The following is a 144,179-nucleotide window of genomic DNA, read 5'->3' as shown; positions in this document are numbered from 1 at the left end:
GGCAATACTACAAACGGTAAAAAATCTTCTTGTAGACTGTTGCGCTACAACACACGTTATCACCAAAGAATCTTTGTTCTGTTTGAGATGAAATGGTGTTAATTATAAATAACCCATTTGATATAAAACACTATTCTATTTAATGACATACAATACATTTGAATATATTCAGAGGGTTGGGTTAGTTACAAGCCTTTAACATAGTTAACAAGAAAGATATACTATAACATAGTTTACAAGAAAGATATTGTTCAAATGTTTTTTATTCATAATGAAGGTAAATATTTGATTGCTGTCTATCACAGCAATGCGTGACACAAGGTCGGAAAGTGGGAAATAAACAAGCTCGTCTAAAGGATGAGTGCTCTTGCATCGATAAAAATTGCCTGAGCCTCCCTGTAGGCATTCCCTGGTTGGGGCGCTTCAGGTGAAAAGCAACATTTGCTTCACCCAAAAGACAGATGGCAAGGCCTAGGAAGCTGAACCTCCTGGGTGATACCGACAGCCAAAGTCGTATTTTATTAGCAAATAACTCTATGATTCATCGAAGGTAGAAGCACATTGATATCAAATATCATTTCATAAGAAATTAAGTCATTAATAAATCTATTACTCTTAATTATGTAGAATCTGAAAATAATATAGCGGACTTTTTTTTACTAAATCGGTAACAATGATAAAATTAAAACATTTTATCGCTGAACTTTCTGGAATTTAATCTTGAATAAATCTATTTTCAGAAACCCAAAATGAGAAGTTGAAACCACAAAAAAAAAAAAAAAAAAAAAAAAAGGATCGTAAATTGTCCCGGTATGACGTAAACTACGGCCATTTTTTTTTCTTGTCCTCCTAACCAAATTAACAAACTAAAAATCTCTAACAGAATGTTTCAAGCTTTTGTTTAATAAAAAAAGGTGATTTTTCTCTTCTTTCTTAAAAAACAACAACACTTTCTTTAAAAAACAAACAAGCAAACAAACAAACAAACAAAACACAGCGTATGTATAAAGATATGTAAGTATATGTATTTAAACAATTAAACTAAAAGTTTCATGGCTTCCTCTTACAACGTACACATTCTGTGTATGTCTATGCATTTATACAATTGAACTAAAAGTTTCATGGCTTCCTCTGTGAACGTAGACGTTCTGCATATGTCTGTATAAAGTATTGTGCGTGTATAACCTAACAATAGAAAATAAACAAATAAATAAATTAAATAAACATTATTATGCATAAACTATCACACATATATGTATATATACATATATATATGTACGTGTGTATATATGCATATACACACATATATATATATCTTTATGTGTGTATATATATATATATATACATATATATATATATATATATATATATATATATATATATATATATATATATATATATATATATATATATATATAAACGAACATAAAAAAACTAACCTAAATTTAAAACTAGATATCCAGGCAAAATAGAGCATACACAAAGGAATAGGTCAACCAGAAGTCAAATAGGCCTTTGTCCGGTAAGTGCATGCCCATTGGCTGATATGAAGGGCGCGGTGGATACTAGAAAGCTGATTGGCTAAAATCTCAATAAAAAGTGCGTGTATAAAAAGGACAGACAACCACAAAATTCGCGCATAAGCCTGACGAATCCTAGAGTGGATGAAACGCGGAATATTCAGTGTAGCTTAATCGCCATATATATTTTATAACTAACTAACTAACTATATATATATATATATATATATATATATATATATATATATAAATATATACAAATATATATATATATATATAAATATATACAAATATATATATATATATATATATATATATATATGTATATATTTAAAAAAAAAGAGAATTTTAAACAATTGGATTAAAAAATGCTTTCTTTTTCTTTTTGCACACACATTATAACAATATATTTATATATACTTTTTTTTGTCTGACCAATGAAAATAAAGATGAATTACAAAAATAAATAAAACAAAAAAGGGAAAAATAAATATTATTTTATTATTTTATTTTATTTTTGCACTATTAAATCAAATTGAGTCAGAATAGACTTGTTCATTATATCAGAAAGGGGGGTGTTAAACCGTTTTTGATTCATAATGGGAGATAATCACAAGAATTTGAACGAGCTTATTTATAACAACGCGTTAGGACAAACAACTAATGAGAATTCTCCGACCTTATAAAAATATTGCATTTTGGATTCGAGTCAGTTCGCTATCAGTTTCCGTCTTGACAAGACTGAATCACTGCTCATCCGGACTACATTGATTCTTCGCAGATCTAATGCAACCATCTTTATCGTAGAGGATTACTCAACACTGGAGATCTTGACTGCATTGATTCTTCGCCGATTTGGTTTACTTTGTTCAACATAATGGCTCAACACTTAACAGATATACTATAACATAGTTAACAAGAAAGATATAGTATAACATAGTTAACTGGTCGATTGGGGGGAATAAAATTAATGTTCTTTCTCCACACTTGAGTTGGCATCTATCTCCATTTTCTTACATTTCTTGTACACAAATTGGTTATCCTCTCTCAACCTGCCAGTAATTCCGTTGCATTTCTTGTGTACCCAATGCTTACAGGCATCACAAAAAATTGAACACTTATATCAAATCTGTTGCTTAAGTTGCTGGGGAAATGATTGAATCATTCTACTGATCCAAAAAGTAACTGACTTCTGATGCAGTCAACTGCCTATATGAATTTCAGATACAGCCCAAGATAGAGTACTTGTGTCACATCTGGACAAGTGCCGCTGAAAGTACTCCTCCTTGTTTTGTCTTGATACCTTACAAAATCAACTTCGTAAATCTAGCAGGGGTGGGTGGATGATCTTATCACTTCCCCACGGCTCCTGTCTTTACAGAAAAGACGTTGCTAGACTTTCTTTACTTTATCGTTATTTCCATGGCAGACTTTCGGGGTAACGAAACGTCCAAAAGCACGAAGCAAAGGAACCTTTTTACAATGTAATTTTCACTCGAAAAATGTAGATGACTGAATATATAAATATCGTACAGTCACGAATACTTGCCCAAGTAAAATTATCTATAGACACTGTTGTAGTTCCTTCTCTTTAAATGCTGTCGCTCTCGATTAAAATGTCTGTATTTATCTTCCTATATTTTAACATGCGAAAATTAAACTTTCTTTTTGGGGGCAAAAATGAAAAACAAACTGTAACATTTTAAAAACGTGTTTGTTGGTGATGATCTCGTTAAATTTCTTGTTAGATTAATTTTCGACGTATTAACAGGTGCGCATTGCAATCGTATTAATAATATTATGTCAAGTAGAATCAATAAATTTGTACATCGTAATTAACATAGTGTGGAAGTTTATTTAGACTATTTGGTAGATATAAATAAACAAAATACGCGCGTATGTTAGTGTTTTTGTTTTCTCGCTGATAAATGGATAAAAACTCGGTAAAGACACCAACGCCCTATCTTCTTCTTCTTCTTCTTCTTCTTCTTCTTCTTCTTCTTCTTCTTCTTCTTCTTCTTCTATATGGTTGTCTTGATATTATTATTCTACATGGTCGTCTCCTCCTCCTCCTCCTCCTTCTTCTTCTTCTTCTTCTTCTTCTTCTTCTTCTACGTGCTCGTCTTATTTTTCTCCTTTTTCTTTTTCTATGCGGTCTTCTTCTTTTTCTTCCTCTTCGTTCTCTTTCTTCTTTTACGTGATCATCTTTTTCTTCTCTTTTTCCTTCTTCTTCTGCGTGGTCATCTTATTCCCCTTTTCTTCTATGTTGTCGTCGTCTTTTTTTCTTCTTCTACGTAGTCGCCTCCTTCTTTGTCTTTTTCTACGTGGTCGAATTCTTCTTCTTCTTCTTCTTCTTCTTCTTCTTCTTCTTCTTCTTCTTCTTCTAAACTTAACCTTCATGATGAAAACTAAACCCAAGAAATCGGAGTCATTCTTGGACCGCTGACAACACACCTATGTTGCTTCCGAATGTATTCGCTCTTCGGCTTAACTTAATGTCTCAGTTCGCTCTACGAAAAAAAAGCAGCATAATGAGGAATATGGCCTTGAGAGACTATCGAGAAAGAAGAACGAATAAAAATGCCGGGATTGGAAACTTGGAATTTGAACAAACATTTTGCACAAGTTCTTTTTTCTAATTGCTGTTAAATACGTATTGTTTTTACTTTCTCCGTCGTTGGCTTTCATCTTTTTTTCTCAATGTCCTTTTCTTTCCTCTTCTCTTCTGTTAATCTATCTATCTATCTATCTATCTATCTATCTATCTATATATCTGTCTGTCTATCTATCTAATAAATGATCTCGATTTTTTCCTCTGCATCTACAGTTTCAATAGGAAAATAACTAAACACTTCCTACACAAATCTTTCAAACTCACGATTTACAACAATTACTAAAGCGTGTTTCAATAAACTTTGCGTATGTATCATCTCCATTTGAAAATCATTACACTCATCCCGAAGAAACTACTTCTCTCAAATACGTAGTCCACCAAAGAAAGTAGCGGAGGGTTTTACTCTCTAACCATTACGGCCTTTCACTCTTATCACATGACCATGTAACTTTCATCAAAGGTATAATCATTTTTAGGCCACCTTTATTATTTAATTTCTTTGAATCATACTAATTCCAACATACTTCACTACATTTTAAGAAGAAATAATAAACGCTGTCATATTTTCACTTTTATTCAAAATAACGTCCTGAATGTATTTTAAGAATAAATGAATATCGGAATGCTTAATTTTAAGGACTGCTTCCTATCTATTAATAATGATCATCCCTCGGTATCCTTCATGATATTCAAGATGGCGTCGTTGCGTTATTATTACGATCAGCGTAATAAATTCTTAAGCATTTCATATCTATATATATATATATATATATATATATATATATATATATATATGTGTGTGTGTGTGTGTGTGTGTGTGTGTGTGCGTGTAGCCATCCACATACAGTACTGTATCGTTGTATCACAACTCATCAGCACCTCTCCCAAGCCGAGGATTGAACCTACAACCATCGCATTGATAGTCGGCAGTTCTATCCATCGACCCACAGGAGCAGCGCCCGTAAATAACCTCAAATATCAATTTCATCCACCACTTTTATAGTACTCAAACCGCTTGTTTACAAACAAACAGCGAGTCTCGCATTTTTCAGCTAATTAAGAAGCTAATGAGATTATTTACGACTGTGCTCTACCCAAAGAGGAGGGGGGGGCTTGAAATAGATTTCCTTGTATCACATCAGTGCGGCGGTTGTTTAGTTGTTTTTGTCTGCGATACATTTTGAATGAATTCAATTATTTATACGAAAGTGCATTTTTACCTAAATGCGAGTTGGAAATAATTGTCCTTTTGACCAATTTGGTATCTCCAAATGGGGAGCGGCATATGTATTGTTTTTTAAATATAATTATTCACTAAAACGTGTTTCATTGTCTATGACTCAACAGAGTGGCTGAATCTGATGAGATTCGAAATCGGGACCCCATAATAAGAAGCCTAAACCTCTACCAATGTGCTATCTCGCACGACTGCTGAATGTATCGTGTTTTATGCAGATGGTGTTTATTTGTTTTTGTTTGCGATACTTTTGGAACGAATTTGGGGATACCAAATTTGTCAAAGGGAAAATATTCCCAACTCGCATTTAGATAAAAATGCACTTTCATGTAAATAATTGAATTAATTAAAAAATTATTGCAAACAAAAACAAACAATATTTACATAAAACGTGATACATTCAGCAGTCGTGCGAAATTGTCCAGTGGTAGAGGTTTAGGTTTCTTATCATGGGTTTCGATTTCGAATCTCCCTAGATACGGCCACTCTGATGAGTCGTAGATGACGAAACACGTGTCAGTGGATAATTATATTTGAAAAACTATATATATATATATATATATATATATATATATATATATATATATATATATATATATATATATTACAGTCCGTGTCATTAAAAACTTAGCCACCATGTATGTTCCATATATAGATAGATAGATAGATAGATAGAGATAGATAGATAGATAGATAGAGAGAGAGAGAGAGAGAGAGAGAGAGAGAGAGAGCTCTTTAAATAATTCTAACTTATGGGAGAGCTGTTTTGCCTATAAAGTGAGGATTTTCACATTTTGCATTACAGACAAGGCCGCCAGAATATTAAATTGGTGTTTGGAGTGGACCCTGTGTATGATGCAAAAGCAGTTATCCGAATACGCGTCACCGCACAATTTATAGTCTAGCAAATGTTGCCTAATTGCTGACTCATGAACCGGTGAGTGCCCAGATGTGCTCTGTAAACACACAAATGTATTCCTTAAGCTCCTGGATTTGCTCGTCAATATATATTTGTTAAATCTCTGTGACTTACAAAAAGGTGATAGGATATGTTGTGTCATTCTAACTCCCAAGCGCTGAAGAGTTCTACCCAAATAGTCAGTCTCTTTTATCTAGTGTGGGAATAACATTTTTCTGAAAGGCTGGAAAGCAGACTTAGTGCTAAATACCACGTGAGGTGGTACTACATAATAGCAATAGGACACAGTGGACCTGAGTCTATCAAAAAATCCTTTACTGATAGAGCGAATAAAGGGAAACTTCAAGTAGACCGGACACTTGGGTGACCAAAGTTTTTTATGAATATACTTGGAAATAATGCCCTCATAAAACTATTCGTAATAAGAATATCAGTTATCTTCTTTAGTTCAGCTGCTTATTTGTTGGCCGTGCAAATCCTGGGGGTACAGTGAATTGAATTGATTTTTCGATTCATAGTGGCAAAGGAATACCAACTAATATATACAAGTAGGTTTCCTGTATATTGTTGTAGTAAAATTATTTCCTGACCTTTCTACCAAGACATCCAAAATGGTAAAGAGTCATTATGCTCTTGCTCCATGGAAAACTGTAGTGCTGAGTGAGATTGTTTAATTTCAGGAAAAATTCACTCCCTTTGTGGCCGAACTTACAAATGACGAAAGTATTGTCCACATAGTGCCAATAATAAAAAGGTCTAGCAACCTGAAAACATAAGAAAATGCTCACTAGGATTACACCTAAAGAACTGTCCATCGTCACCTGACTGAACAGTTTCAGCTTCAATAATGAAAGATATTAATAATGAAATAATGAAATATATAATATTGGAGTACTATTTTTCTTTATTAAGTAAAAAATAAATTAATAACAGCCGATAGTGGTATTGATTATTTCTATAATTCTTGGGATAAACTAGAAAAGAGGATAAAAGGCTAGTAAAAAAGATTGAAAAATAATAATAGCAAGAATAGAAAATAATAATAATAATAATAATAATAATAATAATAATAATAATTTAAAAAAACTTTATTAGGTATTTTAATTTCAAAATTGCAATATTTGTATTTAGTCTTATGCTTGCATTGGAAAATCAGCTCACTCTTTGTATTGATTACATTCTTGGATTGAGGAGGTGTTATTATCCTAACTGCCTCAGATAAGCAGAGGTTACAATATTTAGAGCCAGGCGTGTAAGATTGAGATTTACATATAATACTCCAATTAATTGAGAAGCGAATATTCTTAGACTTAAGTTTTTTTATAAGAGAAGCCAAAGAAGTTCCCTGGTTACTATTTGGGTTTTTATTGCTAAAAGATGATGTGTGGTTAGAGATTCTCTGCTTTATTAAAGTAGAAGTGGATCGGATGTATGTGTATGATTTGGGTGCAGTGTGGATGCTGTTCTGGTATTTAGTATTAGATTGTTATTATGGTTAGGGTAGGAAGTGGGTGAATTATTGAGGATATTGTTGCTGTTCTGGTTACCAATATTATTATCATGGGAATTGTCCTGCGAAGGACTATCGCTGTTTATAAACGAAAAAGTCAGTTTGGTATATCTTTTTGTCATTTTTTTACATAAGTCCAGCTTTCACATTGGAAATGTCGACATTTATAGGGTGTCGGGTACGTTTACAACGAATAAACACTCCAATCTAGTAGATGTATCAGAATTTTTGTAGGAATTTTTGACACCCCTAACACGAAACTGCGAATGAAATATAAAAAAACTCGTAATTTCTCTTTTAAAAGTGGGTTGTTTATTTTCTTTATGGGTTATACTTCCAAAATAAACTATTAAAGTTGTTTTAAAAGTAATAGAAATATTTTTTTAAACAGTAATGACTTTTACGAACTCAATATTTTTCAATTTTTAAACTTTAAAAATCTATCAAAATTTTTCTATTGATTCTATTTTTACGATATTTTCAGGATCCGTGTGAAATTTTATGCTCTTTCCAATAAGCCGAATATAATATTTTAGACAAACGTTTTTTTTAATTCACTCCCCCCCCATTTTCAAGTGTCTATTAAAAAGTAAATAATTAATTTACACACCAAAGTTTTATATATCACAAATTGAAGAGAAAATGTCAATAAATAATATATTCAAATTTAAAACAACAAAAAAGTAGTGTTTTTAGAAATTTACCTGTAAAGTCCGAAGTTTAAAACCTTTAAAAAAAAACAAAAAAACAAAAACACGTTGTTTGGTTTTTCTTTTGTTTTTTTTTTAATGAAACCTTGCTCCTTGCTCCTTTAATTGAAAAAAAAATAGAGCTTGAGTTACATTTTTCGAGGAGTTATAAGCTTGGAAAACGGGGTGGAATTATTCACTATTTTTCACGAAATTTCTGACACACCTACCAATCTACCCATGTTAGAACGGCTTTCGGAATAGACACCCCTAACCTTGCCAGCATACCCGAAAAGCTATAAAATTTGACGTGTCGAATGTGAACGATGAGTTGGACGTAATGTAAAAATATACCGAATTTAAAAGGGAACGAAATTCAAATTTCCGTTCCATTTTTACAACAACCGTAAAGCAGAACATTCTATGCAAATTTTACATAACTTACTGTATTAATGCTATTTTTTAAGCAAAAAAAAAAAAATTAGGTTTGGCTATAAATTCCTAAACTCATTTCACCCTAAATAATTTAGGTGACTGAAATAGGAATCTAATTGAATCTTTAATTTCCTGATAGTATGTGAGAAATTTATTTTTCTTCGAGTTATATCGAATTCATTAATACGGACTTTAGGGGCTTTTTTCGGAATGCGCCTGTAAAAGTTATTTTTATTGTTACAAATTACGATGCTTTATTTATATATAAAAAAACAAAAATAAATTCTTGCGTTTTTTATTTACTACTGAAAACCATTACCTTAGTAAAGGTATTTTTTGTTTAAACAAAATAAAACATTTTCACTAAGAGTTAAGTAAAAATAATTAGTTCATTATATTCCGCGATCATTATTTGATAAATGCTGAAATTTTCATTAAAATTGGTTAATTTCCTGATTTTGGGTGAATTTTTAAGTAAAGGGGAGGGTCAAAATGTTTATACACTTTGGGCGTCGGCATTTATTGTCTGTCCCTACCATTTTTCGATGAATATTTGATAGCAAAGCAACCACGTGTGGTTAATTTAAATCAAATTTCAATCACATGGTTACATTATCAATAATCATGTGATTAAACCCCTTGAAAATTTACCGATATTGTAAACACATTATGTTTACATTAAGCCTGTGAGACCAAAATATCCTTTTCTGAGATTTAAAAAAACCCGCGAGATCAGGAGAAAGAAATGTCCAGAAAATCGCTAGATTTTTAACTTTTATCATCTGAAATTTTAAAAAATCGCTAATTCACCCCCCCCCCAAAAAAAACTCCACATTTTTACTTCCTACAATAAAAAAAATTATAAATATAGTATATTCAATATATAAAATGTTCCGTGTTTTCTCACTATATGTTTCTGGAATTATATTGAAGCGGTTAGCTCCCCAGAAGGCTCACATATTTTATGAAGCTAGTTTTACCTGTTTTTTTTCAGAGAGGGTATTTTTTTTTTGCAAGAAACAAATCATAAACTCAAACTTTTTATAATAAAAGTTAAATTGAAATATACTGCAAATTAAACATCACAATAATGGTGCAACATATTTTGAAATTAGAAAAATAAAAACAAAAAAACTTTGTTTTAGCATGTTAAAAGTATTTAGGTTGGTAGATAATTAAATTCTACTGTATTGGTATAAGTTTTTTTTTCTTTTGCTGTTGTTTCTTGCTTTTTACAATTTTCGACTAAATGCTTCTAAATTAAGCGGGATTGCTTAGATCGTATTTTAAACTAAACTTCGGATGTTGGAATGCCCTCCCCACCTAAAATGTAATTGGAAAAATCGATTTTATAGCGATATTTAAGAATGGTTAGCCGAAAAAAGATGAAAAACAAAACAAATAATCAATAAATAATTGTTACCAAAGGCAATAAATAAATGCTACTTTCTTTTACTTACATGAATGAGTTTATTTTATGTTTTAAAGTATTTTCAAGCGCTTTTCTTTATTTTTTAATCTAAAATTGCGGTTGGGTGGGTGCGAAATATCTCCAGATTTTCTAGAATTCCCCGCTAGATTGCAAACGAAATCTCCAGATCTAGCAGGAAAACCGCTAAATTGGACATACTGACCACGTGACAGGAAGCGGTAATAAATAACTGTCCCTAAATAAAAAAAAATGGCCTATCGGTACAAAGAAAACCACCTATTTATCATAGAAAAATTAAGTATAATGTTATAATTAAAAAGAAATATATAAAAACACACATGGATATAGTAAACATATTATACCAAAACATGGAAGCCATCCGTCGAGTGGTTTTTTAGACTATTAATTGCGAACGAACCAAGAGTTACATTTTTATTTATATAGATATACAGTAGAACCCCAAGATACGGTGTCCTTAGGATACTATTTTTTCAGGTTACGATGTGGAATACAGTGTTTTTCCAGTCCCTGATACGGTATCTGCCCCACCTTACGTTGTTATCTATAACATTATTTGATTATATACTGTATTTATTTTGTTACTAATTTTTAATGCCGTATCTCAGGGTCCTATTGTATACATTATCTTTCATTTTCTTTCTCCACTAAAACATAACTTTATAAAAAGTTCATATTAAATGTCCATGTGGTTATTGCCTACATGCAAAGGCGCTCCAAGATGGTCTCTACCAAGGCCAAGGACCACGCCGCCGGTCTGAAAGGCATAATATTATAATTATAAGTTCTCACCTGGCGAAGATGGGCGTGTCAGCTAGTTAAAGCAGGCGGAGGGAATGGGAGATGGGGAGTAAGCATAAAAGCATAAAACCTATTCAAGAGATGGAAAAAAGGATGGTAGATAAACAAATTTCATTAATTACTTCTTTCTGCTGAACAAGAAACAAACACTACTAATAATAATAGATACTACTACTACTACTACTACTACTACTACTACTACTAATAATAATAATAATAATAATAATAATAATAATAAATTTAATAAAAAAGATGGAATAAATGAGAAATCGCGTGGGAGAAACGAATTCTTTATTTCCAAAATCCTGGCATCGAATCAAAATTTCCCAAAACCTGATATTGAATAAAGTCGGTGAAATTCAAAATCGAGGAAAAGAATTATATATATATATATATATATATATATATATATATATATATATATATATATATATATATATATATATATATATATAAAGACATTAAAACCGTAAACTAAAATTTACAATTAAATTTATTATTCGACAAAATACTCCTGCAAACAATGTTCAAAATCCCTATTTTGCAGAGTTTCAAATTATCATTAAACTGGAGATCAACCGTGTTATCTTTGGATTATACTGATTGAAGGAACATTTTTTATCAATTTGAGTTGATTTTATTAATGTTTTTTCCTACCGGATCATATAACCCGCTGGATTTTAAATTTTGACTGTATGATTCCTTTTAAAAAACTCCTTTTCACCTTTCGGATTAGCATTGAAAGAGTCTTCAAATAAGCAGGAATGTTATTACCAGTTTGTTTCTGTTCTTTTCCACATTTCCCACAATTTTTCACTTTTCTTAACGGGCATGAATATTTTGCAATTTATGACCATCATAAATTGTAGTTTCATCTAATGCGCTAACCAGCAAGTTCTAGCCTAGCTACAATTATAATTTGCTGATTTCTTTCTGTCCTCTAATGAGAAGAATAGCAAGAACAGCATTATTTGAAACTCCCATGAATAAGGACTTTGAATATTGTTTGCAGGACTAGTCTGTTGAATAATAAATTTAATTGTAAATTTTAATTTACAGTTTAATTTCTTTTCTCTAATAAGCTCTACTCTCTATTATGTTTGTATTGAGCTTTTTTATTTGGTTGGGATTAATACATATACTGGTATTTATATTAGATTGAAGTTTACCCTTGCTTGTATCAGGTAAACACCTCATTCCTTTGCCTTCTTTTTTCTTATATATATATATATATATATATATATATATATATATATATATATATATATATATATATAAGAAAAACAACAATAACAACAACAAGGGGGAGGAGGAGGAAGAGGAGGACAAATTATGTGAAGTATCATATTGATAAAACGGTTAAAAAGTTTCCTATGCCGACTGTGTTAACAAAAAAGGTGATAATGTCCAACACCTCGTCGGTAATTGTGAGAAATGTTCAAGTACTTCAAAAGACTGCCTTGTTGGGAACCGCCAGAATCTTTCGGAAAGTTCTGGAAGGCTGAGGAAAGAAGGTACTGATAGCCTTGTTCATTTGTTTTGATCTGCGATCAGTATAAAATCGGCAATAACAACAGCAGACACAAACTGTGAAGAATAATAATAACATAAAAAATGGTTAAGTGTAAGAAAAACCATGCTTTTTACTGAAAAAAAAAAAGATTGGATGTTTTATATTATATTATACTAGTAGAATACCCGTCACAAGAACGATATAAACAATAAATGTAACATTAGTTTAATTATTTTCTTTCTTTGGAGAATATATAAATAGTAAATTTTACAAAACAAGTAAATAATGTACTCATGTTGCTCACCCTGTGGTCTAGAATACATATTCCATAATTCATAATGCGGAGTTCAATAGTTTGAGATTTTATCAAGCACTTACATATTATTGACGTAATATAATTCAAAATTTGATGTTGTTAGAGGGAATGATATCGAATTCTAAGACAAAGGAGGAGCTTATTATATAAAGTGTAATGTAAAAAGGTGTTTAGCGTTTCTATCATAGTCTTAAATAATTTAATTTTGCTTTGTCTGTCTCCAGAAACTGTGTTTTTAATTCACAAATTGAAATTAATTTGGAGTGGATTTTGAAAGTCATATATTAAAAAATATTAAATAAATATATATATATAAAAATCTTTATTAAAAAACATCTTCATCGCACTTATATAATAAAATATTTACCGGATTCATCATCTAAACAAAAGAGAAACCAAAGAATTATGCCTACTTTGGATTGTTACCTTGTGCTGTGGAAGAATCAGGATATGCATTGGATTCTTTTACCTCACTACGACCAAAGACTCTCACTTCGGAATTTACCATACAATTTGGATATGAAATTCAATATCCTTTTCATTTTGAACCAATATATAATTTCCCTTACTCTTTGATTTAAAAGTTTTTAATTATGATTTTCTATGTTTATTACATTTAGCAAATTAGGTGTAAACCATTTATAATATTGTTAATATTTTTTTCCTCTGAGGAGACGGGTAAACATCGAAAACCTATAGGTTAAGGAGATATACTTATTGAAATGTATTCTTTGTCTTGTATATAATAAAAATTCTAGATTTGAAATTTAACAATATTACATCAAAAAATTTAAATTACTAAATTATGATTCATTTGCTCTATCTGGTATATTGAGCAATTTTTACTTAGCTGAGTTTGTCTTTATAAAATATTACAGCCAATTATATTTTGTAAGACCGATAATCACTGGGTGTCCATACCAGTAGATTTATTGCATTACATTATTCTGAAGTATATATATATATATATATATATATATATATATATATATATATATATATATATATATATATATATATATATATATCAGGTTTGAGGTGTTCAAAAGTCAGTACTAATGAAGACAATGAGGTTGTTAAATAGTGCTCAATGAAAAGAGCAAAATATTCATTATTTGGGGGTAAACAGTTATATATATATAGCCATTTGTTTCAGTCAAAGAGACTTCATCAGGCGACCTGGAACCTCTCGACGCCAAAAAGAAAAAACCTGTGTGTGTGCGTATATATATATATATATATATATATATATATATATATATATATACACACACACACATATATATATACACATATATATACACACATATATACACACACACATATATATACACACACATATATACACACAAACACACACATATACATACACACACATACATACACACACACACACACACACATATATATATATATATATATATATATATATATATATATATATATATATATATTACTTACAAGTATCATACTTCATTTATTATACACACCTGTTCCATCCAGAGTATTGACCACTTTTGTGTTAAGCATGTATCATTTACCAAGTGTAATACTGTATTAGTACACACACTTGCTCTAGCTAGAGTATTGGAGTACTTTCGTACAATATAAAGTTGTGGGATGTTATTTATCTGATTTGCTAAAAAGAAAAATAATAGCCGTTTCTTGTTCTTTATTTGAAACTACAGAGGAGAGATAAACTGTGAGGATGCGGTCAGTTAAGTCACTTCAGACCAAACAAGATTCTTTGTTTTGCATGGAGGGAAAAGATGGTGAAGGGGGAGAGGGTAAATCATGCCATTGGAATTTTTTCTATTTTGTAATCTGCATTAAGTGCTCTGCGTTGGTCTGGACGCATGCCAAATTAGGAGGGAGAGTGCCGGGTTAGGGTTAGCTATGCAAACTGTAGCTTTGAAGTTCGATGTGGACTGATGCCCACGTTGGTGAAGAGATGGAGTATTAAGGCTTAAATTATGGTCATCAAAAGAAACAGAGAGTACTGGTAAATTGGTGAGACTTGGAAAACACCATCTGTTTTTGTTTTGCCATCGCTGTTAATTAATGACTAAGAACCCCTAGTAAATAAGAAATAATAATAATAATAATAATGATAATACGCGGGCGCCAAAATGGTAAGTATGAATCTCAAATCAGAAAAACAACCGGGGACAAGCGGACCGACAAAACCTGGATGGGAAATAAGACTAGAAACCCAAATACACAAACATAAAAAAAAGAAGCCAAAATGATCAACAGGAAGAAAGCAATGTGGAGAAAACGGAATATTGGAAATGTAACTGACAGGGAGAGGCTAAACAACTGGACCAAAAAATAAAAGCAAAAGAAGCGAGATTGAGACGATATAGATATAAATCTGAACAATGCAAACAAGACAGAACATTTGAAACTAATGAAAGCCAATTCTACCAAAATGTGAACGGAGGAAACATAAAAACAGAACAACCAAATCAGACAGAAACAAAACTCTACTGGAGTAAAATATGGGAAGAGCGACGAGATCACAATAGAAATGCCGAATGGCTGAAAGACATAAAAGAAGAGTTACAACAAATAGAAGAAGGAACAGTGAATTAAATCAACAAGGAAACCTAAAGAAAACCATAGGAAAAATGGCAAACTGGACAGCACCAGAGCATGACGGGATACATGCATACTGGTTCAAAAAATTCACAACCTTACACGAAAGACAAGCCCAAAACCTGAGAAGATGTATACAGGAAGCAAGCGTACCAGACTGGATGAAAAAAGGCAGAACCACACTGCTACAGAAGGACACAGAGAAAGGAACCATCCCTAGCAACTATAGGTCAATAACGTGCTTACCAACTATGTGGAGGATACTGACAGCGCAACTGAGGGAACAAATCTACCACTCCCTGAATAACCGTGGACTCATCCCCGAAGAACAGAAAGGATGCCAAAAAGGAAAAAAAGGAACACATGACCTATTATATATAGATCAAAAGATCCTAAAGGAGGTAAAAAGGAGGAGAAAGAATTTAGCCATGGCATGGATCGACTACAAAAAAGCGTACAACAGGATCCCACAAGCATGGATAATAGAATGCCTAAAAATGTATAAAATACCAAGCGGGATCACCAACGTAATAGAAAATGCACTAAAAACATGGAGACTGGAATTGACAGCCGATGGACAACACATAACAGAAATTAACATACAAAGAGGAATCTTTCAAGGAGACTAACTATCACCACTACTGTTCATCATAGCCATGCCCTTGAACAGTATTCTGAGAAAGTGCCAAGCCGGATACAAGTTCTCCAATACACAGGAAAAATGAACCACCTGATGTACATGGGCGATCTGAAACTTTTTGCAAGATCTGAAAAGGAGCTAGAGACACTAAGTAACACAACCTGAATCTTCAGCCAAGATATCCAAATGGAATTTGGAATGAAAAAATGCGCACAACTAGTTATAAGAAAGGGAAAACTGGAAACGATAGAAGGCATGGAACTACCCAACCAAACAGAAATGAGGGCACTAGGGGAACAAGACAACTATAAATACTTGGGAATTCTAGAAGTGGACACCATCAGAGCAACAGAAATGAAAGAGAAAATTAGAGAGGAATACCTCAGGAGAACAAGAAAACTCCTGGAAACGAAATTATATAGCAGAAACCTAATAAAAGGTATAAATACATGGGCAGTATCGCTAGTAAGATACTCTGAACCATTTATAGGATGGCAAAAGAAGAACTGAGACAACTTGACCAGAAAACAAGGAAACTCATGACCATGCATAATGCACTACACCCAAAGGACGATACTGACAGACTCTACGTGAAAAGGAAAGACGGCGGGAGAGGACTGATCTCTATAGAAGATGTGAAGGATACGAAAAAAGAACTAGAAAAATACATAATGCAAAACACTGAAAGGATAATTATGGCAGTGAGAGACACCAAATAAAACAACAAAGTAGAAAACAGAGAGACAAATGACAAAACGAGAAAAGAGAAATGGGAAGAGAAACAACTCCACGGAAGATTCATAAGAATGACAAAAGATGAGAATAATGAAAACACCTGGACATGGATGCGTAAAGGACATATAAACCGTGAAACTGAATCTGCAGCACAAGATGTAAGAAAAAAATGTAAGGAAAAATTCAAGATGGCGCCCGACTCTCTCTTTAACACGGTAAGATATCCTCAACACGGCACAAGAAGCAACAGCCACACGATTCCCCAGCCAACTCAATCGTCACTCGCCCACGTCTTTCCCCTCACCCGCTTTTATCGTCGTTTTAGGCCGGCTAAATTTGCATATTCCGAGAATTCGTGTGACTTTGCGAGACATCATACTTTACAAAAGACGGCGGTCGCCATCTTGGTCCTTCTTTTCTATTTTTGGTCGGTAACGCTGAGCTGGTCTCGAGGTAAGTCTTTTTCCCCTCATCCGTCTCTCCCACGTACCCACACAACACGCAAACACGCGGGCGCTTATCTCCTGGATGCACGTTACACTCCCCCCTGATCTGATGATCACATAGAGAGCACTGGGGGGGTGGCCTTTTAGTGCGTGTGCTTCTGCGAAGAGGTACATTCACTGTTTCAGATTCGGGCTCTGGATCTGGTTCCGCCTCATCAGATGAAGTATCGCTGTCAGTCTCTGGAAGGGGCTAACTGAATCCGTGCATCGGCAGCTCATCGCTAGACGCTTCACTGCTTTCTTCTGTAGTTGTATGACACACCTCGGTAGCTGGGCGAAGATCTCGCACATGTCGTGGGGTTCCATCGACCAAAACAGACTGCTGGCTAATCACTCCAGATATGTGTCCTCGCTTAAACTTGTCGGTGCACCGATTTCCTGGAGGCTGCACCCACACTGGATCTCCCACTTCATATCTGTTATATGTTCCCTTGTCGGTTGGCTGCGTAGTGTTGATTCCCTTCACTCCGACTCGGTACGTGTAAATAGCATTCGCAGGTGCGGTTGAAGGGGACGTCCCGTCCTTTGGCGTAATGTTGTACCAATATGTTGCTTCCGCAATAGTACATCGCTTCCTGGCAGCAATTCTCTTGATGCTGCGATGGCTTCTTTCAGCAATGCCATTTCCTGATGGCACATGCGCACATCGCAACCGTAGACGGACGCCCCACTCATCTAACAACTGCCGGACTTGCTGGCTACAAAACGCTGCATCATTGTCAGTCAGGAGCTCTTCCGGCGCACCTCGCTCAAAAAAAATGGATGATAGGTGGCGAACAACATTTGCTGAATCCTGTCTGGTCATCTGCCGCCACACCGCAAATCTCGTAGGCCCGCAATCAATGAGAGTTAGAAAGGGCTTGCCACTGTAATGGGTAATATCCATGGCCAGCCGCTGCCACACACTCTCAACTTCCAAGCGACCCTTCTGCCATCGCTCTGGTGCAGGATCAATAGACTGGCAAGCCTCACAATTTCTGACGATCTGTCTGACATCCATCTTGGTCACTGCTGGGTATGCACGCCTCACAAAATAAAGGGTCCTCTTGATACCCGGATGTCCGCTCTGTGCATGAATTTTTTGTATTTGACATGGGTCGATTGCAACTGCACAAGATCGAGCAGTAATCTCCATTCCCATCTTCGCGGCTTCATACCATTTGTGAGGTACACGGGTCAGTTGGTCAGCACGATTACAATGTGATGGCACCAGAGTGACGCTCAGTGATAGCCCATACTCAGATACCAGGTTTTTTAGCGTGTCTAGCCTTCTCCGTATTAACATTTCGCTTGCTGCCTTGGTACGGATTCGTGTCCGTCCTGAAAGTGTGTCAGACACCCAGTGGTAGACACAGAGAGAATCTGTGTACAAGGTCAACTTCTTAGACTGCCACTGCAGGGCCAGATTTACCCCCTTTACAACAGCGTCCAGCTCTGCCAGGTTGATATGCTGAGAATCTGTTACGGGCCGCAGCCAACACGCATCCTCGAACACGTTTCCTCCTTGCTCCAACGATACTCCCAACGCCAAAGAACTGGCATCAACCCACACACCTACGTTGTCTCCGTTAACACACCACCGCCCACAGGCAGGGTCCTTCTTGTTCACTCTCTCCAGTATCTCTTTAATCATCAGAGTTAGTAGGACATCATCGGATATGTCATCCCAACCCGTGGTTGTTAAATTTGCTCTGCGTTTAATCACACCAACAGTTGCGCGGAGCCAGCCACAGACCGGTAAGTGACCAACAAGTTTTCCACACCAAGAAAAAACGGTCCGCCTTGTAACGAGGTTGGGGATGCTTGGAATTTCACTGCCACGCCTCCATTGTAGGGTGCCATCTTCTTCATAAACATCCAATCCCAATACACGTGCTCCTTCCCTTAAACGTTCGGGATTCTTGCATTCCAGACCAATCTGAGCCAACTTTTCTTTGACACACGACGCAGACTGTACATCTTCATTGACGTATACGTCATCAATGTAAGCTGACGTTGAGTCCCTCATGGGCTTTTCTTGGGACAATACTGTGTTGACAATAGTCTTCATGATCTGTGGTGCCACATTTAGGCCAAAGCCAAGGCGTGTAAGGCAGTACCTCTGCCCCTGGAACCAAACTGTCTGGAACGGCCACAACGTCTCATCAACTCGCACCTGTAAATAGGCTTTTCGTAAATCCAATATTGAGACATTAGTGCCTTTCTGACGCCATTCCCTCAACTTACTGGCGCATACGTCAGCATCGGCAGTGTAGGCTTCAATATGCTTGTTAAGCTCCCTATAGTCCAGCACGGGCCATACTTTCGACTTGTTATGCTGGACTACTGCCATCAAGGGTATTAGACCCTTCGGAGGCCCAAGCTTGTCCTCAGGGTAGGGGATTAACCAGCCATCTTGGATCCACGCCTTTAGTTCCCTTTCGTATTCTGCTCGGGCCTCACTGGGTATAGGGTACTCTGCAACCCCATTCTTGAGTTTAGTCGGTGCCATTCCCTCGGTCCACTTCCAAGATGCAATCCAGGCCCTCTTGCGCGAGTCGTAGTCCACTGTAAAATCCGGCCGATCGATATGGAGCGCTGCACACACTGGGGCCTCTAAGAATCGCACCTTTCCATCCCGATGAATTGCGACTCCCCCCAGCGCCTTGATGGCATCGTATCCGAGCAACAGGTCAAACCCCAGGAGATTTCCTTGGGTCACGAGCACATTGATCTTAGTGGCTGCACCGGTGTCCGTGTAGATCTTGACAGTTCCAGCTCCACAGCATGTCTGGGTCTCGCCTCCTATCGTGGTGACTTTGATCTTCCTCTTAGTCCAACTTGGACACAGCCTGGTGCTCACTATAGTATGCGAACAGCCTGAGTCGAGAAGTGCTGAGCAGGGTATCCTGTTTACGTAGACGGTTATTACTGGTTGCGCCTTGTTCAAATTTTGCTCGGGGAGCAGGGCGGCGCTGACGTCCTCTCCCCTGATACGTTTCCCGCATAGTTTTGGGCTAGATGCCCCAAACCGCCACACTTAAAACAGCGCACACGCCCCCTGTTGGTGCAATTCCTTGCAAAATGTCCGCGTCGGCCGCAGCGAAAACATTTCCCATTGCTTGCAGGGTTCTGATTTGGAATCTCCCGAGCGCCAATCTGGCCTGTCTGTGTCGCCATCACAACTGGTTTCCCCCAGGTCCTCCTCATCTTTGATGATGGCTCGAGCACGTTCCATCAAGTGTTCCATGGTCGTTGTTGAAACGTTGGTTGAGGCTCTCAGTAGCTGCTTCACCCGAGTGGGAAGGCCCGCCACAAACGCGTACGCGAGCGTCCGCTCCGACACCCCTCCACCGAACAGAACTGCGAGTTTCTTTAACTCAGCGAAGAAAACGTCCACGCTTTCCTCCGGTAGAAGTTTTCGGGAAGCAAATTTTTCATAGGCCGTACAAGGATCCATGGCAAATGCCTTGTACAGCGCAGCTTTAATTGCGGTGACATCTCCCTTTTCGGCAGCACTGAGTTGCTGATATACACTCAAGGCACCCCCAGCCAATCTCAGGGGAATTACAGTGTGTACCCTTTTCACCTCACAAAGGTCGCACGTCAGCTCGACCCTTTCAACCCAGTCGACGATGGACGTGGACCCGTCAAACTCGGGTATGAGCTTTAAGTCAAATTTCGACTCGGTCATAGTCCTAGAGGCCAAATGGCCGGAATAGCTTGTAAGAAAAAAATGTAAGGAAAAATTCAAGATGGCGCCCGACTCTCTCTTTAACACGGTAAGATATCCTCAACACGGCACAAGAAGCAACAGCCACACGATTCCCCAGCCAACTCAATCGTCACTCGCCCACGTCTTTCCCCTCACCCGCTTTATCGTCGTTTTAGGCCGGCTAAATTTGCATATTCCGAGAATTCGTGTGACTTTGCGAGACATCATACTTTACAAAAGACGGTGGTCGCCATCTTGGTCCTTCTTTTCTATTTTTGGTCGGTAACGCTGAGCTGGTCTCGAGGTAAGTCTTTTTCCCCTCATCCATCTCTCCCACGTACCCACACAACACGCAAACACGCGGGCGCTTATCTCCTGGATGCACGTTACACAAGATAACTCGATAAGAACCAACCATATCAAAGCAAGGATCGATAAGACAGAAGAAAACAGCAAATGCAGAGAGACGAAACGATAAACCATATAGTAAGTGAATGCAGGAAACTGGCCCAAAAGGAATACAAATACAGGCATGACAAAGTGGCGAGGGCAGTGCACTGGGAATTATGCAAACGACTGCATTTTGAGCGTACAGACAAATGGTACAAGCATAAACCGGCAACAGCACTCGAAAACGAGAACCACAAAATCCTATGGAACATGGATATACAGACGGACAAACCCATCCAGGCAAGAAGACCAGATGTCGTAATAATTAACAAGAAAGAAAAATCCTGTCAAATCGTGGACTTTGCTGTCCCAGCTGACCACAGGGTGAGTATGAAAGAAAAGGAGAAACGAAGCAAATACACAGAGCTAGCCAGAGAGTTAAAAGGGATTTGGATGATGAAAAAAATCAAAATAGTACCGATAATAGTAGGAGTACTAAGAACAATTCTGAAAACCTTCGAAAAAAGAATGTCAGAATTTGGAATCAGAGGAATAACTGCAAAAATACAACGCCTAGCCATAAAGAAAACGGCTGAAATATTACGGATAACCCTAGAATGTGGGGAATAACACAAGACAATATAACAAAGAAGCGTTACAGGGAATGAAGAACGCCGAAGCTACATATCAACAAGTTCTACACCACCATCATGCATCCCCCATTGTCTCATCACCGTTCCCCCCCCCCAATAGAAAAGTGATACCAAAGAGCCGAGAAGGGTCAAGGAGGATGGAAAGACAGAGGAGAGAGAGCTGGAGAAGCGCGAAGAGAACTAGGATCGTGGGGAGGCTTAGTGCCACTCAAATTCCAGTATAAACCAATAGCCACTACCAGCGAGAAATCAATGGTATTAGGCTGTTGCGATGACGGAGATTAATCTGCAAGTGCTATCGAAGGAGATGGAGAGAGCTGGACGTCAGGGGAGACGTTGTCACTCAGCTTCCAGAGAACGCCACAGGTCTCCAATCAGATCGTTTGTTGACTTGTGTGAAAGCTCCATGTGAACCAATAATAATAATAATAATAATAATAATAATAATAATCCTGATTTTGTTTGATAATGTCTCCCTGAAAAGATTCATTCTCAGTGGACTCTTCCTTAATCTCGTCTCCAACAAGGAGTTTCAAAATGAAAGTAATTTCCTAAGGATATTGATGGTACCTACAAATGGTCACTAAAAAAAACTAAAAAAAAAATGCAGATCATTACGGATAAAAAAAGAGTTGAAAAGAAAAATGTTTTTCACGACTTTCAAAGATAGCGCTGTACTTTTGCAAAAAGAAAAAGGTTTGTCGCGACTTAGAAAGGTACATTTTTATACTTTTGGAAAAAGGATTTGTCACTTGTGGTTTTCGCTGCTAAAATCAGGCGTTATTTTTTTTTTTCTCTGGAGAAAAATATACACTTGCTTTTTTTTTCTTTAGACAATGAACTTTTTTATGTTTTTTTTTTCTGTTCGTTTTATTGTCTGGAGGAAGAAATAAGAAAAAATAAAACGGTTTTGTAAAATTCAGCGAACGTTTTGAAATTGCTAATGATGACAAAGCAAAATGGACGAATTGAAAGTAGCGTTGGAACATTTAACCAAGTTGCATATTGATGCCGCAAAGCGTCAGTCACAATTTTAGGAACAGCAAAAGGAATTGCAAAAACAGCTAATGGAATGTCAAATACAAACCAAGAAACAGTTTGCCAAATATCAATTACGAACAGAGGTGTTACTTACAGAAATTGTTAAGAATAATGCGAACGTGGAAAGCAATTCAGCATTTTCCCAGAATACAATATGGACCGCGATAGACAATTTTAAATACGAAAAAGAGGAAAAATCATTCGCAGCGTATTTTCGGCGTTATGAAGATTGTTTTGATATTGACTGGAGCAACTGGTCTGATCAAAAGAAAACCAGACTTCTACTATGGAAATTGGAAACGGCTGAGCATGATAAATTCGTGGATTACATCTTGCCTCGGAAAACAGCAGATTTATCATTTAATGAGACGGTAAATTTGTTAACAGAACTTTTCTCACCGAAAACATCTCTTTTTCATAAGCGTTGGAGATGTTTGAATGTGGTAAAAGATGATAATGACGATTTTGCCACCTACGCAGCCGTAGTGAACAAACACTGTGATGACTTTAAGTTGTCTGAACTAACAGTAGACAATTTTAAATGTCTTGTGTTTGCACAATGATTAACCCCGGGAAAAGATGTGGAAATCAGGCGCAGAGTCCTTACAAAATTAGAAAATGAACCGAACTTAACGCTTCAAAAATTGACTGAGGATTGTCAAAAAGTAGAAATTACACACATATATAAATATATATATTAGTACTGATTTCAATATGTAAAAAAAAAAAGAAAAAAAGGATTTGGGTAACATCATCTAGAATCAAAACTAAAAGATCACCCCTTCCCAAGTACATGATATTATAAAAAACCTAGACACCTCAAAAGCATGTGGACCTGACCTCATCCCGGCTGTGCTATTAAAAAAATGCTCTGCTGAGGTCACTCCTGTTCACTCTAAACTCTTTAACAAATGCCTTAACGAATCTTGCTTTCCTGGCTGCTGGAAAACTGCTTCTGTGACAAAAACTCTGGCAAAAGAACTGACCCATTAAATTATCACTCAATTAGCCTCCTCCCTCTTTTTGCCAAAATATTTGAGTCCTTAATTAATCAAGCTCTAGTCCAACACCTTACAGCTGCTAAACTTCTGTCAGACCACCAATATAGATTTAGGCAAGCCCGTTCTACTGCATATATTTTAACTGTAATCTCTGAACGCTTATATCAAGCACTGGATAAGGCAGTGGAGGGGAGGGCATAGCCCTTGATATATCTAAGGCTTTTGACAGAGTATGGCACAATAGTCTTCTCATGAAAATAAAATCCTACGGTATTACTGAACGAATACTTAGCATAATTAGATCCTTCTTAAATGAGAGAAGAATCCAGGTTGTCCTTGATGGGCGTACGTTCAAAAAATTTAATATAAATGCGGATGTGCCTCAAGGATCGATTCTTGGACCTTTGTTATTTCTGATATTCATAAATGACTTACCTGATAAAATTGTTTCTGAGATGGGTATATTTGCCGACAACATCACGCTCTATAGCAGGCACATGGGGAAAGCTAATGAGCACATATCATAAGTAATGGCCGAAACCCTAGGGGAAGACCTTCAGTCTGTAGTGAAATGGGGATAAAAAATGGTAACGTTCAACACTGTGAAGACAAAGCTCATTTCTTTTAATAATTACATAAAACCTAACGAACCACCAAAAAACTATGGCTAGACATACTTTACTTTAGAGCACTTCGTTCAAGCTCCTTGGCTTAACGTTCACAGGAAACATGAGTTGGAATAGATACATCGAGATTATTGCTAAGGTTGCTGCAAAGAAAGTGGGCTCTGTCTATCGTGCTAGAAATTTACTTATGCCTGAAAGTATCTTATACCTCTATAAGGCCACTATTCGCCCATGTATGGAGTACTGCTGTCACATTTGGGCTGGTGCATCTGCTACTAGTCTCTCGCTCCTGAACAAGGTCCAAAAGAGAGTCGCCAACCTAATAGATCCCGAACTGTCATCTAAACTTCAGCTCCTGTCCCACCGATGAAATGTTGCATCCCTCTGCCTGTTTTACAAGTATTTTAATGGTGGATGCTCTGACGAACTACAAGCCCTTGTACCCACCCTCGACGAAAATACCCCCGACAAACCTGACAAGCAGCGAAGTCCCACCCCTATATAGTTGAAATCCCTAGATGTAAGAAAGCTTTTTACTCTAACAGCTTCTTCCCCAGAACTACAGGACTTTGGAATTCTCTTCCGGTTTTCTGCTTCTCCAACTGTACTGACATGCAGAAGTTCAAGTGTAATGTGAACAGACATCTTGCTGCTAAACTCCCTACATAGTACCCCTGCAACTTAGGTTCCTGATAGTAGCCCCCTACATCAAAGTGGCAACGTGCCTTGTTTAGGGTGAAAATGTAATTTAAAAAAAAAAAATAAAAGCTGTTTGAGTAAACCTGAAAGATTTTAAGCTGTGAATGAATAAAAAACATGTCGGCAAGTTAAAATGAACATTTTGCATTTCAATTTGCCAACATATTTCTCTACACATTATTCATCCAAACAAAGATTTTTCTCATTATAAACCGTCCTTGGTGTATGATTACTATTTCCTGTTAGTTTCAGTGTTATGTGACCAGTAGTTTAAGAGTTTATCGGTTAAATATTTACATAGACACACACAAATACAGACATCTATTTTATTATATAGATCAACTCAGAAGAAAATGAAATCTGGATAATATAAGATGTGTTCAGAAAAGTAGACTTTGTTGGTATGGTCACATTGAAACAATGCGAGTTCTTTGGTCAGTAGATGTAGAAAAATTTAAGTAGCAGGTTCAGTTCACAGGGGAAGGTCAAGCAAAACCTGGCAGAAAGTGATAAAAATGGACTTGAGAGAATATTTAACTAGATTTATAGACCGTATGACTTCAAATATCAAAGGAGGTCAGTTAAAGTTGTCCCCTTAGGTAACTCAGTGTTTGGTTTTGATAGTCAGTTGGATTTGTGTGCCTCTTGGAGAGAGATGGGTCCTTAAGCTCTAAACTTGAATAGATGATCATGAATCTATCACTATTAATGATCCATTCTGCAACCATCCTCACATCCATGATTTCCAAAAGATTTTCATCATTGTTAAAATTGTTTCTAGGAAACCTTGAATTTGCTTCAAGCTTTCAAATAAGTCTTTGTTGTTTTGAATTTAAATCTTGCTTTTTATGAGCCATATAGCTCTAGGTTGAGAACAGCATTTTTGTGCATTAGTTTGAAGGTATTTGTGCTAAACTTCAATTCTGAAGATATTTGTGCTATTTCCGGTTAATTCTTTGCATCTATTACTAATGGAGATTTACTAGTAGTGTGTCCAGAGCCGAAACTACAGGGTGAACAGAAAGTCCTTGGACCAATTCAAAAGTGGTTTATTAATAGAAAATTACAAAAATATAAATTAAACATGAATGAAAATTATAAGTTAGGAAACCAAGAATAAATTCAAATTATTTATTTTCAATGTGATGTCCCTTCCTTTCGATTAGACGTTCAATTTTCTGTCTGAAGTTACCAACCGAGGCACGCAGCGTTTCCTGAGGTATTTTAGCCCATTCACTCAGAAGAGATGTCTTCAAAGCATCAACACTTGGGTGAGCAACAGAGCAGACCTTTGTCTCCAACAAAGACCACACCGAAAAATCCATGGGATTCAAATCAGGCGATGCAGGAGGCCACATCTCCTTACTCCAGAATCTTGGAAAATGACGTTGGCACCAGTCCTGAGTTTTTCTGGAGGTGTGGGATGGTGCTCCATCTTATTGGAAGGTGAAAGGCTGATCTTTGAAGTGTTTCTTCATCTCTTCAAATGCTGGAACCAAAATATCGTTAATGTAGCGATCTGTGTTGATCTTAACCCCCCGCTCCACGAAAATCAGAGGCGACTTCTAAGATTTGGAGACTGCAACCCACACCATGAGGGAAGACAGCTTTTGTCGGCGGACAACTATTCTCACGGAGTCATCAATGTCTGCCGAAGATTTTGCGTAAACTCTGTCGTTCTGATTGTTAACAGTCGCTTCAATTGTGAAGAGTTTTTCATCAGAAAAAACGATCTCTCGCTCTGCCGTGCCAGCCTTCAGTTCTTCAAGAAGAAGTTTTGCTCTTTCAAGTCTCTTGTGCTTTTGGGCAGGTGTGAGGTACTGTCTCTTTCTCATCTTGTAGGGGGACAACTGGAGATCGTTTTTTACGATGGTTCTCATCGAGGTCACGCTCACATTCATGTCTTTAGCCATTTGTCTTGCAGATCTCTTCGGGTTCTTCTTTACCCTCTCTCGGACAGCTTTAATCACCTTCTTTGTTCGAGCAGTGCGAGGTCTTCCACTCCTAGGACGGTCTTCAGATATACCAAGTTCCTTAGATCTGTTCACAACATGGTACACGATGGATTTAGCCACTTTCAAGAGCTTAATAATCTCTGAGTTTGTCCTTCCCGCGCAATGAAGCTGAATTATGGCCTCTCGTTTGCTCAATTTTCTGAAAGTTTAAACAAAATTATTTTAATATTTTTGTTGAAACTAATTAGATCAATAGTTAGACTAAATACTTACTTTATTTGAAAAGAGAAAAAGTGATTTTAACAATATTTAATTTTAAAACTAAAAATGGTCCAAGGACTTTCTGTTCACCCTGTATACTATTACTTCCGTTAATGTACCATTTTTCAATACTCAAACGAAATGTAAGTGTAGTATCTGTTCAGTACTCATGGAGGGAGAACAAGTTGTCCAGTATATGATCATTTGTTATATCATCCTCCCAGAACTATCTCCTGTGTTTTTTTTTTGTTTTCTTTTTTTTGGTAGGGGGAGTAGTATACTATCTATCTGTTTTGTTGTCATGAGACCACCTTCCCAGGCATTACCTCCTCATTTGATGTAACAATTTATTACATTAGATGTTCGTTAGCAAACTAAACAACTACATTTAAAGAAAAAAAAAAGAAAAAGAAAAAAGACAACACTCTTTAAATATAATTTTATTCAATAAAGTTTAGAAGAAAAATATCTGACATTTACTGAAATGATAAAATGTTAAACATTTTAAATTTCTTTGGAAATTATTTTTGTGGTAATTCTTTAATTTTCAGTAAATTAAAGCATGGTGGTCCAGAATTTCCCCTATATTAAAAAACAGAAATACAGAAAAACCTTCATGATGTACATACTTGAGACGGAAATAAAAGAGTAAAATTCCACAAAACGACATAAAATAAATCAAGTTGTTTTATTTTTGTAAAGAAAATCATTTTTAAACAATTCTAAATGATTAATGGGAGATCATAGGCATTACAAGGTAGATCTTGAAAGTTTGAACTGCTGAGTTACCTTCCTTTGTTTTTTAAGACGATGACGAGATTCAGTCTGTCCTTGCTAATACATGGAGTTTGATTTTCTTAGTTAAAAATAAAACAACTTGATCAATTTAAACGATTCTTGGAATATGATATTTTTGTTCCATCAGGGGTACATACACCATACAGACTTTTAAAATTTGTTTTTAATATGGGAGGGAATCTTGGACAATAACCAAATGAAGATTTGCCTTTTTAAGTCTTTCTTTAATCAGTTGGTAAATTAATGAAAATTGCAAAATTCTTCAATTTGGGTCATAACTTTCTTAAAACATTTTAACATGTAATTCTCTTTGAATAATCAGACATGATTATTTGGTAAATCATTAAATGCTTGAAAAGGAAAAATTAAAAAAAAAAAAATCTTTCTTCATCTGTCTAATTCTAAAAACTGTTCAAATAATTGATCCAAACTTTTGCCAAAAATAAAAAAGAACAGAAAAAATAATATAGATGGTGAAGACTAATGTGACGTTTTACTTTTCAGGTACAATATCTGAGATCCATTTCAAATAAGGAGGGTTGCCTTTATCTATTGGAGATGATATTACTTCTGCTACATCATAAGGATGATTGCTGCGGACAAAGTCTATAACATCGGATACTCTTGCCGTTCGGGTCTTGATCATAAGAATAAGCTCAGGGTCTTCATTCACCTCATTCTCCCATTCGTACACGGATGTTACACCTGGAATGATATTCACACAAGCTGCCAATTTTTCGCGCACCAATCCACCAGCGATATATTTTGCCACATTCATGTCAGGAACCGTGACAAACGCCATTGAGAACATACCAGAGGTAGTTACTTGAGCACCATTTGATCCAGACATTTTTTGGCTTGGATTTTGAAGGGCAACACTTGATGTCGAGAAGAACAGAGGAAAAAGAAGTGTTCCAATTTTACCTGCAATTAAATTAGAAGAGTAAAAAAAAAAAAACTATTTGTTTAAATATAAATTTATTAACATGTCAATATTCATTATTTAAATAAACTCATAAAATTATAGTAAAAGAGTACAGATACTTTCATTTTTATTTTAAACAAATTCACTCAGATTGGGTAAGAGAAAAATGGAAGATTTTTTAAAATTTTATTTTACAAAGGAGTCACCACTTATCACGACTCAGAGGCCCCTCAAGGATCTTTAAATGTAACAATCAAAGGGGAGAAGAAAGTAGACTTTCGGTTTACTTTCGTCAGTTTCGTAACTCTTGCTTCCCTTCTTTTGTCCAATTTTTACATTCCATGAGAAATGTTTCTGACAAATGGGGAAGAATTGCTGTTTTCTAGGTTGGAATCAATCCATCAAACATTTATCTTTGGTTAGTGTTTGACCATGACATATTTATTTTAGCTCCTTACATCAAGTGGCTTCATGCCTTGTCTGGAAAAATTTCCATTAAAAAAAAAAAAAAAAAAAAAAAAAAAGAGAGAAAAATACTTATGTGCTTGTAAATCGTTTATTCAACATATCTTGCACTTTACAGTCAGAATTCCGATCAAATTGTGAACATTTTATTTCATAAACACTTGGTAATTTTATAGAATCACTCTGGTCTTGGGTGATTTTTTGGTGGTTTTATGGTCTTTTTGAGTGTCCTAGGAAGGATTTTGGCAAACCATTCCAAATAAGTAGTTTGGTTGTTACGTGATGTCAGGAAGGAAACCTCCCAGAAACGCACTAATAACCAAAGAACATGTATTACCAGTTAATAACAAACTTTCCTGTTGAGATGTCCTGGTTGGTTTGATCACAATTTTTGTTGTAACTCAGATGATTTCATCGACAAATCCATGGAACCAGCTCCTCCTCAAGATTGGAAAAAAAACGATGCTGAAACCATCTGAAATGGTAAAACAGGATTCTGAACCCTTGCTTCTGTGTTTTGCCTCTGGAACTGTGATTAGCTAACACTCTTCTCTGCTACTAAAGTGGATTGTCGTTTGATCAGCATTCATTTTGGATATGGTAAATTCTCTGGATAGAACGACCCCAACTGTTTCAAGGTGAATGACGAGACATTTATGGCACTTCACTTTGACTATGTCTTATTATTAAAATCTTATATCTACTTTTTAAGAAACTGACCATAATTATTGTCCAAGAATTTCACACTATCCTTTGGCAAAATGCCATAGTTTCAAAGAAATGGAAATTTTGTTGTTTTCATAAAAGGTCACAATCATTTTGAAGAAGTCTGAATCACAAAAATCACATGTCGTCAGGATAAAAAGCATTTGTTTTTTTTTTTAAATTGGTCGTCTATTCAATGCATATGCACAACTAATGAAATGATATGAAGTTGGAATCAGTGCATGTATACAAAACATGATCATGACGAGGACTATAGTCAGAAAAGGATTAAAAAGTCATAATTTACAATGTAAATATCTTGCAAACTAATAATTTATGATGGTTTTAATTAATATTCGTTTTTAGCAGCTCAAAAGCTATATGAAAAAAATATTTAAGATAGGAGTGATTCTAATAAAAATTTTGCTTCAATTATATGCCATAGAAGAGAATAATATGTGACCTTTCTGAGACAAACATCGCTATCTACTTTTTTGTTTATTTGAGGTTTGTTTTGTATCATGAACTTTTTGTTTTTATCACAGAAGCTGGAAATGAACGATTTTTGAAAAGCATTTTTGACTTAAAATTTAATAAAACTTGTTTTTTCAAACACACATTTTCCCCATTAATCTAAACATTAAATTTTTCACATTCTAGTTAAGAATCTATTTATTCTTGCCAGATATATGGGACAGTAAAACACAAATTAAAATAATGTGATCTTTGCAAATGGTAAAACACTAATATGAAGAATAAATTGGATGAAAATGCTTCAACAGATATTTATCATATAATTACAACTAAAAATAATTACTTTATAATGATGACAAAATTAATTGTAGTGGCTGTGAGACAGGTTCACTGAATGTTGTCATCAAAATGTTGGCTAGTCGAATATAAGGGACATAACTCTAATTTCCAAAATGCACATTATCTGAAGTAAGATAACAAAAGGCAAAGAATTACTTTCCTTTCAAATACAAAGCGTTTCACCATTACTTTTTGGTGGAAAACTGCTTCCATCTAACACACATTAAAAGTAATACTTACTATGTTGCTGATATACAAGTACCACAGAGAATATGAGTAACAGTGCAATACGTGGATTAAGTGCTGAAATTAAAAGTAAAAAGGGGCTAAACAAGTCGTAAATTGTTTCTTAATATGCTGCATAAAATAAAGATTTAAACATCTTATATATAGTAAACCAGAGTTGCAGAGTCGGAGAGTCAGACTCATAATATTGTTAGGAGTCAAAATAAGAGCTGAAGTCAGAAATCAGAATTTTTTGGAGGTCTAAGAGTCAGAGTTAATGTTCTGACTCTGCAACCCTAATAGTAATCTATTATATAAATGTCAGTTTTTTTGTTTTTTTTTTTAATTTTGATTTTTTTTTTCTTCCTTTGAAGATTCTAATGCTGGGTATGGGGCAGCCAAACCAGCTGCCAACATTGCCCCGCTTTTTTATTGAAACCAACCGAGAGCTCTTTTTAGTATCCTCGCTGTTCCCTTAAGTGCAATTGTCTGAATCTCTTTTGCACTTGGTTCACCAGGAATATTAGTTAGATAGGACTTCAGATTTTCTGTATGTGTATGTGTATGCCCAATTAGAAGTAAAAAAAAAAACTAGAAAACAAACATTCACAAGGTTAGAATATTCTTGACTTGCGTGATCCTGGATGAATAATATCTAAAATTTAAAAATAATTATTCATTCTTTGGGAGTCAATTGGGTCAGGTTTCATCAAGGGGGAGGTGTTTTTCAACCATTTTCAATGTTTTATATATATATATATATGAAGGAGAGGTGAAGAACCCGTTATATTATTATTATTTTAGATACAAAAGAGAGAGGAATGGGTTGAGTGGATGTGAAAAAGTGGTAGGAGTGAAAAATATGGAAAAATGGAAGGGGAAAGAGAGAAAGACAAATTAAGAGATAGATGTTTTAATACAAAAGCTGTTACAGACATTTTCTAACCAGTTATATTTTGTTTTTTTTTATTGCACTGAGCAACGCCAGGTAGCCCTAAAAGTCTAATATAAAGAGAATTTGTGTTTGTGTATGTGCTTTTTGTATGCCCAGCTAAAATCAAAAACTACAAAATAAAACATTAAAACAGTTGATATATTCTTGATTGGTATTGGAAAATTAATATCTAAAATTTAGAAAAAAATTTTTTTTTTCTGAGAGTCAACCAAGTCAGGCTTCATCAGGAAAGGAGCATCATTTTTTCAGTGTTATTATGTACTAATTTAGAAAGCAAATGCTGATCCATTTTTTTGCAGAATTGACAATGTGCATGTCCAACTAACGAGGAATAGGATAGGCATAAAAGATGGGTTTGTTTGAAAATGGATAGAGAGAGGTAGAGATAGAAGTTTTAATAGGTTATACTTTTGCCACAGGCAAAGTCTGCTAGTCTTCTATAATGTAAAGAACACTTTTTCTTTGTTTTATTTTACTTTAGTTGAAGTTCTCAGAAATCAAAAAGGGCCCACTACCTGGGGCTAACACTTGAACTCTATATGAGATACATAGATATTCGAATGTTCCATTAAAGTTCTTTATCTCTCAAGCACTGAGTTAGGAAAAAAACTGGGAACATAAATGTCCTCCTCCCAATTAACCATTTTCATATGTTGTATACCTTTCGTTTTGGTTTCTTGGTCTTACTGGATTCCAGGACAAGAATTCATCTAGTCTGGTGGAGTATCCAGCTTCATGCTGCTACTTGAGCTAACATCTCTTGGAGAAGGTGCACCATTCCTCGGAAAATCTAATGTGGCTAATGGCAAATTTTAGCCATTGTGAGGAGATCTTATGTCGGCAGCGAATACGAAATGTGATTTTGAAGATTTACTCAGGGTTTACTTCTAGGGAAAAATATCCTCATGCCAGATTGTCTTGACAAACCCATGTACAGAGACCATAGACACTCGAGGATAGTGTCTAGTAGGCATTCAAGTTCTTTCCTTGTCTGTGTGTATGTTTGCATGTCTGGCTAAAACTAAAAGAAAAATGACAAAACAAACAACCCAAAAAGTTGGTATTTTCCTGATTAGTGTTGCCTTGGATGAATATTATCTAATATTTAGAAAAAAAAATTCATTTTTTGATGCTAAACAAGCCGATTTCGTCTGTGGTGGTGGTGGTGGGGTCGGTTTTCCATCAGATTATGCACTAAGGGGAAATAACCGATTTATAATCAAGGAATTAATTTCCTGATGCTGATTCAATTCTTGAGGTATCTATAAGTGTGTGTGTGTGTGTGTGTGTGTGTGTGAGCAATGGGAGGACAGAAAAGAAAAAGGGAGGGGAAACAGGGGGAGGGGGAAAGAGAAGTTTTAATAGAAATGTTACATTTTGTCCCTGGCAATGCTGAGTAACCCTGCTTGTTGTCATACAAATCCTGTAAACAATATAGAGATTTTTAACAAGTTTTAATTGTAAAGACTTTATATACAAAGGCGGCAAAAAGAAAGTCCACACTTGTAATTTTTTTCAAAAACTGCAAATTTAAGCTAAATTTAATGTAACTGCTTAAACAACCTATACCTCATTTGATTGGCCTTTAATTCTTCTATAATTTTACCTGTTTATATTTGACTTCTAATTGAAATATTCTAGTGTTCACGTCAATTTAAAAAAATAACTTCAAATTGAGGAAGCAAAAAGAAAGTCCGCACAATGGAAAATTGTTATTTAAATATATAACTTTAGGACATTAATGCAACACAAATACAACAGGAACACAATGAACTAGTTAATATATAGTAGCATAGGCCTTCTGTAATTTGACAGCCTGCAATCTTTTGGGAATTCCTTGAATTAGACTACAGCAATACTCCAGGGAAAGGGCATCTCACTTTTCTTTAATTTTTGTCCAAAATTCTTCCAAATTTGAAATTTTATCATTGTGTAGCTGTTGCTTGATGTAATGCCATACGTTTTCGATAGGATTGAGGTCTGGAGATTATGCAGGCCAATCCAAACACGGAATATCATGCTCTTCCAGGAACGTCTTGACATTGTCATCTGTGTGAATGGGAGCATTATCCTGCATGAAGATGGGATTATCATCCAAATTCCGACCAAAGTAGGGTAGAAAATGCTCAGTCGACATATTAATGTAATTGGTCGAATTAATTTGACCTTGCAAGCAAACTATAGGCCCTGGACCATTGGTACTAATAATGCCCCACACCAAAACTGAACCTCCACCACCTTGCAGCATTGAAACTGAGCACCTAGAATTAAATTCTTTGTCTTTCCTCCAATGGACGTACTGCCTACCATCACTGCCTAGCTTTCGTCACTAAAAAGCACTTTTGATCAGTATCAAGAGTCATGATCTTCATTGCATCTGAAGAAGTCCAGACGGTGCTTTCTATTCTTTACAGAAATTATTGGCTTGCGTCTTGCAATATCCTCACAAATTAAATTCCTTTAATCTGTTCTTGACAGTAGAAAGAGAGCACTTTTTAACACGATTACACTGTTGTTGGATTTTGGGAGCTGTTTCAAATCTGTTTCTAAGGCTGCGGATCTTGATAGCATTGTCTTCCCTGTTAGAAGTAACTCTAGTCCAACCAGATTTAGGGGCATCTTTTTTTTTTGTGTTTTGGTCCTGACGATCACTAAGAGAAAGTCGTGGCATATGGACTAAATGTTACGTTGTATAACCTGGAACAACAACAATTACGATTAGAGATGCTTTCTTGCCTGTTGATGAATATTTTAAACTGATTTAGGGGTGATAATTTAAGCTGGTTTTAAGCAAATTTGTTTCTGCGGACTTTCTTTTTGCCTCCTCAATTTGAAGTTATTCTTTTAAATTGACGTGAACAATAGAATATTTCAATTAAAAGTCAAATATGAACAGGTAAAATTATAGAGGAATAAAAGGCGAATCAAATGAGGTATAAGTTATTTAAAGTTACATTAAATTTAGCTAAAATTTGCAGTTTTTGAAAAAAAATCACAAATGCAGCCTTTTTTTTTTTTTTTTTTTTTTTGCTGGCACTGTATATGAATGATGCTTCCCCTTGCTTTCTGCCACAACTGGAAAATCAGAGAAAACAACAAAATGTATTGATTTAATTTAACGAGATTTAAAAAAAAAACTTTATTTCACCCCAAACTCTAGTCCCTACTATTCTATTGTATGGCTATGAAACCTGGACGATGAAAGCAAGCAACCTACAAAAGCTTGAGGTGTTCAATTATTATTTTTTATGGCAGATCCTTTGTGTTCATTGGCAGCAATTCATCTTAAATGCCATTGTTTGTTCTTGTGACAACAATACTCCGTACATGGGCGAATGGTGGCCTTGTAGACATACAGGATACTTTCAGGTGTAAGTATTTTTTAAGTATAACCAGCACTTATGATTGAACTTTCAATTTCTAGAGTAAAAATCACAACAGATTTTTACAAAGTACTTATCCACTTACACCACAAATCCTTTTTGTAAATACGTTAAAATCCTCCAAATAAATTATTTGTTAGTATTGCCATTTCTATCAAACTAGCCTGGGTGCCTGGCATTGCCTGGATGTTTGGAGGTGCATGTTGAGCAAATGAGCAAAAAATAATGATAGTAGGCAGGCAGGCTCAAACCCGTTCCGCAAAGGAGGAAAAGAACATGAAAAAAAAAGTGACATCTTTGCTGTTACACCCATTGGCAAACAGGAAGTGGTGAAGGTTTAAATTAAGGCTAGTCAATCGAAAAGAGGGGGATGACTTTCGAAAATATCGGCGAAAAAGCGACCCCTCCCTGTAAAAAAGTAGCCAATTTTTCAATATTTGTCATCCAAAGGGTTGACCTTGAAAACTATACTGATCTTGTGAAAATCGGTCACCTCTATTGAAAGTTTTAGGCAGACATGCAAACATACATGCATATATTTTAAACAGACAAGTGAGATTTATATTATAGATAAAACAGCTTCAATAAATTGTCACTCATACCTGTTTATTAGTGGTTCAAAGTTAAATGATTGCTTCAGCAGGATATATATATATACAGGGTGTTTCAAAAGTCTTGGGAACATTACAAATGCGTATATCTCATGAACTGTTCCAGGTAGAAAAATGAAACTGGTGCCATTTTAAAGCTTGCTCAATCAAGTTTTTGGTCATACTAATGATTTTCGTCTTATGTTTCCAGGTGCAGTAATGTCGTTCTCTAAACAAGACAAGGCATTTTGCGTCCTCCAATTTGCAAAGACTGAATCGTGGACATGTGTTCAGCGTGCATTTCGCAGGAAATTTAAAAAAGAAGCCCCTGAAAGGAAATCCATTGTCAGATGGCATGCTAAATTTGTGAAAGATGGGTGTTTGTGCCCAAGTAAGCGAGCAGGTCGCCCTTTAACTTCAGAAGATGCAGTTGAGCAAGTTCAGACAGCCTTTCAGCGGAGCCCCCGTAAATCAGTGAGAAGAGCCAGCAGAGAACTTCAGCTTGCTCCAGCAACTATCTGGCATGTCTTAAGGAAACGACTGCAAATGGTACCTTACAAGCTCAAGTTGATCCAAAAGTTGAAGGACACTGATAAGCCACTTTGCCGTGACTTTTGCATTGCAATGCAAGAGAAGTTGGAAGATAACGGCTTTGATGACCGGCTTGTTTTTAGCGATGAGGTGACCTTCCATCTGAATGGCAAAGTTAACAAGCATAGCACTCGCATATGGGGTACTGAGAATCCTCATGAACTTCTTGAGCACGAGCGAGATTCACAAAAAGTGAACGTGTTTTGTGGAATTTCCAAGAAAGGTGTCTATGGACCGTTCTTCTTTGAAGAGGCAACTATCACTGGTAAATCCTATCTCAACATGCTGGAAGACTGGTTAATGGCTCAGTTGGAAGAAGCAGAATCTGATGACTTCATTTTTTAACAAGGTGGTGCACCTTCACACTGGAGTCTTAGAGTAAGACAGTTTCTTAACACAAGGCTGCCTGGTAGATGGATTGGGAGATCTGGGCGAGGTGATGACGTTCTCATGCCCTGGCCTCCTAGGTCTCCAGATCTTACCTCGTGTGACTTTTTCCTTTGGGGTTTTGTCAATCAACAAGTCTATGTGCCGCCCCTTCCAAGAGATATTGACGAACTAAAGGCTCGAGTAACGGCAGTTATGGGAACCATTGACGTCAAGATGCTGGAACGTGTTTGGCAGGAAATGGACTATCGACTAGATGTCTGCCGTGTGACGAATGGTGCTCATATTGAGCAACTTTGAAGATTCCCCACAAAACTTGAAACTTTAACCTTTCCAACGGTACCAATTTCATTTTTCAACTCCTAATAGTTTTTGAGTTATTAAAAATCGTTATGTTCCCAAGACTTTTGAAACACCCTGTATATTAAATGTAAAACTGTTGCTTGTTTAGAATCTCACCCACCTCCCCAGTAAGAAACAAAAATAAAGAAAAGTCTGCACGATGCAGGTACCGACGATGAAAAGACAATATTGTAAACCAAAACATCATGTAAATGGATTAAGTAGTTTTATTTTTAAATATGAAAATCAAAATATATGGCAAAACAACATCAAAATATATGGCAAAACAACAAGGGACAATTTTGTGGCATCTTGAAAACAGTGTGTAGAAATAAAGGAGATAACTCCAAATAATTCCAACTTTTGCAAGATTTTAGAAAGATTTTCTTAATATGTGAAGGGTGGGGAATTGGAAAAACTCAAATTTGCTTAAAAATTATTTTCTTTATAAAAATAAAACAACTTGATCAATTTATGTGATTTTTGGCATACAATATTTTCTTTTCAAAAATCATCCAAAAATTACATTCTGACATTTTGTGTTTAAAAATGGTGAACTGTACTTAAAACCAAGGGAGATAAGTTGGTTTGTCATACAGAATTGGTCGCATAACTCTGAAAGCATACAATAAAACTTGATAAATTAATTTTTGTGCAATTTTTTAAAATCAATACTAATTTCAACAGGACACATAAATATATAATGTTTTCCTCTGAAATGTGTTGGTTTAAAACATCACTAAGCTACGCAAGTACCCAATAAACTTATTTTTATGTTTCGATAACTTTTTCCATCAAGTATGTTGCAAAAACGATGGGAGAGAAACAAGGGAGGTAACAAAGTAACCTGTTAAAAAAAACAAAAAAAAAACAAAACAAAAAAAACAAAATGGTAAAATAAATATTTTGAAATTATTTTTTCTTACCCAGAATTTCCCTTATATTAAAAAAAAAATAAATAACAGAAAAATATAAATCATGTACATACCGAAAATACCATATTCCAAAAATCACATAAATTGATCAAGTAGTTTTATTTTTAAGAAAATCAAAAATGATTTTCTTATTTAAAAATAAAACTATTGGATCAATTTAGGTGATTTTTAGAATATGATATTTTCATTTCATCACAAGTACGTACATCAAATTTTTCTGTAGTTTTGTTTTTATATAGGGAAAATTCTGTACAAGAACCCAAATCTTTTCTATGAAATGAAAAATGGACTCATTTTTTTCAAAATAAAAAAGGATAATATTGCAGATTAACATTCTCAGTTGGTTATCGGCAATTCAGAATCTTATCTCATTGTTCCAAGGGAGGTAAATCTATTTTACTAAGAATTGTAAAAAATAAAAGATTTTTCAATTACTTTATTTAATATAAAATGTTTGGTGCTTATTAAGATAGAGTCAACAGATCGATTTTTCAAAATATGTGGTTTCAAGCAAAAATGTCAATACTTATTTGTCATGTTGAAAATAGTAATATATCAAAAAATTATAAAAATTCATTGAATAGAACAACTGTTATTGTGTTTTTATATACAAAAAAAAAATTTATCGCTATGATATGAAACCATCAGCCATTGATTCACAATTTTCAAGGTGTTCACATCTTAGGAAAAGGCAATTTCCCTTAATTTTCCGCCAGAATTATTTTTTAACTATGATGAATTTTCGTAATTTTGGAACATATTATTTTTGACATGAAAATTAAGTACTGTTCTTGCTTAAAACCACATTTTTTTTTAAATCGATCTGCTAGTCGAAAGGCACCCAAAGTTGCATAACATTCATAAAAAAAATGTAAGATGCAACGATATTGTCATTTTTCTTAAAACATTCAAGTAATTGTAAAAAAAAAAAAAAATTATTTTTTTCTTCAAACTACTTTAGTAAAATAGATTTATCTCCCTTAGAACAATCAGTTAAGATTTTAAATTAAATTGCCATTTGATGGCATACCGTACTGAAATAAGCATCCTCATCAAAGTTAAAATAAAAAAAAAGATCGATGGAAAGGAATTAGAAGTTTAAGTACAGCCAATTTTTTACCACTAACCATAAATCCGAGAAGCAAGGTCATAAGACTACACCTAATTGTAAATAAATTCCCCCTACCCAAAATAAAATAACATACAGAATTTATGCTTCTTCAAACACTATCCGATGAGTAACAACTTCTGACCAAAAAAAAAAACATGTTAAATTTATATGCGAAACTGATCCCCCACTGTAAACTCGAAAATAACGTTTTTTACCGTCATTTTTTCAGCTATTATGAATAACACCGTTGAAAACCTTAAAAGAAAAAAAAAATCAATTTCTTAGAATTTAGAATGAGGGATCAGTTTCGTAAGATTACTCTCTCCCATCTCCGAACAATGTTAACTTTTTAGGGAGGTTAAAAAATTACTGTTTTTTTTACAACTATAATCCAAAGACCAACCAGTATAGTCGTAAAGCTACAAGGAATCGCTTAACAAAGCTGATGTAGTTACCAGCTAAATCAAATCGCTTGTCATGTAACCAGAGGAATTTATTAATTTCAGGAACAATTTAATTTTGTCATCGTTTGCTCGTGCAGTTCTGTTGGCATGCAGAATCATGGTTTTTTTCATACAAATCCACGTGACTATATTTTTGTCTATTCGCGTATGTAGACAATGAATCAGACAGAACAATAGAAAGTCAATATAAGAGGGCCGACGCGCCAAAAACAAACCAGTCTCAACAACGTTTTTGCAAGTCACCATTGTCGCTATGCGTGATTATCACACGTGTTGGACTCCGTCTGAAAAGACATAAAAACTGCACCTCTAAGAATATCAAGTTCAGACTGCAAACGGACAAATTACTCAATCCTTCACTAATGAAGCTCACGCAAACAACAATGAATATTTTTTGCTAATAAAACTTTTACCCTCCTGGTATACTTCATTTGCAGGGTTTTCTTCATAAGATATGTCGACCATTATAATTTTCTTCATAAAATATGTCGACGACCATTATAATTTTCTTCATAAAATATGTCGACGACCATTATAATTTTCTTTATAAAATATGTCGACGACCATTATAATTTTCTTCATAAAATATGTCGACCATCATAATTTTCTTCATAAAATATGTCGACCATCATAATTTTCTTCATAATATATGTCGACCATCATAATTTTCTTCATAATATATGTCGACGACCATTATAATTTTCTTCATAAAATATGTCGACGACCATTATAATTTTCTTCATAAAATATGTCGTCGACCATTATAATTTTCTTTATAAAATATGTCGACGACCATTATAATTTTCTTCATAAAATATGTCGACGACCATTATAATTTTCTTCATAAAATATGTCGATGACCATTATAATTTTCTTCATAAAATATGTCGACGACCATTATAATTTTCTTCATAAAATATGTCGACCATTATAATTTTCTTCATAAAATATGTCGACCATCATAATTTTCTTCATAAAATATGTCGACCATCATAATTTTCTTCATAAAATATGTCGACGACCATCATAATTTTCTTCATAAAATATGTCGACCATCATAATTTTCTCAGTCATGAAAGATTTTCATACCATTACAATTCCACAAATATTCTTTTTTTCATTTGGATGAAAATTCTGAACTTTCGTCTTATAAAAATGCAGGTAAATTTTTACATTAGGGTCACCTCCACAATTTTCTTTTAAAATGATGACTTTAACCCTAAAAGTTGTCATTTGAAAAGAAACTTGTGGAGGAGAACCTCATGTAAAAAAATACCAAAATGCACATTTCTCCCTGTTATTAATGGACTTTATTATTTTGGGCTCAAATCATGTTATTATTTTGGGCTCAAATCATGTTATTAAGTTAGATCCATGTCCAAGGAACCTATATCTAAAATTTCAAGTGTTTAGACCCAAAATTGGCAAAGGAGTTTGGTAGAGTTCTCAAAGGTCAAATCATTGAACTTTGACCCCTTAACAGCCAAACTTTTGGGCGAAAACGGATTACAAAGATTTTCCCAAATCTCAGTACCCTGTATATCAATTTTCGAGTCTGTAGACTGAAAATTGAGAGAGTTATTGCGTAGGAAAATGTACACAGACACACACACACACATGTTCACTTTTATAGATATGTGTGTGTGTGTGTGTGTGTGTGGTTATCAACATGTTTCACTGTATCTTGCTTCTTAGATGTGACTGAATATGGCGAAACCCAACCATTTGTACAGTAATGAAACATCTTAACTGCTCACCATGAAGTAAAGAAAATTGTGTTTTCATATTTGTTTACAGCACTAAAACCAAGTTTAAACTATTACTTACTAGCAAGGGGTACCCAGTGTTGCCCGGGTGTTTGGAGGTGTGTGTGGTTTTGGGTAAATCAAAACAAAAGAATAATAAAAAATCGTTGCCCAGGTGTTTGTGTCGGAGGGAGGGGGGGGGGGGGTAAATAATAATAAAAAAAAAAAGTTTTGGTAGGTAAGTATGAAGGATTGAACCCGAAGCCTTGAGGCGAAGTTGGAAATTAAAGTGTGAAAAAAACGTGCGACGTTAACCACTGGGCCATCAAGAAATAGTAACGAAACATGTTTGAATTTATTTAAGTATTATGAATTGGCAGGTGCCCATACTTAATGACTTAATGAGGTCAACTTTCACTGCAATTTATTTACTGTGGGGCAGCTTTTTTAAATTTTTTCTTGTTTCCCCAAGATGTGTGTGGGGGGGCACCAGCTCCCCATAAAAAGGGGATTGTCCAAATTGAATAGCAATTGTCTGATATAACTCCGCATTGATCAAAGCTGATTGCTTTGGATGTTCCCGGCGATCGCACCAAGAATGATGTCTTAAGCTCCGTTTCGCTTTTATTATATGAAAAATTTGGAATATTTAGCTTTCAAACTCCGGCAAATTAAATAGACAGGCAACCCCCATTGTTAACTCGTAGATATTATGATTTAGACGTGATATAAAAAGTTTTAAGAAGGAGTGAGCCGATAGATCGTTTCTCGGAAAAAAGCCTTTCTTAAACATACACAAAAAGCGAACATACATACACACACACATTTTCGCATTTATATATATATAAATATATATATAGAACTAGCGAGGGGGGGGTACCCGGCGTTGCCCGAGTGTTTGGAGGTGTGTGTGCTCGGGCGGGGGTGGGGGTGTTAATCAAAACATAAGAATAAGCGAAGTAAAAAAAACAAAAAACAAAAAAGGAAACAGAGAAACTAACGTTAAAACTTATCTGAAAAATAAAGCGGGGAGTACCCGGGTGGTGGGGGGTTGGAATTAAAACATAAGAATAAGCGAAGTAAACATTTTTAAAAGTTAAAACTTTAAAAAATCAAAAAAAAAAAAACACAAAAAACTAACGTAAGGCAATTGAACAATGTTAAATGTAAAAATCGGAAAAAAAAAAAAAAAAAAGAAAACAGAAAAAAAAAAAACAAACCGCATGAGAAATGGCTTAAATAAGCCTGTTTCAATATTAAAATTTAAAAAATCGGTGGGTACTCGGCATTGGCCGGGTGTTTTTGTGTGTGCGTGGTCGGTCGGTGGTGGGGGGTGTTAATGAAAACCTAAGAATAAGTGAAGTAAAAAAAAACAAAAAAAAAAAAAACAGAAAAACGAACGTTACGTGAAAAATGGCTTAAATAACCTTGCTTCAAAATCGAAAAAAAAAAAAAAAGACATCTCACACCATAATTCGAACCCAAAACATTTAGATAATGACCCAACGCTCTAACCAACTGAGCTAACACGACGTACATGAAATTGTGTCAGTTCTTCAAATATTTAAGCTAAATCAGGTTATGACGTCGTCTGACACATGCATAGAACCGATCTCGTCATGAGTGTACGGTTTTTGCTGACCCCCCCCCCCCCTCCTGTAGAAAAGTGCTGATTCCAAGGTGAAAAAATTAATGTTTTTGGCCAATTTTTCAATATTTGTTGAGTGAAGGATGGGGCTTTCATATGAGACCAAATTTGTGAATTGTTGTTCTGTCTGGAGAAAGTTTTTAGCAGACATACAAACACACATACATACATTTTCGCTTTTATATATATAGACTAGTGGGGTACCCAGCGTTGCCTGGGTGTTTGTAGGTGTGTGTGGTGTTAAATAAAAAAAAAAACGGGTGGGGGGGAGAGGATCGAATCCGAAGCCCTGAGGCAAAGTTTGAAAATAAAATCGGCCAGCTAGAATGAGTTACTGAAAGATGTTTGAATTTATTTAAGTAAGAACCAAATTGATAGGTGCGCGCCCGGAAGTCGTTGAGCATAAAAAAAAAGAAAACAATGTTAAAACTTAAGCAGGAAAAAAAACACAAAAAAAAACTAACGTAAGGTAAACGAACGATGAAAACAAAAAAAACAAACACATGAAAAATGGCTTAAATAAGCCCGTTTCGATATTAAAATTTAAAAAAAAAATCGGTGGATATCCAGGTGTTTTTGGATGTGTGGTCGAAGGTGGATAAGCGAAGTAAAAAAAACAAAAAAAAAACAGAAAAACGATCGTTACGTGAAAAATGGCTTAAATAACACTGGTTCAATATTTAAATTTTAAAAAAATCGAAAAAAAAGAAAAAAAAGAAAGACATCTCACACCACGATTCAAACCCAAAACTTTTAGATAATGAACCAACGCGCTAATCAACTGACCTAACGCGACGTATATGAAATTTGTTCAGTTTTTCAACTATTTAAAGTAAATCAGGTCATGACGTCATCTGATGTATGCGTAGAACCTCACGAGAAGACCGTTTTTGTTGACCCCCCCCCCTGTCGAAAACTGTTGATTTCGGGGTGAAAAAATTAACGTTTTCTGCCAATTTTTTGATATTTTTCGAGCGAAGGATGGAGCTTCGATATGATACCGAGTTTGTAAATTTTTGTTGTGTCTGTCGAAAGTTTTTAGCAGACACACAAACATACATACATACATACATACATTTTCGCTTTTATATATATACTAGCAGGGCTACCCGGCGTTGCTCGGGACCGTATAAACAATGAAAAAACAAAAGCAGATATTGAACATATGTTTTATTCTTAGGGGAGAGGAATCTTTCATCTCAAGTTTTAGCGTTACAAACATTTGTCTTTTATATATATAGATAATGACAGGTTTTTTGGGGGCCCCCCTCGAAGATAACTGATCAGTTGACCAACTTCTAGTGGTCCGTTTGACGTGAAATTTCGATATTTGTCATCCGGGTGATGGGGCTTCGATATGATACCAAATTTGTCAAGTTTGGTTCCGTCTTTCAAAAGTTTTAGCGTTACAAACAAACATACATACATACACACAGACGTTTGGCTTTTATATATATAGACTAGCAGGGCTACCCGGCGTTGCTCGGGACCGTATAAACAATGAAAAAACAAAAGCAGATATTGAACATATGTTTTATTCTTAGGGGAGAGGAATCTTTCATCTCAAGTTTTAGCGTTACAAACAAACATTTGTCTTTTATATATATAGATAATTACAGTTTTTTTTGGGGCCCCCCTCGAAGATAACTGATCAGTTGACCAACTTAGTGGTCCGTTTGACGTGAAATTTCGATATTTGTCATCCGGGTGATGGGGCTTCCATATGATACCAGATTTGTCAAGTTTGGTTCCGTCTTTCAAAAGTTTTAGCGTTACAAACAAACATACATACACACAGACGTTTGGCTTTTATATATATAGAAGATAGATTATTTATTATGAGATCTTGAACATTCAACTTGCACATCTCCCAGTGTTATAATTTTCTTATAATTTTTTTATTCAAATGACTTTCTTTTTGAAAAAGAAACTCTTAAATTATTTGAGAATAATATTGAACCAAGTTATTCTCCATGGCACGCTTAAGTTGTAACTTCTTCATCCAATAAAAAGAAATGATTGGTGTTTGATTTCTCCCAGACTATTAACCGTTTCACTTCGCTTGATGCATACCCCTTGCCATGAATTGAAGAACTTATAAACCAAATAACCCAGGATCATATCTTCAGTATAATTGACTTGACTAAAGCATTCTATCAGATTGAAATTTGCCCCTGAGATTGCCCCTATACGGCTTTTCAAGCTGGAAATCGTCTATATCAATTTAAATGAATACCCACGGGTGTCACAAATGGGGGTTTCTGCATTTCAACATTTCATGAATTCTTTTATTTCTGATAACAGATTGTCTGGAGCCTTTTCTTATTTGGACGACACAACAATTTGCGGTAGAACCCAGGAGGAGCACAACATAAATTTGGAGCATTTCTTAAAGGCTGCCTCTACATACAACTGGGAAAAGTCAAAGTTTTCACTGTTCGATTAATGTACTTTGATATAAAATTTGAAATGGAACTCTTCAACCCGATGGTGAGTGTTTGAGACATCTTTTTCAAATACCTCTCTCTTCCGACTCAAAATCGTTAGAAAGGGGTTTTGGTATGTTTGCCTACTATCCAAAATGGATACCTAATTACTCATCCAAAATTCACCCACTAGTTAAAAATAAACAATTCCCGATACCTTTCATGGTTGTAAATTCCTTTGACGAGTTCAAAAAAAGACATTGGCGTATCTTTTGATGATTAATTGCCATTTGTTATTGAAACCGATGCCTCAGAAAAAGCTATCAGAGGCATTCTCTTACAAGCTGGGAGACCTGTAGCGTTCTTTTTCCAGTTGTTAAATACTTCTGAAACGCGACTTCATATCGTCGAAAACGAAATGTATGCCATAGTAGAATGTGATCATAAATGGAGAAACCTCATTACTGGGAAGCATTACACTATTAATATGGATCACTGAGCCGTTTTTTTTATGTTTAAACCTGTTAATCGCAGAAAAATTAAAAACGATAAAATTATATGGTGGAAAATGGAACTTCTTCCTTTTTCATATGATAAAACACACATTATCCTAGGAATGAAAATGGTGTCGCTGATACATTATCGCGAACATGTGGTACTGCTATTTCTTCTTGGGAGAAACTAAAATCAATTCACAATTCTTTAATACATTTTAGATTACAACGCTTTTGACATTTTATAAGGTCACAAAATCTGCCATATTCAATCGATAAAGTCCGACTTCTAAATGTCCTACTTTTGCCAAAATAAAACCCCAATTCCTTAATTCCCCTAATCATATTTTTATCAGTTCTTCTGCCACGTTTCAATGTCTTTCTGTTGATTACAAAGGATCTCTTCCAGTATCCTTGTCAGGTTGCCACTACATACTGTTATTGACAAATCGATTTCCTTTTGCTTTCCCCTTGTCGTGATTGCTCTTCTCAAATCGCGATACAGTGCCTGATGACTATTTTCACTATCTTCGGACTTCCCTCATTCATCCATTCTGATCGGGGAACTTTGTTTATGTCAGGAGAATTCAAGCAATTTCTGCTACGACTTGGGATTGGATCCTGTAACACTACTGCTTATAACTCAAGAAGTAACAGCCAATGTGAACGCTAGAATGGAATTATATGGAACACTATCTTATTAGCTTTGGAATCTCAACAGTTACCCATTAACGATTGGCAGGACATTCTATTCGCTCCCTACTACATACAACCACTAATGCCACCCCTAATGAACGCATGTTCAATTTTAAAAGATGCTCTTCTACTGGCATTGCATTGCCTGTTTGGCTCTGTGAACCGGAAAAAGTGTTATTAAAATGATTCGGTAGCAAGAGCAATTATGACTATTATTGAGGTAGTAAACTTTACACATGCAAGAATTTGACATCAAGAACTTTTGGCCCGTTTTCCATGAGCCTGGTGAAAATCCATGCCCAGATCGATCTCAGGATTCAGCTGAGAATGTGGACCTGGATCAACTTCAGGATTCTGCTGAGAACGTGGACCCCAAAAATCTGCCATCTTTGACTGGTGCAAGTTCCAAGATTCATATTTCCTCAAAATTTGAGACTTCTGACTCTTCGGTGGTGAGCTGCCTCTCCGCCAATCTAGCAGGACTCATAAACCAGTCCAGTGGCTGGATTTAGAAACTTTCTAATAATAATCTGAAGTGGGAAAGAGTGTCATACTTTTCTTATGATAACTTTCTCTTTATTTGCATATCTCCTACCATGTGATCTTGCCGTTTGCTTTTTCTTTATTTTCTTCTTTGAATACTTTTTTTTTTTTTTTTTTAACATGCATTCCTGGCTACTTGCCGCATTTGTCGTAAAATTCAGTTGGGAAAAGGTCTTTCCGCTTGCGTCTTTATTATATTACAGCTGGATTACAAAAATAAATTATTTCTGGTTAAATAAAATTTATTATTTCAAGTTTTAGAATTTGTTCCAGAGTTGTTGCTATTTTCTGACACTTTTTTGTTTTTCTTGTTAGAGAAATGAGTTTCGCCCTATGCTCCCGTCAACATCATGAACACAGAGACTGGTTGACGTCCCTTCACGCTACATTGTACCCCCCCCCTCCCACACACAATATGTATAGAAATTATCCCCTAGGCTTTCACAAAAAAAATATTTGGTTAATGCCTTATAAGGGTAGAGTGGCCCAAAAATGAGGAATCATTCTATGTTAAATGTATACGCGAAACTGGTCCGCACTCTAAATTCAAAAATAATTTTGCTTTGTGCTATTCAGATTGGCACTTATGATAGAAATTAAAAGTAAAGAAAATACAGAAAAGTTTGTTCCAGTCACAGAACAAAGATGAAATAGTCCCAAAATTACATAATTCGATCAAGCATTTTCTTTTTGTCAATGTGCTCTGTTGCACCAACTGAAGACACTTCATTGCTCTTGACATATCTAAAGCCTTTGATAGGGTATGGCATAAAGGTTTACTTTATAAGATCGCTAGCTATGGTATAGCTGGAAAGGTCTTCTCAATTATTAAATCATTTCTTTCTGATAGGTTCATAAGAGTAGTAGTTGAGGGGAAAAAATCAGAAGCTCACAGTATTAATGCCGGTGTCCCTCAGGGATCCATCCTGGGCCCAACTCTTTTCCTGATCTACATTAATGATCTTCCAAATCATATCCTTACATCATTTGTAGACATTTATGCTGACGACACTACCATTTATGGTACCACATCTAAGACAGTAAACGACCAAGTTCTCTCCAATTCTCTCTCCTCTGATCTTGAGCACGTAGTACAATGGGGAAAGGAGTGGCTGGTTACTTTTAATGCATCTAAAACCAAGCTTCTCTCTTTACATCATCAACATTCTAATCCACATTTGTCATCAATTGAAATGAATGGCTCTTGTCTTCAGGAGGCCTCAAGTTTTGACAAGCTTCTGGGCTTGACCATTACTCCTGATCTTAAATGGAACACGTATATCAAATCTGTTGCCAAGGCCGCTGGAAAAATGGTGGGATCTTTCTATCGATCCAGTAGATATCTCACTGCTGATGCTATTCTCTATCTATATAAGAGCCAGGTACGTCCAAGGATGGAATACTGTTGCCACATCTGGGCAGGAGCTGCTAGAAAGGACTTGTCCTGCCTTGATAGAGTTCAAAATAGACTTCGTAGCCTCGTAGGAGATGTCCTTTTCTCCTCCTTGCAACTTCTATCTCACAGAAGAGATGTTGCGAGTTTGTCTCTGATGTATCGTTATTTTCATGGAAAGTGTTCAACTGAGCTTCAATCTATGGTCCCCCCTCGCCAAACTTTCACAAGAAACACTCGTCTAGCTGTAAACACTATCAATAATTTCCCCCACTCTTTATCTGTGCCTAAACCTAAACGTAGATTCCATGAACAAAGCTTCTTTCTTAGAACTGCACGCCTGTGGAATTGTCTTCCGTTTTCCTGCTTTCCGGCTGACTACAATATGGTTGGGTTCAAGTCTAAAGTAAATAAGTTCTTGATGAGCCGTTCCATATAAGTTATTAAATTTACCAAATTTTCATTACTAATGATTACTATATTGACCAATTTCTACTGTACACTCTTTAACCCTTATCCTTGAGTGGCCTCTGGGCCTTGATAATGTGGTGATGCCTTTGTAAAAAAAAAAAAAAAAACATTTTCTAAAAAATGACGATTTTTACAGGTTTTCGGGTATGCTGAAAACGAATATCGCAGGGAAAATTAGTGCAGACAAATAGTTTTCGCGATATAAATACCTATATTATGCAATGTAATTTCTAGTAGTTTGAATTGGTACAGTGAGCATGCGCAGACAAACTTTAAAGTTAATTCTACGAAATACAAACGATTATTCAACGTCATTTCTAGCTAATTCCACACACACACACAAAAAAAAATACTTTCAAAAATTCAAATTCAAGAAAGTTCGGTCAATGTGCACTTGTTCACGGCGATGTGTAAAACGTTAGCATTTTACACAATAATAATGACGTCATCATTTCGTGTGTTCGTGTCAACTTTTATGGATGTGCATTCACGTTATAATTGTTAATGGAAAAAACTTTTTTTTGCTATGAATAAAATATAAGACTTTTTGTAAAACAAATAGATTTTTATTAACGAACTACACAGACGAGAGATAATAAAAATTAATTTTAACGTCTTCTTGACACTTATGTATCTAAGATAATGTCGCTTACAGACTTCCGTATATTTTTGAAAAAAAAAAAGCGCAAAACAATTTGAATAATAAAATCAAAACGAATTCTTTTAGGCCGATTTTGGATTTACCATTTTTATTATGTCAATAGTCTTATATTCTTTTATATGAATATATTTTTTTATAATTGAAAACCTGTTATTAAAAAAAAAACGGGTTTGTATTACTGTACACATAGATTCGAAAAAGTTGTCAAAAAACAAATATATGACAAATAAATGTTATCAAAGGCAAGATAAGTTACTTTTCTACCTAACTGGATATATTTTTTGTGTTTTTATTCAGTGTAACATGTTTATTCAGCTCGAAAAACATGCAGTGTTTACCGATGTATTGGAAAATTCAAAATGGCGCCCGACTCTCTCTCGGAGAGGGTAAGTTTGGGAAAAGCTATTATAAATAATAAACTAGACAAAATACTGTTAGAAATTCTCTCAATATATGTTACCGTGAAATAAGCTGACATATATTCGGTTGTTTTTTAATAGTATTTTGTCTAGTTTATTATTTATAACATCTTTTCCCAAACTTACCGTGTTAAAGAGACAGTCGGGCGCCATTTTGAATTTTCCAATACATCGGTAAACACTGCATGTTTTTCGAGCTGAATAAACATGTTACATTGAATAAAAACACAAAAAATATATCCAGTTAGGTAGAAAAGTAACTTATCTTGCCTTTGATAACATTTATTTGTTATATATTTGTTTTTTGACAACTTTTTCGAATCTATGTGTACAGTAATACGAACCCAATAAGTTTTTTTTTTTAATTATTTGATCTTTTTAGCTTTAAAAAATGTTGAAATTTTTATCGACCAACATTTATTTTGTTTAGTTTTCGAACCATGAAATATAGGGGGGAAGGTAGAACACCTAAAAAAAAATATTTCCTCTAATATATTTAACGAAACCTACTTTTATTATGTAAGTTTATTTAATAATGAATAAATATCGAAAATTTCAGGAAGATATAACTATTATTTGATTTTTGCTAGATTTTTAAAACATGGGTGTGTGAACGAACGGCTTAAAAAACGTCACTACATAGGAACGTTGTTTTAAGCGTCGATAATGTAAACACGATTTTTGTCTCGCATTTTCATTATTTTTGTATGCTGTAAATTTTTTTAAAAAATATTGGCAGTTTATTTGAAGCTTTTTCTTTTAAATGCTAACAAAGTTAGGATGATAATATTAAATTAAATTACAATTACATCGTGTTACATATGGGGGGGGGGTTAAAACTGTGGCGTGCGTTCGTTGGAGGTACCTATTGTCCAACCTGTTTATTCAGGAAGCCATTTTTAACATGGAGAGGTTGAAAATAAGAAAATGCCTTTCGGAATTACGCCCGACCCCTCCCCATGTTAAGAACGACTTTCGGAATAAACATCACCCAACCTCCTCATGTTAAGAACGGCTTTCGGAATTGCGCTGAAAAAATACTGAGGATCTGCCGCCCATTCAAACACGGCCACCAGTGATTTACATTTCAAAATACAGGTATTTATATCTCGAAAACTATTTGTCTGCGCTAATTGATATTCCTTTTCAGGATACACGAAAATCTGTAAAAATCGTCGATTTATCGAAAAATGTTGAGACGTCTTCTGTTGGCGTAACGGAACACATTGACATTTTTTTTTTATTATTCAAGAAAATCAAAGAGATAAGATAGCCGTAGTGTTTTCGTTGGCCATGATTAAATCCCATGAAATAAGAACAGGGTGGGGGGCAACTGAAATTGCTTTATGTTCAATGCAGTTCAGTAGTAAAACCGCTATAAATCGTAAAGTTTTATTTTCTTAGTTTAAAAAAAAATTTACTTGTTTTACGTAATTTTTGGAATATGACGTTACGTACATCATACAGACTTGTCTGTATTTCCTTTACTTTTAATTGCCGCCATAAGTGCCAATCCGAATAAACACCTTTTTTTCTTTAATTTTGTGTTATTTTTTTAACGACCTGCCTAGCGTAGTATAAACACCCCCAACCACTCCATGTTAAGAACGGCTTTCGAGGTCGGGAGTGTTCATTCCGAAAGCCGTTCTAAACATGGGGAGGTTGGGGTGTTTAGAATACACGTCATAATTTTTGTTTTCTTTCCACCAAAATTTTCAGAGTTTCTGTTCACATGTACTCGCATGAAAAGCAAGATGTGTTTTGTTGTTTTAGAGAAAGAGGGGGGGGGTATGAATATGATGGTTTACAACATCATTTTCTTTCTTTTTTTGTATTGTTTTGTCAATTAATACTTTGCAAGGTAAAATATTTAAACAAATCCACAACTAACTAGAAATGCGACTACTTGAAGAGGCAATATAATTTAAAGTGCTTAAAATCTTCATAAAATGGGTAAAAAGGAGGATTTTTGAATAACAACAAACTCACCCCGGGAAAACAACGTGGTCAAAAACGCCATTAATTCTAAGTTTCTAGAATGTTATTCGCTTATTCTTTTATTCTGATTTAAAAACATTTATAATTGATGTCAGTAATTCTTCATTGACTTAAAAATACATTTTTCGAATATCATTATTCATTATTAGTATTTTCTAACAATTACATTTATTTTGATTAAGTTTTATTCACATATTTTAAAATAATTTAAACATTTTATTTTTTTTCAAACGTAATCTATGTTATTCCAGAATAAAACAGTGAACGGTTTACGGCTGTCGTCAATAACACTTATTTTATTTATAACATATTTATTTTCTTGAGATTTTTAAATTCACTAAATATAAAATAAATGTAAAGTGTAAAAGTAATTGATGTTATTTATTTTACTTGTGCTAAAATAGTAAAAATGTAACACTATTTATTTACGACGTCATCGCTTAATTCCACTTTACAACTGACCTTCTTTAACAATATGGCGAGAGCTGCCTTCCAACATTGAATTGAGTTCTATTTTATATTAGCGGAAGAGACCTCTAAAATGAGAAAAATCGTGGATAAACGTGGGGGAATATATTCATTCAGATCCGAGGAGCATTTTTTTGCAGAGATCCAGGATAATTTGAGCGGCTGTAATGCACAAGAAGTCCGTTGCTCCGACATTTTATTCGGGGCCTGCCAGGAGACCGGCTTCGTCGCCGTCGTCCGACGATGTCTTCCTAACACTTCAAAAATGGACAGCGGATCGGAGTTTACACTTGATGGAGCTGCCTGATGACGTACTCTACTTGTTGTTCCGATATCTGGATCTGACATCCTTAGGCCGACTCTGTCAGGTCTGTAGAAAGTTGCGACGTCTCATCCAGACCGATAGTGTCTGGCTTCCTTTCAGTAAACATCAGTTGGTCATTCGACAACAAGGACGTCCTTTACAATGCAGGTGAGGAAGTAAACATCCAGGTGATCTTTTAAACAAACACATTTCAGGTAAAAACATTATTACATACTTATGTGTCATGTTGAAATTAGTATCAATTCCAAAAATTACAAAAAATGATCAAGTAGAAAAATAATTACGAGTAAAAAAAAAAAAATTGAATTTATCGAGTTTTATCGTATGTTTGAACGTGGAAGAGTTGTGCAACCAATTCTGTATGACACACAAGGGAGATAACCCTTGACTTAAATTAAGGGCCCGCCATCTTTATACATGTTGCCTGGGAACATATGTGGCTGTTTTTGTTTTCTTTAATTTAAAATGTTTCTAGCACATCATCTACTGGACCGTTTTTCGTAATTTTTGGAATTCTAATTTCACCATGACATGTAAATACGTAATTATTTTTTTCACCTGACTTCCTTTCAGTAAACATCAGTTGGTCATTCGACAACAAGTAATGTAAACAAGACGAGCAGCACCGACACCCACGACACTTCGTTCAGATTTAAAAGAATCAAACTGAAGCTTTACACATTGTATCCCCCCCTCTCCAAACAAATGATATTTTACTTTTAGGCGATTACGTTTAAACACGTTGAAAAAGTTAGCTGTAAAAGAAAAGTGTATTTTAGAATTTAGAGTTGGGATCACATTTACATGAATTTAACTTACCGTACATTAACGATTATTTACTTTTAGCGTTCTTAAGGGCATAAAACCATCTTTTTCTTTGTTTTAAACAGAGATAAATTGGTGTTTGTTCACCCCCCCCCACACACACACACCATGAAAAAACAAAAGCAAAAATAAAGATTTTTCGATGCTTGTTAAGACAGAATCGACAGATTGATTTTTTTTTTTAAAATATGTCGTTTTAAGTAAAAACAATATTACGTATTTAATTGTCATATCAAAAATAGTAATATATCCAAATATTACGAAAATTCATCGAGTTATTTATAGTTAAAAGTAATTTTGGTCAACCTGCACTCATTGCCAGTGCACATTCCAACCTGCAAAGAGTGTTTATTCCGAAAGCCGTTCTTAACATGAGGTTGGGTGGTGTTTACCGAAAGTCATTCTTAACATGGGGAGGCTAAGGCCAGGGGTGTTTATTCTGAAACGCATTTTCTTATTTTCAACCTCTCTATGTTAAGAACGGTTTTCGGAATAAACACCCTTTGCAGATTGGACAACCAGACCAGAGCACATTGGCTGTCATTTTTATGGAAAATTGGGTAAAAGTGTAATAAAGTAAACAGTGAAAAGTTCATACACAAGGGACATAACTCTTAACGCAAAATTGGATGCCATTTTAGTGGCGATCAACATTTTAGCCTTAGTAATAGTCTAAACTTTTATTTTTTTTTTTTTTACTAAAAACTATGAATTTTCGTAATGTTTGGATATGTTATTATTTTCGACATGAAAATTAAGTACGTAATATTGATTTTACTTAAACAATCTGTCGACTCTATCTTAACAAACAAGCGATACGGCGCTACAACAGAATACCGACCACGCTAATTTGGTTTTTTAGAGGTAATCGACAACGAATCTAATAATCAAACCCGTCGCAAATTTACCGTTTGTATGGCATTAACCCCTGAACCCAGGGACTATTTTCCGCCATTTTACAGCTTCCGTTTACGATACGCGCGCCGGTAACATAAAGGGCGGCTGTTGAATGTGCCTTCACGTATCAAACTGCCTTTTCACATGGCGTACGAATCTTTTGTGGAACATTTAAAATTATATGAAAAAGAAGAAAAACACAAGTAGGGGGGGGGGTAATGTCGGAAAGACACTTTTTTTTTCTTTTTTTTAACATAGAATTTTTTTTTTTGTTTTGAACATAGAACTTAAAATTTTTTTTTTTTTTAATATAGAACTTTTAATTTTTTTTTTTTTTTTTTTTTTTTTCATGGGCGGACAACTTAAAATTCGAAGAAAAAGTTCGGGTTTGTATTAACTGTACACATAGATTCGAAAAAGTTGTCTAAAAACAAAATTAAAAAAAAAAATACATTATAGTAATTTGGGGGATTTTTTTTTTTTTTTGTCTTACGTAGTTTTTAATGCTATATTTACCGAAAAATCTTACGTATCCCTGACAGAAAGAAAATATCGTACACCAAAAATCACATCAATTGTTCAAAGAGTTTTATCTTTAACTAAGTCAAATTTTATTACTAAATTACGAGCTATGATCTCACGATTCCATCTTGAAAACCGTCTGAAACAAGGGAGATAACTATAAATTGAAATTTTAGAAAACCATTCTTAACATGAAGAGAGAGTCATTAGAAAAAACCCAGATTAGTTAAATTTAAAAAATGTTTTTTTCGTGCTTATTCAGCTTGGCACTTATGGCCGCAATTAAAAGTAAAGAAAATACACAAAAGTGTATGAGATACGTACTTATTACAGAATGAAAGTGTCATATTCCAAAAATTACGTAAATTGATCATTTTTTTTTTAAACTAAGGAAAACAAAATTTTATATATTGAACACAAGGCTGAATTTTGACCTCAACACTTTGATTTGAGTTGTCTCTCCCTTATTTCATTGGGTTTCATCATGGCCGACGACTTGTTTAGCCGTAAAATTTTATTTTCTTTGAATTAAAAAATATACATAATTTTTGGAATATGACATCTTTGTTCTGTAATGAGTACGTACATCATAAAGATTTTTCCGTGTTTTCTTTTTCTTTAATTTTAATTGTTGTCATCAATTTGTCACCTGATTTCTTTGTAAAATTATTATTTTTGTTTTTTAGCAAAATCACGTATTTACCCATCCAAATGAGTTCTGGTCTTGAAAGTTCTATGAAATAAACGGTGTTAATTATTTTGGTTATTTAGAAGTATCACTGATTGTTCTAAGGGAAGTAACTCTATTTTTGCTAAGAGATGCGTTTAACTATTATGTATTTTAACAACTTTAAAAAAATCTTACAGATTGAGTCCATACATTAAAACTAGGCAGATTCAATAAAGAATTTCATTATCTATTCTGAATAACGCCACCGAAAATGTAAGTCAAAACATAAGAATATCTGTGAACTGATTTTTAAAAATGTTTATTTATATACTTTTTTAAATATGTATATTTTCACGAATAATTTCTATTGAACAAAAAACATTTTTAAATCTAATAAAGTAAATTCAATAAATCAATATGAAATTAAATTATTTTTCCTTTATAAAGTCACTAGCCTGGCTGCCCGGTGTTGCCCGGGTGTTTGGAGGTGTATGTTGAGCAAAAAAAAAAAGTTGTAGTAGGTAGGGAGGCAGGCTTGAATCCGTACACCAGAGGAAAAAGAGGTGAAAAACAAACTGTCTTACGGATGTGCCCACCGTGGCTGTGATGCCACGGGCGGTCGAAATAACGCCTTTTATGCGGCGTCGTGGAATGACTTGCAAAAATTGTCAGTGAAAAAAACAACCCTCCCTGTAGAAAAATGTCCAGTTGAGGGTAAAGGAATTAATGTTTTTAGCCATTTTTTCAATATTTGTCGTCCGAAGGGTTGAACTTCAAAATGATACCAATCTTGTCAAAATCCGTCGCCTCTGTCGAAAATTTTAGGTAGACATAAAAACATACATACATACATACATTTAAACAGATTTTTGCCCTCTATATTATAGACTAGCGGGGGTGGGGGTACCCGGCGTTGCCCGGGTGTTTGTAGGTGTGTGTAGGGGGGGGGGTAAATAATAACCCTGAAACTATGTTAAAAAATCGGAAAAACCAAAAAAAAAAAAAAACAGCGAGAAAAAAAAAACGCTGTGTGTATAGGGGTGGTAAACTAAAGAATAAGTGAAGTAAAAAAAAAAAAAAAAACGTTACCCGGGTGTTTAAAGATGTAAAAGAAAAAAAAAATAGATTGGTCGGGAGACGGGATTGAACTCTGAAGCCTTAACGCGGTGGTGAAACAAATGCCAATCACTCAAGCGTCTAGGCCAGGAGTAAGAGGAATTGATTAGAATGTTAAAATAAGGCTTATAAAACGGGTGAAAGAGGTTTGATTTACAGATAGCCGCTAAATGAGGTCATCGCAGGAGCGTTACGAGATGACGTAGCAGTATTTTATTTAATGCGGGACAGCTTTTTGGGGTTTGTTTACTTTGTTTCAATGCGGGTCAGTTTTCGCTTCCCCAAGATGATGGTTCCCCAAGATGATGGTGGGGGGGAAATGGCTCCCCAAATGAAAGGGGATTAGCAATTGTTTGGTATAAGGAGTTTAGCCCCAAATTGATCAAAGCTGATTGCTTGTGGACGTTCCTGGCACGATGCCGAGAACACCATGTTAGCTTTGAATTAGTTTCGCTTTTTATACAAAAAAGCCGAATCAACATGTGAGAAGCCAAAATAGCAATAATTTTGTAAATTTTGTAATCACTCAAGCGAGAAATTGATTAGAATGTTAAAATAAGGCTTATAAAGCGAATGAAAGAGGTTTGATTTACAGATAGCCGCTAAATGAGGTCATCGCGGGAGTGTTACGAGATGACGTAGCAGTATTTTATTTAATGCTGGAAAGCTTAAACCGGCTCCCCATTTAAAGGGGATTGTCCAGAAGATCAAAGCTGATTGCTTGTGGACGTTTCCGGCGCGGTGCCAAGAACACCATGTTAGCTTTGAATTAGTTTCGCTTTTTATACGAAAAAGCCCAATCAACACGTGAGAAGCCAAAATAACAATAATTTTGTAAAAGTTGCTGTAAGTAAATCTAGATGCTACGCTCTCCCTCCCAAATCGTAGATATTATTATATAGGAGATATATAAACAGTTGTAAGCGATGGTAACCCCCCCCCCCCCCCGAGCGTGTGCGAAAGAAGCCTTTGCGAGACATAAATGGTCACACACATTTTGCCTTTTATATATATAGATGGTCATAAAAAAGTTAATAATAGACAGAGGCTGCTTAGCTAATTAGGGAATGCATAAAATTTAGCCAATACAGAACACAGAAAATGTGGCAGATGCATGTTCATTCACACAATTCTGAGGCAGCACGTTCAGAACTGTAGAACACAATGCAAAGGGAGATCGCCGGTACATCTCTAAACAAACACCAGTCTAATTATGCAGAGAGTCTAATGTGAACGTATATCATCACAGGTTTGGTCTGTTCAGCCGCCACACAAGGTGGTATTCAAGCATTGCGGTGGAGCAAGAATCATGAAATAATCTGTAGGTAACAAAAGCAACTGTTACATTCTGGTGAGTAGAAAGCAGATTATATACTTCAGAAGGAACAGAGTTGCAGCAGAGAATATGTAGTCTATATCTGATGTCATGACGTTGTAGACACTCAAGAGAATCAAAGAACACTCTGCCAACTCTAGTTATCAAATATCATTCATAAAAAATTTGGCAGCCCAGGATATGCAACACATAAAGCTCCCTATTAACCTTGTTGGATATATAAGACAAGTGGTTGTCAGACCCGAGATTGCTAGATATTAATACGCTCAGATAGTTATTGTATTTTAAGAATGACACAAATCCCACAGATAGGGACAGAAAAGAGAAATCTAGAAGACAATAGTGCAACTATTTTTGCTGGGTTGAATGGCATACTCCAGTCCTCTGCCCACTCAGATGCAAAACCAAGCAGTGATTGCAGGTATACCAACACTATGTAAGGGTCTAGATATGACACAGAAATTTGTGTGTCATTAGCATAAGAGCTTGGGAATACAGTCTAGTTGTTGTAGTTAAAATGAGATGTTACACTGTCCGTTAATGTCAGCAGATCGTTAAAAGTAAAAATAATGTTGGCAGAATAACACTTCCCTGCGGCAATCCGGTTGAGACAGGAAGTTCATCTGATAAAAGTCAGTGACCAAAGTTATTGGCAGCCGATCAGACAGATAGTTGCAGATCCAAGAAAAGAGCTCTGACGGCAAATGAGAGTAGTTTCTGTTGAATGGTTCCAAATGTGTTGGTAAGATCCAAAAATGCCAAAATTGTGCACTTCTTAGCTGATAAAGACAGGCGGCTTGTTCTGCAGCAGAATGCGATTTTAGAAAACCGAACTGAGACGAATGAATGATTTTATTTTCTATGAGATGTGAAGTAAGGCAGCTGTTCACAATGTGTTCCATGACCTTGCCATGACAAGAGGTCAGAAAAATTAAACGATAGCTACATAACTTCGATCTGTCACCTTTGTACTTGTAGATCGAAACCGCAGTGGAGGTCTTCTATAGAATAGACATGCGACCAGATACAAACGACAGATTAAACAAATGAGCCAGGTGCTTCGATAATGAGCGAGCACACCGATTGAGCAGAATATTGCGAATGATATCCAGTTCCATATTCTTTCCAGTGTTAAGTTTGTTCCGTTTCACAAAAACTATACCTGACGTGAACCGAATATTACTAAGTACAGGTGCAGCTGTTGACGTTGGTGAAACATAGTGCACTGCGCTTGAGTTGTATCTGCATAATGCCGATTAAGAAGCATCAAATGATGTGCTGGTGGTAACAGTTCCATCAGGCAGGTCAGGGATGGCATCAGGCGCCGAAGAAAACTTTTTTGTCAAATCACCAATCAATCTTTTTGGCCTTATAATGATAATTGTTTGCCTTGATACGCTTTATTTCAGAATACAGTTGGTTTTGTGCGTTTCGAAACTATTGTAAATCATAATCAGAATCCTGCAATCGATATTGAGTCCACGCAGATTTCTTGATTAGAGACAAGTGTTGGAATTTTGGTGTTACAAATAGCAATAAGTGATGTGATCTTACAGCATGTTTAGACACATGAGCAGATATTGCTGAGCTGAGAGATTAGAAAATTGCAAGCAATATCAGGATCATCATATTCGTAAAAATATATCCCATGACAGCATTGATTGCTGAATCAATCGGAGACCAATCTGTAATAGAGACAAACTCAAACCATTCAGATATGTCAGTAATTTCAATTGAATTCATAGTGTCATTTAAGCCAAAAGAAACCATTGCATGGTTCGACATACCCATATGAACGTCCGATGATGACACAATCAATGTCAGGCACAGATGTTTAAAATATCTAATAAAGACAGACATCTAGTAGGACCGTCAGGGAATCTTGTAGCAGTCTTTACAATTTGAATCAAACCACAGCCAGTACAAAAGTCAGATAAGAAACATCATGATCATCAGGGTCGGTTACTAACCAATTTGAGTTTCAACAGTTGAAATTGCCGACTATCATATGTGTTTTGCAATACACAATATGAGTCAATAGATAATTCAGTGTGCAGCAAAATAGACATTCGCAATCAGTGATCAATATGCAAGACCAGTCAGCAAATTGGCTGAATGGATAGAAATAGATAATCTCATCATCTTTGCACTTGAGGGAATCAAGTCGTTTAAAAATGGAATTGTTTTTGACATAGATCAGAAGGCCGCCGTGTAAAGCATTAACATGTCGATCTCTGCATAAAATGACGTATCGAGGTATATCTACTACACAGTTTGGCAAATTAGAATTTAAGAACATTTCAGAAACAAGACATACAATATTTTGTTGATCCCATGTGTGATGACGGTTTAAATAAATAGAAAAGAAAATGAATAAATGTTTAACAAATATAAATTTTTCAAATAATAATAAATTTGAAATAAAATATGGAAAAGAAATAAATGTTCGTTTTATTAGGATTTTTATCTTAAGTGTCATTTTCACGTTTTGGTCGATTTAACCTCCGACCTTCTTGAGATGTATCCTATTGAACTTGGGAATTTGAATGGAATTTCGAACGGTATCACCAAGATAACAAAACTTCTAAACAGCCACAATAACTTCCCCATGCAGATTTCTCTTATTATCTATCTGTGCCTAAAACTAAACGTAAATTCCATGAGCAAAGTTTGTTTTCTACCATTGTCTGTCTGTGGAACACGATACGATGAGTTTGCTTCTGAAGCTGACATAGCCTTTTTCAAGTCTAATGTGAACAAATTCCTGTTGAACCGTTCTCTTAAATAAAGTCCACCTTTGTTCTTAATTATGATGTCTCACCTGACACTCATTAACCCTTATCCTCGAGTGGCCTTTTGACCTTGATAAGTGGTGACCCCTTCCTTCCCAGTCAAAAATGTCAATAGATTGTGTATAGGTGCGTAATAAACTCTGCTCTTGGTTAAGTTATTTATGATTTTGTTGAAGAAAACTATACTCCAAAAAAATAATGGTGCTTCTATAAAGAAATTTGAAGATCAAAATATTAAATTTCAAGTAAAACAACTGGTACCTATGTAATTGTCGTGTTGCAAATAGTAACATATCCAAAAATTACAAAAAACTATAAGGTAGAAAAATAATTATCTTCGATAAAATTTAAATGGGGAATAAAATTTGTCCGACATTTTGAATTGTGTCCGTCACGTGATGTAAGCAACAGACCGTAATTATCTCCCCTGTAAACTTTTTTTTTAGTAGGCATAATATAGTGATTTTTGCTTCATTTCACAAATTTCTTTTTTTATTAATAATTATTTTTTTACCTTATCGTTTTTCATACGTTTTGGATATGTTACTCTTTGTGCCATGACAGTTACATAGGTACCATTTGTTTTACTTGATATTCAATATTTCAGTTCATTTGTTAAGTATTGAAGCATGAAACTGTTCTTGAATGCAGAAGTTCTAGACTGACCTCATTGTTGTCAAAAAACGTTGACTCATAACATTATAATGGCAAAAAATCTTAGTTTTATTAAACCAAAATCTCAAATGGCTTTATACTAATATTGACCTTATACATATGACAAAGAAATTACCTTTTGAAAACTGGTATGTGATGGCCTCAAGTCTACACTGGTTTCTTTTGATGACCTGGGTGCACTATAAACAAACAAATGATAACCTAACTCATTTCATTTTTTATCACAAGATTAACTTTTAATATAGGGAGAGATTTATTCTGAGAGAAAAGAGAGAGATATGTGGTTTAATTTTTAGTATATTAGTATACGGCATAATCACGCTGACATATCAGTTCCTGTTAGATCACCAAAGTTAAGCAACGTTGAACCTGGTCGATTCTAAAATGGGAAATTTCAGGTGCTCTATGTGCTCTCTGCTCATCTCGGCATTGTTTCCAGTCATTCTGGACTACTCTTTTCCACTGAACTAAAGCAGTGCCGATTCAGGAGAGGTGAGGTTGGAGATTGTGCAACCCTCGCCTCACAATTACATGCGCAGCTACCCTTACAGGAGGTATCCATTGTCTCTTAAGAGTGGATGGAGGCATAAGTAAAAATTTGTTAGTGCTTTCTATTTTTTGGTCCCTCAACAAAAGAGGGATTGGATGTAGAAATTCACTCCTGTTTGATTGTTTGCACTTTTCTCAATAACCACGTCTTGGATTTAAAAAGTATTTTTGCACAAACAGTAGTTATGGTGAAAGTAAATTTTTAACTCGTGGAGGCAGACTATGCATGCTCGGTTTGTTTAAAAAAACGTTTTAATAATCAAAGGAATCATTATCCTTATTTGAAAACAAGAATTGAGCACACTTAAAATTCGAAAAACAGAATCTTCGTTTTTGACAAATAGGGATAGTAATATGTTTGTTCATTAAAACATAAAAACTTGCACCCAAAAAATAAATATTTAGTATTCTTCCATTTTTTTTCTCCAAATTTTTCTCTATATTAAACATTGACTTTGTGAGGAAGAAACAAGATAATTGAGGTTTATTATCTGTTTGTTTATAGTGTGTACAGGTCAACTGGAAGGAATTGGTGCCGACCTCAAGTCATCTCTTTCATTTTATTTATTTTAAAACCTAATTAATCTGACTGACCTTATGGAAAAAACAAAAAACATGGCTCGTGATGGCTAACACAGAAAGGTGAGAGCCACCTCATTATCCGAGAACCTAGAAATAAATAGATATATCGATGCATGAGATTGGTGGTTGGATGAGTAGCAATTATGGTTGAACATAACTGCTGGAGATGTAGCAGATGTGTCTGTAAAAAAAACACAAAGTAATTTTTGTTTTTAATGTATATTTCCAACAGAAGAAAGTTATCCCCCTTTCAAACATACTCACACCTAAAATTGATTTCCAAGGTATTAAGAAAAAGGCCAAAATTAAAATAAAAAAGAAAAGATTATTACATATAATGCTGTCTGATTCGGAAGCAGATCATTATATATTAAATTTATATATGAAAGTGATCTCGCATTCGATAGTTTAAAATACTTTTTGTTATTTTTTGTTTTTCCCTTTTACCATCAATATTTGCAGGCTGTTTATATGTAATCGCTTAGAAAAAACTAATCTCTCTTTTATGGGCGAGAAATACCCCTCCTTCTCCAAAAAAAAAAAAAAAATAAATAAATAAACAATAGTAACTTAACTTATCTTTTATTAATTGGGGAAAGGAACCTATATAAGATCATAAAATTTAAATAATTTTATTGAACAAGAACCAAAATTTAATTACATCAGTTGTCGGCTACTGATAGGTTTTGGAACATTTGGAGCAGCTAGAATAAAATGATATTAAAATATTAATATAAAACTATCCTTTATATTATTACTAGCAGGCCGCCTGGCGTTGCCCGGTCGTAAGATACGCATAAATATTATATTTTAATTCACACAGAAACTGAGACATGTGCACGTGAGTATTATGTTTTTTCTAAACAGTTCACTTCTTGTAAGTAAAAAGAAAATACTCAAGCTGAGATAAAACTTAAAGACAGTGAGTTAAGTATGATAACCATTAGGTCCCCCTAATTAAACACTTCATAAAATCTCCTCACTAACGTGATGTACTTGCAATAACCCTTATCCCTGAGTGGCTTCCGGGCCTTGATAAGTGGTGATCACTGTGCAAAAAAAAAAAAAAAAAAAAGGTCAGCTTGACATGATCTTTAAAAAGTGTTTTCAAACCTACTTAACATAAGGACCCGTCTGGCTGAAACTACTGTCAATAATTTTCCCCACTCTCTATCTGTGCCTAAATCCAAACGTAGATTCCATGAGCAAAGCTTCTTTCTTAGAACTGCACGCCAGTGGAACTCTCTGCTGCTTGCTTGTTTCCCACCTGACTACAACTTGGACGTCTTCAAGTCCAACATAAACAAACTCCTGACAAACCACCCCCTTAAGTAAGACACTATCAAAACCCTCAACACTAATGATTACTACAATACTATCTTATTGATTACTGTACACGCAATGACCCTTATCCCTGAGTGGCCTTTGGGCCTTGATAAGTGGTGACTCCCCCCATGTAAAAAAAAACAAAAAAACTCTCATGTACATTCGTGAAACAATTGATAAACATAAAAATCTGATTACCCACCCCCCACCCCAACAATTTTTCAATTTTGGCCCCTTAGCAGCTCTTTTTTCAGGATGAAAACGGATTAAAACGTTTTCCACATATTTGAATGCTCTATATACCAAATTTCAACTCTGTAGATCAAAAATTCATTGAGTATATATGTTGAGAAGTGTCACATTCTCACTTATATATATATATATATATATATAATATATATATATATATATATACCTATTTACTATGCCTCCCCAAGGGACAGAGTTAGACACCAGGGTCGTTTTTTAGCGTGGAGACAAGGTACAAAAATAAAAATTGTCTCAGTCGTGAAGGACTGATCCTCCATCGAAAGAGAACAAGAAATGGAAGTGCAGCATCTGAAGGATAGATACTACACTTTGATCTTGACCAAAAAGGCCAAACCCTATATATATAGATAGAACATCGATTTGCTCATTATTTAATCAACTCCAAAAAATTAATTTGCATAAATCACATATTTTGTGTCTCAATTAAATTTTTGATGAGTTTAGTTTCATTTTTGATCTTACTTCTAGTTTTCTTTAAATGAGCCTAACATTATCATTGATTCCATTGAAGAGATAAAAAGGACTCTTCATGTTTATTCAACCGAGTTTAATTAGTGACCTTGTTCGATTGTTAGTGAGCTTGTTCTATTGAAATTGTTACCAGATCAGACAATGCAACTCCATTTGTTTGTTACACACAATTCACAAGTCTTTACTTGCTAAAATATTATACAAGCTATTCTCTCTCTCCCTTTAACAATCTGTTTTTCTTGTCTTGAGGTCAGACGTTTTTTTGATATTTCACAAGCTCACTCTCTAATCTACATGATTCAGCAGATCAACCGTCTCCAAATTCCACTCTGTACAATATTGTCTAATCACTTCCAAGTTTCCATGGGTCGATCTGTAATGTGGCGAGGAGGCAGGGTCTGTTTATATTGCGTGTCAATGTCCACTTTTACGGCACATCAGCCCTTTTGCAAGGGTTTATAAAATAATATAATTATATACCTTCTATATCCTCTTTTGTACCTCTTGACCGTGTCCTTGAGTGGTTTGTGTCCTGACATTCAGCGCACATTGAACAAAAGCTTTTTCATGCATAGCAACAGACGCAAATCTCGTTTATCTTGACAGTTGAATCTTTATTCAGTTTCCAAGGTCGAAGTCATGTCCCTGTTTCTCTGCGTCATCTTTAAAAAGAGAGTGGGAATTTTACTATTGGTTAAGCTGCCATTAACCCCCATCTCATTACTCCCACGAGAAGTCTTTTGTCTTCTTGGAATCAGAGACAGATTGACTCCTGAAACAGATTCTTTGTGAATCTCCTGTTCTGACTACGATTTCCCGACTAACTGACTAGCAACGCATGTGCATCGTCTATTTATTTTAAGGTGTGTAGGGGGGAAGTGAAATCCCATTGACTAGTTCGTACTCAAATTGCACTGACTTACCTCGTGACCCCTGCTAGCATGCAGGTGCAACATGTCAATGGAATTCGATGAGTTTAAAGCCTGTTACTGTTAACCATTCGACCTCTCTGCACTTAAACACAAGCAAGTTGGTTCAAGCTAATACTGCATTGACTGCATTATTGACACACAACAAACCAATCCTTCTGCAAGTCAAGATGTCCATGCTTCTATAACAATCTATACAAGAAGGTGAATGCTCCACATGGTCATACAACTGTAATTGATTCTTTGAAAAATCTCTATGCTAGGGAAATGTCATGCTTTCAGCAAACCTTCCAATCGAATATGTTGGGTTTGATCGCATTTTATGCTGCATATCCGTCTTATCGTGGATCTATCATTGTGTTACAGTCAGCTAAGAGGACACTATATGATGAGCTGTAAGGGGCACTCTAAGTAGGAAATTGAACAGAAAGATGTCTGTTCACATTACATTTAAATTTCTGCATGTTAGTAAAGTCGGGGAAATGGAATGAATTGTAAAGTCTAGCAATTCAAGGGGGAAAAAACTATTAGAATAAAAGACTTTCTGGCATTTGAGGATCTCTATGGTAAAAGGGTGGGACTTTGCTGCTTGTCAGGTTAGTCGGGAGTATATACATCGAGTGGGCACAAATGCTATGAGTTCTGTTGTAGCACATGCTATAAAAGTACTTTTTTTACAAGGAAATCACCACTTACTAAGGCCTGAAGGCCACTCAATAATAAGGGCTAATGTCAAGTGGTTGGTGAGACAGCATCTTAATGATCAGTAATGTAGCAATACACATGAAAAAATTTAAATGCTTAAAATATTTCAATATTGGTATATATATATATATATATATATATATATATATATATATATATATATATATATATATATATATAAAGAGCTTGATAAGCTAAGAAAGAATCTTTTTAAAATCCAGTTAAAATCAAGGAAGTTATGACTATTTTTATGGCCTGCGTGTTTGGATATTTTCCCCTCTTTAAGACCATATGCATTTTGTCACATTTTTTGCACTACTTTTTCAGTAAAAATGCTATATCTTTGTTAAAACACAAGACTAAGCAATGAAATTTGCCATATAAGTGTATTTTTGTGCAAGGAATCTGAATATGCTATTGAAAATCTCCAGAAATGAATGGTTTCCAAATAATCTGCAGTAAATGCATATAAATATGCTGCGATTGCTTGAAAATGCCATGTATTCATTAAAAGAAAAGAAGTTAGAGAACTCAAAGTTTAGTTGTAATGCATTTTATGTGCCAAAAACTGAAATCGAAATCTAGGATTGGTTAAAAATGAATATATTGCAATATTTCTTTGGTATTATTGTAGATTAATACCTTCTGCTACCCCTCCCCCATCTGACCACCTCTCCAAAACATGTGATTCTACCTTTATAGACAATTGTATGTGAACAACTTGAAAAACTTTAATAAAAGATAAACAAAAATTATTTTAGAATTTAATGTAAAATGATTTTTCATTTTGAATCATTCGAGCGTTTTAGAGCAGTTACCCCCCCCTCTTTTCCTATGATAGATAAATCCTGGGTGTTTTTTTGTTTGTTTGTTTTCTAAAAGGCGATTATGCATGGTTTTAAGAGGGTCTTTGTGCAATTATGAGAAGGTGGGGAGGTTACCACTCTGACTTTGGGTTAATGATAGGGCTAAGGAAAATTATGTGTGAACATCCTGAAGACTTGATAGAAACAAAACAAAAACAATTTTAGAATTTAGAGTGGGGGTTGATTTCACATAAATGTAAAATAATTCACCATTTCAAGACGATCCTAGCGTTTTAGGAAAGTTGACCAATTTATTTTTTTATGGGAGATTAATCATGTGCACTTTCTTTAAACGTTTTTATGCTTTTTTTACGCTAATATGAACTCACAGAGGAAGTTTGTTTAGTGGGGAGCTCTGCCACTTGTACTTAGCGTTATTGTTAAGGCTAAAGGTTTTAGGAGGAGGCTTGTCACTCATACCTAGGATTAGACATAGAATTAAGCAAGTTTTTTTTTTATTTTTTTTAAGAGGTTGTTTGATACCCATTGTGAAACTTTACAAGAATTATGACAAACAAACAAAAATAAATGTTATTTAAAAAAGTGACGTCCCTCTAACAGAAAACATGATGCTTGGAAAAATATCAAGTATTTAAATTCTATTTAAATATAAGAAAAAGAAACAAGTTTTTGCTAAAGCTGAGAAATTGTAAAAAATTTTGAATAAATGTTATTTTGATTTTTAATTACATTTCATGTCTTTTCCTACCGTTGTTATTTTTTAACTGAGCACCTCCTACAAATATTTCAATATTGATTATTTTTATTTCATTTTTAATAATCGGGTAGATTAGTTTCCATTCGATAATAATTCACTGAAAACATTTTAAAAATATTTGTATGGTTGATAACAAAATAGCTCTAACTAAACATGTAAGAATTTTTATTTATAACCAGATTTTCAATTAAAAAAAAAATCGATTTGGAATAAAAATAAACAAAAACAAAACGTCTGTTTACGCCATGTTATCGCTGCTGCTGCTGTTACTATCACTAATACTACAGAAGTCTTGATTCAAATTCATAACGATTTTTTCGGATATTATGTTTTTAAATTGCTACGTACCACTAGAGAAAACACTGTTCAATCATCTTTTTAACGAATAAACATAGTAAAAAGATTGTTTTATTTAATAGTGAGTGAGTGTTCCAAGAAAGTTTTTTTCAAAATTTTCAATACTCATCATTTTGAAATCTTTTTTTTAACACAACAAAAAAACGAGTGGTCAAATGAATTTCGGACACTCGAAATTATTAAAAATGACATCTCTTTTGGCTAATTTCCAAATTTCATTAAAAAATTCTTCACAGAAACACAGTACGAATGTTTAGAAATCCGGGGGGGGGGGGGTCGTTACAAAATCTTATTGAAAATGCTGTTTTATGATGTTCACATTTTTATCACTTTATTTGCTTAAAACTCTAAAAATATATAATGTATGTTATTATTTACTAATTCATTTGAAAGTATATTCATTTCTGAACAAAACGGTGGCATTTTGAAGACTTAAAGTGCTTTGGTTTTTAAAATATGACTATTTTAGCAGAAACCCCTTGAAATCTCTGATTATCCAAAGCATTTTAACGGACATGTGTATTGCTACAGTAATGGTGGAAATTGGGGAGAATTTGATTATTTAAGAGGGTGGCTCAACAAGAACTTGATTACATTGGACTTGAAAAATGACCATGTTGTAGTCAGCTGGAAAGCAAACCTGCAGTACAGTTTCACAGGGAAGCAGTTCTAGAAAAGAAGCTTTTATCATAGAATTTGTCTTTAGATTTAGGCACAGATAGAGAGTGAGAGAAATTGTTGATAGGGCTTGTAGCTAGACGAATGCTTGTTATGAAAGTGGACCTATTACATTTTCACTTAGATATCTGCACAGACGTGGGTAGGAGAGTCTACCAGTGAAAATGTGCCGCCTAGCTCTATCCCTTCAAATGAAAACTATGGGGGGAAATTTCTACGGGATACCAAGCTGTGTATAGGTTAATGACCCTTATATTCCTTGAGTAGTGACTGGAAGTGTTAATGGCAGGTTAATAAGAAGCATGCTGATTAATGGCAGCGGAAAATGAAAGGAGAACATGAATTATATTTTATATATTCTGTTTTTGTTTTATTTTGTTTTATAAAAATCAACCAATTAATGGAGAAGAGAAAAAAGAAAGAATAGAATTTAAGAAATCATGATAATGATGAGGTAAAATGAGTCACTCAAGGTTTTTAGTTATAGGAGGCAGTGTCGAGGTGCAAAGATTTTGTAGCTGCTAAAAGAAATAGGAGTCACCACGTGGGCTGATGCAAGCGACTTATAAACTTGTTCAAAGCTCAAATTACAATTTCAGAAAAAAGAACAGTCCAATAACTGATAAAAATAGTCTGGTTAAACCAAAAAGATAACTTCTTCACAAACGTTTTCCCGATTTATATCTAGATAAAGTTCTCAGATGTTCGATTCTTAAATTCATGACCACTTGGTGCCCTCTTTGAATACATTGAATTCATAGCATTCAAATAAAATGGCCTTGTGCCTTCCTTGAATCTATCGAATTCACAGTGTTCAAATAATATGGCCTTGTGCCTTCCTTGAATCTATCGAATTCACAGTGTTCAAATAATATGGCCTTGTGCCTTCCTTGAATCTATCGAATTCACAGTGTTCAAATAATATGGCCTTGTGCCTTCCTTGAATCTATCGAATTCACAGTGTTCAAATAATATGGCCTTGTGCCTTCCTTGAATCTATCGAATTCACAGTGTTCAAATAATATGGCCTTGTGCCTTCCTTGAATCTATCGAATTCATGATGCTCGAATAATATGGCCTCCTGCCTTCCTTGAGTAAATCAAATTCATGACACTCAAATATGGCCTGTTCGATACTCAAATAATATGGCCTTATGCCTTTCTAAGATGACTTTTCCCCCTTCACTAGCAAGAGCATTTTAATCTCATTGTTATTTCACTATGCCTTTATTGACAATCAGCTGGAATCCATGCAATCCTTTCCTGTCAAGGGTTGGCTGAAGACTTTTTAATTTCTTCAATCGTTCGCACATGACATCCATCTCTGTGTGCACGCCTACATATCCAAAACGAAAGGGTTAATTTGGTTGGCCAGTGTTTCGTTGCTATGCTGAAATTCTAAAAGTACCTCAGACCCGCGAGTTTAGACGTTGATGACATCAAGCCATTTGGTTGCGCCCGGGCCAGGAATGTCACAGACCATAGATTGAAACTCTGTCGAGCACTTGCCGTAGAAGAAGCAGAGGGATGCCACATTGCAGTAATGAGACAGGAGTTGGAGCTTGGCTTACAGTGCAGGACCTATTAGATTGCAGACTCATTTTTGGCTCCTGTCTAATAGAGAGTGATTAGTGGTTGATGCAATCAACCCAGATGTAGCAACAAACACTATTAGCAGCCACATTCTTTTAAAGTTCTATATAAAAGGAGCTGCTTCTTAATAATTTTTATAACAACAGACACTTCAATAAAATCATAAAGAAAGGACACTACTAATTATAAATACGATTATAGCTTTACATTTTTTTGTTTGTAAAAAAAACTTTTGATCTCTGAAGGAAAATTTATCTCAAAAAGTTAAGATAAAAATCAAGTTAAGTATTTTTTAATAACAGAATATTTACATTGTATGCATAGTTTCAAAAACATTTTGCCTAATTTCTGTTTGTCTATATTAATCGTTATTTATATTTTTAGGTACTTATGCAGAGCATGGGTCACGTTATCAGAATATACTGGGCAGATAACGTAAACTGGCAAACAGTGCCAAACAAAAACTTTGCATTTTCCTTTTGTTTTTTTAACCAAAAATGATGGCCAATGTTTAATACGATTGCAAACAGTTAAAGATTAAGGAAATAACATATAATCAAAATGAATGGTAATTTTGTTGAAATAATGGTACTTATGCAGTTTTCAGACTATGCTGAAATACTAATGTTATTATTTAGAAATCCATTTTTAATATAGGGAGAGAGGAGGCTTTTTAACTATTCTATACTTTCACCTAACAAATCAATAAACAAAAAAATATTGTAAAAAAAAAAATAATTAATAAACAAAAGATACTCTTTGTCAATTGTTGACTGCTGCGATTTTATTGGTTAATGTTTTTGCACCTTTCAGTGATTTACGTAACCCTGCTCAGAATATGCTGACAATAATGCGATCCTTATTCTGTATAAGTACCAAGTTTTTATTTTGGTTTCTTTAATATGAAGATTAATTTTACGGTGGCTAAGTGGTTAACTACAAACCTGGATGTGCCAAGTTTAAATCCAGTTCGTTCGACATCTGATCTTTTGTCTAACCTCCCGGAGAGGTTGTAAGTAAAATAATATTTTAAAGATGTGTTACTTTTTTTTTTAATTTTCTTTTCAGAACCTGTCTGCCTTCTCTGAAGGAACAATGTCGAATGGCCAGTAATTGGACCAAAGGAATAAATCGAGAAATCACTATTGTCAGACATCACAGCAGGTAAATATTAATAGAAGAAACTTGGATAGACCCACTAAACTGGCGGATTAGTGATACCTAGTCTAAAGCATCAGAAGATTAGTGCAGATTTTAGCGAATATTGAATTCACAAGTGATTCTCGTAAGCTGAATGTATATCTTGATCATGGGGGTCGTGGATATTTTGGCAATGTAAGTTTTTGCAGAGAGGTGTTGATGTTCTCGTATGTATAGTGCCTGGTATTCTTAAATGTTAACTCGTCTAATATTGACCTGAATCAACATGATTATCTGCCCTTTTTAATTACGACAGTCCAACAAAGTAATTTGTATGAGCAGTAGCTAACAGCTCTACAACCAGATTCAGTGCCACGGTCATCAGGAAGAACCGCTTCACAGTTTCAGCCCCTACTACTCTACTGCATTTTTGAAGTAGTGAGGTCTCTTCTTCAGAAAGTAATATTGTTACTGGTGTACACTATCTTGGTGCTTCTACATTATTGGGACAAGATTTTGTAGTCGATAAATGGAGTTTTCAGATAAAAAAAACAATGGTTTCAAATGATTTTTTTTTTTGTCAATTCTAATAAGTTACGATGGTAGCTTCCAAATGATGCAGTCGAAATTACCTGAGTATTATTGCATTATTAAAAAAAACAACTTTAATCGTATTAACAGTTGAAAATTTTCCACCAGCTTTGTTTAATTTGAACGGAAAATTACCTCCCTATTAAACTCTCCTGTGTTTTGCGATCATTTTCATGAAATTCTATTTTTTAATAAAAAATTTTCTTCCTTATCGATTTTTGTAACTTGTGGATATATTCATCTAAAAAATACGAGGAATACCAATTGTTTACATGTGAAATTCAGTTTTACAATTTCGAAAAATCTCGTCCCAATTCTCATCTCATGAGATTCAATATGATGCCTTTGTGCTTGTGTTTTAAACCAACACATTTCAAGTGAAAACATTATTGCATACTTACATGTCATGTTGAAATTAGTATAAATTCAAAAAATTACCAAAAAAATATCCAGTAGATGTACTAGATGTATTTAAAAAAAAATATCAGCCACAATTACATTCCGACATTTGTGTTACAGGGCTCTATGGACAAATTTATCTTTAGTTGACCTTTGACAACTAAATATTTTCGTTTACTAGCCAAACAGAAAAGTTACTAGCCAAACCCACGTGAATTTTGGAATATGACATCTTCGTTCTGTAACGATTATGTGCATAATAACTTTTTTTTGTATTACAATAAATTTTATGTTGATACTTGAAGGTATAAACATTCTAATTTCTTCAGATGTTTTTTTTTTTTAAACAGCCTTCATTAAAAAAAAAAGAAAGTACATTGTTCTATTAAACTTTTATTGTTTAAATAATTTAACTTTGTTCGTTTTATTAAAACAAAGTTGAAAAGATATTTTTTACTCCAGTAGTGAGCTTTGGAAGATTGTCAGTGAAAGAAATACAATCGCCAAAAGATAAGCGTTTCATTATTTTTAGTCGCCAGTTTGAAAATTCACGCGCAATGTAGAGCCCTGTGTTAAAAAATAGCGGATTGTAATTATTTAGTCAAATTGATCGATTACAGTTATCTCCCTACTTTTGTGAGTACCATCTAGACTTGTGTCAAGTTAAAGCAAAGTAGAGTTCCCCAGATACTGGAAGGCTTCTACTCTAATAATTGATAGCACCCTACCCAAGAGTCCAACGTTAAAACCATCAGCTTAACATTCATAGATCACATGGATTGGAATAAATAAATCAGTTACTGCAGCGAAAAGTGGGCTCCCTTCTACCAGGTTGACAAGAAAGTTCTTTCAGGTTTTAACTTTTAAATTCAAATGAACATATCTTGGCTCAAACCAAAATTTATTGATTGAAATAAGCACCATCAGAATTAACACAAGTTTGCCAATGCAAAACAAGTGTATTTATGCCAGTAATGTCAAAATCTTGTGTTCTGGTGGCGATAAAGTCACTGAAGGCATTTTTGATATCACTTAGGTTTTGAAGCATTTCTCATACAGAAAGTTGTTGAGATGCTTGAAAAAGTAGTAGTTGGGAGGTGAGAGGTCTGGAAAGTATGACAGATGAGGCAGAGTTTTGTAAGCCAATTCATTCAACTTCTGCAGGTGTAGTGACGTGTGGTCAGGCATTGTTGTGGAGGAGAATTGGGCCTTTTCTGTTGACTAATGCTGGGTGTTGTTGTCGAAGTTTCTGATGCATTTCATCCATTTATTGACAGTACTTAACCGCCCCCTTAAGTAAGACACTATCAAAACCCCCAATACTAATGATTACTGCAATACTATCTCATTGATTACTGTACATGCAATAACCCTTATCCCTGATTGGCCTTCGGGCCTTGATAAGTGGTGACCCCCATGTAAAAAAAAAAAAAAAAAAACTTCTCTGCCATAATGACTTTGCCTGCATTCAAAAAACTGTAATGAATGAAACCAGTTGCAGACCACCAAACAGCCAGCGTGACATTTTTTTGGTAACTCTAGCTTCAGGAAGTTTTGTGGAGTTTCATCGGTGTCTAACCACTGAGCTGAGCGTCGCCGGTTGTTGTAAAGAGAACGCACTATTCATCACAAGTCACAATGCGGTCAAGAAACGGATTCTTGTTGCATAAAAGAAGGGAAGATAACACTTCATAACAACGTTTTTTTTTGTTTTTTTTGGTTGTCGTTCGATCTGTGAGGCACCCATTTATCAATTTTTTTGTCTTTCCAATTTCTCTCAAGTGGTTGGAAATCGTTTTATATGTTACGTTTAACAGCAAGTTCTTGAACGGTTGTGTATGGATTGATTTCGACTAAGGCTCTTAATAGATCGTTGTCAGCATCGATGGCTGACCACTCTGCTCATCATCTTTAAGACTATTGTCACATCATAAAATTTCTTAAACTACCATTGTGCTGTGGTTCCTGGGCCAAACGCTTTGTTGGTATCGCAAGCTGTTTCAGGAGCTTTTTGGCCTAGCTTGAATTGAAATAAAATTGTGCGAATTTGCTTTTTTTTCCATCTTGTATTCAACGTTCTAAAAAGAAGACAATTGTTTTAAAACGATTGTAATTTAAATGATTAGAAAAACGCTCTTTAAAATGATGTATGAAGTAAAGGTTTTATAATGAAAACTTATTTGAAAATACATCGTTTGAAATCAAAATTAAATTTCCCCAAAGAACTTTCTTCTCCACCAAATAGAAAACTTCTTAACCTAATGCCAGTATACTATATCTCTACAAAACCACCATTCACTGAATGTTGTCACATCTGGGCTGGTACACCAACCGCTAGTCTCTCCGTCTTCAACAGTATCCAAAAAAAAAACCTCTACTCTAATAGGTTCCACATTGTTTACCAAGTTCTAACCCCTGTCTCATCACCGCATTGTTGCATTTCTGTGCTTGTTTTACATTTACTTCAATGGAATGTGCTCTGATGAACTGGCTGATTTGGTACCCCCCACCCCCACCCAACATAAATACCCTCAACCAATCCGACAATCAGCTAAATCCTATCTCTTCACTTTTCAATTCGTCAAGATGTCGGATAGCTAGCATTTGAAATTCCTTCCCTACTCCCTGTTCCCCTGACTACAAATATGTAGAAATTTAAATGTAATGTACACAAGCATCTTGCTTTACAGCTGCCCACTTAGGATGCTTGGAGATGTCACACAAACTTTTTCAATCAAAACACCTGTACTTGTTTTAATTTTCTTGATGCAGGCAACTTCCGTGGATGCAATATGACGAGATTGACTCTAAAATGATGTGGGTTTCAACGGGCGAGTCTATCAACTGTTACCAAGTGCTTTCCAACGGATTGTTTCAGGAGGATAAGAGAAGGAAACTCGGTCCTTTACATGGAGATGTCACAAGATTTGTGGTGAAGGATTCTCTCGTCGTCAGTGGCTGCAGGTATGTAACTCATGCCCATTTTTCCTTGTAGGGAGTTGCATGAATACACTGGAATGTGCGATTTGTTACGCACAAGTCAAATAAAAAACACTTTTTTAATATTGCATACTTTTGCTCTAGAACTTGGTTCTTGTTCAGAATTCCCCCTTACGTTTAAAAAAAAAATAAACAAAAAATCTGTAAGATCTATGTACGTATGTATGACCAAATAGAAAATATCATATTCCAAAAATCACGTAAATTGATCAAGTAGTTTTATTTTCATTAAAAAAAATTTTAAGTGATTAATGAGAATTCGTAAGCATTACAACAAAATTCTTGCAAGTTTGAATTATTGTTGAGTCATCTCTTGTTTCTTAAAATTGTTTTCAAAATGATGGGTAATATAGTTGCTCTTCGGTTGCTCATTAAATTTGATTTTCTTATATAAAAATAAAACTACTTGATCAATTTCTATGACTTTTGGAATATGATATTTTTGTCTTGTCACTGATATGTACATCATATAGATATTTCATTATTTTTGATTTTTAATATAAGGGGAATTTTAGACAAGGACCAAAAAAATAAATATAAGCCAAATATTGTTACCGAATTTTTAAGATAAGAATTCATAATTTGGAGTATGTGGGTTACACCTTTTTTAACGTAACGTTGGCTATAAACATTGAAAGACGAACAAAATAATCAAATGAACAGTTCATTTAGTATTGCTTTTCTATTAAATATTTCTTAATGAAGTGTGCAACTGTCCTCAGTCCAAAACAACATAAAAAATTATATAAATCTCACCTGTTTAAATGTATGTATGTATGCCTAAAACTTTTGACAGAGGTGACGGATTTTCACGAAATCGGTATCATTTTGAAGCTCGACCCTTCAGACCACAAATATCGAAAAATTAGCTAAATACATTATTTCCTTTACCCTCAACTGCACACTTTTCTACAAGGAGGGATCGCTTTTTTCGCCGATATTTTCTGTTGACTAGCCTTAACTTAAACATTCGGCACTTTCGGTTTGGCGATGGATGCAACGGCAAAGACGTCATGTTTTTTTATTTTCACATTCTTATGGGTTTGAGCCTGCCTGCCTACTACCACTTTTTTGTTTTTGCTCAACACACAACTCCAAACACCCAGACAATGCTGGGCACCCCGGCTAGTATATCATAAAACTCTGTGAACCTTGCTTGCATCTTGTCTTTGAGGATCGGAGGATTGGGCGATTTCATCTTTGGATGACAAGTGTATTATATATATATATATATATATATATATATATATATATATATATATAACTATAAAAGTGAACATGTCTGTGTATCTGTGTCTGTCTGTGTGTGTACATTTCCCTACACAATAACTCTGTCAATTTTCAGTCTACAGATTCGAAATTTGATATGCAGGGTACTGAGATTTGAGAAAATCGACGTGACCAGTTTTCGTCCAGAAATTTGGCGATTAAGGGGTCAAAGTTCAACGATTTGACCTTAAGAACTCTACCAAACTCCTCTGACAATTTTGGGTCTAAACACTTGAAATTTTAGATATAGGTTCCTTGGACATGGATCTAACTTAATAACTTGATTTGAGCCCAAAACAATAAATTTTAAAGGGTCATAATAGGGGTCAAAGTTAAAAAAATTGACCTTTTTTTTTTCTTCTTTTTTTTCTTTTTTTTTGCTCAACATACACCTCCAAATACCCCGGGCAACGCCGGGCACCCATGCTAGTATATATATATATATATATATATACTGGAAGATTCATTGCCCGGTATTAAAGGTAATGTTAAATTCCTTTTTAAAAAATTAAGTAAAAAAGTTAGAAAATAAAAAAATACTCGAGCTGAGACCAAAACCTAAGCCAGTCAGTCAAATACTATAACCATTAAGCCAGCTTAACACGATCTTAAAAAAGTGTTTACAAACCAACTTATTCTTAACATAAGTAATCTATCATATGAACGATTCATGCATGCGCAGTCGTGAAACAACAAACAAATAAAAATCCAATGACTCCCAAGTACCAATTTTCAATTTTAACGCCTTAGCAGCCCTTTTTTCAGGATGAAAATCGATTAAAAAATTTTCCACATGTCTGAATATGGTATATAACAAATTTCAAGTCTGTAGATCAAAAATTCGTTGAGTATATAGGTTGAGAAATGTCCTCACACATATGCACACAGTCTCACTTATATATATAAATATGCTTGCCTGATTGCTTAAATCTTGTCTTCTATGAGCAGGTAATTCCATTTTTTAAAAAAGGGATGACAGGTGATATATATATATATATATATATATATATATATATATATATATGTCTGTATGTATGGACGTGGCTCAGAGGCAAAGGAATGAGGGTGGAGAGTTGTCTGTTTTAGTTTTGATTCTAGCTGATGGCACCCTAGTCATATATATATATATATATATATATATATATATATATATATATATATATATATATATATATATTGCTTTTGATCTACTATATATTAGATTGTATAATAATCGATAGAGAATAGAGAATTGTCTCTATAATAGTAAATATGTAATCTGCATGAATTGAAATATTGTATTTAAGCATATCTTATAACCTGGCCACGCCAGGCGGCCTGCTAATATTCATATTAAATCATAGAATTACATTAATTTTTCATATGTAAAATGCTATTGACTTCTTAAAGGTAAAAAATTCCAATTCAAATTTAGATTGAGGAAAAAAAAACACATGCCTGATGATGACATATATCAACAAAACCAAATTGATTTTAGAGCAGAACGTGAACCTTCAGCTTACTTTCATCAACCTCGTAACTCTTCCATTATTTTGTTCTTTAGTCCTCATATTCCATGAGTGATTTTTCTAACAAAAGGGGAAGAATTGCTGATTTCTGGGTTGGAATCTATTCCATCTAACATTTATCATTGGCTAATTTTTAATCTTGGAGTGTTATTTTATTTTTATTTTTCTTAACTACTTAAATCGGGTGGCTTTATACCTTGTCTGAAGTGATTTCCATAAAAAAAAAAAAAGAAATGTTTATTTTTTTAAATTATGCATTATATTGGCTTCTTAAATGTGGAAATTCCAATTCAAATTTAAACAGTGCTGACATTGGAGGGAACAAAGATCTTTAAAATATTACGTTTCGGAACTTTGGAGATGTGGATTGATAATTTAGATTATTCAAACTACTATTCTTATTTTTGAGGCAAAGATTGTGAAATCCCCAACCACACCTCTCCTAAATAGGCACTGTTCGAGTCCAGTGGTAAGGAGAAGTTCAGGACGACTGAAACAATACTGAGATAAGCGCAGAGCACATACAGCACCCATTTAATAGTGACCAAGTTCAACGTTGCTTAATTTCAATGATCCAGCGGGAACCGGTGTGTCGACGTGATTATGCGGTGTGTACAACTCTTGCCTCACGATTACATGTGCAGCTGCCCCAACAGGGGGTATCCTTTGTCTTTCGAGACTGAACAGAGACATCGGTTCTCATCTTTGATGATTATTTTCGTAACGTTTCGGCCAATTTAACCTCCAAACTTCTTCAGGTGTGAGTTCGACATAAAAAAATTCTAGAACTCAACAAGGTCAGATTACATTATTCAAAATGTAAGAAAAACATCCAAGACGAAAACAATAGTCCAAATAATAAAGTAAAAATGTTCAACTAAAATCTTCAGTGAAACAAAAAGTTATGTAAAATTTTTTTATTTTTTAAAGAAACATTTTGAATATTTTTGTACAATATTTGGTCCTACTAAAATAAATGTGCTCGCTTGAATGTGACCTTAATAATTGCAATGGTCAGAGATGTGCTCGGTGGAAAGCCATCTCAACCAGTGATAGTCAATACAAGTAGGTAAGCCGATTGATTGACAGATCCTCTTGAGGAGATTCAGAGGTAAGCATTAAGATTGATTTACAGTTTCTTTAAAATGTTGAATAAAATTAGTGTATAGGCAATAATATATATATACTTGAAGGTATAAGTGGTAAAAAGTGGCATAAAAAATGCTCAATACGTTAGTAGAGCTGAATATGTTTATTTTACAACCTCTAGATATTAACTTAGCCCATTACAGTTGTTTCCAGTATGATAGGTTATGAAAAGGAAGGGTTGTAAAGAGATAGCTTCGAATTTGGGGGTATCAAAACCAAAGCAAAATATGATGAAAGTAAAAATAAAATAGATAAACCCCATAATTTATTATACCATACCTGTTCACACTGAAACACTTATCACAATATTCTGTGGATCTATATTAAAAACCTTGTTAAACTTTGTGACATATTTCCATTCTATGGAGGTCATGTGCGAACGCACACCCCATAATTTTATTATACCATATTTCTTCAAACTGAAACATAATTATCAAAGTATACTTACGCAGATAGATATGAAAAGTTTTTATTAAAGTTTGTGCCTATTTCCATTCTATGGAGGCCAAGCGCGAACGCAGACCCCACAATTTTATTATACCATCCCTATTTAAATTAAAACATACTTATCAAAGTATTATTATGTACATCTATATCAAAAACACTTGTAAACATTTTTTAAAAAATTTTTATTTCCATACTTTGTGGACCATGCACGTACGCAGACCCCACAATTTTAATGAATCATCATTTATGCCAGATCAAACATACCCATTCCTGTGTCTCGATACATCTTCTATCATTATATGTGATCAGTTTTCTATAATAGTCACCATATAGGAGCCTATTCGTGACCAGACACACACACAGACTTTCAGCTTTGTATTATAGATGTATATTATATATATATATATATATATTAGTGGTCCGGCAAGGCCACAGGGGAGACAATCAAGCAAAGAAAAACCCTAAGCAAAATTCATCTCAAAACAGCAATACTGAAACTAGCCTGTCAGGACGCTATATATAAATGTAGGCAAATTTAGGCATATTTTATTGGTTTGAAAATATAGGTTCTTTTTTACCAATTATCATAAAATTTTAATCATAAATTAATCAATCAATCGTGTTACAATCTTCCAAAAACCTGCAAATTTCATGTACTTTCATCCCATAGAACCAAAGATATGAGCATTACAATATTCAATTTGGCTACCAGTGTGTGTGTGTGTGTGTGTGTATATATATATATAATATATATATATATACACATACTCACTAACGCGATCCGTGACTTGCTCTCTGCGGATGACTGTGATCTGGTGGCTCATATGCAGCATCTTGTGGACGCCTTTGCGGTTGTCTGCAGCGCATTGGGCCTGACTATCAATCTGAAAAATGTATCAGCCTGCTCCAGGCATGCCATACTATGAGCCATCAGTTTATATCTGTGGGTCAAGGATAGTGATTGTATACTTGGGTAGCACACTGAGTATGTCCGGTACCCTGGATGATGAAGTATCGTTATAGATCAGCAGGGCAAGTAATACCAATCTCTGGTCCCCCCTCGCAAATCTTTCACAAAAAACACCCATCTAGCTGAAACCACTGTCAGGAACTTTCCCCACTCTTTATCTGTGCCTAAATCAAAATGTAGATTCCATGAACTTTCTTAAAAATGCACGCTTGTGGAACTCTCTTCCATTTGCCTGTTTCCCACCTGACTACAACTTGGATGTCTTCAAGTCCAACATAAACAAGTTCATGAACCGCCCCCTTAAGTAAGACACTTTATCAGATCTCCATTACTAGCGATTACTACGATATTATCCCATTGATTACTGTACATGCAATAACCCTTATCCCTGAGTGGCCTCCGGACCTTGATAAATGTTGACTTTCTTGTAAAAAAAAAAAAAACAAGAAAAAGATCACCCCCTCACAAGTGTGTGTTTACGTTTAAGAAAATACATGCACATTTAAAATGTGTTTTTACAGTAATCAGGAAAAAATAGCACTTTTATAGTTAAATATTTAAAGATTTCTAAAGAATTGGAATCGGTAATGGTAGCGGAATTGAGAAAAATATTGGAATCGTCCCATCACTAATATATATATATATATATATATATATATATATATATATATATATATATATATATATATATATGATTTTAAAAGATTGACATAAAGAACATTTTGGAGTTAAACTCAATTTAGTATTACATAGTAATATTGAGAAAAGACATTTTAATACTTTTTTCATCTTGAACAATACAAAAAACCTGACACCATTAGGTAAATGCATTTTTGTTTTTGTTAAAATTGTGATTATTCTAACCATTTACACATTTGAAATGTGTGTTTCTGCAGATTACATGCATAATACTAAATAGATTTTAACAAAAAAAATTTTTATTGCTAAGCAGCTAAACAAAACCACATTATACCATTTTTATCATCTGTACATGATTTGTCATTGCATGCTGTTTAGGCTGTCAATTTTAACGTCCACTGATTGAGATGGATTGATTAAAAAAAATTCTGGATGTTTTAAATGGAAAAAACATCAAACATTTGTATTTGACTTGATAATTTTTTTGTTTTTCTTTAGGGAAGGAAGTTTGTTTGGCTGGCATAGTGATACAGGGAAGCGACTCTTCTGTTATGTTAATGTTCACACCGAAGATACCCAGTGTGTAGACTTTCATGGTGACCTGATGGTGTCCGGATCTAGAGATGCTACTCTCAAAGTTTGTTTGCGTTTTTGTCCTTTTCTTCCTTTTTCCTTTTCCTTTTTTTTCTTCTTTTCTCCTTTCTTTCTTTTTCCCTTTTTTTTTTTTCCTTTTTTTCTCTTTCCCTTTTTCTTTATTTTCTTTTATTTTTCTAGTGGAACTACCCCTCATATTGATGAAAATTATTTCTGCTAATTTAAAAAGTAAATCAATTTTTTCTCTGGTTGGTTGTTTTTGTGTTATGGCATATCAACCCTTTTCAGGTTATTTAATGCCGAATCCAGTTATTTTGAAGAAAAATTTTTTAATAGATATATATCAAGACGGTTTCTATGTAACCCATAGTTGGGACCCTAACAGGTACTACCACTCTGGGTCAGAGTGGACCTGGGAGCAATGGCAATCAAAGGGTGGCTCCACGCTCTCCAAAGCCTGCAAGCTGGGGCCTCACCATTGGATATAGTTTAAGGTCATGTCCAGAACCATTTTTTTTTTCTCTGAGTAACTTTTTCCCTGTTTTCCCCATTTATACATTTCGTCACATCTGACTTTGCTAGGCAAGCACCTGTTAAGTTTGTGCTTGAACTGTTTTTCTTTTTTTTTACAAAAGAGTCACCACTTATCAAGGCCCAGAGGATAAGGGTTAATGAGTGTACAGTAGTCGATGGGATAATATCATGGTAATCATTAGTAGTGGAAATTTGGTAAATCGGATTACTTAAGGGGACAACTCATCAACAACATTCAGTATATTATAAATGGAAAATGACAGTTATTTTAAATTAGTTGAAATTCCACAACTTCAATAATAAAAAAAAAAAACAAGAAAAACAATGTAAATAATAGTTTTTTTTAATTTAATTATTTAGGATCAAATTAAATTGAAGCATCCTAGAATGAACAACGACCAGAAGAACACGCTTTGTCCTGGCACAGATTTTTAAGTTTTTAATAATTGTTTGTAGTGTTTTATTTCTGGTTCTATTATTAGGTTGATGCAAAAACAATATCGTTTTCTCACACGTTACTTTTATATATGATTTCTGAATTAATTAATGTTATATATCACTTTGAAGCGTGTTTTTCGCTCTATCGAATCAAGTTTTCGTTACCATTCTTAATGTCTTCATTCATGTTTTTGCAGACTTTTCGGCAGCATGGACAAAATTCAAATCCACACGATTTTCTTGTTCCAGTTCAAACGAGGCTGAAAAAAGCTGCCAAGACAGCTTGTGATGTCAATGATACATTTGGCCCAGGAACCACTAGCAAACATATAGCACAACAGTGGTTCAAAAAATTTTGCAATGGTGACGAGAGCCTTAAAGATGAAGATGGTCATGGCGGGCCAACTGCGCTTGATAACGAACATTTGAAAGCCTTAATTGAAGCTGATATTCGCAAAACCACACGAGAAGTTGCTGTTGAACTCGAAGTGGACCACTCAACAGTCGTTTGTCATTTAAAGCAAATAGGGAAGTCAAAAGTGTTGGATAAATGGGTGCTGCAGGAATTGAACTATAATAAAAAAATTTGTCGTTTTGAGGTCTTCTGCACAACAAAAACGACCTATTTCTTGAGTGGATTGTGACGTATGATGAGAAGTGGATCCTCTACGACAACCGTCGACATTCAGCACTGTGGTTGGATGCCGGATGCCGGAAAAGCTCTACAACGCTTCCTGAAGCTGAAATTGCACCAAAAAAAGGTTATGGTGACTGTTTGGTGGTCTGCAGCTGGTTTTATCCATCACAGCTTTTTGAATTCGGGCGAAACAATTATGGCGGAAAAGTACTGCCGACAAATTGATGAAATACACCAAAAGCTCCAACGTATGTGCCCGAGATTATCCAATATGAAGGGACCAATTCTCCTCCATGACAACTCTCACCCATATATTGCTCAATTGACCCTGCAAAAACTGAACAAATTGGTCTACGAGACCCTGCCTCATCCGCCATATTCACCAGACCTCTCACCCACTGATTTTCACTTTTTCAAGCATCCTACGCAAAAAATGCTTAAAAAGCGAACATGATGCTGAATCGGCCTTCAATGATTTTATCGCTTCCAGAACTCTGGATTTCTATGCTAATGGAATGAATAAACTTGTTTCTTGTTAACAAAAATGTGTTAATTCCAACTTTGGTTAATAAAGTTTATTATGAAAGGAGTTATGATCTTTTGAAGTTGAACATCAAAAAAACGGCATTATTTTTGCACCAACCTAATATTTAGAATAAATATTAGATTTTTATAGTGACAAATCTAATATTTGTAAAAGAAAAAATATTTGAGATGTTATTAGAAATTTAAAATCAAAAATGATATACTTGATTGATTAATAATATTGACACTTTCGAGATATCGTTTGAAATTTGAGATCTAATTATCAATTTAAAAAAGCCAAAACAATTTTTTTTTCTTGAAAATGAATTATTTGCCTTGAACAAGCAAGCTACACAGCAATATTTTATTTAATTAAAAAAATATTTTGCTTCATTTAGCTTTAAAAGTTTTGTAAATAAATTTGTTTTTACTAATTTTTTTATAAATATCCAGTTTACAAAACAAAACATTTTGATTTTTAATTAAACTGTATTTTTTTTTACTATTAGTAACTTTTTTGTTAAAAAAAAACTCTGATGGCAAATGTACATATACAACATATCTATATCTATATATAAAGTAGTAGCATTCATGTGTGTGTCTGTATGTATAACTCTCCTACAGCCTGCACTACTGGACCGATCATGACCAAACCTGGTATGATGATGGTCTTCCACCTAGGGATGGTGCACAACATTTTTTAAGGTTAGGGTCAAGGGTCAAGGTCATAGCCTCTGTATATATATATATATATATATATATATATATATATATATATACTCTCCTACAGCCCACACCACTGAACTGATTATGATCTCTGACCTAGGAATGGTTGGGGCTTTGCTGTACAATCGGGTACCCGCTTCGTGGGTGCCCATGCATACAGTAAAGTCCCATGCAAACTGCGAGTATTTTTGCTAGTTTGTTCATAATTCAACTGGAAGTAAAAAAAAAAAAAATCTGTGTAATAGCAAAATGTATCCTTTAGATTGCTTCTAATTTTGGGGTGCCTCAAATCTATTTGATGCCTCATGTGTGTTGATAAATTATACCCAAACTTTTCAATAAATTTTAGATTTTGAGTATCGAAGAGCAGTATAACAGAAACCCAATCCGAACGACACTGCGAGCAGAAGATCGAGTTTGGTCGGTTTCAATGGCACCAGATGGCAGGTAAGTCTTCTTGCAATTATGTTTTTTTGCTAATAGTTCAATTTGGGTTCTTGTCTAGAATTCCATCATTATTAAAAAAAACAAATAAAATAAAGAAAACTCAGTATGATGTGCATACCCATGACAAAACGAAAATGTTATATCCCAGAAATCGCATAAATTGATCAAGTTTTTTATTTTATTTATAAATAAGGAAATCAAATTTTATGAGTAACAGAAGAGCTGTCATCTTGTCTGCCACTTTGAAAACAATCTAAAAAATCAAAAGAAGATAACTAAAAAAATAATTCAAACTTACCGTATGGAGGATTGAACCTTCGACCTTAAATAGGTTTAAGACTCCTAAAATTTGCAAGGACCTAAAGTGTAGTTGTTAAAGTACTTGGAAAAATCATTAGTAAAAAGTGATATCCTTCTGAAGGTTGAAGGTTCAATCCCTAGTGTGGGCAACCGAAAAATACAATTGCAAATTACTTAGGACCTCTATCCAGTCCTGTCTGATGGAACGAGAGCTTGCTACCTCGGTGAAGTAAATAAAGGATTCCGCTCGAAATTCGATTCAAAATTCCCGAGTTTGACAAGATACACCTGAAGAAGGTCAGAGGTTACATTGACCAAAACGTTGTGAAAGTGACAGGAAGATGAGAACAATAGTCCGATGAATCCAAATAATATGAATAGTCAATCCTCATCTCAAAAATTCAGAAATAACATTTGACATTATCGCTATTATCATATTTGATTTTTGGATTCTTGCCTAGAATCCCCCCTCCCATTTTAAAAAATAAAACTGGAGAAAAATCTGTATGATATACGTATCTGTGATGAAAGGAAAATATATTAAAAAAATCAAATAAATTGATCAAGTGGTTTTATTTTTAAATAAGAAAATAAAATTTTAGGAGTAACTGAAAAGTAGCTATCTTGTCCGCCATTTTGTAAAAACAAAAAGAAAATAACTTAAAGTTCAAACTTGTGAGATTTATGTTGTAATACCTATAAATTCCCATTAATTGCTTAAAAATGATTTTCTTTCTAAAAATGAAACTACTTTATCAATTTATGTAATTTTTGGAATATGATATTTTCATTTAATTGCACGTATGTATATTATACAGATTTTTCTTTATTTTTCGTTTTTCTACTATATCAAGAATCTGGACAAGAACTGATTTTTGTATTGGTCATATTTAGATTTTTAACATGCGAATATTTTATCTGATTACAGCACATTTGCATCTGGCAGTGCAGGTTGCAATAGCAGTTACCCGTTAATTATCTGGGATCTGTGCAAGTGAGTAGACATCCCTCCCTTTCTTTACTCCTCTTTCTATCACTGTATGTGCGTCAACTTTACAGAGTTCTTATCCAGTTTACGACCCAATATCTGGCAGGCTATGTAAGCAGCCAAAAGATGCTAAAGTGAAGACTATCAGACGATGAATTCCAAATGCAGTGTCTCCTCTTTCCCATGTAACCCCTCTCCTTCTCCATGTTAAGAATAGCTTTCTAAAAAATGGGAGTGGTGCCATCTTTTACATTAATTGTGTCGCAGTTTTTGTTTCAGCATCTTCTGACTGCTTATGTAAACTGCCGGAAGATGCAGAGGAGAAGTTATTGAATGTTTGTTCGTAAACTGGATAAGTACCTTTATTCCCCGTCTTTTGCTCATTTCTATCACAATATGTGCATCAGCATTACTGAAATGCTTTTCGTAATACATTTTTGTTATGATCGTGCCTTGCTTTGAAAGCTGTTTTGACGTAGACACCTATTCATTCTGTTGTGTAGCAGGGGTCCCATATTGGAGATGACACGGAGTTCATATTGGGCACATATATAACAACGATGAGGGAGACATTTCTTGTATTTCTTGGGGACTTCGTATTAACAGTTCTTATAACACAGAATGATAACAACATTTATATTGCATCATGACGACGACTGTAACAATTTCTGAGGGAAAGACATTTATATATCATACAGGGGATTGTTCTTCTTAACATATACCGAGGAGAGGGTGATATTTTCCACAATTCTTAACAGAGGAGGAGAGATACACAATCTTCGAAGGGTTTACACAATGTTCATTATTAGATGGTAAACACAATTACCTTTTTCTGTTGTAACTAAATGACGACACGAGACAACAGTTACAAATAATGATGACTTCTTTATTCATCTGATTGACTGGTCGATTGACGTCAGGAATTCAAATTTAGATCTACATAGTCTAAATGTTCTCTCTTCGCTTCCAAGGTATCAACTAACCAACTGACTGGCTCTCTTGCTAACTGACTTTTTTTTCTGACTAAAATCCGAACCCATAATATGGAGAAATGTCCTTTGTCTATGATGTCAGAAGTGTTTTTGAAATGTGACCAATTTCATGTAGCTTTACATATGTTTGTCCAAAACACACTTCTGACAACAAAAGAATCCTCAATATATAACTCTAACCTATTTTTAAACAATTTAATTTGCATTATTCATTCTTTTACTGACATATTTAATATTCACATTTCTAAAAGAATTAACAATAGACTTAATTTCTAACATTCCATTTCTTAACAGGGTTCGATTCTAGGCTTATCCTAATCTCATTTTCACTTATCTAATATTCTTTTTATTTACATGTAACAGTTCAACAGAAATGTCTCGTTAAGAGAAGAAAGGTTTTTCATAATTTTCAATTTACTGTAGAAAAATGGCAACATTCAGCTTTATATACAATCAACTCCTTAATTAGTTGGATTAAAAGGCAGAATGTCTGCTCACCTTGATCTCAAGTCTATCTCTATTATTTTTCCCATGTTATCTTTGATTGGTGACCATAATTCTGAGAATTGGTTTCCTTCACACATTCTTCAATTTGCCATATCTCAAAAGAAATGGAAAGATGTTTATGTTTACATTTTCTATTAGTCCTTATATTTCATAAACAATGTTTCTGACAAAGAGAAATGAACTGCTATTTTCTGCATCAGCTGTTGTTTTCAGTAATATATTTTTATAGTGATGCATGTTAGTTTATTGCCAATAACGCAATGCAACAATAACATGAAAATTGGTTAGTCAAAATCAAACACCTTGAAACCATTGTTATGACATCAGTTATTTCCCTTGATTTAGAATCCAAATTTATCATTAAAAATAAACAGTAAATAAAATTACAAATAAAAACATTACCAGCTAACTTTCACGTTATGCTCCATTCTTTAACTCATCCTAAAATGGGAAAACTGTTGCAAAAAAAAAAAAAAAATGAAGCAAGGTTGTTTAAAGTTTACAATTTATACTGACATTCTCTAGATACACTCAGTTTTACATAGAGAGTCAGCTTGCCAATCTCTTCTAAATGGAGTAAAAAGCGGAACATCTGCTCACCTTAATCTCAAATCTAGCTTTGCTACCTCTCCTCTGATTCCCTCTCTATCAATGATCGTAATTCTAAAAATTGTTTTTCTAAACACATTTCTCAATTTATTAGGTTGGTGCAAAAATAATGTTGTTTTTTGACATTCAACTATATATATATATATATATATATATATATATATATATATATATATATATATATAATAAAACAACCTTATATATACCTCAAAAGACCAGAAAATGTTACTATTTACAGTTTTCTCTGAATCTTGAAATTATCAAAATAACCACAGTTGTATTCCAAATGTGACTTCTACCCACAGATCACTTCTGACCTACATTTCAAAGTACATGTGCAGTATAATGAGATTTCAAACAAATGCATTTCAGATAAAAACACTCGCATAAAGTATGTGTCATGTAAAAATTAGTATAAATTCCAAAACTTAAAACAAATATTCAATAGAAAAATACAAACAAAATAGAATTTATTGAATTATCAAGTTTTAACTTGGAAGCATTGCGCAACCAATTGTGTCACAAATTAACTTTGCTTTCCTTTGCTTTCCTTGAAATATGCCATTGAAAAAAATTAACTAATTTCCTTTGCTTTCCTTGAAATATGCCATTGAAAAAAATTAACTAATTTCCTTTGCTTTCCTTGAAATATGCCATTGAAAAAAATTAACTAATTTCCTTTGCTTTCCTTGAAATATGCCATTGAAAAAAATTAACTAATTTCCTTTGCTTTCCTTGAAATATGCCATTGAAAAAAATTAACTAATTTCCTTTGCTTTCCTTGAAATATGCCATTGAAAAAAAATAACTAATTTCCTTTGCTTTCCTTGAAATATGCCATTGAAAAAAAATAACTAATTTCCTTTGCTTTCCTTGAAATATGCCATTGAAAAAAAAATATATATAAAAAATCCAACTGCTAGTGTCTATGACTTTTTTTGTAAAAAATACATCTCGTACATCTACTGGACCATTTTTTTGTAAATTTTGGAATTTAGGATTTAATTTGGACACAACAAATGGTAATGTTTTTACCAGAAATTCTATTATACTGCACAAACACCCTGCATTTCATTACTATCTTGATTAGAATTCCTACTCACTATTCTTAGATAATCGCATAACATTTTATACAAAAATATGTTTTTTTTTCAATTTTAGTTTCTTTTCTTTTTTTCATACAGAGGTGTGATGGATTGTAGCCTGGGTCAAGACCACAGACGAGGTGCCGGCATCTTAGACCTAAAATATGAAACTCCAGATATTCTCCTTTCATGTGGCTATGATTCCTATTTGCGACTCTGGGATTTGCGCACTGAAAAATGGTTAGTTTTTTTTTTTTTTTTTCTGTTTTAGCTTCCACTTCAGCATACGAGGCGCTTTAAATAAGTTTCCAGACTTTTTTTGTACAGGCATTTAAAATTGTCATAGACTCTTGAAAGATCTGTATGTTATTATTGCTATACATCTTAAGAGATGGTTGACTAATTTTTATGATTTCTGGTTCAAATGAACAGCTATGGTAGGAATTGGAATACACTCTACTAAAGCATGATTGTCACAGCTGGTGAATTTCAAAAATGCAATCTGGATGTGGGGACACTTTAGAAGAACAATGTGCAATAAAATTCTGGAAAAAATGTATGGAATGTTTCAGACTGCTTTTGAACAATCTTGCATGAATCGAGCATCAATTTTTGAGTGGCATAAAAGATTTAAGGAAGGCAGGGAGTCTGTGAGAGATGATGAGAGGTGTGGAACTAGAGCTTGATTCGCAAAATAAAGAATTTCATAAGGAGCATCATGTGTTATAGAGACAATAAGTGCACAGTTTGATGTCAATTTCGGAACTGTATGCACAATTATTTGCGAGGAACTGAAAATGCGGAAGTGCAAAGTTTATTCCAATGCATCAGTTCATAATTCTATTTTTGTCACAAACATTTTGACCAAGATGGGCATCAAGACACTTCCTCACTCTCTCTGTAGTTCAGACCTTGCTCTCTGTGACTTTTGGTTATTCCCTAAGCTCTTACATCTATCACTTCAGAAAGTTCTTGACTCTTGATGGAATCGTCTACATGTCAGACATGTCCTAAGATGGAATACCAGGGGAGCTGCTGCTCAGAGCACTATTTCTTGTGTTGACAAAAGTACAAAATCAACTTTGCAATCTAGTGGGGAATGATTTCTTCTGTTTGCTACAATTGTTTTTTGAAAGAAGAGATGTTGCTAATCTCTGTTCTGTATTATTATTTCCATTTTATGTGCTCGACTGAGCTCCAATCACTGATTCCTCCTTCTAAAACACAATACCACAAAACTGCTTCCCTGCTAATTCCAGCATAGTTTCTTCAAGTCTAATGTTAACAAATACTTCTCAAGCTGTCATCTTTAAGTAATCTGTCTCTTCCGTTCCCACCCATTATTATTCAATCCTTTCAAAGTATTGTTCATCGTTCAACTGACAGTTTTATTAACCTTTATCCTTGAGTGGCTTTTCATTTTAGTAAGAAGTGACTAATTTGTATATACAAAAAAAAGCAAAACATTAATCTATTTGTACATAAGATTTCGGTTGGTGAATCTCACATATGAGGGTTGTAAATGTATCTTCATAAGATTGCCAGTCTCAGTCTTTTCTATAAATACTATCATGGTATGTTTTCTTGAGAATTGTTTCATCTATTCTATGCTTCCTATGTTCTAAGATGGTGATCTAGTAATCTACATAAATTCACTGGTTTGATATCCGTTGTATAATATTAGGTGTACAAAAATGTATTTGTTAAATTATAAATTTGTATTCTGCAAAATAAATTACTTTTTATGAAAGCTTCAGCCTCTGTCCCATCAATGAAATGTTGCATCCCTCTGCATGTTCTACAAATATTTTAATGGTGAATGCTCTGATGAACTACAAGCACTTGTGCCCCCTCGACATAAATACCCTCAACAAACCCAAAAAGCAACTAAATCCCTAGTAGACATCCCTAGGTGTAAGAAAGCCTTTTACTCCAATAGTTTCTTCCCCGGAATTGCTAGATTTTGGAACTCCCTTCTGGGATTCTGCTTTCCCAACTGTACTGACATGCAGAAGTTCAAGTGTAATGTGAACAGGCATCTTATTGCTCATCTCCCTTCATAATATACCTGCAACTTATGTCCCTGATAGTAGCCTCCTACTTCAAAGTGGCACTGTGCCTTGTTTATGGTAAAAATTGAATATAAAAAAGATTTTATTATTTGAAAATGTTGTAAACAAAAAAAACAAGTACTTTTTTTTTTATTCATTTTCATCCCAAGCAAGGCATATTGCCACTTGAAATGTAAAAGGCTACTATTTGGGATCATGTTTAATGGGAGACATTAGGGAGTTGATCAGTGATATTGTCTTCACATTACCTTTAAACTTCTGTATTTCAATACAGTCATGGAAGTAGGAAACGGGGAGGGAATTCCAAAGTCTTAAGAGAAGAAACTATTAGAGTAGAAGACTTTCTGGCATCTATGGATCTCAACACTAAAGGGGTGGGACTTTGCTGCTTGTCAGCTTAACCAGGAGTATATATATTGAGGGACACAAGTGCTATGAGTTCATCAGAACACATTCCATAAAAGTACTTGTAAAACAGATACAGGGATGCAACATTGCAGCAATAAGATAGAGGTTGGAGCTTGGTCAATAGTGTAAGATCTGAAACTTTTTTTGGGTCCTGTCTAAGAATAAGAAATTAGTGGTACATACATCTGCTCAGATATTGCAACAATGCTCCATGTATGGACAAATTGTGGCTTTGTAATGATATAGGATACTTTCTGGTGCAAATAATTTTCTAACATGGTTAAGGGGGCCTACTTTCTTTGCAGCAGCCTTAGCAATGTCCTCAATGTATTTGTTTTAATTCATGTTGACTATGAATGTTAAGCTGGGGAGTTTGAAGGATGGGTTCTCAGGTAGAGTTTTATTTGTCCTAACAGTCGGTGGCTGAGAAGATTTTCGGAGTTGTTAAAAGGAAAGAAGCTCAGTCTTAGTAGCAGCAAATGTTTACATCCATTTAGAAACCCATTTCACTACTAAGTGATTTGGTTTCTAAAGTTTCTGCAATTGCCTTGTTTGTTAAATTGTAAATATTTACTAAAAAACGTTTTCTTATTTGAAAAAAAAAAACTTATTATTTATTAAATTGTATATATTAATGGTTGTTTATATTTAAAATCCATTTATAAAGAAAAACTATTTTCACAATAAATATAAAAAAAACAGTTTTTCTAATATATTATTTTTTATGGAAAAAAAACAACAAATTATTAAATATAAGTAGTAAATTATTTTCTGTGAACTAGAGGACTTTTTTTTTTACTTAACACTAACATTAAAGTGCAGGTAATACATTGATGTCACATTTTGCTGATATCTTAGGTGCTAAGTTTCAATTTTACCACCTTTGTTAATGTTAGATGCACTTAGAAAAATATAATAGTTATTTTTCTTGGATCATAGAAGGCAGAGTTATCGCCCTTGAGAAGAGCAAGATCCTCCCATGACAGTTTAGCAGGTCAACAAACTTTCTGAAGCCAAAGTCTAATTAATTACTCAACATCTTCTACATTACCATTTAATCTGTAAGTTGTTAAATATGTGAAAGGTTATGCTTTGTCTTTTTAATGATCATTAAATCGATAACACATGTTATCAGATGCAACAGTGAATAAGATATTTTAGGCCTGAAGACTTGGTCATTGTTATATGATTCTTCAGTCAACTATTTACAATAATTTATAAATGGATTTAGTTTTTATGTTTATAGATTTCTTATTTGCTTATTCTGTTTTTTTTTTATAAATATTTCTTTTGTTTATTTTAGCGAGATGATGTGGGAGGAACCTTTTGATTCTGCTGTTTACTGTGTAAAAACTGACGGGGATTGTGCCATGTTGACTGGCACTGCTAGGCATGGAATGACGCGCCTCTGGGATAAGAGAGCACCAAAATCTGTGCAGGTATGATCTATCTTCTCTCTCTCTCTCGACCATTTCAATAATCTTGTATCAATACTTTTGGTTCTTGTCTTGTAAAGAAATAGCTTTATTATGGGTGTACCTCTGACAGAATGAAAATATCATATTCTAAAAATTATGCGAATTGATCAAGTAGTTTTATTTTTATAAAGAAAATCATTTTTATGTGATTTAATGGGAATTCGTAGGCATTACAACATAAATCTTGCAAGTTTGAATTATTGAGTTATCTCCATTTGTTTTGTCTTTTTAGATTATTTTCAAAATGATGAACAAGACAGCCACTCTTCTGTTTTTCATAAAATTTGATTTTCTTAAAAAAATAGTCGATCAATTTACATGTTTTTTGGAATATATTTTTGTTTTGTGACAGGTATGCACATCGTACAGATTTTGGCTTTTTGTAACCAAAGTTCTCTAAAGGTTTCTGACACCCTTATTCCGAATTTGTGTTTCTAGGATATCATCGGTGGACTGTTTCTCACCAATATAAATGATTGAACACAAAAATAATTAAATTTTTTTAAAATTAGGCTTTCTTCAAGCAAAGTTCCCTGATGATTGCTGCGGGCCTGTCAGACTGACAGTGAAGTCTCAGAATAATCTTTTATTTGAACTTTTATAATGAAAATATGTTTATGAAACAAGATTTATACAGCTTAATCTAACAGTCCCGCATCAATTGCTTCAAGAAAGCCTAGATTTTTGTTTTTTTAATATAGGGAGAATTCTGGACAATACTTTGTTCTGAAAGTATGGCTTTCTGCTCTATGTTGATAGTTAAACTGCATTTAATTTGAGTATTTTTTCTTGAAAGAAGTTTTTGCACTTGGATGAATGGCATTCATTGGTATTCAAATATTCTCATTCAATAGAACTTCAACAGGTGAACTTAATGGGCATTTAATTTTGGCAAAACAATTTCCAACATTTAATTTTGGCAAAACAATTCCCAACATTTAATTTTGGCAAAACAATTTCCAACATTTAATTTTGGCAAAACAATTTCCAACATTTAATTTTGGCAAAAGAAGTAAATATTAATGTATGAGGTTTCCAATAAGTTTCCAAACGTTTTTTTGTACAGGCATTTAAAATTGTTGTAGACTCTTAAAAATTCAGTATGTTATTGCTATACATCTTATGAGACATGCTCACACAAAAGGACTTCCATGGGGCCTTCCAAGAGTTGTTGGAACGGTACAACAAGTGCATTGCAGCTGAAAGAGATAATTTCAAAAAAGGACTAGAGTTTCGTGTGTGTGCTATCAATAAAAGTTTCATGTGTGTACTATCAATAAAAGTTTCATGTGTGTACTATCAATAAAAGTTTCGTGTGTGTACTATCAATAAAAGTCTGGAAACTTATTGAAGGCACCTCATACATCCAAGAAATTGTTTAATTGAATTCAATAATTAACAGATATTCTAACTCTTCCTTGCGTTTGTTTGACAACAACAATGAAAGCTGCTCACACCAAGTAATTTGTTGGCTTTAGTATTCCTGCTTGTCAAAGGAATTTCCACTCCTTGTTAATTATGCTGCTATCAGATCAGGCTATCTGAAGATACCAGCTTGCTGACTTAAAATGCAACAAATATTGATGTTATTTTTTCCCCTTTCCCTTTACATAACTCAATCATGTTTTGCAAAATCAAAGAGAAAACAATTTTCCTCTACAAATCAAACGCCATAAATAAATATTTAAAGGCAAAAAGAATTTAAAGCATGAATCCTAATGACTAAATTTGACACAAAATAACGAGAAAAGAGTTGATATACTGTAAACCAAAACAACCAAAACAAAACACGTAAATATTTCACTTAATTGTAATTTATAAATCTTTTTTTTTCTTTTCAGTTGTATTATGCTGGTCATCGTAGCAGCCCTGTCTATTCATTGGCCTTTGACTGTTCCCATCTGTACTTGGCCCTGGACATCAGTATCAGCATGCTAGATTTTTCTGTCTACAAATAGATAAACTTAATAAACGTACAATTTTATAGGGCAGACTTTTATTATTTCCTATGATTTTACTCTGGTTTGTTGATGTACATACATTTCTACTATGCATATTTTTAAGCCTCAGGTTAAGGGATTTTGAATTACATTTTGATTTCTTTATATTTTCTCAATCATTTCTTAGTATATCAAAGTGTAGTATCTGTTCTGACATTACTTCATCTTTTCTCTCTTTGGTCAGCAAAGTCTTTCTAGACTGAGGCAATTTTTATTTTTGCCGCAGTCCAGAGTGCCTCTTTTTGAGGAGTTGGAGTTTCCATACATTATAAACGAGCCTTATATCTAACTCTCCCCTTGTGGGGAGGCAAGTAAATAGGGACTCCAATCCATGCACATTTTTTATAATCGAAATAAATTGTTTTACTGTACAGACTATGCAAGAACACTTGTTTTACTAACCATTTGAGAGCTAATTTTTAATTCAATGTTTTTTTGAATATATATATATATATATATATCTATATATATATATAATTTGTGTGTGTTACAGAAGATCAGAACAGCAACAGTACTATTGGTTTCAATGACTCTCTTCAGCCTCTGTTCATATCCGCCTTCCCAGAAATGGCATTTCCAGAGAGACAGATATTAACATAGGCTGGAAAGAGTCTGACAAAGAAACCACATATTGATTCCCTTTGTTTTGAATTTGAAACCGACGGTACCAATGTTTTTCTGATAAATATTACGCTCTTATTTTTTAAAATATTTCTTGTTAATTGAGCACTCTGCTAGGGTTCTCTTTCACTAACCTTACATAGGTACATATATATATATTTTTACACACACACTTAATTGTATTTGTTTTTTGATTTTAGAAAAAAAAAAATTTTTTTGCAGTTAATAAGCAATATATAATGGACACATTTTTCTAGATCATTTTTAAATGTGAATTCTTTTTTAAGATTTTTTTTTTTTTACATTATAAATATTGGTACTTTTATGGAAAGTTTATACCGAATGTTTCCGATTGCAATTTACAAAACAGACTAGAAATAGTTGTGCTGTCAGCAGTTAGTACTGACATTGTAATTCACCTTCCTATTCCAGTAGCTTCTTTCCAAGAACTGCAAGGTAGTGAAACTCTTTTCTTGCTGACTGTTTTCCTCCTACCCACAACCTTGGTTGTTTCAAGACTAAAAATAGGCATCTCCTGTCTTTGTGATAATCATTTTTCGTTCTTGTTGGTATCGAGTAACTTCATGCCTTGTCTGGAGCGATTTCTATTAAAAAATAACTAAAAAAAATGGAATCCTTTTTTTTTTTTCCTGACGAGATTAGATCCACCCTCACTCCCCTACCCTCATATTTAGAACAGATTTAATAATTATCTTTGAATCACTAAGTGGATCCACTTTATTTTAGCAGGCCGCCTGGCATTGCCCAGTCGTAAAATATGCTTAAATATATTTTAATTTAAGCGGATTTCATATTTATTATAGAATCAATTATGTATTGACTAGCCTGGGTGCCCAACATTGCCCGGGGGTTTGCAGGTGTGTGTTGAGCAAAAACATGACATCTTTGCCGTTGCGTCCATCGCCAAATCGGAAGTGGCGAAGGTTTAAATTAAGGCTAGCCAATCAAAAAGAGGGGATGACTTCCGAAAGTATCGTCGAAAAAAGCAACCCCCCTCCTTATAGGAAAGTACCCAGTTGAGGGTGAAAAAATTAATGTTTTTAGCTAATTTTTCGATATTTGTCATCTGAAAAGTCGAGCTTCAAAACGATACCAATCTCGTGAAAATCCGTTGACTCTGTCGAAAGTTTTAGGACGACATACATACATACAAGCATTTAAACAGACAGGTGAGATTTATATTATAGATTATTATATTGCACCTAATATATAGTATTGATTTCAAAAGTTTAAAAAAATATGACTTGGGTGTCATTAGCTGCAATCAAAACCAAAACATTTAGCGCTCTAGCATTCTCTACCATCTAGACTAACAACACGAACATATCAAAATTTTACAAATTAATGCAATTAAACATAAATGTATATTTGTACATGCGTAGAGCATATACGTAATGTCAAACTACCTCTGCCAAATTCCAATTTTTCAATTTTTACTCCTTAGCAGCTATTTTTCCAGATAAAAAGCAAATCAATTTGGTTTGACAGGGCCGAATATTCCATACATTAAGTTTCAAGTCTGCAGACCAAAACTTGACAGAGTAGTTTGGTAGTGATCGTTCCACAGGTAGACAAGGTCACTTGTATAATATATACAGGATTTACTTTTTTCGTCTTTATTTCGGCGAAGTGGCAGGGATGGGAGGGGTGTCAAAAAATGTAACCCTCACCTAACCTGGTTTTGAATTTATATTCGGTTGTGTAGTCGGCCTTTGTACAAATTTTGTTTTTCATGCAGCTTTTAAATCTTATACTTCTTCAACAAATGTCCAGTTTGTTCTGTAAATTGCTGTTCGTAACATTCGATTCAGTTTTGGGTACTCTCCAATAGAAGCACCAAATATTTAAAAAAAAAAAAGTGGTTTTGTTTTTCGTCCACAAAAAGCCTCATCTTCATCAATTTCTTGTCAGTTGATGCTTGTTGCTGCATTACAGCTTCTGCTCATTTTGACAAATTTGTAAATATGGATGTGTGCATTGTTATTTATAAGAAACCTAAAAAAAAGTGATTGGTGTTAATTTAAAAAAAAAAATTTGGGGGGGGTAAAATTGTTTTATGATAAGGAGTTAAATTTTGTAAAAAAATATTGCAGTCTTTGATTTTCGGTAAGAGAATACATTGGGCGATTTATTTTTAACATAGACAACAAAATAGAAGAGTTAAAATGTAACATCGTTCTTTGATAACCTCTCTCTCTCTCTCTCTCTCTCTCTCTCTCTCTCTCTATATATATATATATATATATATATATGTATGTGGTGTGTGTGTGTATATATATATACACGCATATATATGTGTGTGTGTGTGTGTGTATATACGCATATATGTGTGTGTGTGTATGTGTGTATATATATATATATCTCAGTACTCTTGGCATTTTGGCCAAGATCAAAGTGTAGTATCTGTTCCGGCAGATGCTGCACTTAAGATAATTTGTACCAGTCAATGGAGGGGAAACCCTCTATACTGGGACAATTATTATTTTTGGTAACCAGAGTGACCCCTTTTTGCGTACTTTTAGGGGAGCTGGTTTTTACCTCACATGAAAAACGGCCTTGTGCCTAATTTGCTCAGTGGGGGAGCAAATAAATACCATCTGTTCCGGCAGATGCTGCAAGCTATGACTAGCTAGGACTAGCAAAGACCAGATGTGGGGGCAACCCCACATGCCTGACCTTTAACCAGCTCCCATTTCTCACCTCTCGGGAGCTGGTCCCCTTTTTCCCTTCCCCCTCCCTTCACTCCTCACATTAAAAATTGGCCTTGTGCCTAATTTGCTCGGTGGGGGAGCAAATAAATACCATCTGTTCTTCAGATGCTGCACTTCATTTTCTTGTTCTCTTTCGGTGGAGGAGAAATCCTTCACGACTGAGACAATTTTTATTTTTGTACCTTTTCTCCACGTTAAAAAACGACCCTGGTGTCTAACTCTGTCCCGTCGGGAGGCATAGTAAATAGGTATATATATATCTCAGGGCTCTACATTGTGAGTGAAACAGTAGCATTTGCGAGTGATTTTTCAAAATGGCCACTGGAAGTAATGAAACGTTTATCTTTTGGCGAGTGTATTTTTTCCACTGACACTCTTGCAAAGCTCACTACTGAGTGAAAAATATCTTTTCAACTTTTTTTTAATAAAACGAGCAAAGTAAAATTATGTAAACAATACAAGTTTTAACAAAACAATATACTTTTTTTAATAAAGGCTGTTTAAAAAACATCTGAGGAAATTCAAATGTTTATACGTTCAAGTATCAACATAAAATTCGGTTCATATTTAGAATTACACTTATTAAAAAAATACAAAAGAAATCTTTATGATGTACTTACTCGTCATAGAACAGAGATGTCAGATTCTAAAAATCATTTGGATTTACCTAGTAACTTTTGTATTTGGCTAGTGAACAAAACAAGGTCAACTAAAGATAAATTTGTATGTAGAGCCCTCTCTCTCTCTTTCTCTCTCTCTCTTTCTCTCTATCTCTTTCTCTATCTCTCTCTCTCTCTCTCTCTATATATATATATATATATATATATTCAATCCTCGGCCAGAGAAAGGTGCTAGTCTAGCCACACTAATGAGTTGTGATACAACAAAACAGTACTGTATGTGGATGACATATATATATATATATATATATATATATATATATATATATATTAGTGTTGGGATGATTAATGGGGATCTGAATCTGAAATCGTAAAAGTTAGAACTTTTGGGGGCATCAGAATTGGAAAAAATTGTGCCTATTTTCCGATGCCAAAGGCAATGCTTTTTATGGTTTTTATTTGTTTGTTAACTTTTCATAGCTCTTATTAATGATAAAGTGATAAATATTTATTGATTTTAAACTGTCAGTAAAACTAAAATCGATAGATCATCTCTATAAGTGTATTTTTACGTTTGGGAAATTATGTGTACATTTTTCATGTTTTTATTTTTTTTCGTTAACTCATCCAAAAAAAAAACAAAAAAAAAAAAACTATATTTAGAAATTACAAAGAATCGGAATCAGTAAAAATATTGGAATCGTCCCATCACTAATATATACTCATCCCACTCTTACTCTTCCACTTTCTCCTCTTTCTGTCTCCCTCCCCAGTCAAGAAGAGTTTGGCCACCTCCAATAGAACATATACATCACATATTGTAGCCTAAACACGAAGAAAATGTATTTTAGTTTGAATTTTAGACTATAAGGCGATGGAGGGGGTGTCACTAAATGTCGACGACTCCCCTTCCTTCACGAATAATTTTATTCCTGGTGATTGCTCCTCCCCAATGAATATTACAAAAAAATCATAACCATATTCTATCCAAGCCAATGTTGAAGAAGAATATATTTGCTTTGTAGGTGTGTTTTATGTAGTTTTAACTTTCGTCTAATTGCACACAGAACAGCAATTAATATAATAGAACTTATCAAACCAATTAAGGATATACCTTGGGAAAGTTTGGTTTCTTATAATCTAAAATCAAATTTAATTTCTTTTTTCTTTTTTTAAGAAAATAATTTATTATAAAAGATAAACATTTTTTTAAATGCTATTTATTCACTCAAAAATAACTTTTTCAGCTGAAAAAAATTAAATGAAACCTTTTTTTTATTATTTATTTATTTTTTTTAGATAAAAAAAAAATTAAAACAAATCTCTTAAATTAAAAATATAATGCATTCCGGTGGATTTAATTTTATAATATTTTTTCATTAGCTGGACTACCTGGCATTGCCTGGGGCAAAAGTGGAACATATTTTTATTAAAACTTTTATCTCTCTCAACACACAATTTAAAGAACGAGTCTACATAAGGGAATTAACTTTGTAAAAATAAATTAAAGTTACTTCCCTTTAGTTAGTAATTGGAAAACAGATCTCCCCCTCCCACAACCCCTGACAAAATCTGCACCAGTTTAGGGTCAAAGAATGAATATTTAAAAAAAAATTTTTTTAGATATTTTTCATCCGGGGCAATATCAATCAAGTATTTACCAACTTTGTGGCTGTTTGTTTTGTAGTTTTAGCTGGACATACACGTGGACAACTGTCATTTATATAATAGATTCATCATCATCATCATCATTGGCGGTCACTCGTGTCCAAGTAAGACCGTCCTCCGTTGTGGCTTCTGTGGGTCCTCAGGTGAGCATAGAGCCCAATCCTAGACCCAATTTGTCTTATAATAGATTATTTCATTGCTATAATTTGTAAGTAACGTAGAGGTGATAAATACATATCTTGCATATCTCTGTTGGCAAGAAATGGTCACAAAATTTTCTCATGGTGCATGATAACAAATTTTTATGATCACTTATGTGTTTGTGCATTTGTGCGTTCTCACTTCTACGTGATTTATACCTTACAAATTAGCCAATTATGTTACATAATTACCTTACAAATTAGCAAATACAATTGCATAATTACTTTACAAATTAGAAAATTATATTACATAATTACTTTACAAATTAGCAAATTAAATTGTATAATTACTTTACAAGTTAGCAAATTATATTACATAATTACCTTACAAATTAGCCGATTATATTACATAATTACTTTAAAAATAAGCCAATTATATTACGTAATTTACCTTAAAAATTAGCAAATTAAATTGCATAATTACTTTACAAATTAGCAAATTGTATTACATAATTACTTAACAAATTAGCAAATTATATTAATTACTTTACAAATTAGCAAATTATATTACATAATTAGCTTACAAATTAACCAATTATATTACATAATTACCTTACAAATTAGCCAATTAAATTGCATAATTACTTTACAAATTAGCAAATTATATTACATAATTAGCTTACAAATTAGCAAATTATATTACATAATTAGCTTACAAATTAGCAAATTATATTACATAATTACCTTACAAATTAGCAAATTAACTTGCATAATTACTTTACAAATTAGCAAATTAACTTGCATAATTACTTTACAAATTAGCAAATTATATTACATAATTACCCTACAAATTAGAAAATTATATTACATAATTACCTTACAAATTAGAAAATTATATTATATAATTGCTTTACAAATTAGCAAATTTAATTTCTTCTTCGAAAATGATTCATAAAACTCAAAAGTCTGTAAATTCAACTGAACTTGTGATCATATTATGGCACCAAGTTTGATCTTATGTGCTATGAAAGTCACTCAGGGCTGTATCTAGAATGACTTGGCGCTATACATAGTCCAGTTCTACAAGCAAGACTTCATACATCCTTATTGATTGCCGTGTCACATGCGTTCTGTTTAAGGTTCACAAAACTTGACCCAACTTAGTCAGAAAGTTGCTGTGAACAAAAGTAGGTGTGCCACGCTAATGAAAAGGAACAGTTATGATGTTCTTTAGGAGAAAAGACAAGTTGGGAAATTTAACTGGTGCCAAGTGTTTGTTAGGGGATAATTAAGTTTGTATTTATCTCTTAAAGGAATTTTAATTTGGAATGGAATTTTTGTGTATTTGGATTCTTCGGATTACTATTCTCCAGATGAGGACAAAAGTCTGAAGAATCTAAATAATATGAATAATCAATCCTAATCTTAAAATTCAGGAATAATTTTTTTTTCGTCTTTCGAATTTCTGGTTTTTGTTGCTGACTAGTTCCTTCTCTTTGTCTCTTGAACTGACATACGACGATCTTCTGATAAATTTTGTGTTTATTAGGAACTTTTACTTGAGACAAGTTTTATGATTTTCTACTCAATGACAATTTGTGGTGCATTTTACTGATTTCTTATGATTGGTCAGACAATGAAAAAAAAAAAGTGGGACTTTAAATCAAGCAACAATATCAAGACCAGGTTATTATTTCAAAATATTTGTATTTGGTGACAGGAAAATATATCAAATATGCTAAGTGAACCTTTTGGTGAGGTTTTTAATTTTTCAACATAAATAATTTTTTTTTCTGAAAATTATTTCTTGTTGAGTTAATAATTTCTCATGTGATCGGTTTGACCCAAATGTAACTTTTCAAATCATGAACACAGCTTGACTTGAGTACTTTTTTTTTTTCAGCTGTCATCTTATATCTGAAAATACAAAACAAGGACTGTTTTTTTTTTTGTTTTTTTTTTATTGTTCAAAAAATAAAATTTGTTGGTATTTTGTTGTCCCAGAAAAGTTATCTTTAAATTGATTATATGATAATTAACAGAATTAAATTACGCAATTAAAATTACACCAGGTAGCTCATATGACAAGCTCATTTTTCTCTTTCTGATGTGGATGTATGTTAATATAAAGGGGTTCTGGTTTCGGCTAAGAATATTGGGTTAAATGGATGGGTAGGGCTGTAGAATATTTACTAAATGAGGAATTAATTTTTATTTTATTTTGCCATATATTGTAAAAAAAAAAAAGTATGAAACTCAAAGAGAGAAATCTGTAGTATTTTTTACAATTAAAATAAAGTTTTGCTTATTTTATTGCCAATGTTTTTTTTTTTTGTTTTTTTTTTTACAATTAATATAAAGTTTTGCTCATTTTATTGCCAATGTTTTTTTTTGTTTTTTTTTTTACAATTAAAATAAAGTTTTGCTTATTTTATTGCCAATGTTTTTTTTTTGTTGTTTTTTTTTTACAATTAATATAAAGTTTTGCTCATTTTATTGCCAATGTTTTTTTTGTTTTGTTTTTTTTTTTTACAATTAAAATAAAGTTTTGCTCATTTTATTGCCAATGTTTTTTTTTTTTGTTTTTTTTTTTACAATTAATATAAAGTTTTGCTCATTTTATTGCCAATGTTTTTTTTTTGTTTTTTTTTTACAATTAAAATAAAGTTTTGCTCATTTTATTGCCAATGTTTTTTTTTTGTTTTTTTTTTACAATTAAAATAAAGTTTTGCTCATTTTATTGCCAATGTTTTTTTTTTGTTTTTTTTTTACAATTAAAATAAAGTTTTGCTCAATGTTTTTTTTTGTTTTTTCAGTTAAACTTATTTCATTTTCACTTCTGCTTTATGTTTAGTGGAATTCTTACTGTGGAAAAATCCATTCTGCTTAATACTTACGTAATTCCAGTTTAATTTTAAAACTCTATATAAATAATTAGTCTTTACTTTAAAATGATTCTTTTTCGGAATGGTTTTATTTTTAATAAAATATGTTATAATCAAAATATATTTTTTTTGTTATAATCAAAATATATTTTTTTTGTTATAATCAAAATATATTTTTTAGTCTTTAATTTTTTTTTTCTGAATGATTTTACATAATAAAAAATATATTTTAAAAGTTTACAAAAAAATCATTTAAGATTTAAAAAAAATATTTTGTAATAAAAATATATATTTTAATCTTAAAGTTTTAGATATATTTATTCATAAAAAAATATATTTTTATTACAAGATAGAAAATGAATGTAAAGACTATTTTTTCATGTAATTTTTAAAATATATTTCTTATTATATAAAACCATTCTGAAAAAAAAAAAAAAAATCAAAGACCAAAAAAAATTATATTTTGATTATAATATTATTTTATTAAAAATAAAACCCTTCTGAAAAGGCATTTCAAAGACTTTTATGTCGAGTTTTTTAAATTAAACTTAAATAATGTAATTTTTGAAAAAGATTTTATGCTTATTGAAATTAATCCAAATTTTCTAACAGTTCAATTTCTATAAATGCTAAACATGCAAATAAACATTTTCCTTCTTTATTTTATTTTACTTTTTTACCTTTTTAATGTTTTATGAGGAGGATTTAGTTTGCTTGAAACATTGTGTGTAGTGTAAAAAGATGTTTTTTTTTAAGGCAATACAGTGTAATTCCTCTGTCGCTTGTACGCTTTTACAAGTATTTAAAAATATTGAATAACATTTTATGCTGCACTTCACAATTTTTGTCCTCGGTCAGTGGAAGAGAAATCCTTTATGACTGAGACAATTTTTATTTTTGTTCCTATCCAGAGTACCTCTTTTTTGGGGAGCTGGATTTTCTCCACATTAAAAAACGACCTTGTGTCCAACTCTGCCCTTGTGGGGAGGCAAGTAAATAGAAACATTTTTTTTTTTTCAATAAATAAATAATAAATAAGGAAAATAACAAGTAAATAAAAAATACGGGTTTGTTTTACTGTACACATTTGAAAAAGTTGTCAAAAAACAAATATATAACAAATAAATGTTATCAAAGGCAAGATAAGTTACTTTTCTACCAAACTAGATATATTTTTCGTGTTTTTATTCAATGTAACATGTTTATACAGCTCGAAAAACATACAGTGTTTACCGATGTATTCGAAAATTCAAGATGGCGCCTCACTCCCTCTTTAACACGGTAAGTTTGAGAAAAGGTGTTATAAATAAAAAACTAAACCAAATACTATTAAAAACCTGCCGAATATATGTCAACCTATGCCACGGTAACATATATTGAGTGGGTTTTTAACAGTATTTTATCCAGTTTTTTTATTTATAACACCTTTTCCCAAACTTACCGTGTTAAAGGGAGAGTCAGACGCCATCTTGAATTTTCGAATACATGGGTAAACACTATGTTTTTCGAGCTGAATAAACATGTTACATTGAATAACAAACACGAAAAATATATCCAGTTTGGTAGAAAAGTAACTTATCTTGCCTTTGATAACATTTATTTGTTATATATTTGTTTTTTGACAACTTTTTCGAATCTATGTGTACTGTACAGTAATACAAACCCAAAAATACTTATATGTACATAAATGTATGCGTTTAAAAGTTGAACTTAAATAAAATTGAAATTGATTTGACGTCAATCTGCGTTCGTTCTAATAACGGCCAACTAGAGAAAAAAAAAATAAGATCAAATATATCTTTTTCTAACGTCATCCTTGACAATGGGATTTTAATCCTGAAAAATCAGATTCTACGCTAACAAAAGCCTGTACACTCAACAGGTAATAAAAGAAAATTATTGAAAAACAATTGTTATTCAATAATTTTAAATACTTGTAAGTGCTGGAGAAACATTCTTTGTTTTATTTATATTTATCTTTTTAATGTTTTATTTTTCTTTACTAAAAGGTCACCACTTATTAAGGCCCAAAGGCCACTTGAGGATAAGAGTTAATTAGTGTCAGATTGATGATCGGTAATGGTGGAAATTGGGTAAAATTTGATTATTTAAGAGGACAACTCAATAAGAACTTGTTTACCTTGGACTTGAAAACAACCATGTTATAGTCATCTGGGAAGCAGCCCTGTGGTGTTGTGTTCTACAGACAGTTCTAGAAAAGACACTCTGCTCATAGAATTTTCAGAGGCTGATAGAGAGTAAAGGGAAATTGTTGACAGTGGTTGTAGAAAGACAAGTGTTTGTTGTAAAGAGGAGAAAAGGATATTGCCCACTAGATTTCGAAGCTGGTTTTGTACTTTGTCATTGGACACTCCGATACCATGCACGTGATAATTATAATAAAAAAAATATTGACATTAAGGATCTGCTCGTAGGTTTCTGGGTTCCAATGTTAATAACAGAACACAGGGACGGGAGGGGGGGGAGACGACGCAAAAACATTGAGGTATGATTTATATATAGATATTTAACAGCTGATAAATTAGAGGGAAATATATCACAAAAAAGCAAAGAAAAAATAGAGTGAGATAAATGGGGAGGGAGTCTAGCTTATTACGTCAAAACGAACAGAGGAAGAAAAACAGTTTCATTCAATCTTTGAAAAGATTGTACAAAAGAAAGGATTCGACTCACACGATGTTGATGAGTGATACGAGGAATAAGCTATAATATAAATCTCACCTGCCTGTTTAAATGTATGCATGTTTATATGCCTGCCTAAAACTTTCAACATAGGCGACGGATTTTCATGAGATCGGTATCGTTTTGAAGCTTGACCCTTCAGCCGATAAATATAAAAAAATTGGCTAAAAACATTAATTTCTTCACCCTCAACTGGGCACTTTTCTACAGGGAGGCATCACTTTTTTCATCTATATTTTCGAAAGTCATCCCCTCTTTTTTGATTGACTAGCCATAATTTAAACCTTCGCTACTTTCGGTTTGGCAATGGACGCAACGGCAATGCGTCAGTTTTTTTTTTTTTTTTTACTCACGTTCTTTTTCCTCCTTTGCGGTACATGTTTGAGCCTTCCTGCCTCCTGCCACATTTTTTGCTCAACACACACCTCAAAACACCAGAGCAAGGCCGGGCACCCAGGCTAGACTGGAATAAAGTTCAATAAGGAGGTGTATAAGTTATAGTGAAAAGATCGGTGCTGTACAATCTTTGGATAGTCTTGGTTATGACAAAAATATATTCAGGATCCAGATTTAAGACAGACAATTTATATCTTGGTGTTGTCTTCGGGAGATAAGAACATTTTCCTTATTCTCGTTAATTAACTCCCTTTTTTTGTACCAAGTCCAACAGACCTTTTGTCAGGGCAGCCTTCAGCCAACTAACTTTGCTGGATGAAAAAAATGATCAGAGGAGGAGACCCTAACAAGCAGCAATGTGTCTTTCGCATCTCCCATAAAACACCTTACCCTACCTCCTTATACACTGTCCAACAAAAATAGATCTGACGAAAAATATTTCTTACACTCTAGAAATAAAATTGATGAAATGGTCTTTCCTAATGTTAGTTTGGGAGGGGGCTTAAAACGGCCTTTAATATATATATATATATATATATATATATATATATATATATATAATCTACTATTATATAAAAGTAGCCCTAATCTACTATTATATAAAAGTAGCCCTGTGTGATGTGTGTGTGTGTCCATTTCTAATGGACTCAACAACAGCTAAGCCGATTGTTATGAAATTTCACACAAAGGCACCTTATGTGCCTGGCAGTGTTCTTAAATAGGTTTTGTATTGGAATGTTTTCGATAAGTATCGATAATCAAAATAATCCGATGAAAAGAAAAACAGGCAATTTTGACCAAAGTTAACACCTTACACAGCCTAACATCACAAGTGCATTTGAGAAGTTTTATTACCACACAAGCTGAAAGGCCCAACATATAAAATCAACAGTAGGTTCTTTGATATGATAGGGGTGCATAAAAAATGAATGTTCTTGTTTAGGGCACAGATGAAGCATGATACTTGACTTTTGTATTTTATACTTTAATTCAAGCCATTATATACAAAAAATAATTTTATAAAATCAACAGTAGACGAACATGTATTGTGGACTAAGTTGCTACGGGGAAATGTGAAGCTTCCACCCAATCCCCAACTAGAGCAGGTAATGAATCGATTTGATTAAAAAATGGGTAATTTTGCCGATTTCGATGACACTAAAAATATGGGAGTGTGAAACATTTGTTGGTCATCCTTCAGTCCTAGGTGACATCAGGTCTCCCTGCTAGTATATATATATATATATTGTTGAACCATGACAACTATTGATTTGACTCCTGAACAAGGGTAAAATGATATTAAATGATTAGAAGGTAATAGAAAAAGCTGATTGCAATAAGAGTATTTTTGTTTTCCATCAAAGAGATTAATTTGAACAACGGTTTCTCTAATTGTCCGAACAATTAAAGTTTTCGAGCATATCTTGAATCTTCTAGGATAATGATTCATCAGAATACTATCTAAAAATGTGAAAACTTAGTTTAGAAAACATATGTATTAGGTTGGTGCAAAAATAATGTTTTTTATCATATATGTCAAAACCGACATTATTTTTGCACCAGCCTAATATTTACCCAAAAATCAATGTCATATTTGATTTTATCAGAAAAACTAAAACAAACAAAGAAGTTGTCTCCCCCTATCTACCTTTTCTCAAAAATGTATAGTTCATTTATGTATGTATGTATATATATCTATATATCTATAAAAGTGAACGTGTCTGTCTGTCTGTCTGTGTACATTTCCCTACGCAATAACTCTGTCAATTTTTAGTCTATAGACTCGAAATTTGAAATACCGGGTACTGAGATTTGGGAAAATCGATGTGACGGGTGTCAGCCAGAAATTTGGCTGTTAAGGGGTCAAATTTCAACGATTTGACCTTTAAGAACTCTACCAAACTCCTCCGACAATTTTGGGTCTAGACACTTGAAATTTTAGATATAGGTTCCTTGAACCTGGATCTAACTTAATAAAGTGATTTGAGCCCGAAACTATAAATTTTAAGGGGTCATAATAGGGGTTAAATTAAAAAAAAAATTACTCTTTTTTTTTTTTGCTCAGCATACACCTCCAAACACCCGGGCAACGCTGGGCTGAAATGCTAGTATATATATATATATATATATATATATATATATATTTGGGGTGTCCAAAAAGTCACTGAAAGGTTGAAAATCTTTGTCATTTTACGATTAATGATTATTGTTTTTGTTCTTTCAGATATTTTACAGATAATATTTTGGAAATTAATTATGGATGAGTATAGCATTGAACAACGTAAGCAAGTTGTGAAATTGTTTTACCAAAATCAGGGGTCAATCGTTTTGACTTCTAGAACTCACTATGGCAATGCCAAATGACCATCACGTTCCCCAGACATGACTAGCCTTAACTTTTTCTTGTGGGGATGTCTTAAAGAAAGAGTCTACGTTAACAAACTCCAAACCCTGCAAGAATTAAAGAAAACATCAGGAACGAAATAAGGGAGTTAAATCGCAATCCAGAGATTCTGCAATCTGTCATGAATAAAGTTTTGGAAAGAGAACAAATAAGTGAAGCTGAAAATGGGCAACATTTAAAAAAACATTATTTTTCAAAAGTAAAGATTGTTTGAATTTTGAATTTTATTTAAAAACAATTTCCAATGTCTTAGATTGTTTTAAAGATGCAGAAAGATATCATCAAAAATAAAGAATCTATTTAAGTTGAAAAAAAAATCCTTCAATCACTTTTTGGACACCCTAGATATATATGTATATATACATGTATGTGCGTATGAAGGAGCACAAATATGCAAAGCTGAAAATGGGCAAAATTTAAAAGACATTATTTTTCATAAATAAAGATTGTTTGAATTTTGCATTTTTTATTTTAATTTCCCAGATTGTGTTAAAATTACAGAAAGATATCAAAAATAAAGAATCTATTTAAGTTCAAAACCTTTCTGTTACTTTTTGGACACCCTATGTATATATTTATTAATCTAAGGAGTACAATCATCTTAACATTAATCTAACTATAACCCGTAGGTAATCTGGCACAATCATTTGGACACACTGTTTCTTATCAAATCACCAAAGTTAAGCATTGTTGAGCCTGGTCTGTATTAAATGGGTGACCATTTGGGAATACCAGGCGCTGTATGTAGGAGAATGTTAATACCTCCTTGCAAAACCTTAATATCGAGATATGCAAAACTGTTTGTAAACTTGATATTCCTTAAACCCTTCCTCTGTTGGAGGATGCCGGTCCAACCAGCCTAGGGTTTATGCCGCTGGCTATAGGTAATACAGATTTCTATGCAGTTTAACACAGTTAAATGTATATCAATAGATGTTGACAATAGATAATAACTTGATGAGCATAGTTACATGTTAGGCCACATTGTTAAAAATTGCCCAATAAAGTATGTGTAATATAATTATATGTTACGAATAAACATATCGATTTTTGTTAATTTTAGCAATAATTATATTCGGTATGAGTTATCTTTCCCTGGGAGCTAGGAAGTGTCCTCTTCCTTAGAACTGAATAGTTGTCCTATTTTTTGGATGTATATCTATATAAAGTTTGGAAATATATATCGCAATTAAGCTACACAAAATTTTCCGTAATTGCCATATATACAGGATGTCCCAATAAAATGTATACACTCTTTAAATTATCTCAACTTGCTACATGAATACGCTATGCCACGTTCCTAAGAAATGTTTAGGAATACAGAAAGGCACTTCCAGCAGGATGGAACACTTCCCCACTATCATCATGTCATGAGAGCATATCTTGATAGTCACCTGTGAAACAGGTAGGACAAAGAGGAAGTATCTAGTACTGTCCACACTCATTGGATTTGACCCCCCCCCTTGATTTTTCTCTATTTTAGGGGCGGGTGGGGGGATAGGAGACATGTAAAACACAGGATTCACACCACAAAACGAGCTACAATGAATAAGTTGAAAGCAACCACCGAAAGAAGATGTGTCAACATACAAATTGCACTCATTAGGAATGTTTTCGATTCACTCAGTGAACGTTGTTAGCTGTTCATGAACCACAATGGCCAATAATTTGAACACTTTTGATAATTAACTGGTTTCTATATTTGTTCACAGTATTTTGATGTATGAAACTTTTCTTTCTTATAATAAATGTTGGTTTTATGGTCATTTAAAGAGTGTATACATTTTATTGGGGCACTCTGTATTTTCCAAACTTACTACCTAGCTCTACTCACATATTGAGCACTATCGAAGTAAATACAAGAAATGGATGCATAAAATTTTATGCAAGAACATGAAATAAGTATATATACACACAAATGTAAATAAATATGCACATATGTCCATTGTTTATTTATGTATATATAAAATAGTTCAATAATCATCTATAATATAAATTTCACCTCTCCATTTAAATGTATGTATGTATGTTTGTATGTATGTATGTTTGTATGCCTGCCTAAAACTTTTGACAGAGGTGACGGATTTTCACAAGATTGGTATTATTTTAAAGCTTGACCCTTCGGATGATAAATATAAAAAAAATTGGCTAAAAACATTAATTCCTTCACCCTCAACTGGGCACTTTTCTAAAAGTAGGGGTTGCTTTTTTCGCTGATATTTTTGAAAGTCATCCCCTCTTTTCAATTGACTAGCCTTAATTAAAATTTTCGCGACTTTCAGTTTGGCAATGGACCCAACGGCAAAGGCATCATGTTTTTTTTTTTTCACTTTTTTTTCCTCTTTCGCGGTACGTGTCCTACCTACTACCACTTTTTTTTTTTTTTTTTTTTTTGCTCAACACACACCTCCAAACACCCGGGCACCCAGGCTAGTTTTATATATAAGTAGATAAACATGTGGTACAAATGTACGTTTTATGCATGACAACAATGCTTGAAATAAAAAGCCTGACACTAGCAGGATTGAATGAAGAAATCTTTTGAACTCATATTACCATTTATCACTTTTTACATTTTCAGATGTGTATTCGACATTGATTGCGTGGGGGTGATTAGGGGTGGGAGCGGGTGTAAATATTATGCAACATTAATTGAAATAAATTGCAGTATATCCAAAAAGCTCTTGAAACATAGCTGCCATTTCCTGCGGAACAATGAGAATCCCTGTGCATTCCTGCTCCTGGCCCTGAACCCTTATTAAAATTTTTATGCTTATTCTGAATAAGGACAGTGCTATCATTTGAATTTTCCATACATACATAAAACATTGAAAGTTTCCGAAATGCTGAGCCAATGAAATTACAGCATCCAACGTCATTTAAGAAAACACGCCCGGGTGTTTGGAAGTGTGGGTTGAGCAAAAAAAAAAAAGAAGAAAAGTGGTAGTAGGCAGGCTCAAACGTGTACCAGGAAAGAGGAAAAGAATGTGAAAAAAAAAAAAATGACGTGTTTGCTGTTGTGTCCATCGCCAAACCGGAAGTGATGTAAGTTTAAATTAAGGCTAGACAATTGAAAATGATGACTTTCAAAAATATCGGCAAAAAAAGCACCCCCCCCCCTGTAGAAAGTGCCAAGTTGAGGGTGAAAGAATTAATGTTTTTGGCCAATTTTTTTATATTTGTTGTCCGAAGGGTTGGGCTTTAAAATGATACTGATCTTGTGAAAATGATACTGATCTTGTGAAAATCCATCACCTTAGCAGATAGAAGAACTCTTGAAGAAAGAAAGGTATGAAGCATATATTATTCTTCACATAAAAAAGACGATACCTTATGTAAATATGAACTGTAATATAGCGTGATAACTTTCTAATACAACATGACTCAGTTTATACGTCAATATCATATCCCCTGGCTAAACAACAATACGTACAATTTATACATCTATCTGGTGCCGTTTCGAGAGTAACATATATCCACATCTCTATACAACAACAGTTGACTTAACGTAGACATTTTATTTACGAGGCAACACACAGTGTTGTGTTGTTGGATGTATATATAATTTTCTAGTTTGCACTTTTTAAATGCTTGATCTGGGTCAAGATTTTTCTTTGTTTTCTTGCTACCAACCGACTCCTAACTGTAAGTGTTGCATTATTAAATGTATATATAATTTTCTAGCTTTCACTTTTCAAATACTTGTCAAAATCATATATGCACCTGATAATTTTTCTGTCGTTATTCTCCAAATAAACACAGAGACGAATTTATCAACATATAAGTTCTATTTACAATTAAATTTTCTGTCTATTGGCAAAGAGAGAGAGAGAGAGGGGGGGGGGGGTTGTAGGAGTTGGTTGGTGTGTGGCTCAATGACAGAGATATGTCAAAGATGCCAATCACGCTCAACTGCTGACAGTCTGTCTCTTCTCTTTTCCTGTTGTTTATATTATCTCTTATATAGACATCAATCGAAATTCCTGGAAATGTAAATATTAAAATATATTCTTCTTTTCTATTTTACATTGCACAGCTCATAACCTTCCAACCTGGAATGTAAATATTTCTTTGTTTTTGTGATAATTACAATTCCGGTCACTTTTATGGGACACAAGAATGTAGATCAAAATCCATTTGAAATGTGCGTGCGTGCATACCGCTGATTTAAAATGTGTGTTGCCACGTCTCCATATCCAACAATAGAATGATACAAATTACATCTATCAATCTTAGTCTGATATTATTTGAGTTTGTGTATCACAATTATCACAAACAGAAATAATATTTCTCCATTTTCATTTTCTCGGATTAAAAGTCATTTCTTTAACTGTGGCTGCCAGCGTCTGTCTCACAACCTCATGCAAGACCTCACATAATAAGAGTTAAAGAAAGGGAGATAACTCTACCTGAAACAGAAAAGGAATTAGCTCCCTTTGATTGTCTTTTATCCTCCTAATAATGACAAATATTGACGAGAAGTGCAATCAAAATGACAAAATAACAATGAGATTCTTGCAACAAATGAACACAAATGCTATTACAAGAGACTTTTAAATACTGAGTTTTCATGCGATCAAAAATATCTCAAAATTATAGAAGCATTATATCAGGTTGAGGCGAAAGAATTGAGAAAGAAATAATACAGTGAAATTACGAATGATGTGACTGCGATACCATCAGGTGTTGTTGCGGAAATGTTAAAGGTTTAAACTTGAAACAAACACTGAAATTATAAATTAGATCATAAAAAATAATTTCTGGTTCTCCGGTAAAAAGAAGGTGGACCTGTAAATTCACCCTTATCCGTTCATCTGTCCGCACTTTTCTCGATAACTACGCCATGGAATTTTTTGAAATTTTGCATAAACATTAAACATGATATGAGTAAAAAAGCTACAGAACGGATTTTCTGGGAAAACTCCGGTTGCCCCCTTAGGGGTGCCTTTTGGGTTAAAATGGCTAAAATTGACACTTTTGTGCTTATTAAAAAAAAAATTGATGTCTTGGATTTTTATAAAACTTTCTGAAAAGTTTTAACTAACTGATTTCTATATAATTTTGTTTGTCTATACTTTGCGATAACTCTTGGGGCTCTTTTAGGGCTAATAAAAGCACTCCATTTTTGGGACTATTTTACCATATTTGTCCAAAATTTTCTGTGCATGTCTATTTGGCAGTTTTGCATGGTGCTGAACTCAAATTTAAATATGTCAAGGCATTGAGGACTTTTCTGGCTAAATAGATGGGGGGAGGGGCAAATGATGGACTTAGTTATTTCCTTTTTTTACATGGTGCAAAACTCAAATTTACCCAAGTTAAGGCCTAAAACTGCACCGTTTGTTCATTTTCACCAGGATTTGATGTCCCCTGGAGACTTTTGGGGCTAAATAGGGGGGGGCAATGCTGAACTTAGTCATTTTTTTTCATGCCTCGTTCACTGTGCATTCATGGTGGACCATGCATGCTTCACTTGCTTTTATGGAAATTGCTTCAGACAAGACATGAAAGCACTTGACCTAAGCAGTTAAAAATAAATAAAAACACTACTATTTCAACGTTAAGTGTTAAATGGATGAAACATTGCTTCTGGAAAAAGGATAAAATAAAGGAAGTGAGATTTGAGCCCGAAAGTAAGAACTGGGATTTCAATTGTGAACTTTTACAAAATTAAAGGATCAAAAAGAACTTCCATACACAAAGTTTTTTTTCCAAGAATTTCGCAACTGGCCTAAAACTGATTAAGAGAATAATTGCGCAACAAATAAAAAGTTCAATATGTATAAAATTCAGATTGTGTTTTATGCCTCGGCAAATTACCAATGATTTTAGATTTGTCCTAGGAAAAATGTCAGAAAAATATCTTAGTCAAAAGAAACTTTAATTTTTCTATTTGGGAGCTACAACTTATCAAGACTTGAATAGGATCAGAGTTAATGAATGTAAGGTGGTAGTGTAGTAATCATTAATGGTGTAGATTTTAATTATTTATGGGGACGGCTCAACAAGAACTTGTTTATATTGAATTTGAAGGCTACCATGTTGTATTCAACTGGGAAGCAGGCTAGCGGAACTGTGTTTCACAAGTGGGCAGTTCTAAGAAAGAAGGTTTATTCATGAAATCTGCGTTAAGATTTAGGCACAGTTAGAGAGTGAGGGAAGTCACATATAGTGGCTGTAACTAGTCGAGTGATTTTGTGAAAGTTTGTCAAGGGGACCATAGATCACTCAAGCACTTGCCATGAAAATAATAATAGAGGAGAGGCAGGCTCGCATCATCTCTTCTGTGGAGAAAGAGGTTGCAAGGAAAAAAAAAGGGCATCAGCTACTAGGTTTTGAAGCCAGCCTTGAATTTTTTCAAGGCTGGATGGGGCATGCTAAGCAGCTCCTGCCCAGATGTGGCAACAGTACTCCATTCTAAGGTGTATCTGGCTCTTATACAGATAGAGATTTGCATCGGCAATGAAATACCTACTGGAGTGGTAGAGTGATCCAACCATTTTTCCAACGATCTTGGCAGCAAACCCATATATGTGTGTGTGTGTGTGTGTGTGTGTGTGTGTGTATCGAGTAAAATAATTCATAATTTATAATTAAAAATCGGTTTCAAAAGGAAAAACAAACAAAATCAAAAGCAATTTATGCCTATCGAGCTTATATATCTACATTACAACGAGCACTTTTAATTGTATTAATGCTAATTATTATAACTAAGACATTAAAATAAACTCAGCTCTTTAGACTCTTTGTTCTAATTCGCTTAACATATATATATATATATATATATATATATATATATATATATATATATATATATATATATATATATATATATATATATATAAATGATTCAAAAAACTCGCATGGATGCAGGGTTGATGAAAAGAAAAAGATCAAATGTTGAAAATTGAATGTAAATTGGAATGAAAAAAAGAAAAAACAATTAAAACGGAAATCTTAAAGATTAACGTCATTAAAAAAATGTTTAAGGTAGGAAGTAGTTTTATTTTGAAAAAAAAAATAAAAATGACGAATACGTTTTTTTTTTTTTTGTTTTTTTTTTTACCATGTATTTACTTGGATTTACTTGGATTGATCCTGCAGTTTTATGTTGAGACTTTTCTTTTAGTTTTCTTCTTCTGTTGTATCTAAAAATTATCATGAAACACTTGATGCAGTTTTTGAAAACCATGTCATCTGCCATGCAACAACGACAAACGCGGTGGGAAGAAAAAATAAATCGATTCAAAAACAAATCGAATTATTGCAATTACAATACTAAGAACATTAACAACAGAAGCAGCAGTTGGACTTAAAAAATAAATATTAAAACAAGAGACTTTTGCAAAATGGATTAATGAAGCAAGTAGAGCAAAGAGAAGGTGCAAGATTTTTTTACTAATTCTCGAAATTCCATTACAAACCGATGGATGGTGCAACTTTTCCAGCTTACTTCAAAAGGTATGAAACATTTTTTTTTCGAAAAGATGTCAGTTGTGATCTGATGAAGAAAAAATTATATTGTTTTTACTAGTGATGGGACGATTCCAATATTTTTCTGGATTTTGATACAATTACTGATTCCGCACTAAATTCCTGACTCCGATACAATTACCGATTCTGATTCTTTATAAATCTCTAAATATTTAACTACAAAGTTGTCATTTTTCCCTGATTACCATAAAAACACATGTGAAATGTGCATATATTTTCTAAACGGTAAAAAGAGACTTGTGTGGGGGTGATCTAAATATTTTAGTTTTACCAGTAGTTTAAAATCAATAAATATTTGTATTATTACTAACAGCAGTGGAAGATTTTGTTTTAAACAAAATCATATAAAAAAATGATAATTAAAGGAATCGTTTTTAGGCATAGGAAACTAGGCATGAATTTTCCGGATTCCGATACTTCAAAAAGTTCCGATTTTTTCGATTCCAATTCCAATTAATCGTCCCAACACTAGTTTTTACTAAAATTAAATGCTAAAAAAAAATATGAAGTACTCCAATTTCATACTGTCGAAAACAAAAACCAAAGGGTATTTTATATTTTATTTAAAGAAATGATTGAAATATTGTCAAATATATTTGGAAAACGTATCAGTTTATTTCACACATACTATAAATGCCTAAATGTTGTCAAGAAAAAGACAATGACTTTATTATAAATGCCTAAATGTTGTCAAGAAAAAGACAATGACTTTATTATAAATGCCGGAAAAGTAAATTCACAGTGTGAATTATTCAGGATAAAAAAAAAAAAACGGAAAAAAACTGAATATTTGTTCAAACTCAAAGAAAGAAAAAATGTTAATAGCAAAATTATAGGAAAAAATTTAATTTGAGGGAAGGTGTTATCATGGAGTAACCTAGCACCCCTCAGACACTAACGATGTTTAGCACGATAAATAAATTAATAAATAATACTCATCTCAATAATGAATTTTAAATTATTAAATAATATATATACCATTCCGTACGGACCAGAACATGGAAGATCAAATAATAAATAAACGTGGATTTATAAGACCAAAAATCCAAATTTGATTGCTCTTTGGGGCCCGTGGCGCAGTAGATAGAGGCATTGAATCTCTATGGTTCCAGATGAGCATTGTCTGAAGATAGCGGTTTCAATCCTACCCAAAGCCGGCCAGAGGCTTACTTGGCCAAAAAGTGGTGAGACAACAACTATGGAAGGCAGTAATTGCATGACATAGCATTCTCATAAAACGAAATCTAGAATACTATTGACAATTTCATTTACACCCCAGATGAAGACAAGACTTTCGCCTCATACTTTAGAAAGTATGAAGACCTGTATAACATCAATTGTGCCAATTTCACGAACTCCAATTGTGGATTACATTTTACTGCAAAAAAACGTGTGACTTAACTTTTTCTGACACTGTAAAATTTCAGACTGAAAAACATTTTTACTTCATAAATGGTGAAAATGCCCGAATTTAACCAAGAAAGATGATGAGGACTATTTAACGTTTACATCAAGTCAACAAACATTGTGATGATTCTAAACTTGCTGAACGATTCCAAATTCTTGATACATGTACAATGATTGATATCAGCAAAAGACTAAAAAATTTGATGCAGAGTTTTAGCTAAATTAGAAAGTGAGCCAAACGTGACACTACAAAAGACTGCCAATGAGTGATTAGTGTTAAAAAAGATTAAAAGAACATTGAAGAATTCAGCATCACGTACATAAGAAAGACAGATTCAGCATCACGTACATAAGAAAGACAGATGAAGTCAAAACTTTATTTGCCAGAAAAAATGAAAACAAAAGAAAATTATTCCCTTACATACAGAAAAGACAATTCATTGAAAATCAAAGTAAGTCACCACCAAGTCCATGTTATCAGTGCGAAGTAAAGGAATGAAATTGTTTCAAAAGAAAGGAATACGATAGAAATATTTAAAACCCGGCGCTGAGTGAGTCGATTGTTTATTTTCTCTCTCTATATCTCTCTCTCTCATATATGAAAACAACTATAAAAACAAAAACACAAAAAGGATATCCTTCCATTTTGGAGTTAAAAGCAGACGACAGGGTGTGAACTGTTTATTTCTTTTGCGCGGAAATTCTCTCTCGAATCTATTTCAAGTTTTTTTGTTCATCCAGTTACACATTCTCTTTTACTTTCGTTACAATATATTTTTATATATGTAAATAAAATTGTGTTAATTTTTCCATTGGCCTCGGTATTGTTACTTGGATGTGTTTTTCCTGTCTTGTGTTTATAAATGTCTTTCGAGAAAATGGATATATCCCTCCCGTATCTAAAATCCCGGGAAAACTAATTTCTTTTAAATAATTTTTTTTTTTATATTTTGTGTTACGACTTTTACCCCTAGACATTCCGGGTCGTAACATAAATGGGGCTCTCGTCCGGGATTATCCTCCTCCAAAGACACTAGACAGTGGACACATTTAAAGTAACAAGAGGTGTTTAAAAAAAAAAGATGGCACTGGTTCAAGCATTCCTAGAGTCACCGTCATTTGAAGAACTATGCAAGATGAAAAAAGATGACATATTATCGATAGCGAGAGAGTATGAGTTAGACTACAGACCGGGTATGCGGAAAGCCAAACTAATTGAGATAGTGACAGAACATTTGGTCGATAATGACCTAGTGGACGAGTCCGTGTTGCGGATTTTGACAGAGAGCAGACCTGAACACCGTCAGGAAAGAAGGGAAGAATTCGACATCCCCAGAAATATCCGGCTCGTACCGACGTTCCACGAAGAAAATGTGGATGGGTATTTCCTACATTTTGAGAAGATAGCTTTGAGCGCTAAATGGCCAAGGGATGCATGGCCGATGCTGCTACAGACGGCGCTGAAAGGAAAAGCACAGGAAGTATATACCTCCCTATCTTTAGCAGATTGCACCGACTACGACCGCCTGAAACGTGCCATCCTACATAATTACGAGTTAGTGCCTGAGGCATATCGGCAACGATTTCGGTCATGCCAAAAGGAAGAAGACCAGACGTACGTCGAATTCTTCCGTCAGAAAGAAACTCATTTCAATAGGTGGACCTCGGCTAAAGATGCCACCTTTGATTACGAAAAACTCCGTCAAATGATCTTGATGGAGGAGTTCAAGAACTGCCTCCCTAGTGAACTAAAATTATTCCTGGATGAGAGGCGGATCGACACAACATACGAAATGGCGATCCTTGCTGACGAGTACGCCCTGACGCATGCATGCGAGGGAAATAAACCCCTAAAATTATCTGAGACCCGCTCGAACTCCCGGAAAACAAGTAGCGTTACCCACAGTTTAGGGCATAGTCCAGACAGTAAGATATATCAACGCCCTGACATTAGAAACAGATCCCCAAACAACTCGATCCGACCACCCACCTATCAAATGACAAAGACACATAGGCCTGTAACGTGCTATTATTGCAGGAAGGTTGGACATATTGCAATGAACTGCCCCGCAAGGGAAAATGTGAACTCGATGAAAAGACCACTTGGTAAACCGCAAGGCTTTATCACCACCTACCAACCCTCTGCAGAGAACGACGGCGATAAAATCAGGGAGGAGTTCCAACCATTTGTGTCGGATGGTCTGATATATCCGATAACTGACCACACGAATTGGCGGAAAGTAAAAATCCTTCGCGACACTGGAGCAACCCAATCGCTGGTTTTAAAACAGAGTATGCCATGCAAGTCACAGACGGCGACAGGAGAATCCGTCATAATTCACGGAATCGGGGGAAGGTATATTAACGTACCGATCCACCGAATCTCTCTTGATTCGAACATAGTACATGGTCTAGTGGAAGTAGGCGTAGTCGATAGCCTACCCATGTAGGGTATCTCGATGTTACTCGGGAATGATCTAGCCGGCAAAAGAGTTGTTCCCCACCCAAGCCAAACACTTCAGAAAACACTGAGATGATAGAGGAACAACACCCCGGCATCTTCCCAGCGTGTGCAGTAACCCGTGCCCAGTCTGCAAAAAGAACAGCAGAGGAAAGGTTAGAGGCAAAAGATCGGTTCAGGGAAGATGAGGAAATCAACCTATCGAAATCATTAATGAATCTTGAGAGGAAGCTCAACTCGCCACCCACAGATCCAAATAATACCCATACCAACGAAACCTCCCTACAAGTTCCCGCTTCGCGGCAACAGATCATACAAGAACAGTGGAAGGATGATGGGATTTCCCCCCTCTTCGAAGAAGCACTGCCCAAAGAAGAACTGGAAAAAATACCCTCTGGATATTTTATAAAAAATGGTGTACTGATGAGGAAATGGAGGCCTCCACAATCCCCAGCTCACGAAGACTGGCCGGTGATATACCAACTAGTGTTACCAAAGGCATGTAGGGCCGAAGTGTTGGAAATAGCGCACGAAACCCCCTTGGGAGACCACTTAGGCGTCCATAAAACCTATGATAGGATCACCAAACATTTTTACTGGCCTGGAGTCTGGAAAGATGTATCCAACTTTTGCCGAACTTGCCACACCTGTCAGATGGCAGGCAAGCCGAATCAGAAGATACCAATCGCCCCCCTACATCCTATACCCGCTTTTGAAGAACCATTTTGCCGCGTTTTAGTCGACTGCGTGGGTCCACTTCCTAAGACCAAACGAGGAAATCAGTATATATTCACTATCCTCTGCGCATCTACCAGATTTCCAGAAGCAGTCCCGCTCAGGAACATATCTTCTGAGAAAATCACAAGGGCTCTTCTCAACTTCTTCTCCATGGTCGGACTACCGAGGGTAATACAGTCTGATCAAGGATCGAATTTCATGTCCAGGATGTTTCGACAGTCCATGAGTGTGCTGGGCGTACAAACCGTAAAGTCAAGCGCATACCATCCCCAGTCCCAAGGTGCCCTAGAAAGATTTCACTCTACACTGAAAACCATGATCCGGACCAGTCACCAGAAAGATCCGGATCTTAGTCACCAGAAAGATTGGGATGAGGGTATTCCCTTTTTGATGTTTGCAGCACGAGACGCCACACAGGAGTCTCTAGGATTCAGCCCGTTCGAACTAATATTTGGCCACTCAGTACGTGGACCCCTAGCATTGTTAAAAGAAAAATGGCTGCAGGAAGGAGTCACCTGTGAACCCATACTGGAGTATGTGTCAAGGTTCAGAAACCGACTATATGAAACTAGCCGACTGGCACGTGAAAGATTACGAACAGCTCAAGCCAGAATGAAACAACATTATGACCGAAATACTACCCCCAGGACTTTTAAAGTCGGAGACAATGTGCTTGTTTTGTTACCATTATCTGGTCATCCACTTAAGGCTCGGTTCCACGGCCCCTACACCATTGCTCGGAAGGTCAGTGAACTAAACTATATAATAAATATTCCTGATCGTAGAAAGGCGACACAGATGTGCCATATCAATATGCTCAAACCGTATTTTGAAAGGGATAAAATAAACCTTATTGTAGTCACAACTCTGCCCACTTCCATAAAAGGACCCGGGGAGGACAGTGAAAGGATCCCGGGGAAAGAAAACCAACCTCCGAGGCTATCAAACTCAGAGATATTAGCCAATCTTACACCTGTACTATCTCATTTAACAAATAGCAGAAGGAACGATATGACCATCCTCATTCGGAGCTATAGCCATCTCTTTCCCGACGTTCCTAAACAAACGACCATCGTGCAACATGATGTGGAAATCGAAAAGGTCACCCCAGAAAAAAAAAAAAAAATCTTTGGAAAAGATTTTCTTTTTTCTAATATGGGGGGTGGGCGGGTGTTACAAATATGTGAAAAAAGTATATAATTTGAGACAATAATTACTTTTAATATTATAAAAAAAAAAGTAGGGAGTGAAAATTCTGTTTTATCGTGCTTTATATTGTCGTCTGCTCTCAGTGAATTTGTAAACATCCGGAAAAAGAAAAAAAGAGAGAGAGAGAACATACGAAAATACAGCGAGGGGACGCCTATAAACTGTAAAGAAAGAGAGAGGGGGAGAGAGAAGATATGAAACTAGAGAGAGGGAAAGCTGCAGGCATCCGCCTCGCGTATTATTGAGCGAGTGACACGAGAGAGATGCATGTACATACAGTGAGAGAGGGGGCGCCAAAGAGAGAGAGAAAGGTATACCATTAGAGAGAGGGAAAGGAGCGGCGCAGGGTGACGAGAGAGTTACGATATAGCAGCCGAGGAAGAAGGTCAGGGAAGCGACATTGTTGGCGATGGTGACGGCGTTTGTAGTGCTGATGACGGCGAAGAAATGAACGATATATTTTGACGAGAGAAAACGAAAAAAGGCGATAATGATGAACGACGATGTAGACGAAGGAATTAAATTGTTTCAAAAGAAAGGAATGCGACAGAAATATTTAAAACCCGGCGCTGAGTGAGACGATTGTTTATTTTTCTCTCTATATATCCCTCTCTCATATATGAAAACAACTATAAAAACAAAAACACAAAAAGGATATCCTTCCATTTTGGAGTTAAAAGCAGACGACAGGGTGTGAGCTGTTTATTTCTTTTGCGCGGAAATTCTCTCTCGAATCTATTTCAAGTTTTTTTGTTCATCCAGTTACACATTATCTTTTACTTTCGTTACAATATATTTTTATATATGTAAATAAAATTGTGTTAATTTTTCCATTGGCCTCGGTATTGTTACTTGGATGTGTTTTTCCTGTCTTGTGTTTATAAATGTCTTTCGAGAAAATGGATATATCCCTCCCGTATCTAAAATCCCGGGAAAACTAATTTCTTTTAAATAATTTTTTTTTTATATTTTGTGTTACGACTTTTACCCCTAGACATTCCGGGTCGTAACATAAATGGGGCTCTCGTCCGGGATTATCCTCCCCCAAAGACACTAGACAGTGAACACATTTAAAGTAACAAGAGGTGTTTAAAAAAAAAAAAAAAAGATGGCACTGGTTCAAGCATTCCTAGAGTCACCGTTATTTGAAGAACTATGCAAGATGAAAAAAGATGACATATTATCGATAGCGAGAGAGTATGAGTTAGACTACAGACCGGGTATGCGGAAAGCCAAACTAATTGAGATAGTGACAGAACATTTGGTCGATAATGACCTAGTGGACGAGTCCGTGTTGCGGATTTTGACAGAGAGCAGACCTGAACCACGTCAGGAAAGAAGGGAAGAATTCGACATCCCCAGAAATATCCGGCTCGTACCGACGTTCCACGAAGAAAATGTGGATGGGTATTTCCTACATTTTGAGAAGATAGCTTTGAGCGCTAAATGGCCAAGGGATGCATGGCCGATGCTGCTACAGACGGCGCTGAAAGGAAAAGCACAGGAAGTATATACCTCCCTATCTTTAGCAGATTGCACCGACTACGACCGCCTGAAACGTGCCATCCTACATAATTACGAGTTAGTGCCTGAGGCATATCGGCAACGATTTCGGTCATGCCAAAAGGAAGAAGACCAGACGTACGTCGAATTCTTCCATCAGAAAGAAACTCATTTCAATAGGTGGACCTCGGCTAAAGATGCCACCTTTGATTACGAAAAACTCCGTCAAATGATCTTGATGGAGGAGTTCAAGAACTGCCTCCCTAGTGAACTAAAATTATTCCTGGACGAGAGGCGGATTGACACAATATACGAAATGGCGATCCTTGCCGACGAGTACGCCCTGACGCATGCATTCGAGGGAAATAAACCCCTAAAATTATCCGAGAGCCGCTCGAACTCCCGGAAAACAAGTAGCGTTACCCACAGCTTAGGGCATAGTCCAGACGGTAAGATATATCGACCCCCTGACATTAGAAACAGATCCCCAAACAACTCGATCCGACCACCCACCTATCAAATGACAAAGACACATAGGCCTATAACGTGCTATTATTGCAGGAAGGTTGGACATATTGCAATGAACTGCCCTGCAAGGAAAAATGTGAACTCGATGAAAAGACCACTTGGTAAACCGCAAGGCTTTATCACCACCTACCAACCCCCTGCAGAGAACAACGGCGATAAAATCAGGGAGGAGTTCCAACCATTTGTGTCGGATGGTCTGATATATCCGATAAATGACCACACGAATTGGCGGAAAGTAAAAATCCTTCGCGACACTGGAGCAACCCAATCGCTGGTTTTAAAACAGATTATGCCATGCGAGTCACAGACGGCGACAGGAGAATCCGTCATAATTCGCGGAATTGGGGAAAGGTATATTAACGTACCAATCAACCTAATCTCTCTTGATTCGAACATAGTACGTGGTCTAGTGGAAGTAGGCATAGTCGATAGCCTACCCATGTAGGGTATCTCGATGTTACTCGGGAATGATCTAGCCGGCGAAAGAGTTGTTCCCCACCCAAGCCAAACACTTCAGAAAACACTGAGATGATAGAGGAACAACACCCCGGTATCTTCCCAGCGTTACGACTTTTACCCCTAGACATTCCGGGTCGTAACAGTAGTCATTGTGAGATTAAAGTAATGTGTGAAGTTAGTAGTCATTGTGAGATTAAAGTAATGTGTAAAGTAAGTAGTCATTGTGAGATTAAAGTAATGTGTGAAGATTTTAGTCATTGTGAGATTAAAGTAATGTGTGAAGTTAGTAGTCATTGTGAGATTAAAGTAATGTGTGAAGTTAGTAGTCATTGTTAGATTAAAGTAATGTGTAAAGTAAGTAATCATTGTGAGATTAAAGTAATGTGTAAAGTTAGTAGTCATTGTTAGATTAAAGTAATGTGTAAAGTTAGTAATCATTGTGAGATTAAAGTAATGTGTGAAGTTAGTAGTCATTGTGAGATTAAAGTAATGTGTGAAATTAGTAGTCATTGTGAGATTAAAGTAATGTGTGAAGTTTTTAGGCATTGTGAGATTAAAGTAATGTGTAAAGTTAGTAGTCATTGTTAGATTAAAGTAATGTGTAAAGTTAGTAGAAATTGTGAGATTAAAGTAATGTGTGAAGTTAGTAGTCATTGTTAGATTAAAGTAATGTGTGAAGTTAGTAGTCATTGTGAGATTAAAGTAATGTGTAACGTTAGTAGTCATTGTTAGATAAAGTAATGTGTAAAGTAAGTAGTCATTGTGAGATTAAAGTAATGTGTAAAGTTAGTAGTCATTGTGAGATTAAAGTAATGTGTAAAGTTAGTAGTCATTGTGAGATTAAAGTAATGTGTGAAGTTAGTAGTTATTGTTAGATTAAAGTAATGTGTAAAGTTAGTAGTTATTGTGAGATTAAAGTAATGTGTGAAGTTTGTAGTCATTGTTAGATTAAAGTAATGTGTAAAGTTAGTAGTCATTGTGAGATTAAAGTAATGTGTAAAGTTAGTAGTCATTGCGAGATTAAAGTAATGTGTGAAGTTAGTAGTTATTGTGAGATTAAAGTAATGTGTGAAGTTAGTAGTCATTGTGAGATTAAAGTAATGTGTAAAGTTAGTAGTCATTGTTAGATTAAAGTAATGTGTGAAGTTTGTAGTCATTGTTAGATTAAAGTAATGTGTGAAGTTTGTAGTCATTGTGAGATTAAAGTAATGTGTGAAGTTAGTAGTAATTGTGAGATTAAAGTAATGTGTGAAGTTAGTAGTCATTGTGAGATTAAAGTAATGTGTGAAGTTAGTAGTCATTGTGAGATTAAAGTAATGTGTGAAGTTAGTATCATTGTGAGATTAAAGTAATGTGTAAAGTTAGTAGTTATTGTGAGATTAAAGTAATGTGTAAAGTTAGTAGTCATTGTGAGATTAAGGTAATGTGTAAAGTTAGTAGTTATTGTGAGATTAAAGTAATGTGTAAAGTTAGTAGTCATTGTGAGATTAAAGTAATGTGTAAAGTTAGTAGTTATTGTGAGATTAAAGTAATGTGTGAAGTTAGTAGTTATTGTGAAATTAAAGTAATGTGTGAAGTTAGTAGTTATTGTGAGATTAAAGTAATGTGTAAAGTGAGAAGTCATTGTGAGATTAAAGTAATGTGTAAAGTTAGTAGTCATTCTGAGACTAAAGTAATGTGTAAAGTTTTTAGTCATTGTGAGATTAAAGTAATGTGTTAAGTTAGTAGTCATTGTGAGATTAAAGTAATGTGTGAAGTTAGTAGTCATTGTTAGATTAAAGTAATGTGTAAAGTTAGTAGTCATTGTGAGATTAAAGTAATGTGTAAAGTTAGTAGTCATTATAAGATTAAAGTAATGTGTGAAGTTTGTAGTCATTGTGAGATTAAAGTAATGTGTAAAGTTAGTAGTTATTGTGAGATTAAAGAAATGTGTGAAGTTAGTAGTCATTGTGAGATTGAAGTAATGTGTGAAGTTTGTAGTCATTGTTAGATTAAAGTAATGTGTGAAGTTAGTAGTCATTGTGAGATTAAAGTAATGTGTGAAGTTAGTAGTCATTGTGAGATTAAAGTAATGTGTGAAGTTAGTAGTTATTGTGAGATTAAAGTAATGTGTAAAGTTAGTAGTCATTGTGAGATTAAAGTAATGTGTAAAGTTAGTAGTCATTGTGAGATTAAAGTAATGTGTAAAGTTAGTAGTCATTGTGAGATTAAAGTAATGCGTGAAGTTAGTAGTAATTGCGAGATTAAAGTAATGTGTAAAGTTAGTAGTTATTGTGAGATGAAAGTAATGTGTGAAGTTAGTAGTTATTTTGAGATTAAAGTAATGTGTGAAGTTAGTAGTTATTGTGAGATTAAAGTAATGTGTGAAGTTAGTAGTTATTGTGAGATTAAAGTAATGTGTGAAGTTAGTAGTCATTGTGAGATTAAAGTAATGTGTAAAGTTAGTAGTCATTTTGAGATTAAAGTAATGTGTAAAGTTAGTAGTTATTGTGAGATTAAAGTAATGTGTGAAGTTAGTAGTCATTGTGAGATTAAAGTAATGTGTAAAGTTAGTAGTTATTGTGAGATTAAAGTAATGTGTGAAGTTAGTAGTCATTGTGAGATTAAAGTAATGTGTGAAGTTAGTAGTCATTGTGAGATTAAAGTAATGTGTAAAGTTAGTAGTTATTGTGAGATTAAAGTAATGTGTAAAGTTAGTAGTCATTGTTAGATAAAGTAATGTGTAAAGTAAGTAGTCATTGTGAGATTAAAGTAATGTGTAAAGTTAGTAGTCATTGTTAGATTAAAGTAATGTGTAAAGTGAGTAGTTATTGTGAGATTAAAGTAATGCGTGAAGTTAGTAGTTATTTTGAGATTAAAGTAATTTGTGAAGTTAGTAGTCATTGTGAGATTAAAGTAATTTGTAAAGTTAGTAGTCATTGTGAGATTAAAGTAATGTGTGAAGTTAGTAGTTATTGTGAGATTAAAGTAATGTGTAAAGTTAGTAGTTATTGTGAGATTAAAGTAATGTGTAATGTTAGTAGTTATTGTGAGATTAAAGTAATTTTTAAAGTTAGTAGTAATTGTGAGATTAAAGTAATGTGTAAAGTTAGTAGTTATTGTGAGATTAAAGTAATGTGTGAAGTTAGTAGTTATTGTTAGATTAAAGTAATGTGTGAAGTTAGTAGTAATTGTGAGATTAAAGTAATGTGTAAAGTTAGTAGTTATTGTGAGATTAAAGTAATGTGTAAAGTTAGTAGTTATTGTGAGATTAAAGTAATGTGTAAAGTTAGTAGTAATTGTGAGATTAAAGTAATGTGTAAAGTTAGTAGTTAATGTGAGATTAAAGTAATGTGTGAAGTTAGTAGTCATTGTGAGATTAAAGTAATGTGTACAGTTAGTAGTTATTGTGAGATTTAAGTAATCAGTAAAGTTAGTAGTCATTGTGAGATTAAAGTAATGTGTAAAGTTAGTAGTAATTGTGAGATTAAAGTAATGTGTAAAGTTAGTAGTCATTGTGAGATTAAAGTAATGTGTGAAGTTAGTAGTCATTGTTAGATTAAAGTAATGTGTAAAGTTAGTAGTCATTGTGAGATTAAAGTAATGTGTAAAGTTAGTAGTCATTGTTAGATTAAAGTAATGTGTGAAGTTTGTAGTCATTGTGAGATTAAAGTAATGTGTAAAGTTAGCAGTTATTGTGAGATTAAAGTAATGTGTAAAGTGAGTAGTCATTGTTAGATTAAAGTAATGTGTAAAGTTTGTAGTCATTGTGAGATTAAAGTAATGTTTAAAGTTAGTAGTTATTGTGAGATTAAAGTAATGTGTAGAGTTTTTACTCATTGTGAGGTTTAAGTAATGTGTAAAGTTTGTAGTCATTGTGAGATTAAAGTAATGTGTAAAGTTAGTAGTCATTGTGAGATTAAAGTAATGTGTAGAGTCTTTACTCATTGTTAGATTAAAGTAATGTGTAAAGTTTGTAGTCATTGTGAGATTAAAGTAATGTGTAAAGTTAGTAGTCATTGTGAGATTAAAGTAATGTGTGAAGTTAGTAGTCATTATGAGATTAAAGTAATGTGTGAAATTAGTAGTCATTGTGAGAGTCCATAATGGCATAATCATGTTGACACACTGGTTCCTGTTAAATCACTGGAGTTAAGCAACGTTGAGCCTGGTCAGTGCTTAAATGGGTAACAATTTGGGAATTCCAGGTGCTGTATGTGTTCTCCACTTATCTCAGCATTGTTTGCAGTTATCGTATAAAATTATGATTTGGTGCAGTACGCTTCTTCCCCACAATGTTTTTGTGAATTGTGGATCTTGCTTAATTTTTGCAAGGTATTGTTTTCAATCATTAAGCAATTCTCCTTGCCACTCGACTCAAGCGGTGCTATTTCAGAAGAGGTGTGGTTGGTGATTGACCAACCTTTGCCTCACAATTACTCGCGCAGCTACCCTTACAGGGGTATCCATTTTTGAAATTGAATGGAGGCATAATGTTTGGTAGAATGTTCTACCTTAGGAAAATAATTTGGTTTGTGTACAATGAAATGGTGGACATACCTTTCTTCTTCTCTCACTTCGTTAGTTTAGGTATTCACAATTTTGTGGTACTTTCTCATTGGGATGAGAGTTTTAGCTTGTGCTTGCTTGTGTTGAATAAAAAACAAAAAGAGATTAAGCTGATACATTTGGTTCAAATATAGAAATCAGCGCTAAGGATGAAATATTGGAATATTTCTCTTTTTAAATGTTGCAGAGGTGCATGTTTTCTGTGCTTCTGATTGACTTAAAGAAGATTTTGATATTAAGATTTTATCTGATCAAAAATGGAACAAGATTTCCTTGCTGCTGCTTTGTGTGTTTGCAGGTAGATCATGAAGATTATGTCTTAGGATTTTATGGTCTGCATGAAGTCCTCTTCTTTGGTTGCAGTTGTTTACTGTGCTTGCAAGATTGCATGTCCTCCCCTCCAACAATGAGAGCAGGAAATCTCAGGAGCTGTTTAAAAAGTTGGCGTTAGTTTTACTCAGAATACACAAGATGATTGTACATGTTCTCATTTCATTGATTTGTGGCTTTGCACCTGATGCATTTTTGCTTACCTCATGCAAATTAGCCCAGAAAAAAATGGATCCTGATGTTGTCTCTGACTGAATTTTCATCAGAATTCTATTAGCCAGAGTGCATCCATAATACGAGAATCATTTTCGATGCAAACCAATGCATTTCAATATGATATTGTGGCTGATTTTTTGTTAAAAATACGTCCACCAAATCTTCTACTGGAACATTTTTTGTAATTTAAAAAATGTATACTAAATTTCGCCACGACACGTAAGTACATAATAATGCTTACAATTGAAATGCGTTTGTTTAAAAGATTACCAATCTACACAAGCACCGACTTTTGTGTCAACAATCTCTTTTAGCGAAGTATTATTTTTCGATAATTGTTGAAAACATATCTAAAAATGAGTTGATATAAGTTATCTCTCTTATTTTGTCAGCCTAAAGTAAAAATCCGATTCGAAAAGTATTAACTTAATAAGTACAGACTTTCATACCAATTTGAGACTAAAGTTAGTTTGCAATCGGTTATTTAAGATCTAATTTGATAAAAACAAAAGTGTTAATTAATCTCCTGAGAGGTAAACTTATTTTATGTCTTTAATTTAGAAGACAGTGCTTGTCTATAATAAAAGTCTCACCTGTCTGTTTAAATTTATGTATGTATGTTTTTCGCAAAAACTTTCGATAGAGGCGACGGATCCTGACAAGATCAGTATCATTTTGAAGATCAAGGTCTCAGACAACAAATATCGAAAAATTGGCCAAAAACATTAATTCCTGCACTCTAAACTCGGCCGTTTTGTACAAGGAGGGGTCGATTTTTTTCGTTGACATTTTAGTAAGTCATCGTCACTGTTGGATTGCCTTCGGTTAATTTCAACGCTTTTGACTTCTGGTCGCGTCATGGAGACATCGACTAAGACGTCAGATTTTCTTTCACTTTCTTTTCTGCCTTCGCATCACGGGTTCGAGCCTACTACCACTTTTTTTTTAACACTTCTCTCCACACACACCTCCAAACACCCAGGTTAGTACAATATAATGGGGTTATATAATTACGTGTCATGTCGAAATTAGTAAAAAATTTTAAAAATACGATCCGATGATCAAGCAGAAAATCTGCAAGAACTGTTTTTTACACAAAAAAGACATAGACATTAGCAGTCCGTCATTTTCTATTTTAAAATAATGGAGTACAATTATTTTGTCAAAACAGACTGCAGTTACCTCCCCTGGATTTTAAGAAGTCTTCAACATTAACAAATACGATAAAACTCTATAATTTGCTAGTCATTACTAAAATGGGTGACCATTTGGGAATACTAGGTGTTGTATGTGCTCTCCATTTATCTTGACATTGCTTTTAGTCATCCTGAATTCTCTTTGCCACTAGAATCAAGGGATTGTGTAATCCTTGCTTCACAATTCAGTATTTGTCATCTATCATCTATCCAGGATGATCAGATGGTCCTTGCCGGTCTGATGAACGAACATCTATGTAATACTAAACTAATTTCAATCCCAAAACATTCAGCATGTCATGATCTTAAAAGATAAAATGATTTGAATTATTGAAAAAACTGTTTAGGGCAACGATTTATCACCACACACTGTCTCTACACCTTTTCAAAATATTTTCCTTCTACCCCCCACCCACACACACACTTTTTCTCTTTCTTCTACTACTAGCCTGTTGCCTGGCGTTGCCCGGGTGTTTAGAGGTGTGTGTTGGGCAAAAAGAAAAAGAAAGTGGTAGTAAGCAGACAGGCTTGAACCTGTACCACGAAGGAGGAAAAGAAGGTGAAAAAAAAAAAAAACTTGATGTCTTTGCTGTTGCGTCCATTGTCAAATCAAGGCTAGTCAATCAAAAAGAGGGGATGACTTTAAAAAATATTTGCGAAAAAAGCGACCCCTTCCTGTAGAAAAGTGTCCAGTTAAGGGTGAAGGAATTAATGTTTTTGAGCCAATTTTTCGATATTTGTCGTCTGAAGGGTCGAGCTTTAAAATGATCTTGTGAAAATCTGTCACCTCTGTCGAAAGATTTAGGCATACATACATACATACATACATACATACATACATACATTTAAACAGACAGTTGAGATTTATATAGTAGACTAGCAGGGGTGCCCGGCATTTTTTGGGTGTTTTGGAGGTGTAAAAGAAAAAAAAAAGTTTTGGTAGGAAGGTAGGCTCAAACCCGAAGCCTTGATGCGAAGGTGGAAAAGAAAGTGAAAAAAAACACTGGCATCTTACCCACTCGGCCACAACGGAAGAGGAATAAAATGCATTTTAATTCAACGATTAAAAAGTTGAATGACAGGTGCATGAACTTAATGAGTTCAAACATCATGCTATATGGGGAAACTTAACTTTGGCTGCAAGCCAGTGTTTGCGTTTTCCACAAGATGTTGGCTCCCCATAAATAGGGGAGTGTCCAAATGAATTGCAATTGTCTGATATAAGGGGTTTCTCCCATATTCATCAAACCTCATTGCTTTTCTGGATGTCCCTGGCGAAGTGCCATGGGGCTTCTTTTGCTATGGATTCAGTTTCACTTTTATACTGAACAGCCAAACAAACATGCATAAACCAAGAAATATCTCGAAAATAGCAGGTAAAAATCGCCGAAATTAAAGATATGCGCAAGCTCGTTTCGTAAATCGTAGATATTATAATTTAGATAGCATATAAAAGGTTCTATTAACCGTCCCCCCCCGGAAAAAGTCTTTGCCGGACATACACAAAAAAAATGCACACACACACACACACACACACACACACACACACACACACATACACACACACATTTACGCTTTTATATTATAGATTACTTCGGTTTAACAATATCCTACTCTGCATCTTAGGTATATTAATAATTTTATCTGAAACCTCAACCCCATACTAATAGGTAACACATATAGCACAAGTCTAGATGTCACCCTTTCTTCCTCTCTACTTTCCAAACTTTGGTTTGATTTGGTTTGGTTTGGTTATTTTATGGCATATCAACCTTTTCTGGTTATTTAATGCCAAATCCAGTTATTTTGGAAATAGTATTCATGTTGCATCCAATGTTATTTTGTAGAAGGTTTTTATTCTTCAAGCTCTTTGTATCTTCAATCACTAAGTTTGTAGTGTTTGGTTTGGTTGTTTTAGAGTGGGGTTTATCGTTTTTGTTCCCTGCCCTGCAGAACATGAATGAGTTTTGCAATGGGAGAGGGAAAAGGGTTACAATATTAATGTTTGGGACATTTTAAGTTAGGAGACCAGTCAGGAAGTGGAGTAGATAGACTTTTCAAACTTACTTTCAAGTCCAAAAGTAGGCAGTGGGTGATTTTCACTGTTTTTTATGGAGTTTTCTTCACTGCTTTTAAAATAATTTTGGTACAAGTGCAATTTAAGTATTTTTATGTTTTCATTTTTTTAGACGAATTATACTAAGGGAGAGAAAATACAATCCAAAATTAATCCTTGTTTTCTAACCAAATTTCTATTATTGGGGTTAATAATAGCAGAAGCTTAACCTTTATCCTCGAGTGGTTTCCGGATCTTGATAAGCGGTGATTCCTGTGTTAAAAAAAGAAGAAAAAAAGTTCCTTGAACTTACTCCATCCATTTCTAATTCTTGCGATCACATTAGCACCAGGTCCACCCTGTGCTCCATTGGTAACAAAATCTATGAACAATTTAGTAGTCTCGTCACCCAAATATACGTTTGCCATTCAAATATTCTTTCATTCAAATATTCTTCCATTCAAATATTCTTTCATTCAAATATTCTTTCATTCAAATATTCTCCCATTCAAATATTCTTCCATTCAAATGGTCTTTCATTCAAATATTCTTTCATTCAAATATTCTTCTATTCAAATATTCTTTCATTCAAACATTCTTTCATTCAAATATTCTTCCATTCAAATATTCTTTCATTCAAATATACTTTCATTCAAATATTCTTTCATTCAAATATTCTTCCATTCAAATATTCTTCCATTCAAATCTTTCATTCAAATATTCTTCCATTCAAATATTCTTTCATTCAAATATTCTTCCATTCAAATATTCTTTCATTCAAATATTCTTTCATTCAAATATTCTTTCACCCAAATATACGTTTGCCATTCAAATATTCTTTCATTCAAATATTCTTTCATTCAAATATTCTTTCTTTCAAATATTCTTTCATTCAAATATTCTTCCATTCAAATCTTTCATTCAAATATTCTTCCATTCAAATATTCTTTCATTCAAATATTCTTCCATTCAAATATTCTTTCATTCAAATATTATTCCCTTCAAATATTCTTTCATTCAAATATTCTTTCATTCAAATATTCTTCCATTCAAATCTTTCATTCAAATATTCTTCCATTCAAATATTCTTTCATTCAAATATTCTTCCATTCAAATATTTTTTCATTCAAATCTTTCATTCAAATATTCTTCCATTCAAATCTTTCATTCAAATATTCTTCCATTCAAATCTTTCATTCAAATATTCTTCCATTCAAATATTCTTTCATTCAAATATTCTTCCATTCAAATATTTTTTCATTCAAATCTTTCATTCAAATATTCTTTCATTCAAATATTCTTCCATTCAAATATTTTTTCATTCAAATCTTTCATTCAAATATTTTTCCATTCAAATATTCTTTCATTCAAATATTCTTCCATTCAAATATTTTTTCATTCAAATCTTTCATTCAAATATTCTTTCATTCAAATATTCTTCCATTCAAATATTTTTTCATTCAAATCTTTCATTCAAATATTTTTCCATTCAAATATTTTTTCATTCAAATCTTTCATTCAAATATTCTTCCATTCAAATCTTTCATTCAAATATTCTTCCATTCAAATCTTTCATTCAAATATTCTTCCATTCAAATCTTTCATTCAAATATTCTTCCATTCAAATCTTTCATTCAAATATTCTTCCATTCAAATATTCTTTCATTCAAATATTCTTTCATTCAAATATTTTTCCATTCAAATATTTTTTCATTCAAATATTCTTTCCCTATATCCATGTTCTCACTCACTTCTTATGTAACAAATCTTTGCATGTATACCAGAGAAAATTTTTATGTAAATTATTTTTACAGAAAATTAAAATTAAAACATGTAACGGTTAATCCTACTTTTCTTTCACCGTTTGACCTTGTTTTTACACACCATCCAATAAGATTGCCATTCTATGCTGAGTGCTGCATTATGGTCATATGTAGCTCGATGATTGGCTTTGTGGTCACACTACAATAAAACCAACGCAAGACATGTTGTTGGTATAATTCAGTTGAAAAAAAAAAAAAAAGAGCTCTGTACATGTGTGTGTGTCTGATGTCATCATGGAAAACGATTCTCCAAACTATAACGTCCATATTTTAGTTAAGTCTTAGTGAATCAACTAAAACCCAACTGAGATAATTTTTCTCTCAAGGCCATCATTGTTGTTTGGTTAAAGTTAGCTCATCTCCTCATCTGTTAAACTCTTCCTGATCTGCTCTGAGCCGCAAATTGTCATCAACTATCCCAAAATTTGTCTCAAAATAACTGAAAACTTTTACATTTTTTTACTCAAATTCAGAAACCCTACGAGTCCCGATAAGTGGAAAATGGCTCACCCTCTCAGTCACTCTAAGCTGATAACCCTAACCTATACTATTTCTGACCGCCTTTGTGCATCTTGATGGATCGTTTCTAACCATTGTAATGGCTTTTTTTTTTTTTTTTACTTACTTATGAATCACTTCCTAACACTCTGTGGGGGGCATCCATAGTAGCACACATGAAAAACATTTTTTATTATTAATAAATGCAAAAATGATTGCACTTATTTTAGAAGAGTGAAGCCCCTATTCTACAAACTATTCTCATTTTCAAAATTGTCAGTTTCATCTATCAGTTAAATATAATTTACCCTAACCTGACATATTTTTTCCATATTTGAATTTGCATTTGTCTCTGTTCACTTTTTCATATAAATTCCTTGTTCTCTTTTAACCTACATGTAATTCCACTTCTCGTGTATCCAATACTGCAAATGTCACAGAAAATTATTAGCACTCATTAGCCAGGTTTCCTTTCCATCGACCAGCATACTTCATACCCATATTTATCAAGGACTGGAGGCCACTCAAGGATAAGTGTTAATGAGTGTACTGTAATCAATGAGACAATATTGTAGTAAACGTTAGTAGTGGAAATTTGGTAAATTGGATTACTTCAGGGGACGGCTCATCAAGAACTTGTTTACATTGGACTTGAAGACGATCATATTGTAGTCAGCTGGAAAGCAAGGAAACGGAAGAAAGTTCCACAGGTGTGCAGTTCTTAGAAAGACGTTGTTCATGGAATCTATGTTTAGGTTTAGGCATAGATGAAGAGTGAGGGAAAATTATTGATAGTGGTTTCAGCTAGATGAGTGTTTTTGATGAAAGTTTGGCAAGGGGGAACCATAGATTGAAGCTCAGACGAGCACTTGCCATGAAAATAACGATAAAGCAGAGACAAGCTCGCAATGTCTCTTTTGTGGGAAAGATGTTGCAGGGAAGAGAACCCCCCCCCCCAACTAGGCTAAAATATCTATTTTGAACTCTGTCAAGGCAGAATAATTTGCTTCCAGCAGCTCCTGCCCAGATGTGGTAACAGTACTACATCCTTGAACGCATTTGGCTCTTATGCAGGTAGAGAATTGCATCAGTAGTGAGATATCTACTGGAGCGATAGAATGATCCCACCATTTTTCTAGCAACCTTGGCAATGGTTTTATATATATGTGCTCCATTTCAGATCAGGAATAAAGGTCAGACCCAGAAGCTTGTCAAAACATGGAGCCTCCCCAAGACGAAAACCATTCATTTCAACTCATGCCAGACGGGGATAAGAGTGTAAAGATAGAAGCTTGGTTTCAGATGCATTAAAATTAGCCAGCCACCTCTTTCCCCATTGCACAATATGCTCAAGATCAGAAGAGAGAGAATCAGAGAGAACTTGGTCATTTACAACCTTTGAAGTGTTGCTATAGATGGTAGTATCGTCAGCATAAATGCCTACGAATGATTTTAGGATGTGATTTTAGAGATTATTGATATAGATCAGGAAGAAAGTTGGGCTCAGGACGGACCCCTGAGTGACTGCAGCATTAATACTGTGAGCTTCTGCTAATCATCCACTACTCTTATGAACCTATCAGAGAGAAATGGTTTAATAATTGAGAAGACATTTCCAGCTATACCGTAACTGGTGATCTTGTAGAGTAGACCTTGATGTTATACCCTTTCAAAGGCCTTTGATATGTCAAGAGCAATTAACCTAGAAAGGAAGCCTCCATCGAGAGATTCGCTAATCCTATGAAATATAACTGTTAGCACATCTGCAGATCTGTAGATCTAGCAGAACAGAAACCATATTGCATGTCACTGAGGAGGTTATTTTTGCTGAGGTGGTTGACTACTGCTCTATTTAACACAGATTCCAGCAGCTTACTCAAGTACATTAAAAAAAAAACTCTATGAAATAACTAAGCAAATCAAGTAATCTTTTTTTACAAGCGGCGTTCCAACAGTAATGCCTCCTATTTTTATTCCACCTACACGGATCAGAGGGAATTGCAAAATGCATTGTTATGATGACTGAACTTATGCATTCATGATCTGAAAGTTTCACCTCTCTGTTGCAGATATTAACGGTGTGAGACTCTAAAAAGACAACGCCCGTCATAGAAATGTATCAGTCGCAGAGATGTGTCAGTGAATGCAGAAAAAAATTGAACCACTCAACATTCACCGGTGCCTGTTGAACGTTTATGAAGCCAATGCAGTTGATGTTAGCACAGTTAGGAGGTGGGTTTGTTGATTTCAGAGTGGAAACAGATATGTGAATGACACACCCATGCACGACTACCATACCATCGCTTACAAAAATGCATTTAGAAAGTTGGTGACTATGTAGAAAAATAAATTATGGAGCTGAAAAGGTTACTGATTTTAATCTCTGTAGTTCTTTAACTTTTTTTTTTTTTAATAAAAACAAAATAGGTTGCATTACTTTTGGAACTAACATAGCAAGTCTCTTGCACTCATTAAACATTTCACTTCTTGAAAAATGAACAGGAAAAAGGATCAAAGTTTGAAATGTAAAAAAGAAACAAACAAAAACTCAAGTTATATATATATATATATATATATATATATATATATATATATGCATAAACTTTCTTTTCTCTTTTCGCTTTTAATGTTCAGTGAATAGCATAATTGTGAAATATTTTTTCTTTCCAGTCACGCAGTCATCAGTAAAATTGTTCAACAAACAAAACAAATATAAAATAACTACGTGGACTAAAATTCAAGTTAAAAAGAAGGTTCAATCTTCAGGGGTCACTAAGATATTTTTGAAAGGCTTTCCTATGGCTGAATTTTTTGGGATACCTGTACTAATTGTTAATATTAGAGAAAAAATGTTTTACGAAACAGAGGATCGATACCCATGCATATATTTTTTTAAAACACAATGCAAGGAAAAAAAAAGTTTTTTTGTTTTTGTGAAGTTACTTCCTTTGGGCTGGGCATATGTCATATTTTTCGAATTCTTGCAATGCAGAGCCAACCCTCTTTTCCTTAATAGAGAAAAAGAAGAATGTTTTCAACACCCGAAGAAGGTCGCAGGTTGCAGCAACCGAAACGTTGTGCTAATAATACTCAAGAAAAGAATAATAGTCTGATTAATCGACATAACACAAGCAAAAATTTACTCTATTTAACCCGATGGTGCATTGTCACCTTTTCATGCGTTTATGTATCAAAAGTTTAGAATTCTATTTTAACTGAAATTTTAGCCCAAGTGGTTGTTGTACTGACCATTCAAATTTTCTTTTAAAAGTGAAAACATTTTGACAAAAATACCTTTTCGCAATATGTTAACGATTGAACATCAGTAATTGAAAAACTTTCACAGCATTATGAGTCAAAACTAAACCTACATATTGGGTTGACCAAAAAGTTCGTTCATTTTTTTTATTTTTTTAAATATCATATTTCCGGCTTGATAAAACTCGTTTCATATTCCTATTCTTCGAATCCTGTATTTGATGTAACAAATAAATATGTCGACGTCAGTGTGTAATAAGTAGGGCTATGACAAGAGAATATTCTTTTCATTATTTTGACTCTCAAGTATATATCAGTTAATATCTTATATGTTTTTGGATAGAGTGATATGGTTCTCGATTGATTAACAATCTATGGTGTCCCCCTCGCCCAACTTTCACAAAAAAAAACACCCATCTAGTTGAAACCACTGTCAATAATTTCCCCCAGTCTTTATCTGTGCCTAAACCGAAACATAGATTCTATGAACAAAGCTTCTTTCTTAGAACTGCATGCCTGTGGAACTTTCTTCCGTTTGTCTGTTTTCCAGCTCATTACAATTTGGTTATCTTCAAGTCCAACGTAAACAAATTCTTGATGAACTGTCCCCTTAAATAATCCAATTTACCAAATTTCTACTACTAACGATTACTACGAAACCATCCCATTGACTACTGTACACTCAATAACCCTTATCATCAAATGGCCTCCGGGCCATGATAAGTGGTGACCCTTATGTAAAAAAACAAACAAACAAAAAAAACTGTGTCTAACTGTGCCGGATATACACTCGAGAGTCAGAACAATAAAAAGAGTATTCTCTTGTCATAGCGCTAGTAATAAGCCTCTGAGTAAAGGAGTTCACACATTTTTGTTTGTATTTAAGGTCTTGAGATGGAAGATCAAGCAGAACACTACCGACATTTGATGCTGTTTTTTTTTTTTTACTACAAAATAAAAGGGGGCGGGGCTACACTAACCCTCATAAAGATATGGCATGTGTATGAGGAGAATTCTGTTATATACTATATAATCGATTCTGAAAAGGAAATTTTTCCGTGAGAGATGCTCGTCACTCCTACCTTGCTCTCAACAGTCAAAAATGATCAAATGAATGATGAGTAAAAGTCATAGTTGAACAAAATTGCCGTTTGACAACCAAACAAATCGCAAACACTCTCAAGATTTCCAAATGAAGCATGGAAAACTGAATTGCATAAACTCGGTAACGTTTCTAAACTTGATGTTTGGATTCTTCATAAAGTGACTGAAATGTAGAGGAATACTGGAGAAGAACACTGGTTGCTCAGACCAAAGTGGGTTACCTCCCCTTGGGTAGAGAAACCCAGAAAGCAGAATGCAAAAACAAATTTTTCAGTAAGAGATGCTCTTTGCTCTGGCTGGCCAAAGATGATCAACAGTAAAAGTCGTAATTAAAGAAGATTGCCGTTTGACAACCAGACAAATCGCAGAAATTCTCAAAATTTGAAAATCGAACATGTAAAATGAATTGCATTAATATCCACTAAAAAAAAAAAAAAACTTTTCGGTCAATTCAATATTCGATACAAGGACAAACCGAAAACAGCAGAAAGTTTTCAATATCATTTTTCTTTTTTCTTTTTTTCAAATGTATATAAAAAAAAAATGCTTCTGATAATTTTTGTAGTTGATAAACATGTTTTGAACTTTGAAAACATTTTCAAAAATGTTAACTTTTTTTAAGTTAAAATTTTTTTAAAATTTAATTTTTCTTTCCTTTTTTTTTTTTTTTTTTTCATAAATTTATTCCCAAAGAGACTGACAGTTGATATAATGTGGGGATGCCTAAAATACACCTCCCCGCTTAATACTACCCATGGAATCTGGAATAAAATTCACAATCCTTCCTGCAAGCAATCCTTTCTTCGATACAAATAAACACCAATCTTTATTTTGCCTCCGCATGAAGGCAGAGTTAGTTATATGGTTGGCTTTTAAAGTAAGGGGGAAAGCCAGCTCCCTCCAAAAGGGAACTCTGGATTCTTAAAAAAAAAAAATAAAAATTACTTGTCTAGACAGATTTCTCCTTCACTGAACAGAACAGATGAACTGTAGTACCAGAACAAATACTACACTTTGATCTTAGTCAAAATATACTTCAGTCTATGCCTGATCTGTTCATCAAGTTTCAGTCATGAATGTCTGACAGTCTTTTTTTACCACTAGTCAATGATATATGGGGAACACTGTGGTGATCGTCTCATCAGTAAGAAGTGTGATCCTGATTAGGATATGTATTTTTGTCTGGTTTATTGAAGACAGGGCCGGCCTTAGGCCACTCTAGCCTATATGGCTGCAGTGGGCCCCACGCTTTCATAGGCCTACGCTGATTCATTTTTTTTTTTCCAAATCTTAATTTTCATTTATTATTCCTATCTCTACCCATATAGAGCCCTGCACAATCTGTTTTGCAATAGCTAAGGTCGGCCCTGGTTGGAGATTTGAACTATTTAGAGTTTGGAGATGGTACTAATAGGACATATGTCATCAGCCTACCCCAACAATGACATGATAAAATCTACAAATATGCATCGTATTCTTTTACAAAGAACTAGCATGGGTGCCCAGCATTGCCTGAGTGTTTGCAGGTGTGTGTTGAGCAAAAAAAAAAAAAAAAAAGTGATAGTAAGCACGCAGGCTCGAACCTGTACCGCAAAGAAGGAAAAGAATGTGAAAAAAAAGTGACGTCTCTGCTGTTGCGTCCATCACCAAAACAGAAGTGACAAAGGTTTAAATTAAGGCTAAGCAATCGAAAAGAGGGGATGACTTTCGAAAATATCTGCGAAAAAAGCGACCCCTCCTTGTAGAAAACTGCCCAGTTGAGGGTGAAGGAATTAATGTTTTTAGCCAATTTTTCGATATTTGTCATCTGAAGGGTCGAGCTTCAAAACGATATGTCAACTCTGTCAAAAGTTTTAGGCAGACATAAAAACATACATACAAACATACATACATACATTTAAACAGACAAGGTGAAATTTATATCATAGATGATTCTTAATTATTTCTAATTCCTTTTTAGCACAGCCAAAGATAAAAAGTATTTCTATTAACTTTCAGTGTTGTTTGTTGTCATCAACTTTATTCATTTATGAAATCAGATTGACCTTCTATCACAGCCAACTTTAATTATAATG

The 144,179-nt window shown here is 34.1% G+C and overlaps 4 protein-coding genes across 5 annotated transcripts; 3 read left to right on the top strand and 1 right to left on the bottom strand.

Annotated features, from left to right (window-relative positions):
- Positions 1-28,227: 28,227 nt before the first annotated feature.
- On the bottom strand, positions 28,228-53,118 carry LOC145241542 (divalent-cation tolerance protein CutA-like). Of its 2 annotated transcripts, XM_080104600.1 has the most exons (3): positions 52,978-53,040; positions 31,750-31,812; positions 28,228-29,525 (listed from the first exon to the last, which is right to left on the bottom strand). In XM_080104600.1, exons 1-3 carry the CDS (start codon positions 53,006-53,008, stop codon positions 29,095-29,097), a joined length of 525 nt encoding a protein of 174 aa, XP_079960726.1. In that variant the 5' UTR covers positions 53,009-53,040; the 3' UTR covers positions 28,228-29,094. The 2 variants fall into 2 exon arrangements, with proteins under 2 accessions (XP_079960726.1, XP_079960727.1); XM_080104601.1 differs by lacking the exon at positions 31,750-31,812 and having other exon boundaries at positions 52,978-53,118.
- Positions 53,119-53,434: 316 nt separating this feature from the next.
- Positions 53,435-97,103, top strand: LOC145241541 (F-box/WD repeat-containing protein 4-like). The gene is made up of 9 exons (XM_080104599.1): positions 53,435-53,926; positions 72,724-72,819; positions 76,558-76,749; positions 83,266-83,404; positions 86,571-86,668; positions 87,897-87,962; positions 91,249-91,389; positions 94,933-95,068; positions 96,949-97,103. The coding sequence occupies exons 1-9, from the start codon at positions 53,622-53,624 to the stop codon at positions 97,063-97,065; spliced, it is 1,290 nt and encodes a 429-aa protein (XP_079960725.1). The 5' UTR covers positions 53,435-53,621; the 3' UTR covers positions 97,066-97,103.
- Positions 97,104-121,259: 24,156 nt separating this feature from the next.
- LOC145241626 (uncharacterized) lies at positions 121,260-122,627 on the top strand. Its single transcript, XM_080104709.1, has one exon. It carries the CDS (start codon positions 121,260-121,262, stop codon positions 122,625-122,627), a length of 1,368 nt encoding a protein of 455 aa, XP_079960835.1.
- A 3,066-nt stretch (positions 122,628-125,693) lies between these two features.
- LOC145241625 (uncharacterized) lies at positions 125,694-127,061 on the top strand. Its single transcript, XM_080104707.1, has one exon. It carries the CDS (start codon positions 125,694-125,696, stop codon positions 127,059-127,061), a length of 1,368 nt encoding a protein of 455 aa, XP_079960833.1.
- Positions 127,062-144,179: the final 17,118 nt, after the last annotated feature.

This window comes from Euprymna scolopes, chromosome 20, assembly GCF_053919585.1.
Source record: "Euprymna scolopes isolate OS-2025 chromosome 20, ASM5391958v1, whole genome shotgun sequence".
In the NCBI taxonomy this organism is placed as follows: Eukaryota; Metazoa; Mollusca; class Cephalopoda; order Sepiida; family Sepiolidae; genus Euprymna; species Euprymna scolopes.
This window is presented reverse-complemented; position numbering and strand designations above follow the sequence as displayed.

Excerpts from the sequence above, each read along its gene's own strand:
- LOC145241542 (XM_080104600.1), bottom strand. The coding sequence starts at position 53,008 with ATGGCGTTTTTGACCACGTTGTTTTCCCGGG. Across the intron at positions 31,813-52,977 it reads GACCACGTTGTTTTCCCGGG|CACTTAATCCACGTATTGCA; the intron begins GTGAGTTTGTTG and ends TTTTAATTTCAG. Across the intron at positions 29,526-31,749 it reads ACTTGTATATCAGCAACATA|GTAAAATTGGAACACTTCTT; the intron begins GTAAGTATTACT and ends ATTTAATTGCAG.
- LOC145241541 (XM_080104599.1), top strand. The coding sequence starts at position 53,622 with ATGCACAAGAAGTCCGTTGCTCCGACATTTTATTCGGGGCCTGCCAGG. Across the intron at positions 53,927-72,723 it reads GGACGTCCTTTACAATGCAG|AACCTGTCTGCCTTCTCTGA; the intron begins GTGAGGAAGTAA and ends TTTTCTTTTCAG. Across the intron at positions 91,390-94,932 it reads GATTTGCGCACTGAAAAATG|CGAGATGATGTGGGAGGAAC; the intron begins GTTAGTTTTTTT and ends TGTTTATTTTAG.
- LOC145241626 (XM_080104709.1), top strand. The coding sequence starts at position 121,260 with ATGGCACTGGTTCAAGCATTCCTAGAGTCACCGTCATTTGAAGAACTA.
- LOC145241625 (XM_080104707.1), top strand. The coding sequence starts at position 125,694 with ATGGCACTGGTTCAAGCATTCCTAGAGTCACCGTTATTTGAAGAACTA.